Source organism: Lepisma saccharinum, chromosome 1, assembly GCF_977018435.1.
Source record: "Lepisma saccharinum chromosome 1, izLepSacc3.1, whole genome shotgun sequence".
In the NCBI taxonomy this organism is placed as follows: Eukaryota; Metazoa; Arthropoda; class Insecta; order Zygentoma; family Lepismatidae; genus Lepisma; species Lepisma saccharinum.
The window spans coordinates 160,870,998-160,994,723 of record NC_139229.1 but is presented as its reverse complement, the minus strand read 5'-3'; the positions used below and the strand labels follow the sequence as shown (position 1 = coordinate 160,994,723).

Sequence of the window (123,726 nt, the reverse complement as noted above, 5' to 3'; positions counted from 1 at the left end):
CATGCAAAAAGAAGGAAATACTACTCCAAATATCAATTGTAATTTTAATTTATTATGTAGGAGATTTAACTGCCGAGATCAGCTTTATGCCTTTCTACAGCAGTTTGTACAAAATAAGAGAACAGGCAGACTTAACATACAATTCGTTAAAAATACATTGAAGTGAACGTGAAACTATTATACAGAGTGCACACAAATTATTGGTTGATTTTGTCAGGCCATATTTTCACCAATACTGAACAGAAATACATGATACTACTACCAATTGAAGGAGTAATATTTGAAGTTTCACACAGGCCTTAAATTCATTCGATGTGCGCACACCTATTCTCGCCAAACCTTCTCAAGCACCCGGTCACGGGACCTCGCAGTGTGCGATTTCTTCCAGTGGGGTTTCATCAAAGACGATGTTTATTTTCCTCCGCTTTCACAGACACTGGGAAGGTTCATCAACTCTTCCATCAGAAATGTCACACAAGACATGCTTGTTAAGGTTGATTAATTTGCTTTATTTTACTTCGCTTTTCTGCCACTTTTGACTAATTCCGAAGATGGGGATGAGTGATGATATGATGAAATTGATGAATGGACACTCACAAACATCCATACCCAGACCAGGATTCGAACCCGAAACCCCTGGCGTCGTAGCGCGATGTGCTAACCACTCCGCCACGGGGTACGGCGTGCTTGAGAAGGTTTGGCGAGAATAGGTGTACCACAAGGACATCTGTCCTGGCTCACGTTGGACACACATCGAATGAATTTAAGGTCTGTGTGAAATTTCAAATAATCCTCTTTCAAATGGTGGTATTCAAGTGTATTTCTCTTAAGTATTGGTGAAAATATGTCCTTACAAAATCGACCAATACTGTGTGCACCCTGTACATATGTGGTCATTATTAACAGTGAAGTATTCCAGAACTGATCAAAAATCGTTATAAGAATGTATTCAAACTCAAAGTGAAGTAAAACAACTGAATTTCTACACAGTGAACAAAACTTCTGTAAAAATATAATTTAGAGAGAATGATTTTTCTGGTAACTTATTGATTTAATGTTTTGGTTTATTTTACTTCGCATTTCTGCTACTTTGGCTATTCGCGAAGATGAGGATGAGTGATGAAATTGATGAAAGGAAACACAGGGAACACCCAGGCCGGGACTCGAGCCCTGTATCCCTGGCGTCGTGTGCTAACCACTCTGCCACGGAGGCCGGCTTTCTGGTAAATTATAAGTTAAAAGTTAAAGCAACAATGTGAATGTAAGTTTACAGGTCGTACAACTTAATATAAATTGCTGAATAGGGGCGTTACCGAGACTGCATTGTAAAAATCTAGACGAGAACGAGACCACCCTTCGGACTTCTCGAGACCGAGACTTGGTGTCCGAGATTCTGTCTCTTTCGAAGCTTCGGTATGGTGTTGAAGAAATTCCCTAAACCAAATGCAATTTTACTTTGTGACTTGTTCAGACATATCAAGAGTGTATTTTCTGTGTATAAAAAGACTGAAAAAGAGAACAAAGAATTTGAATGAAAACATACAAACAGCATGGAGTGCAACTTTTCGTTGCTGAATTTCCAACTTTTTATATGACCACAACGAAGGAGTTGGTGGGTAGGGGATTATTTTTTCCAGCTGGTCAATGTTACATTTTCCATCTTTTCACCTATCCGATGTTCACTTCTTTTTCTAAAAAAGAAGGAAGAAATGGAAAGGAATCTGAAGAAATGGTGGATATAACCCAATCAACCCATTCTGTGTTCACGCCACCGCTATGCTAATAAACAGGCACCAGCAGGATGTTCTTAGTCTTATGTAAGCAGAAATTCTTCTTAAGATTGGACATGATTTGATACTACGAATCTCAACACCTACGTCACAGCCACTTTCATCTCGGTATAAAATACATAAACATGCGCACACTTACGATTACGCGTGTTGTCCCTTGTAAAATAATATGCAAACTTTTCTTGGTAAGATTTACATGCAATGCGTCATATCTTTCAACGTTATACTTAGCATCAGCATTCTTCTAGATCCTATGTTTGTTGATGAACAGCATGCATTCTTTCAACATACCTGTGAGAACATACAAAATTATGCGAAAAAGCGATACCAATCAAGTGTTTGCTGAGTTTACTAAATCTTGGCAGCATGGTTCGTCGTTAAGAAAGTTCAAAGAAGCTGAAAAACTAATGGAAAACATAGCTATCGGTAATTCTGGTCTTACAACGCCGTCCACTTTATACTCATATAGGCTAATCGGCATTGAATGTGCCTCCAACGAAGATCGAACCCTGAATCCCTTAATTAGAAAGCGACAGCGTTACGAAACTGGAAGTACTGGCAACAAAGGTAGGCATACTTTGTCCCAGCTAACTGTGGAGCAGGCAAACGAAAACAAGTCTCTGCGCAAGTGGTGACGCGAAACGGATCCACCAATGAACACGTGGGAGAAACGGAATTGCGTGAAGTGGGGGGAAGCGACTGCAGTTACCAGCCTTCCCAGCAGCGTGCACTGCTTCGCTCTGGCCACTCGATTTCCCTTCGCTTCTCTGACGCAATGCGCGGCCTTGCTCCATAGCTGGGACAGGGTATAAGTTTGTGAAAGAAGAGCCAATCCTTCCTATCTTGTCTAAGCGTGAAGTAACACGTGCCCACCACTCTTCACACCCCAGAGTCGATCGGTGGCTTATGTCCTTTGATTTTTTTCCAACTCTTTTCTGCAGTGATTTTTGGCACTGAGGCACAACCCTGAAAACATAGCTCCAAGCTATTTCCCCCGCCACTCTCTTTGAACACTTGGGGAAAGAATGGTTTCAGGGTTTATGAACTTTTCGGGGAGGGGCTCTTTATCGATGTCCCCAAGATAAATGTTCGACCGTGAAAGATGCGCCTAACTCAAGTGGACAAATTTAAACGCGAGAAGGCAAAAAACAATACTGTGGGTTTTAATCAGTGTTTCATATGTGTGCATTGGATTGTCACTATATTTAACGGTGACATTAATTTGTTTGAAAATCCAGTGTACTTAGGTTAAATTTGAGTTTTAAGTCCACTTTATGCACAAAAGGGACCGGAACTGGACCTACAGTTTAAAGTGAAATCCGAACCACTATGTGCATCCACCGAATATCGAACCCGGGACCCTTTCATTGCAAAGCGACGACGCTACCACTACGCCATCGAGGAGGCCCTAATTTAGTGTTCTGTCGCCAGCAGGCGATTTTCACGGAACCTGCTACTCTGTCAGTGTCTGGTATGGCTGTTGGACAGTAGCTGGATATGCGATTGGCTTCCAGCGATTAGGAAGACAGTTAAGATCGAATCACACGAACTGGATTTCCAGTAGGAATGCCCTAGTTGGAGTTGGACTTGGCTGGAAATTATGGCTACCCGATTGGCGACTAGTTGCAACTAGCTGCTCTGCTATATGCTGCGTTAACAGCCAATCAGAGCAAAAGTTTGGTCATATAAAGATAATATGAGTGGCGAGGAAAATGTTTTTGTCTGTGCCTGGCGTCCAGCTCAAAAGTTTTGTCAAAATGTCCGAGACGAGAGGTGTTTTATTTCAAAAGGGAAATTTTATTAGCTTCAAATAATATGCTGAATGCAAGCTTTGTGTTCATTTCGTGTGTCATGAACTGCAATGATGCGCCCCGAGCTTCACGATTCCGAGCTGCCCTCAGTGGCGGAGTTGTTGGCACAGCACGCTACGACTCCAAGGGCCCCGGGTTCGAATCCCAGCCTGGGCATGAGTGTTCCTTCATCAATTTCTTCACATCATCATCCACCCTCATAGGTTCTACTTATTAATCATAAAAATAAAAGTCCAATAAATAATATTATTAGCCCACTATTATAATTTATTTAATTAGCCAAAAGTGGAAGAAAGGTGACGCTAAATAACAAAAATCAAATCAAATTCACGATTCCGATACTCGGGACAAACACAAATTCCAAAAATGTTCATTTTCCCGATATATTCATATGAACTTTTCAGGATCTTCATTAAAAAGAATTCGACATCGAATGGCTGGGAAGTTGTAACTCAAAAAAAAATCACACGTGACTACTGGCATGCAACCACTGCAGGGGTGTTTACACGAGACAAGTCACTGGCGAGGTTGCCCGTCAAAACAAACATGATTGATTTCAATAGCCTGGACAACTGCTGACACGCCGACTGGCATGGTTTGTTTGTTTGATTTTTTTTAAAAAAATCCACTTAATGCAAAGGAAAGCTAATCGAAATTGGACCTACAGTTTAAAAGTGGAATCCGAACCACTATGTGCTTCCACCAGGTATCGAACCTACTGGGTTCGTGTATATTAGGTTTTACATTTGCACCCTGCACCTCTATTTGCCACTGGACTTGTTCAGTTAGAGCATGCGCACCAACGCCACTTGTTTCGTGACCAACATAAACGAACTGTATTTATAATACAATATGCGCGTATATTTGCATTTGAACTCGCAACGTCAGATATGCTGAAAGTTGTCTTTGCGAGCTTAAATAATACCTGATTTTTGAAATCGTGCTCTAAACAAAGTAAAATTTCCTATATTAGGAGAAAATAATGCATATGTACTAATATTCATTCATTTTCAGAACAATTCCACATGAAAATGTAAGTTTATATTAAAAAAATATAAATGTAAAAAGGTAAACACATAATGATGGTACTAGTTCGATGTTAGATAAATAAAATGTTAATTTAAAACTATACTCTTTATTATGACTACATAGGCTTACACTAGTGTACGCAGGATTTTTTCAGAGGGAGCTGCAATTGTAAACGTTAGTATTACATGGCTGCTTTCTAGGTAGAGGCGGATAAATATAATATATTGTGCAATTACCGTTTTTAACCTTCGTTTTAAAAGTTGTTAAAATACAAAAATGGTAATCGGAAGTCATTTTAAGGGGAGTTTGCATTTACCACTTTGGTTTTCCAGAATTCTTCAACTGCTTTAATTCGAAAATTTTAATTCTCTCAAAATTTCTGGAGGGGCTGTAGCCCCATCAGCTCCCCCTTCCCTCCATCAGTGACTACATAATATTTCACGCTGAGAAAGTTAGAAATCAGATCTTTAATTCACCTAAACAATTCTGATTAAAAGGAGTTACTTCCAAGTATTGGAGTTAAATAACACTATAAAAGGAACATTCAAATCTACCCAGCCCAATAGGCTATTGATGGGGAAAAGATAGAAAATGTGGATGACAAGAAGATCATTCCTGTCATATGACACCACCTAGAGCTCCAGAGAATGTTGAAGGAGGAAGTCACAGGCGACGACATTACTCCTTTAGCGTAATACGGTAGTGTCCAAAAAGTGGAAAAATGGAAAGGGTAGATTTGCACGATCACCACAAATATTAATCAATGAGTGTAACTCACCTTACGCGCATAGGTAACATTACTGCTAGTGCTAAATAGGCTCGTGATTGAAAGGTAAACAAAACACAGCATTTCAGAATTAGAGTGCCTCATTCTGTATCAAACACTCACTGTGATCGGAGGGCAATCTCTTGGTAAAGTAGTCGGCCCCCGTGGCGGAGTGGTTAGCACATCGCGCTACGGCGCCAGGGGTCTCGGGTTCGAATCCCGGATGGGCATGGATGTTTGTGAGTATCTATTCATCAATTTCATCACATCATCACTCTTCCCCATCTTCGCAAATTAGCCAAAAGTGGCACAAAAAGCGAAGTAAAATAAAGCAATTCAATCAATCTTGGTAAAGTGTGCAATGTACATTAAGAACATGGCACAAAGACGTCAGCGAAGAATCATCGGAAGCCTGGGAGCAGGTCAAACACAGACTGAAGTCACAGTCATTTCCAGGCCTTACCGACGGTTCCAAGACACAGTAGATGTTCGTGGTAGGCCGGAACAAGGTTGTCAACGAGTAACAACCTACAACAGGGCCGATATCTGGCTTTAACTGCACGACGAAACCTGACGATGCCTGCAAGACAACTGTCCTCAGAGCTTGCAGCCGCCTCAGGGGTTAGAGTTTCTCTCATCAAACTGTGTACCGGAGACTCAGGACAGCTTGTCTCTATGCCACATGTTCAGTAGTGTTCGTCCCGCTTGATCCATTGCACAGAAGGCCCCGCTTACAACATCATCGAAATTGGACCCTGAAAGAATAGAGGAACGCGCTCTTCACAGATCTGTCCAGATTCAGTTTGCAAAATTATTCCCGTTGCACATTAATCTGGAGAGATCCTCGATCACGATTTAATCCAAGGAATATCGTGGAAAGGAATCAGTTTGGTGGAGGTGGAATACTGGTATGGGAAGACATCATGCTCAATGGGCGTACGGAGCTGCACGTATCTGCTGGAGGTACTGTAACTGCCCAGAGGCACAGAAACAAGGTACTCCAACAAAATGTACGACTTTTCAGAGGCGCAGTCGGCCCGGACTTCATCTTCAAGGATGATAAGATGATAATACATGTGCGCATCGAACCAAATTGGTGAATGACTTTCTTAAAATTGAATAAATCCACCTCACGGACTGGCCACCGAGGTCCCCAGATATAAATCCTGTAATATCTTAAGGAGACGAGTTAGCCGGCGATCCTCCACCAAGGACATTTCCAGAGCTCCGCACTGCTCTTCGCGGGAAATGGAACCAGCTGCCCGCAGAGCTCTTGAACCACCTTGTAAATAGATAGCATGCTAATTGTTTGCAAGGTTGTGTAGCTGTTAGGGATAACTTCACCCCATACACACCTTTTGATTAATTTTCACTATGTTTTATGTTCTGGAACTTCATTAATAAAACATTTTCTCATATCTAAGTTACGCTTAACTTTTGGATACTACTGTATTTATAAAAATTATAATACTATTTTTCACTGTTTAATAATTAACAGAAAATGCCTCTACAAAAATCTGATAACGAACTCTAAATCAGGATATGGACAGTATGTTATGTGCAGATCCTCTATGGCGGCCATCTTGGATTTCGGACGTCATGTATGGTCTCTGACACATTTTCCAGGAAAACACCTGTAGTTATGCATGATTGCATGCCTTCAAATGAAAGCATCCTCCATACACATGTCTTCCCTTCGTGCAAAACCCAACAAACTTACAAATGGTCAAAATGACTCCTAAAGGCGTTATGGTCGTTTTTCTTTGTTAATGTCTGCTGAGGCAGCCATCTTGGATGTATGACGTCACACACAGGCCATACGCCACAATAGTAGTCATCAACAAAACATCACAGGCAGTAATGTTTCCCCTTTATATGACAAAATGTCAAGAAAACTGTGAAATACGATTAGAATCCTTGCAGAAAAGGGCACGAAATAGTTTCACTGGATGTATCTCCATAACAGTGCAAGATATAAAAAAAACTGTTAGAATCAATTTTGTTCCTTTTTCAATTCTGAATAAAAATATCTGAATAAAATTTGTCAAAAAACACTCTTAATGGAGTTATGATGGATATTCTTAGTTAGTGCATGACGCGGCAGCCATCTTGGATTTATGACGTCACACAGGCCATGTGCCACAACTGCGGGCAAAACACCTGGTAGTACATAATTGTGTACCACACTATCAACGTATCACCGGTAGTCATTATATTCCCTTCATTCAGAAACCCACGGACTATGAAATATTGACATATGCCCCTGGACTATTATGTATTTTCTCACTTTGGGCACCGCGAACAAAATCACGATGGACCAGGCACGTATCCAAGGGGGGGGCTTAAGGGGCTCGAGTCCCCCCGAAAGTTTTCGGTTTACACTAGATAAAATGAGGTTTTTGGTTTCTTGTGGTGTGAAATAAAATAATGTGACAATAATTTAAGGAGAGAAATAATTATCGAGGCAAGACGGAGAATGTTCTATAACCCTGTTATTGTTAATAGCACGTATCCAAGATGGGGATCAGGTGGCTCGAGCTCCCCTTAAGTTTACGCTAGATGAAATTAAGATTTTGGCTTCTTGAATAATGTGACGATAATTTAAGGAGATAAATACTTATCAAGGCAAGACGGAGAATGTTCTATAACCCTGTTGTTGATAATGTTGCACGTAAACTTTTCTTGCGCTTTCGGTGTTGTCGCAGCGAACTTGAGCAATAGTATGTAAAGACTTGTCAGATTTTGGAAGCTGCACAACAAAGGTAGCGCCACGAGTAGGACGATTCGTTGCAATTTTTTATCTCTGGAAAGCGCGAGAGTGAACGTTCTTGAATAAGAGAAGGAATCGAACTACTGGTAATATTAACGAATCGTTTTATCTGCGGAATGTTCTAGAATAAAATGCTATTTTTTGTGGTCAGTCCTCATTTTGCCATCTTTTCCTGTCCTTGACATTTTTTAATTATTTTTTTATAGGAATACTGGGTCAAATGGGGTTATGACCCCACCAACCCTCCATTGGGCACGTCACTGGAGATAAATGAGTAAACATTTGATCATTGGTTTGAGTTGGTGTTTTAAGTCCACTTTATGCACAGTAAGGCTAATCGGGACTGGACCTACAGTTTAAAGTGGGATCCTCCACCGGGTATCGAACCCGGGACCCCTTGATTACAAGGCGACGACGCTACCACTGCGCCATCGGGGAGGCAGCATTTGATCGTATTGGGAGACGAAACATTAGATGTGTTGGGAACGGAAGGGAATTCATTGTGCATTAATTGTTTCGCGATCCAGCTGTATTTTGTTTCGTGCCGATATATGACAAGACTGCGGAAGCTCTGACAGGCAATTTTGAACACTTGCAAGTGCCTGAATTTGAACAATTTGGGGTGTTTTCGGCTTTTATAAGAGCTGCAAACATGGGAGGACAAGCCACATTAGAGGTGTTCAGGCTCGATTCAGAGAGAAATATTCGAGCTGTCTGCGTCCAGCTCGCAAACCGCAGTTTGAATTTCGCGCTATAGGATGGATTGTCCATTCCGTGCATGTGTAACAGCTTCGTTAAAACACTCAAAGACACCATACATGTTTCGATTCCTGATGAGAAGAAATGGACGAACACACATACTGAGATGGTTCCGGCAAGCAATGTTAATGCATGGGAACAGGAGTCTGTAATGCCCTGGACATTACACTGTGATTCTTTATTGTTTTGTTGAAATGTTGTGTTTGTTCACTTTTTAATTTGGCAAATATTAATGACGTCATAGACAACTAGTGTGAGATGGACAGATAAACTACTCTTGATGTACCAGAACCTGGCAACATTTAAAAAATTGAGAGATTGATCAACAAGCTAAAATCACGATAGCAACGGGTTATTAGTGGCAGGAAAATGTCGAAATAATTATATGTGGTTTAATGTTCATTTGATTGCTGTAAGTGTGTGTTTTCAAAGATATACCTTACATTAAGGTGAAGTAGTAAGTTTTCATTTCCACGCCTTGTGATCGCTGGAGTCTTTTGACACGACATGGGGAGCGAAGGCAAAATTCCAGGTTAGACTGAGAGGTACGTAACAAGTCGAGTGATAAAAAAGTTCCGAATACAATGGCAGCCTTAAACAGTGGCGACGATTTAGGGGATAGCTGCTCCCCATTTTTTGCCTCCATACTATGGCCCCTTAATGCTATGCCTTGCCTACCAAGAGAAAGTAAACTTTACTTGCACCACCCTCCCTCCGCCCGGTTTTGGAACCCAATCGCCACCACTGGCCTTAAACATACAATTGTGAGGTTATATCTATACTCCTTAAAAATATTGTGTTCAGCCCCCCCCCCCCGAAAGGAATTCCTGGATACGTGCCTGCGATGGACCAAAAGTACTGTGAGACCTCATAAAGGCTGGGAATCGCTGGGTCATTTTATTCCAGTAACTTACGCAGACAAAGAAAACTTGGCCGATCTTTTTCGCAGTGTGATGTAAGTGATCCGAGATGAATGTTGAAAGAAGTTAAGACGAGAAGTATAAACGTTCTTCAAGGAATAAATGATATCTCACATCATCGCCCAAAGTAGAATTTAAGTGGCTACGAAGAGAAGACACATTGTTTCGCGTGTAGGCAGACTGAGTGCGGCATTCCGGCACACCGGCTGAGACTCGGACAATCCACCTGGCGGACATAGAGTGCAGGAGGCGAAAGTTTTTTGTTTTTTTGGTCAAACCCTGTTTTTATACAGGGTGGACCATAAGTCACGAAGGGATTTCAACAGTTCATAACTTTTATGTGCATTGTTTGAATGTATTGACTGTTTGCTCTATGCACATTACATACGGTAGGAGAGATTCCTTTACGCTTATGCGTGAAAAGTAATTACGTAAATGTCTAATTATTAACAGAGACATTATTAACTCTTGAAATCACTTCGTGACTTATGGCCCACTCTGTATAAAGTTGTTGACTGGAACAACTCAGCAATTTTAATTTGCATTTAAGAATATGTTCGTTTCTTGTATTTCACCCATTAAATGCAATATTCAATAAGTCGATCTGGGTGTTTACCGACCAGCAAGTCCTCCGAGAACTTTGTTCATGAACATAAAAAAAATATCTATGCATTGTCAATTCATTCCAAGTAGCTGAAACGAAATTGTTCATAATCATCACAATGTATTTTTATTATTGACACAGCGGAGGTTTTTTAGGGGTTGAAGTCCCTCTTCAATACTCCAAAATAAGAGGGTTCGTTTTCTTGTAACAGTTCCCGAGAAACAGTATTTTTACGTATCTATGTATGTATGTAGCGTTAATGTTTGTGCCAGGCACGTATCCAGAGGGGGGGCCTAGGGGGCTCGAGCCCCCCGAAAGTTTTAGGTTTACACTAGATAAAATGAGTTTTTTTTTTTGTTTCTTGTGGTATGAAATAAAATAATATGACAATAATTTGAGGAGAGAAATAATTATCGAGGCAAGACGGAGAATGTTCCGTAACCCTGTTATTGATAATACCACGTATCCAAGATGGGGCACAGGGGGCTCGACCCTCTACCCAGGAAATTTTTCAGTTTACGTTAGATAAAATTAGGTTTTTAGCTTCTTGAATAATGTGAAAATAATTTAACGAGAGAAATAATTATCGAGGCAAGACTGAGAATGTTTTATACCCTCGTTATTGTTAATAGCACGTATCCAAGGTGGGGATGAGATAGCTCGTACCCACCCCCCTCAGGAAATTTTTCAATTTACACTAGATAAAATTAGATTTTTGGCGTCTGAATAATGTGAAGATAATAAATTTATAAAGCTCAGAGAAATAATTATCGAGGCAAGACGGAGAATATTCTATAAGCCTGTTGTTGATAATATTGCATGTAAACTTTTCTTGAGCTTTCGGTGTTGTCGCAGCGCACTTGAGCACTATGTAGAGACTTGTCAGCATTTGGATGCTGCAACACAAAGGTAGCGCCACACATAGGGCGATTCGTTGTAATTTCTAATCTCTGGAAGGCGGGAGAGGGTACGTTCTTGAATGAGAGGAGTCAACTACTGGCAATATTAACGAATCGATTTATCTGTGGAACGTTCTAGAATATAATGAGGATATAAATACGCGGATTCAATTTTTCGGTTGATCTTTACAAAGAATCGGTTAATGAGATTTCAGAGGTAAGTGTGACAATTCATACAGTCGATTAGTGATCAGTCAGCGTCATCTGGTTGCTTTATAAGATATAGTGATTCGAAAATGAAGATATTGACGACAGTAGAACTTCCGGGGCCTCAATGTAGTGCTAGTTCGGGTCGAGGGCCGAATAGATCAAGCCCCCCCCCTCTCTCTCTCTCTTTAAAGTGAATATTTAAGCAGTACCGGATATTGGAGTGGTTTATTAAAACAAAAATAAGCTGCATAGATCAACTGAAAATCAAAGTTTTGAGTGATGATTTAGTTTTGCCAGAACTAAATTTCGTATATGCAGTCCGAGAATTTCATGGTATAAAAAATTATTTTGTTTAAGCCTAAATTTAAACATAAAGAGACAGCCGAAAATGTTATGAATGTCGAGAAGAGAAAGCAAGAAGATTTTGCATATGTAGACATTTTAGGCGGAAATTGCAGGCTCTTCCAGGATCCGAATCAGGGCTCTACCAACGGAGCCACCTAGCCATCCTTGACTTCAACCGATTTTTCGTTAAAATGTCTACATAGTACATGTCCTGCGTATATCAAATCGTAAGGTGTTGCCTGTATAGTGAACAAGCACAGAACACATAGGAGAGAGAAGAAAACTGAGGAGCATTCCCACCGGTTGAGGAGAATTTTTTTCTTCTGTGGTCAAAAAGAGCTACTACTTCAAGGTGACAATGACAGTGGCCTAATAAGGGAGATTTCACATCGTGTCGCCTGAGGATTTCACAAGTCGAAATTAGGTTTGTGCGGCCTTTTGTGTCAGTACGGTGTGAAACGTTGCTGTTGATTGGCCCATTCCAATCGACATGTATCGCGTGTCCCTTCGGTCTGAAACCTTCCTTAGTCTTGAAAATCCAAGTCACAAGGATGGAAAATTAGGGCCTTGTTAAGGTTAGGTGTGAAGGCAGGCAGACGACAACACCTAAAGGATCATATCCAAACCTGCAGGAAGAACGAATTTTACTTCAATCTCCAATACGGAATGATAAAAACTTCTGGTGAGTTGATTTAAAAAAATGTGTCCGAGATAAAGAGTGGTGTGCCCAGGATTTTCGGAAGGGAGAGGGGTTAAGCATACTATTTTTGGTGGTCAGTCCTGATTTTGCCATTTTTTCCCTGTCTTTGACGTTTTTCTTTTTTTTTTTACAAAAAAAAGAGGAATACTGGGTCAAATGGGGTTATGACCTCACCAACCCTCCCTTGTACACGTCACTGGAGATAAATGAATAAGCATTTCATCATACTGGGAGACGAAACATTAGATGTGTTGGGAACGGAAGGGTTTTCATTGTGCGTTAATTGTTTCGTGATCCAGCTGTATTCGAGAAGACTTCCTTTGTTTCGTGTCGATATATGACAAGACAGCGGAAGCTGTGACAGGCATTTTTGAACACTTGTGAGTGCTAAGGCCTGAATCTGAACAATTTGGTGGGTTTCGGCTTTTATAAGAGCTGCAAACATGGGAAGACAAGACACGTTAGTGGTGTTCAGGCTCAAATCAGAGATACAAATTCGAGAGCTGTCTGCGTCCAGTTCGCAGCCCACAATTTGAATCTCGCGTTGTCGAGTGGATTGTCCATACCGTGCATGTGTAACAGCTTCGTAAAACACTTCAAGACACCATAGATGTTTTTATGCTTGATGAGAAGAAATGGACAAACACGCATACTGAAATGGTTCCGGCACACAATGTTAATGAATGGAAACAGAGGAGTCAAGTAGTAAAAAATGTTCCGATTTTACGTTCTGATTGAAATGACAGCCTTACAGTGGCGACGATTTAAGGGATAGTTGCTCCCCATTATTTTGCCTCAACGTTATGGGCTCTTAATGTTAAGCCTTGTCTACCAAGAGAAAGTAAACTTTCTTTGCACCACCCTCCGCCCCGCCCCCCTTGTTTTGGAACCCAATTGCCACCACTGGTCTTAAACATACAATTGTGAGGTTCTTACTATACACCTTAAAAAAATGGTGTTGAGCCCCCCCCCCCCGAAAGGAATTCCTGGATACGTGCCTGGTTTGTGCAGCCTTAGCAGAGTTTCAAAATGTTCCTCCATATTTCTCATCAGGTTGGCAATCTACATATTGAACTTTTTATTCTTTCAAGACAGGCCCATAGCCAGGAATTCTTTGTAGGGGGGCGAAGTCAATCCTAGAGGGGCCAAATTTTTAATATATTGTGACGCATTGGCAGATATGACAGGGTACACAGAGGCACTGGCCCCCTCCGCCAAAAGAGATAAGTAACAGAAAGAAAATAAGAAAAAAACAACAACAACTTCGAGCAACATCAAATAGCAATATTTCGATAATGACCTTTCCAGATTGCCAAAAGAATATAAAGTTTAACATAAATAGGCTAATAGGGACTGTATCTATACTTGATATTTACAGGTGAATAATGTTAATAGATGATTAATATGTACCAACAGCTTTGGGCCTCTCTGCAGAACCTTAATGTATTTTTATTTGTATAAAATTTGAAATCGAGGGGGGCAATTGCCCATCTGTGCCCCTTGAAAGTGCCCTTGGCCGTCTGGAAGAAAAATGCGAGGAACACATAGAAACTAATTCCATCATGAGTACCCAATTGTCCTACTATTCTTAGATTCTCCTAGTCTTGTTTTTTTTTACTTCAATGTTTGCTTCCCCTAGAATTTACTTCCGTGCAAGGTCGGGGGGGAGGGACAATGTCCCCTGGCCCCCTGTGGTTGCGGCACTGTTTAAGAGTGTCTCCATCAATGTCACGTCATCACTCATTGTTGCGATTAGCTACAAGTGGCAGTAAAGCACCGCTAAGTAACAAAAATCAAATATCCACTCCCTCTTTCTGCCACATGAATCACTATTATCAAAGGGTAGACTTGGGAAACAAAAATTTAAGCAGTTCAGTGTTCATAGCAACACATCCAAGAAAAACATCCAAACACATTAGGCACCTTTAATACAAGACTACTCAAACTGTCACAACTGTTCTAGATACTGAATATTGCAAAATCATTTCCCGAAGTCTGAATCTGGACGGGAATTTTTCCTCCCAATCCTGATACGACATTATACGGAATCCTATACACCCTAATAAATCATAAAATCAATAAGTGTCTTTGTTATGTTGCTAGAGTAACACATGATATAATTGTAAAGATTAGTGAGAATTCCAGGTAGGAATGTGTTCTGTATTTTTCACAGGGGGGGGGGCAAAGTAGGCTCTCAGGGAGGGGCGCAGTTGTCCCCTGCCCCCCTCTAGCTACGGGCCTGTTTCAAGATGTGTTTAAATTTCAATGGTGTTTTAATTTAAGACAAGATTTATTCATATATATATATATATACAGGGTGACTGGTAATTAGATGTATTCCCTGAAAGGGGTTAAAGTAGAGACAATTTGCAATAAATTTGACCATATGATACCCCGTCCGAAAATTAGTAGTTTTCGAGATAATCGAATTTCTATTGTTTTTTTAAAAAAATTACAATTTTCCACATAAAAAGATGAATTGAGAAGAAACTGCTCATTGTATGGAACTTATTTCAGGGTTTTCTGATAGCTAACAAACAAGTGGTTCGTTGAAAAAAAAAGTTCTCCCAAATAACAATCACATGTAAGTAACGGGTGGGTCTAAACTTACAAGTGGTGATAAAAAATGCACTCTTAGTTTACTTGGCAACTTATTAATAAAAAAAATGGTATGACACGAAGCGTACAAATTACTTAAATTACTTCCTTGTGTCCAGTGGCGTACCCAGGGGGGGGGGTTGGTGGGGGTTAAAACCCCCCCATTGGTTTCGTCATTTAAAAAAATTCAAAGCAAAAATAAATTTTATTTCATAAATGTGTTTCAGTACCAAATTGCCAATATTGTAAAATGTTTACATTTGGCAATGAGAAATGTATTGCTTCTTCAATTACTTTTGATAATATTGGAGTTGAGTTACAGCAATGCACAGGCATTCATTCATTCCTTAGTCACTGAAAAGGAAGGAGAATTTCCTTCTCAGTATGGTCAAGAAAAGAGCCGTAACCCTTGGAATGCGAACTGAAGGAATCCCTCCTCCCCTTTCTTTCACCCACGATGACCCTTTTAGGAGAATGACCCTCCCTTTCCTGTTACGACAGTGCTGCTAACTTCCCTTTTTCTTTCTTTCCCCTTCTTATACCATTTATGCCAGCAGAGCAAAGTTCTGTGAGATTTGAATCACTACAATTAGTAGGCAAAGTAAGCCAAAATCTTATATCGCACCTGGATGCATATTTATTTCAAAATATCAATAATAATAATAATAATAATTGTTGCAGGCAGTAGCGAAGCATGGTTTTACGAAGGAGGCAAACGATGTTTTGTATAATAGCGTGCCGGGAGGAAGGGAGGGGGTGAGGGATGCGTTATATAGCCCAACTGGCCCAGTCAGTTTCATAAACAAAATAAAAACAATTAATATGCCAAAATATTATACGTTTTACTCTTGTGCTCTTTACAAATTAGATATTTTCTTCTCAACCAATTTCCAGCCTTCAGTTTATTGAATTTTCTTGTAACATTTGTGAAAGATCTCACTTGAATTTCTGCGTAAATAATTTAGCAGTTGCCAACACTACTGACACTGACACTACTGGTTGCTGTCAACACTGGTGACGTAATTTGAGCTGGACCAAGCTGGATGCATGGTTCAGACATTCGACCGCCCGGTATCTTTGTCCCAAGTCCTGGTGTTCACTGGGGTTGTAGCGAGTTGCAGTCTGCAAGGTAGCAAGTCGAAGTGGTCGTGTTGTGTGTTACATTTCTGCGTGTGTAATAGATTTTTGACGTGGAACTAAAGATGGATAGAGAAAAGAGGAAAAATACATTATTAGATTATTTCCAAAAGAAACAAAAAAAATGGAAGTTGGAAGCTTCACCTTCCACACATAGAGCTCAGAAAAGATCGATTTAAGTTCAGAGGAATTCCATCCGAATTGCGAGAGTGAAACGTGCGAACTTTCAGACTCTTGATATTCAACAAGAAGGCATAACAGAAGATATTGGAAACCTTGTTGCAAAATTATGTCAAGGAACTGTCGAGGTAAGTGACGTTCATTATTTGATAGCAGATATATCCATAGGCGGGTTTAGAATTGTTTTTCTGGGAGGGCACAGCATGTGCTGTAAGCATACAATCGGGTGTGTGCAGGGGAGGGGTGTGCCCGCGTGTGTACGTCTGGAAGACGTGTGTAGGATGTCGCCCTATATCACCAATACACTTTTGCAGGGCGAGAGAACATGAAGATGAACAAGTTTCCTCAATGATTTCAGGGGCCTCGCCGATGGTGGCTTAATCAAAGAGGTCCTGGGTTTGATCCCCTGTGAAGGTGCAATGCACAGTGGTACGTATCCCGATTTAAACTTTAAGTCCAGTCCCGATTAACGTATCGGAATATAAAATGGACTTTAAAATCATTTACTTTTTGTTTTGTTCACGAACCCTCGAAAAACGATATTACCTATCTTATAGATCCACCAAGGTATTTGAAACCCTGGCGTCGGAGCAGTGGCACTAGTGTCGCTAGTTAAAGCCACGGGGAAGCCTGTGGTTCACGTATTTTCCGAGGTCCCAGAAAGCTTGGTGCTACTATACAGTGTATATGTATGCAACCACATTATAAAATCACGGTTGCCATGGACAGTTTTATTATTTTGTAGGAAAGGGATAAAATTTGTATTACGACACGGGATAGACTAGGTAGGCATCCTATGAACTGTAAATATTCCTTACAAATCTTCTGAATATTTTTCTTGTACAAACGCAACAAATACAATAAGTAATATGCGTGTGCAGTAATAAATTCATTTTCTGAAAGCATCTTTTCTGGCATCAGTGGTCCAAGTAGGGGATGCTGCCTCCAGTTAAGAAAGTTTCACAAAGCATACCCCCAATTAGAATAATTTGCATATTGAGCATCCTCCACATACTGTATTGTCTCCATGTTGATCCATACAAGGATGTACCCCCTCGTATCTCCAAAATCAATCAAATATCCCCTCCCTTTTCGGCTACGAATTTCCATTTCGAGCACCGTCTGGCAAGATTTTGTCGGGCTCAGTGACAGATCCTGTGGTGCGGTACTGGGCTTCGGAAAAGAAGGGGGAGTGACCCCTTCAACAGTTGGTTTCTCAGTTCCATAACGTTAACAACATACAAAATTCCTCTCCATAGACCTAATATGAAAATGAATATGACATATTAATGACACTGTAGTAGAAAATGTTAATTACTGAAGGGGTTCGTATTTGTTTGTCGACTGTCAAACAAATGTTTTGACCAATTATATAATAATACAATGCCAAAAATGTACACAATATTTAGCAAAATCATCTCCACAACAAGTACAATGTTGATTGAATTGATGTTTTAAATCCACTTTATGCACAGTAAGGCTAATCGGGACTGGACCTAAAGTTTAAAGTGAGATCCGAACCACTATGAGCCTCCTCAGGGTATTGAACCCGGGAAACCTTGATTACAAGGCGACGACGCTCACACTGAAATGAAACTGCGGTATCGTCATCTTGCAGCAATGCAAAGACGTCCAGTAAATGCTCTTGAAGCAATTGATATGTGCAGTGAAGTAATATTTCCCTGGGTAAACACACGTTTGCGCATATTATGTACAATCCCGGTAACAACAACATCAAATGAGAAATCATTCTCAACTTTGAGGCGGTTGAAGACCTATCTTCGAAATACCATTTGCGAAGAAAGATTAAATGGGTTAGCTGCTCTGAACATTCACCGGAATATAAAAGTTACTTGTGACGACATATTGTCAGAACTCGCATAGAAACCTCGATGCCTAAATTTCAGAATTTAAATTGTTGAACTGTGGTACCTTATTTGTTACTGTCTTTAAGACATCAAGTAGTCTGTCTTAATCTCTTTAATGTTGTTACAATGTTGAGTGTACATATTTTTTGTTTACAAATTATATTTGAGCAATTAAATATAAAATATTAATAATTTGGAAATATTCAAGCAGGTGCTTTTATGTGATGCAATAAAAACATGAAGCATCCATAGCAAATACATTGATTGCGTTCATTGGGGTAAAATCCAAGTATATTAATTATCTAATTTATAACAAGAAATTTGACCTGTGAACTGGAAAATGTGTTGGATTCATAACCCCCCCCCCCCTTACGAAAATCCTGGGCACGCGCCTGCTTGTGTCATCTGCTATCCAACAAGGTTCAAATGTTGCTAACATTCACATTTGTTTACAAGAAATAATACTTCATTCATCTTCATGTGAATGGAATCAATGAACAATACAATTAAAGAACATTACACGTCTTGCTCAAAGTGGGCACCTCCGTTATGAATGCAGGCACACAGGTTTTTACGGACGTAACTCGTGATGTGATGGTGTCCTTGATGTGTTGACCAGCTGTTAAGATCCTCTCCCTGAGTTCTTCTTGCGAGTTTACCGGTGTCTTGTCATGTGGCTCCAAATGTAAAAGTCGCAAGGCGTCAAATCGATCTGGGGATCGAGCTGGGCAGTCATCATGCTGATAAATCATGTCACGTCTTGTAGCTAGAGGCACATCCTCCAACAACATTGCCATCCCGTTCCTCAAAAAATGTTCGTAAGGGATGCCATTTAAGATTTTGGGCAGGAAAAATGGCTCGATCAAATGATTATTGATGACTCCCATCCATACTTCTGCCTGGCCGTGCGACACTGTCTGGATGAAAATTACCCAAAGGAATGGATTGGCCGAGGCGGCCCGACTCCCTGGCCGGCTCGATCCCCAGATCGATTTGACGCCTTGCGACTTTTACATTTGGAGCCACATGACAAGACACCGGTAAACTCGCAAGAAGAGCTCAGGGAGAGGATCTTAACAGCTGGTCAACACATCAAGGACACCATCACATCACGAGTTACGTCCGTAAAAACCTGAGTGCCTGCATTCGTAACGGAGGTGCCCACTTTGAGCAAGACGTGTAATGTTCTTTAATTGTATTGTTCATTGATTCCATTCACATGAAGATGAATGAAGTATTATTTCTTGTACACAAATGTGAATGTTAGCAACATTTGAACCTTGTTGGATAGCAGATGACACAAGGAAGTAATTTAAGTAATTTGTACGCTTCGTGTCATACCATTTTTGTTATTAATAAGTTGCCAAGTAAACTAAGAGTGCATTTTTTATCACCACTTGTAAATTTAGACCCACCCGTTACTTACATGTGATTGTTATTTGGGAAAAACTTTTTTTTTTTCAACGAACCACTTGTTTGTTAGCTATCAGAAAACCCTGAAATAAGTTCCATACAATGAGCAGTTTTTTCTCAATTCATCTTTTTATGTGGAAAATTGTAATTTTTTTTTAAAAAAAAACAATAGAAATTCGATTATCTCGAAAACTACTAATTTTCGGACGGGGTATCATATGGTCAAATTTATTGCAAATTGTCTCTACTTTAACCCCTTTCAGGGAATACATCTAATTTCCAGTCACCCTGTATATATATACACATATATACAATGCTCGAAAAATGTTCTTCAAAACTAAGCGCCAACTCTGAAAATCAGGCGCCAGGAAACCACCTACTAAGATATTTACACCTGGTTTTCTGCACTAAACTGATCACTGGGTTAATAATTTTATTTTAGCATTTATCCAAATTAAAGCAATTACATTATTTGAAAAAACATTGTTAAGAGAACATCTGAGAATTGATTTTCAACAATAAATACCAACTCTTGACAATTTGTGGGATCATTTGTTGGTGTTTGACTTGTCGTAAAACAGTTGCTTTGTGAGGTACAGCAGAAGCTGGGTATTTTTCTTTGAAAACTTCTTGTACCTGAGTGTAAGAATTAGTAGTAAAATACTCTTCAGCAAAGCACACACGCTGCTCCAATGTATACGCCATGCTGAATCAATTAAAAAAAACAGTCACAGTAGCGGCGAAAATGAGCGAAGAGAATTCAGGATAACCAGGGTCAGTCTAGAATTCTCTCAAGAGTTCAATTTCGGCACAAAATCTTGATTTATGATTTTTCATGTAAATGTATGGCCAATACTTAGGCACATGTTGCATGCGTTTGTTGACAATATTTCGATCTGCTCTACGGAGATATGTCCCAAAAATGTCACTTTTTCACCCGAACCATAAAATCGTCAGTCAAAAATGCATCAAATATTGCACATGACCAATATTGGTCGTAAATGATAGATTGACATTGTATCAGTCATCAGACATCTTTTCTCACTCAAAAGTTCATTTCTGGAAAAAATTTTATCCCTGGCTTCCACCAGTTATTAATTTATCTAATTTTTTGTATGGCGTAAACTGATAGCTTTATGCAATGAAAAATATTTCAATGGTTGAGGCTTTATAATGCAGAAAACCCGGTGTAAATATCTCTTACGGTTTTCATGATATACATTTTCAAAGTTTGGGTTGTGCGACTTTTGAAACATTCTGTATAAAAAGCTGAGCATCGCGGTATTCAAAACATCGGTAAATTATTTGAGAAAGTAGGAAATGGGGGACAAAGAGTAAGAAATTGTTACTGAATCTATGGAATGTTCACAACGTTGATAAAAAAAAATTGCTAACTTACGGTGCACTGCAATTTGAACTTAGAATCTTCAAAGTTTCGTACATATTACAGCAAAAAAATCACAGTCGCCAGGCTGAAATTTTTAGTCGCCATGGCGACCGGGATTTTTCGAGCCCTATATATATATATAAATATATATATATATATATATATATATATATATATATATATATATATATATATATATGAGTGTGTGTGTGTGTATTAGCCTAGTTGCTATTTTGTTGCAAAAGTCTGTGCTCTAAATATTTGGCCACAAGAAACCTGCTTCTCCTCCAACGAAGAAGTGACCATAGTTGTTTCGTGATTGTCTACAAAATCAATGGAGGAAATTGTCCACAAAAACGCGTCAATCCTTCCTTCCTAGCAAATAAAACGGATCTATTCTACCTCGTCCTGTTTTGCTCTTGTCTAGGATGTTTATGATCGAAGATAATGTGTCGTGGTAGGGTGTGTAAGAACAATCTTAGGAGGGCGAAATGACAAATTCTTCTACGAAAAGAAATTACGGGGTGCCATGTTAAGTTTGGGAGGTAGTGCTAGGAGAGCTTGACGGATAAATTACTGTCTGAAAGTAACAATTACCATTTAGCATAATAGTGGGTCTGATTGTCGATTACTCCTCCTTTGACTTCTAAAAAAGGCCACCTCTCTTGACATCTAAAATAGGGCAACCAGTTTTGAGACGACGGCTATAACTAACTAACAATAAATATTCGTGTTTCGTATTTTTATTATTTAGCGCTTTTTACTTAATTGCGAGGATGAGGATGAGTGATGATTAGCTATGTGAAATTGGTGAAGGGACATTCACAAAGAACGCTCATGCGCAGCGCGGAATTCGAGCTTCGGGAATTTCTTTGGCGAGATCTTCCATGGACAGCTTTACAAGAATTAAAAATTGTTTTCGACAGATTGTCTTGGAGAAATAATAGGAAACAATCTATTATAGACAAAAAATGTAGGTGTGAAATTTCGTAAAGTTATGCTGGAAAACCTGAAATTACATACCAAAAATTTATGGTCGGTCCAATCATTATTCCCTTCCTTTCGATATGATACTCTGACATTTAGTATGAGACCAACAAAGATCATCTGTTCGCCATTGGTTAGCTTGAAACATGAAACCACATGACACCAACATGGCCGCGAAGCTCACTTTAGGGTTACTCTAGTTTCCTTCCAGCAATCAAATCTGTGGCTCTCTCAAATTAATTCAAAATATATCATTGCTCTGCGTAAGCAAGATGGTCCCATTATATTTTATTTTTCTCTTATCTACGATATCCGATTTTCAGAAATAATTAAACAAACTAAAAAATGCATGCAAAATGTACACTTTATTTGCAAAGCTAAGAAAATTAAATTTTACAAATGTTTTCTATAGTTGATTCGTTCAGTTATTAATCAATAATGTTCACCCCTGCACAGGGGTGCCCCCAGGGGGGATTATGGCGCAGGCTGCGCCATCGAGATTTTTTGGGGGGATTTTTCTCTTCAAATAATATAAAATTCAACATTTATATATTTTTCCAAAATATATGCAAACATTTTACCCTTAAATGCACCATACTTAATCCATTAGATGAAGAAAAGGAAGTATTTAAGGGCATTATCGAAGGGAGAGAGTGGGAGAAATATCCACCTCCAAAATATTAGGCCTTATTTTACACGTGGGTTCTGGGAGGGATTCTGAATTAAACGTTGGGGGGAGGGGACTATCCAACTCTAGGTCTTAGATTATGGCCGGTATTTTAGTTAGAGGGGGATTGAGCATTAAATTGAGGGGGTATCCAATTCTTGTGTATTACTATTGTCTTAGACTGTTGCGGATATTTTTGTGTGGAGACTGGTAATTAATTTTTTGGAGGAGGTAATATCCACTCTTCAATATCAACAATAAGTCTAAAATTGACTTGGAAATTATGGTGGTAGGATTGAGTATTAAATTTAAAGGGGGAGATAGGAAGCTTTTGATAAAGTGTTAAATCTTAGGTTGTCAAGGGATTTCTGTAGTGGAGAGAGAGTTCGAACATTAAATTTTGAGACTGTATTTAGCGACATTTCGATCCCGAACGTGCCAAAAGAGAAGCTGGAAAAGATTAATTATCTCGGAAACCTAAGAAAATATTGACACCCGATTAAATTAATATTCTTGAAAGACTGCAAAGAGATGGATGTAAAAATTTTCTTGCTCCCTTCGCTCGCAGTGTGTTACAAGAATTCGCGTTTGTTTGGCGCTTTACTGAGGTAAATGTGAAGTTTTATACTATAGGTGCATTACAAGACATAATCGATATTCATTAATAACAACACTTCTTAAAATATAATGCTTAGTGTTGGTATATCTACTGCTTAATTTAAAGCAGATGCATCATTTGGAACAAAAATATATCGAATCCGCATTTCTAACTTCTTGTCACAGGAAAATTTTACTTTAACAAGTTAAATTTGCACTGAAGATAAAATCCACGTAATTATTATTATGCATTACTAAAATAATTATATTTACCCCAAGAAAACTGAGGAGGGGTGTGAGTTCTTTGAAATAGGAACCGTATTATATTATCGCCATGAGCTTTACTTTCTGGGGATTACTATATTGTTTGAGTGCGCGAATAATATAATTTGGGGGAGACGCATGACATGATTTTGGCGGGGATTGCGCCATTGGCCTTGGGGAGGATGGGCACCCCTGCCCCCTGCATATTTTTCTTGAGATTGTCGCTGCCTGAGAAAACTCTTATTTTGTAATGCATCAGCGCCTCTGGTGTCTTCCTTTATAACTTCATTGGGCAGAACCTCTTCTTTTCTGCTCCATGTTGTCTAGTGCTGCCAAGCTGCGACTGTTTCTGAAAGTAAAACGACCTTGTTTTAGAAAGTATTCAAATGCATTTTAGTCTTTTCCCCTCGTCGTCGCACCTGAAGTACACCATCTTGCTCCCCACCCACCCACATGATTACTTAGTTTTAGGTAACGAGTAACGGAATTAACAGTTCCTTTTGCAAATACTTTTCTGTATGTTTCAACAGTCATAAGTAGGTACACATTTTACCGATGGCGAGGGTCACTCATGATCAACTCCATAATTCATTTTATTTTTCCGTCATCCTCTCTTCCGTTCCGCTTTCGTTCACTTAATGACGCGTACAAACAACAGTTTCAGCATATGTTTTTGCTTCTAAATAGTTACGTAGTATCTTAAACCTGTAATCCAGCTTAGAAAAGCCTTTATGTTTTGAAAAAAATAGTGAAATTTTAGTACACTTTTAAAACACTAAAAGAGACATATTCCCACAAAAGTCCACATTATTTTGTCATTGATTTCTCCTTCGGCCCCAAATATCAAATCACGATGCCCAATTACTTTCCACTCTTATGCGTCGTACGATTTTGGAATTTCCCTTTTCGATTACCGTGTTAACAGCTAAAACGTTTCTTATGATATCTTTCCACGTCTCTTATATTTCTTTTTTCTGAAATTTCGCGTGAAAATGAAAGGAAATTAAAATTTGAACTCAATTGAAAAAAACTTCCGCTAATATGTTCCAAAATGTTTGGAATAAAAGTTATTTAAAATGTATAATTTATAATTAAATATGGAACGTTTTATTTCTATGAATGCATTATTATATCAACCAAGTGTACAAGAGATTTGGATATTTGCATTTGTAGTCAAATTAGTATGAACATTTTTTAAAAATAAACAATAGAAACAATAACAGTAATGGGTAGATGACTGATTAATATTTTTGAAAGACGAATAAAATATTTGTACAATTATATGTTAACACAATATAACTAAGGACAGAAAATATGATGTACCTGAGCAGCAAATCGAGGGATCTTTGTGTGGCTTTCGTCTTCTTGTCATTGGCTCCGAAAAGAAGTGTATCTGTGTTAACGCACCTCTGAAGGCACCTCACGGCTTCGTCTGGCTGGTCCATTTTCATGTATACACGAGCTGCAACAGTGAAAAGAGTACGATTAGTCAAGAAGTAGCACAGAAGTGGCGGCTGCTTAATACAGTGCGTTCATTTCGATCTGCAGCCGAGAGATCGGGAGAAACGTGGCGGGCGGCGCTGACGGAGATGCCGACATTTGAGGCCTGTAATGCCCGCTTATTTTTGTGGACATCTTGCAAAACGAGCACTAACCTGTGTTATAACACGCAAAAGTTCTTCTGTAATTCTTCCAAGTTCCACCCTTATAAACACAAATAAATACGCTTTAGAAATTATATTAAGAGCCACAGATAATACTCTGTAAAACATTTTAATCATAGTTTTGACCAGTAACGTCCTGCTTAAGTTTATATCCTTGAAAGAGTTTTGTGTCGATGGGGATCGTTTGGAGGTTTCGAATGTGCAACACTGTATCAAGATTACGCTGCAGACGAACCGTTAAAAGCTAATGGTGTTCGTGAGCTTCCTTGCAATCCGAAATCTCCTAGCTCAAGTTTTTTGTTCCTTCGGGACTACAGAGCTGTGAATATAGTGGCAGGCAGATGTAAACCAAGAGCGTGTTAATTTCGTACTGTGCGTAACAGTGTTATTCTTGGTTACTTGCCGTTACTTGTTTGTGTTATTGCAGTGTGTATGTGTGTTGTGTCAGTGAGACGATTGGAATGCCAGCCGCAAGGTTCACGTTAGAACAAAGATTTTTTATGTATGACACGTACGTGAAAACAGACCCGTGTCGAGAAGTGTGTAGGCAATTTGTACATAAATTCCCAGGCGTTTCACCTCCACACAGAGATACGGTTAGACATCTTGTCCTTAAATTACGAGAAACTGGATCGTTAAATTTTAAAACGCCTAAGCAAAAACGACGGATTCTAACTGAAGCAAAACTCGATGATATTGGTGCAGCTTTAGAACGTTCTCCAAACAAACCTCTACGCCGTGTTTCACAAGAGCTGGGCGTGTCAAAATCATCGGCACATTCAGCCACTAAGCTACTAAAATTAATACCGTACTCTTATAACACAGGTTAGTGCTTGTTTTGCAATATTTATATAAATGTCTGCATACGTCCATAAAAATAAGCGGGCATTACAGGCCGCAAATGTCGGCACCTCCGTCAGCGCCGCCCGCCACGTTTCTCCCGATCTCTCGGCTGCAGATCGAAATGGACGCACGGTACGTGCTACCGTGCTATAGCACGTTACTCAATTTACTAAAATGAAAAGAAAGAGAGGGACACATTTCATAGATTGAAGAAGTTTAATAAAACACTGAAGTGAAATGAAACTTCTCATGTTAAGAGGCTAAAAAATTTGCAGCGCGCTCTGTATTTTACGCACGCTGTTAAGATACATCGAATACCGCGGTATTGGCTTTATAGCACGTTTTCGCCACCTCGAGGCGCGCCAAATCTGGCCGAATGCCCCTTGGTTCTGCGGGGGAGGTAGGGTCGGAGCCAATCAGCTCGGCACATCCGTCTGCTAGCGTGCTACACAGATTCACAGCACGGTAAGTGTTGTCATCTCAGTATAAGAAGAAAGTTTGCTGATAGCTTTACAGAATCAGCAGACACGATTTTTTCTTCGCGCGGTTCATGGACATACGCGTGGCATATGGAGCAATCATTGTAAAGGATTAGTTGTGCTCTGTTGTTTCAAACAGTAGTGTACGCGAGGCTGGGGCGAGGAAATTGATGGGAGCTACAACCCATCTCCAAATTTTGAGTTCCGGATGAAAGCTGCAAAGAACTCGAAAACAAAAAAAACAGTGTTAAATTCGAACACCCCTTAAAATGATCTCCTATTACCATTTTTGCCTTTGAATAACTTTTAAAATGAAGGTTTAAATCGGTGATTGCAAAATATTTTAGTATAGTTTATTCCGACCGTACATAGAAAGCATCTATGTTATACAGACATTTACTATTCCAAACCCCTCGGGGGAAAAAAAACTGCGTACGCTAGCGGCTCCAATTGAGTGTGTAAATATGTATGTGTTTGGGGGGGGGTGTAATTGTAAATGCAATAAACAACATCTACCTGTAGCACGCATCTGTGAAAAGTCACGAGCCGCCGCTGAGCACAGTACATGATATAATCTGTTGAGATTCCCATTCGATTGATTGATTGATTTTACTTCCCTTTTCTGCCACTTTTGACTAATCGCGAAGATGAGGATGAGTTATGATATGATGAAATTGATGAAGGGACAATCACAAAGAACACCGATGTCAAGGCTGCGATTCGAAACCGGTTCCTCTGGCATCGCAGAGCGCGCTGTGCTAGCCACGGCTTCCCATTGAAGAAACCCAATAAACTTCCATCCTTCTGGAAATGTTGGGGCGGTACCTTTAACGAAGGTCACGGCCATCTCCTCTTACTTTCATAATTATCATCATCATCATCTCACTTTCACATACCGGGTTAACCTAATGCTACAAATGAAGGGCGCCAATTAAACCAACAAGACAAATTTTCCTGGTATTGTCGCCTTAGTTGACGTCATAATATGAGGGATTCTCGTATGCTGGCACGTGACGTCCTTGAAAAGCAAGGACGCTGTGTTGAAATTCAGCCAGGTATATACGTACATGGTTCAAGTTAAAATTTGAAAGAGAAGGCGAAATTCACACAAATGTATGAAAGAATATATCTTGGGGAAAATGCTGTTCCTACAGTGTTCCTTACACAATGTGTCCGTTTGCGCTTGTTGCAAGATGAGAAATGCTACAAATAATCTGTGAAGTGTACCTAGTTTCTTAAGGGTATCCCTGGTTTCCTCTGCAACTTCCTTAAACACCACGTTTTCATATTTTACAAGCAGCTGAAGACGTGGAAGGATCTCTTCAAAATCTTCCAACGACAGAAGAATCTGAAAAATAGAAAAATTACTCAAACACTTCTTGGCAAGGCAAAAGTAGAAGAACGAGCTGCAAAACCAAAAACGTTTCTATGCTACTTTTTGAGACGAACTGTAATGTTGTATCTCGTGCCCCTTACGTATCGGCAACCTGCATGTACATAAGTGTTAAATGGGTTGCGTGTGCTTGGTAATGTCTATTTATCTTGAAATTCCCATGTTATTTTTGAGCAAGTCGGCCCTGTTTTATTCCTTTCACATGTTCTTCAAAAGGAGTATCGTTCACATTTAATCACAATTTGCTCTCTATAAAAATATGAAATGGAGTAAGCATCTGTTTTAATTTTTGTAATTTATAGTGTCTGGGAAGATCGTAATTCTCATACAAATGCAATATCTATAAGAGTGAACTCTAAGATATCAACAAATAATAAAATTAAAGCATTGATTATACATACAAGATTGTTTTTATTTAATGTTGGTAAGATCATGGGACGCAAGCTCCTCAAGAATAATGAATAATTGAAGTCAGCAGATTAAAGTAACGTAATCTCCACCTGAACTAAGATACAGGACATCGCGAAACTCCAGGGAGGGTGTTCCAGGTGCTGAGTCTCGTTAGTCGGCTGCGTAACAGGGTCAAAAGCGAAACAAATAAATAAATAACAATTGCCTCACTCTACAATCTCTTCCTTCTTGATTGAATTTTTATGAGGAGCCTTGAAGGTCCAGTCGGCAGGACGTCTGGAAGCCGCGGGGAGGAGGAGTGGTGCAAAGGCGGTCGAGATCGAAAATGTGCGGAGCCCTACCTCTACACCTCCCTGCGAACATGGAGAGCCAATTTATTCTGTCTGAATGAATTTATTATTATATGGAATTATATCACAAGAGAATGTAATGTGCATGAACAGAATAAGCTTGAAAAAAATATTGTACTCAGTTTCCCACAAGCAAACAGGTTCTTTGTGAAAGGATATTAATTATTTGATATTCCCTACTGTTTATTTTATGGGCAATATTAAGATTTTGGACTATGCCATCGGGGAAACCCATATTTTATGACCAATTGTGTGTGTGTATTAATTAATTGTACAGAAATAATACAAAACATACAATCTTTCGTCTCCGTAATAATAACTTTCGTTACAGTTCTGAAAAAATTGAACTTACTCAACCACTCTAAATAATTGGATAAGCTCTCAAACAGTTAAATTTGCAAGTATATCTTGAGGTGCTGTCTAAGTTCAATTTTCGCAAGATATTTTAACTCTTTGCTTGTTTGACATCGTGAATCCTTGACAATTCGCAAAAGCTCGTTGTTTTTGTTGCGCGAACAGTGAGATGCTTATCGTGTCTGACTGTTGTTGTGTAAATACAGAAGGCGCGACCCTGCAGCGGGGCCAGCAGGGAATTTTCCAGCTGACAGAGGTGAACAATTGACAGGAAATTTTCCATAAAGGTAGCACAAAGGTTCACGTGAACGCGACATCCAAATCTCTCGTGTCTTTTCTCGAAACTGAAAGCTTACTATCAGTATCCACCCGAACCCAGCATTGGTTAAAATTGTCTGTTTTGTGGGGGGAGAGGATACCGCCAAGGTCCTCGCAGGACCGAATCGTTTTGTACAGTCACGGACACTTCTGGCTTGTAACCATTCTATTGACGGTCAATTGTATCGTACAACCCAGAAGTGTCCCTGTCTGTACATACAGGGTGTAAGTAAATTAAGTATACAATTTCGGATTGTAATGAAAACAAAACTATTAGATAGAACCAAGAAGTTATGTTTCTAATACATACCATTCAACTGTGAAAGTTTTATATAACATGGTCAGTACATCCTCACGTGCGCTCCCTTGTTTGCAACGAGGATACCTAGAAGGTAATCTAATTCCACCAATGTACGCTGCAAAATGTCAGGTGTGCGTGTCAACGCGTGCTCGAAGGTCCATGATTGACGTCACACATGGTATGCTTGATGAAGCCCCAAAGAAAAATCGCATGGAATAATATCGGGGGGAACGGGATGGCCATTCAATTGTATCGCCGCGTCCAGTCTAATGCCGAGGGAAATGTTGGGGGAGGCGCACCATCCTGTTGATAAATGATGGTGGGAACATTGTGGATTCGTGGAATTACAAATTGTTGCAACATGTTGAGATATGTCATTCCCGCAAAGGTCTGCCACTGGTCTTATACTTTATCATACTTCCTGTTTCTTTAAACATGTTAAACATGTTACTCTCTTTCGTGTCGGCGGATGTTTGCTGTACAATCTTCTGAAATTTAGCTGACCTTGAGTTAGAGATTTTGTCTATGCACACCACAAGACACACACTGTTTTTCCTGTGGAGATTCCATTTCTGTTTGCAACACAACTAGCGCCGCTACTAGTTTTGAACTAGTGCAATTTTGCCAGTCTACAAAGAAACTTCCACCACTGCTTCCACAGTTACCAACTACGTATTTTCCTGTGACATACAATTTCCTATATATCTATATATTGCCGTTTTATTTTTATTACACTCCGAAATTGTATATATACTTTATTTGTATACATCCTGTATATGTATATAACACGGTGTGTTGGGAAATTCGAAATTGTTTGATTGGTAGAGGTAGTTCAATTGTCTGGTCCTCTAGTTCTCCTGAATTTACGCCCATGGACGTTTTTGTGGGATTTTGTCAAGGAAAAAGCGTACCAAACTGCTGTGACTAATCTTGATGATTTAAAGACCAAAGTAACCAATGCTGTTGCTACTATTGGCGGGGACATGCTACCTCGAGTATGGACAGAGTTAGAATACCGTTTAGATGTTGTACTCGTAACCATGTGTTGAAGTGAACCTAAAAACAAAAAAAACTTTTTGATTTGTTCTATTACATGAGCCGCAGTATACTTCGTATGTCAATTACAATTCATTTTATTGAGTGCGAAATTGTAAACCACCTTTATGTATGTATTTCTGAGGTGTCTCTAAAGATAAACTAAGATTATCGTGGCGGGATAGTGGCAACTCACATTTTTAAGTTCTATAATAACTGGTAGGAGTAATAACTATTAGATATCGACAGTTGACATTCGGTAATCCCCTTCTCCCTTTCGTTTTCACTGATGCTTATGTATTGGAACTTAATTAGCTGAAACTAGTGGCATTTATCTACCAGAAGAACACAGAATCAGGTAGAACTTACCTCGACGATGTCTTTCAGAACCCGAAGAGTGTCCGGATGTTGTAGTCCAAGCTGTTCCTTAAAGATCCTTTCCACTCTCTCCAGTGTGGCCAGAAGCAGCAGTTCTTGAGGTTCATCCAGATTCATACAAGCCCTCACAAGAATGTGCCTCGAGCGAGCAACTTCCACGCTGTCTTCGTCGTATCTGCATTGTGCAATATACACAATAAACAACATGCTTTCTGAATACAATTGGTAAGACTTTACATTTATTACAACTGAAAACGTACATTGATTAACACAGTTTAGAAACTCTGAATTGTCAATAAATATGAAGGGGGTCTCTAAATAGAGGTGGAGTTCTGTTGAAGTCTGTGTAGCATCATGTTCATGAGCAGAGAACGGATTTATATGTAAATAGATATTTATGTATGAAGCTGAAATCAGTTATATATTGTATTATCTATGCGCATCATGGCATGTAGACTCGAAAAATTCAGTTTTTATTTTCCATATTTGTACATATATTAGGTTCTGGCTCATATTTTACATATCTTGGTTATTTTTACATATTATTTCCATATTTCAGAGAGCATATCTCAACATATACTCCATATTCGCGCAATAACTACATGTCCCCGTGTGACTGAAAGAGTTGGGTGAATTTCTTGCAAATCACTGACAAATCTGAAATACACTCCCATTACCCTACTTCTTGCGATATTGAACGCAGTTTTAGTCAATATAAATCCATTTTAAGAGACAACAGAAGGAAATTCACGTTCGAACACTTGCAACAAAATTTTGTTATTCATTGTTTTAGAAACAGAAGTTAATGTATTGTATTATATGAAGCTCTTGTAGCGTCCTATTGTTTAAAAGGTGATTTTTTACAATTTTAAGTGCATATTTAACTTCATATATTGGTGAAAATAAGTAAATATGTATTTACATATTTAGCACATTTTTGCTACATATAAATCTTTCCTGTTATGAGCCATCCTGAGATCTGTATTTGAATACAAGGGTTAAAAATTTAACGTGTTTTGAACAGACTTGAATTTCTACATATAAATGATCCACGCATGTTTTCATGAGAAGTCCCTATGCAACAGCGGCAGTATCATCGAGTTGCTCCTGACCTGGGCGAGGTTGTTCATTGTGAGTGTCTTTTCATCAGTTTCATCAGATCATCGCTCATCCTCATCGTCACGATTAGCCAAAAGTGGAAAAGAGCGACACTAAATAACGAAAGCCAAAGCAAATCAAATCATCGAGTTGCGAACTCCCCGAAGGTGTAATGGTAACGTACCGTCTTTAAGTCAAAGACTCCCGGGTTTCGATAACTGGTGGAGGCACATAATACGATCCCACTTTTAATCCTAGACCCAGTCCCGATTAGCACGTCTGTGCATAAAGTGAACTTAAAACTCAGCTCAACTCTTCGAGTTGCTTGAGAAGATAGTGTCGAGTGAGTCACAAAAACGATGAAGAAGATCTGAGCAGTGCAGGAAAAGATCAATTCAAATAAAGGTAGTTACTAAGTTCCATTTTTATTAGCTTAGTTTCTTTAACATACTAAATTAAAAAAACTTGTATTGAATCATTAATATTTGAAATGAGTAGGTTGTTAATTAGCTTTCGTAACTTCTACAACTTTACTTTGATAAATTCTACAAAGAAGTGTGTGGATTCCTTACTCTAATAATGATTTTTATTTAATTATTGTTGTTATTATTATTGTATTTTAACTAGTTTTGATTTGTGATTTCCCATGGAAAACATTAACATACACCTGAACATTGATGGCAGTTTTACCATATAGCCAAGCCGGGATAAAACCGTTAAAATGACAGTTTAAAATGCCATTTTTTATCTAAACTAAATTCTAATGTCTAAGAAATCGTAGATGATTGACTTCATATGCAATTGGTGACCGTCTTTTTTGCTAAAATTCCTTTATTAAAACGTTTCCCGTACTATCCTCACCAAGCTTTTGCAATGGTGAATTGGAGAGTGAGTTTTTCTTCCACCGCAAATAACTTACGATTCTTTGGCTACATGGACCGCTTCTTCAAGGTAGATAATGCTGTCTGCGATCTGCTCTCTGGGACACGTCTCCACTATGGCCTCTCCGATTTCCTGCAGGATGAGGATGACCTTGTGACCTCGACCTTTGTAGCGCTCCCTGGTGTCCTCCAGGGCGTTGTGGTAATGCTGCATCATAAGGGCGGGCTTCTTCTTGCGCCAGAGTCGAGCCAAACTCAGGTTCATTCTTATGCGCCACTTTTGGAAGTCTTCCATGTCAGCGCAACGCCTCGGCACGTTCCTCAGCGACTCGTCCCAATCCTAGAGTGGAAATTCACTTTTAACACACAAGAAATACAAATTCTATCACTATTTTAGTGGGATTATTTGCTATTTTACATCCTGTAAACACGATGATGGTAACGAAGGATAGTAATGATGAAATAAATGAAAGATCAAATGTACGTACATGTCACACCTGTGTTTTAAACCCATGAACTTCGTTTTATATCTTGTTGATTTTAGAGTTGCATAACTGTGAGACGCCCCACAATCAGGCCCGTAGCCAGGAATTCTTTGTAGGGGGGGGGGGGCGAAGTCAATCCTAGAGGGGGCAAATTTTTAATATATTGTGTCGCATTGGCAGATATTACAGGGAACACAGAAGCACTTGCCCCTCCTCCAAAAGATATAAGTAACATAAAGGGGGTGATATCTTGAAACTGCAACGAACAAAGAACTTCGAGCAACATCAAATAGCAATATTTCGATAATGACCTTTCCAGATTGCCAAAGAATATGAAGTTTAACATAAATAGCCTAATAGGGACTGTATCTACTTGATATTTACAGGTCGATAATGTTAATAGATGATTAATATGCACCAACAACTTTGGGCCTCTCTGCAGAACTGATTAAGGGAGCCCTTTTTAAATCATGCTTCATAATGATTCCCTCTAGTTTCCAGTATGCAAGATTTTTACTCACAAAAGAATCTAACGAGAATCCAACAACACCAGTGTGTTGTGTTATGCAAGAAAAATAGAATTAATTAAATAATAATGGTTACATATTACCTACACCTTGATGAATTGTGTAAATTTTTTTTTGTACTTGCTAAAACATTAAAACATGGGTCCCTTAGACTCTATTTCTTGCATCACTACAGACAATGTTTGCCTACTGGTTACGTTAACCATTTTGCAAAATATTGTGTGAATTGTATTATATTATAGTTAAAATACATTTTTTGACACCTGACAAACAAATAGGAATCCCTTGATTGATCAATGACTTCTTGGATTACAGTGTCATCATTAATATTTCATATTAAGTTTCATAGAAATAAATTGTTTTAATAGGGTGCAATAATTTCACGGGGCACCATGGCATTCTCTTTAACATTTTTTTCATATAGATCGTTTTGCTCCCAGGGCCGACTCCTGCGGCCGCATAGCTATAGCTCTGAACTTGGACTATAAGAACAGCAGACATTGCGAGCGAAGCGAGCAAGAAAATTTTACGAAATGTTTTTTTATTTGTATAAAATTTGAAATTGAGGGGGAACAATTGCCCCTCTGTGCCCCTTGCAAGTGCCCTTGGCCGTCTGGTAGAAAAATGCAAGGAACACGTAAAAACTAATTCCATCATGAGTATCCAATTGTCCTGCTATTCTTAGATTCTCCTAGTCTTGTTTTTTTTTTTTTTACTTAAATGTTTGCTTCCCCTAGAATGGACTTCTGTCCAAGGTCAGGGGGAGGGGACAATGCCCCCTGCTTCCCTGTAGTTGCGGCACTGTATATGAGTGTCTCTTCATCAATTTCACGTCATCTTTCATTGTTGCGATTAGCTAGAAGTGGCAGAAAAGCAACGCAAAGTAACAAAAATCAAATATCCACTCCCTCTCTCTACCACACTATTACCAAAAGATAGACTTGGGATACAAAAATTTAAGCAATTCAAAGTTCATAGCAACACATCCAAGAAAAACATCCAAACACTTTAGGCACCTTTAATACAATACTACTCAAAATGTCACAACTGTTCTAGATACTGAAAATTGTGAAGTCATTTCCCGAAGTCTAATCTGGAAGGGAATCCACCCCCCCCCCAATCCTGATACGACATTATACGGAATCCCATACACCCTAATAAATCACAAAATCAATAAGTGTCTTTGTAATGTTGCTAGAGTAACACATGATATAATTGTAAAGATTAGTGAGAATTCCAGGTAGGAATGTGTTCTGTATTTTTCACAGGGGGGGCAGAGCAGTCTCTCAGGCGGGGGCAGTTGCCCCCCTGCCCCCCTCTAGCTACGGGCCTGCTCACAATGACCTAATGAACCACCTACAGTAACACTTCTCCCAATTCTTTAGCTTCTCCTTTAGGATCTAAAGTTAAGAATTCGTATAGCAAGGATAGCCTGACGGTAGCATCCTGGTGTCAGCAGGGGCGAACCATAATCGCAACGACAGGTTGCACGTGCGTCAACGCGCTAACCACTAAGCCAAGATGAGAAAAGACAAATGTATAATTACTTTGTCTTCAGACCTCTGTATGTTTCAGAACAGTCAAGCAGTGAGGTTCTTCATGCACCGGTTATATCAACCCTTCCATATTTTAACCGTCCATTATATGTAGCATACCTTTCCCATTTAAATTACTTCTTGTTCTTTCCAGTTCCATGGCAGATCATTTCTAAACCTCGTTTGTCAGAACGTGTTGTTAATTTGTGATTAGAAGTTTGTTTTAAATTTGCCTGCATCTTCACCAATCATTTTTCAGTGAACCTGCGTTCAAAATATCGAAGATGAAAGTCATAAAAACAATAAACATTCGTACTCACCAGTGGCGTATGCTGAGTCTAAGACCTGGACTAGCTATGGAGGAAGAGAGAAGACTAGGCTCATTCTTGACGTCTTCAAGGAAATCACGGTGGTAATCCCAACGGTAGTAAGGTTGCAAATTTATGAAAATTCAGGTTGCCAACTCTTAAGAATTCAGGTTGCCAACTCCAAAGAATTCAAGTTGCTAACTTCAGAATCGCCATTATCATCTTTTTGAAATCAGGTTAATTCCCAGTTTATAATAGATTCTTCCTCAGTATTTTACTTTCTAGGCTTCAGGCTTCGCAGATAGCCTAGCTAGCCTGGAATATACGCTCCTGGTACTCATAGTAGGAAAAGGCTCGGTTCCGTCGTTTGCATAACTACATTTCGTAAACGTTATTAAAATCAACAGTTCGCAATTATCTAGTTGAGAGCACAACATTAAAGTGGGCCAACTTCAGTTTGATTCAGTAGGTTTTAGATGTGCGAGTCTTCATAATGTTTCACTTGTAATGATGCACGAACAGCTATGTGATAATAAATTTTATTCTATTGAATTATAGTAAAATCTAAATTCATATTTGATATATAAATGTGATCAAATTGAGTTGATATTATATAAACGACCGAGGCACATTATAACTTAAATTGAACAGTTTTCTGTTGTCAAGCATTGCGCAGTATTTCTGTTGTTAATAGTTGAGAAGGATAAGATAAGGCAGTGGAATCACTGAAGATATGGCTACATGCTGAATTCACTCCGGAATATACGTACACTAATAACCATTACTACTTGCCTCTAGGTACTTTGCAGCCTCCTGCAGGCACTTCTCTGCCTGCGAGTAGTTCCGGAGATGTGTGTTAGCTTCTCCTCTTACCAGGTTTCCCAGGAACAACGTGAACAGGACCTGGGTCTTCTTCTGTGGTAACTCTTCCATGCAGAAGTTGTTGTAGAGATTACACAGAGCTTCCGATGCATGGTCGTCTGCTTGAATGTAGTAGCTCTGAAAATTGACGCATAAACTTACTAATAACCAGATGAAAGCTGGTAAAATATTCAATGTATCTACAACTATACATATCTCAATAACCAGTAAAATTGGTAGATAATATGCTGTGGAACCCATGGAACCTTCAGTAAGACCTAGTTGCGAAACATTGAGAGAGAGGAAATTACATAAGTTTGAGACATCTTTAAAAGCTTTGTTTAGAGCAGTGGTTTTCGACCATTTTCAGTCCGGGACCCACCTTGCAGGATATTACACTTCATGGGACCCAGAAGCATGGGCGCCGACAGAATTACATGTAGGGGGTATGCACCCAATTTATAATCATATTTTTCCTAACATCGAGTACTTTAAGAAGCCATCTTTTACGCTTGCTTAAACAAATTACACATACTTCATTCTAGAAAAGTATATGTAATTTGCAAGACTAATTTACTCCAGTCTAACATCTAACTAAACACACATGCTGAAATTGAAAACATTTTTTTTTACTCACTGTACTAATGTGACTAATGTGCAAATAGTAGAGCGCGAATAACAGAAATTTATAGTTTAGACTATGTACAACACTGGTTGAAATGATATGGTTAAAACAATATATCTTAGTAATTTAAATGCAATAGGTTTTTAAGACCCATTATGGGCAACCAGCAGTGGGTCGCGCCCCATAGGTTGAGAAACGATGGTTTAGAGGCATAACATGTTATATTGACATTTTACACACACAGTTGCTACTTTATCGCAAATTTTGCTGCTTGAAAGTTTGAAAATGTAACTTTTAGGGCCACAATAGAGCTTAATTTTAAAAATAGAGGATAAATCATAACAAAAATTGAACTTCAAATTATATATCATTTGTTGATTTTGTTTATTGTACTTCGCTTTTCTGCCACTTTTAGCTAATTTCTAAGATGGGGATGAGTGATGATGTGATGAATGGACACTCACAAACACCCATGCCAGATCGGGGTTCGTACCCGGGACTCCTGGCGTCGTAGCGCGATGTGCTAACCACTCCGCCACAGGGGCCGGCAAATTATGTATCATGTTTGAAATAACAGTTTGTTGGAGATTGTATTTAAAAAACATAATTTTCTAAATAGAAGCACCTATTGATGTTATTAGTGCATATGTTAGCACTTTAACGCTTTAAAAATCTCAAATTTTGCAATTATTATAATGTATAAATGCAATCAATACAGTAGTAACATCAACAAATTAATCAAAATTACGCCCTCAAGAAAGAGGGTAGAAGGTCAGTGCACTCTATCCCATTGCTAATATGATAGTACATCAGAAATTATAATGTGTTGAACATGGTGTAATTTATATTTTTCTACTCTGTGGCATTTCAATCATTATTTGGGTTACGAACGAAGAGAACAAGTGAAAATAAATATGCCAGAGTATAACAATATAAATTATATTGCAATACCTATGCTCAGTCTATTAATAAATATTTTTATTGGGATTCAGTCAGGAAAATATAAAACCAAAATATCTAATCGTTCACTCTTTATTCCTAGCGGTTTTCGTAAAGTTTTTGTTTGGATACGTATAAGAAAGAGCGTCTCTCCCCCCGCCGTTCGCTCTATCCTTGTCCCTCACTGAATCGTGTTGCATGTGCTACTTGCGTCATAGACCGTGCTTATCCTTGATCTTTAAGGGCAGTAAAGAACTTTTTTTCTTTTTCTTTTTTGCGATTTATTTATGAAACTGCAAGTGGAAGAAGAGATGGTTGGAAGTTCAGCTCTAACCTTTACTTGAGTAAAGAGTATCTTAGTGCTGTTCGAGCACAACTCTCCTCGAACTGGATAGGGATGGTATAAGAACAAAACAAAGTCGATAGAATTTTGATCTCCTCTCAATTTATAAATATCTGTTTCATTCTCGTCTCTGTATGGAAGGGCAAATCTCGGTCTCTTGTCAAAGTGTCGTAACATAAAGTATGAACACCGTGTTACCGTACAAACTTACACAGCATTCATTTAGGCAAACAACTTTTCTCATTTGCATTTTAATGTTTGAAGCCTCGTTTCGACTACAACCACGCAACACAATCACCATTTGCACCACTAGATTGCTTTTTTTTAATATCGTCGTGTGAGAAACTGAGGGACGTAACTCTAATTTATGAAAATCTACAAGACAGAGGAAATAATGTATTCTTAGGAATATGTAAATCGGTAAATTGGAGATACGTGACTTCAGCTTACTGCGAAGGATTAGAATTGACTCCAAATAGAGCTCTTGAAAGCAGATTATTTAAACAAAGCTGAAAACGGCATTTTTGGAGTTACGTTCTTCTGATTCTCATACGACGTTATTGTGTATAAACAAAATATATGACTTATCTGCAAGTAAGTAGGTACATATCCGCTTGGTATGTCTAGAGAAGCCGCATTGCAAAGTGAATATGGCTTAGTTAAATCTTCCAAATATCATACCAAAGTCTCTAACAGGACCGAGTGTCTCGGATGCCGTGTCGATAGCATCCCTAAAATTGGAAATAACTGTTTTTCTCGATGCTTGTGATTCTGCTTTACTATGAAAATATTAACGAAGTTTGTAAGCACAGAATGCTATGCTTTTCCCATATAGAATATTCTAAACGTCCGAAAACTTAAAAGGAAGAAAACAGTACTTCCCGACCTGGTGATTACCTTCATGTCAAGGTAGACATGCGCTAGGAATATCTGCGCCCGTGCGTACCTCCAGTGCGTGTCTCCGTGGACGATTCGTGCGAGGGCCATGGCGCGGATGAACTCTTTGACCGACTCATCCTCCTGCCTCAGCTGCATCAGCTTCCTCGCCCTATACAGCGTCCTCTTCAACAGTAGCTGAGTGTCCTCGCACATCCAGCCCTTGCGAAATCAAACTGCTAACGAAGAAGGTCCATTGGCAGCCTTGATAGATAAAGGAAATAATTACTTTATTTATTATGAATGGCTTTTAATGTTTTTATATTATTATTATTCATTTCTTTAATTTGATTGTATTCTCTCCTCTTTATTATTATGTGCATTATAATTTTTAATGTTAGTATCACGTACCATTCTTATTGAATATCAATTTGTGAATATTGAAAAGCTTTACTTATTTTCCGGAAGTAGCTCTTGTATACAATTTATAATTTTACTGATATCCGTGTAAATCTCCCTTTATAAACTGCTTTAGAATGCTGTAATTGGGCAGTTGCTGTTGTGTTCTTAATAGATAGACGCACACACAAACATGTATGTATGTATATTGGCTTTGCTCAAGATCGTTGGGACCTCTGTGAGTTTAGAAAGGGCAAGCATATATAGTGTAATTAATTAATAGTAGTCATTTCGGATTCACATCCGCTATATAACTAACGAATCGAGCAGGAGTATCGTGCCGAAAACTGCCTATTAAGTCGCACTTTTTTATTTTCTTCCACGTTACTTTCACACGCCACTGTCAATCCTCCTCACACTACATTTACATGCTTTGCCCTCACATCATTGCGACAGAGATCGTTTCGCAATACACGGGAACCATTTTCATATACGAGCCCGAGATTTATGTGCTATATATGTTTATTGAATTCATTTCTTTGCACATTATAGTCAGTTTCATTATATAGTCTAGTAATCGTTCTGCAATAGTATCTTACCTTACCATAGATCAATCAAAAACAAATTATGCTGTATACTCTCTACATAGCAGTTGCCTTACAGAGAACGTAACCTTCTCAAAGGTAGATAGCCCCGTCTAGCAAAGGAAAAAAATGAACTGTTGATTACGCATTCTATAGATTAATTTATTAATGAAAATCAGTAGTATGCTTTTATTTATTTATTTATTTATTATCCTGCGCACAACAGGCATCTGCCCTTTTACAGTGCACAGTAAATGTCTTACATAGGATTTATACACATCAAAATAATATTTGTACACATTTCAGATATAAAAAAATACATATAGAGGTTATATATATCGTCCTTAAACATTACCGTGGATAAGAAATGAATCAAACCTTACACAATTACATTCATATATGTATGGATATATATATACACATAAAGAAGGTAAAAATAATAATAATAGTAATAATAATAATAAAAAAATAATACAAAATTAAGTAAGAATGTTGTCCATTAAATAGCGTTTATACTTAGAAAATTTAGCAAATATGTCCAAGTGTATGCCCCTCTCTAACCATTCATTATACAAGCTACACATTCTTCGCAGGGGAGCCATTTCTGCGGATTTTGTACGGATGCGGGAAATTGCAAAGAGTTGCTTTCTTGATCGCAACTTTGGATGGGGGACATAGAAAGCTATTTTTGAAAGCAGAGAGGAAGAATCCAATTTGTCGTTAAGAAGTTTGAAAAGAAAAAGGAGCTGATGTATGGTTCTTCTGTTTGCAAGGGAGGTAATGTGTAATTTAATTAGTAATTCGTTATAAGGTGTCATCTTTGGATATGCACCATCTATCCTAAAAACTATATAGCGAGTGAACTTATTTTGAACTTTTTCAATAAGATCTATTTGTTTACTGGTTTGTGGACTCCAGCGGCGTATACTCTGGGTCATCTAGGTAATCGCAGATGACCCGGCTGTATTTCTTTCTTTTTTTAAAAAAAAAAATATATACATTTCTTCGCAATATTCTTCCAAACCAATTTCGATGCATACATTTCTTTGCTTCCAGCGCGCCGCGAATGCTTTCAACCGTTTGCCGCTGAATGTCCGGGAACCTTTCTCCAGCCGGTGGAATGACGTTAGGGAATCTCACCCTGACGTCATTCCACCCGCTTCCTTTACAACCCTTGGCGAGAAGGGAAGAGAAAGAAAAGAGGGATGAGGAAACTCTGCTTCTCAGGCGCGGCGATTCCGTGGCCAGGGTAAGCTCCTTCTGGTGAGAGTCCACCGGTCTCAACCCCTAGAGTTTGCCTTTCCCTCCGCTGGCGACCATTGACCTCCTACAACCCTCCTCCACAATTCTCTCCCGAAGGCTATGTCGCCGCTAAACATAGAAACTGTGTTTTGTATGGCAGGGACATTTCTCAGGAACGGGTATTTTGGGTTCACAAATTGCCTTCTGTAAGGGAAATAGGGAAAACATACCCGGTAAAGTTCGAAGAACAGGAAAATATGAATAACATAGGCAAACCAATTCTACGCTAATTTTCACTATACATTTACTTCTGTCTTGCTGATGTCTGTTACATAGAAATTTATCAAAAGGAAAAAGCTTAAATATTGAAGATTAAGCAAACTAAATTAAAATTCAAAACTTAAGCAATTAATGCACCTATAAGCTGACTCCCCCCCATTCTTGTATTTGCAAAAATAGTGATTGTTTCTTCTCTCTAATCTTCAAAAGCAGCGAGAGTACTTCCTTCACGGAACTGAATATTTTTTAAAGGAAAAGATATAAATAAATTACATATATTTTAGTTTATTTAAGTTACTATTCCACCTTTTTAGATTAATAGTGATGAAGATGAACGACTAAAACATATAAGGAACAAACACATCAGGCACGTAGCCAGGTGGAGGACTCGGGGAGCTGAAATCCCCTCCCCGAAATCATTCATATATCTAATTTAAAAAGTGTATAGTGGTAATTAATTTTACTTCATTTGCAGATTAAACAGCTTGCATAATACGTTGTAATTATCTGAGATTTATCTTCAGAACTTCTACCCCCACTTTTTCAACTTTATGTGGCGGCTGCTAATAAGGGATGAGTACCCTCCTCTCCACCCCCACCCCGAAATAAATTTATGGCTCAGGCCTGCACTGATTCGAACTTTTAAAACCTGTCATCGCAGGGAATTTGGAGCTCGGAAAGGGAATTTTTTTTTATCATTCATAGGGAATTTCATTCTGAGTCCTGGAGTAAGTTGAATTTTGCACTTAAATTAATAATGAGGGTTTCTATTTCACTAGTGCATGTCTTTCATTTTATATTTCACAGTTTTTTTTATTTTGCTTTATAATACTGTCTTGTTTTATTATTTGAAATTCTGTACGTATATTAAACTGCAATAATGAGAATTAATTGATTGTGGTCGTAGCAATAAGACAAACATTCCGACACAATATTCCTAAATCCAATATGGATCCTGGCATAAATTGCACGGAAACTTTTGGAGTTTGATGATCAAGGGTCGGAGATTACCCACTCGTTAGAACCAGCATACGCCACTGGTGGACTCCACACTATAGATGCGTATTCTAATTTGGGTCTAACATATAGGTTAAATAATGATAACAACGCTTTATTTTCATTCAATTCTTTTGCAGTTCTCATAATGAACCCCAGTTTTCTATGCGCGTCATTAACAGTCTTTGTGATATGTAACTGAAACGATAATTTATCATCGAACACTACACCAAGATCTGTTATTGAGTTTGCCCTGTCTATTTGTGTGTGTGCTATTTCGTAGTTATAGTGTATTGGGGATTTCAATCGGGTAAATGTTACGGCCCTACATTTCCTATGGTTTAGATTAACTTTATTTGCTTTACACCAAGCGTTGAGATTTCCGATATCCTCTTGTAATTTAATGGAATCATCTTCATTGTGAATGCTCTTATAGAATTTTAAATCGTCAGCGAATAAGAGTTTCTCGGAATTTCTAAGCTGTTTTGGTAGGTAATTAATTAATATTAAATACAACAAGGGACCAAGATTAGAACCTTGAGGTACGCCTGAGCCAGCTACAAATTCATCGGAGCAGCAACCTTGATAATTTACGTATTGTTTTCTGTTTTTGAGATACGAGTACATTAAATCTACGAGGGAAGAGGAGAAGTTACAAAATGCTAATTTTTTTAAGAGAATATCATGGTTTACAGTGTCGAACGCTTTGCAGAAATCTGTGTATATAACGTCTACCTGACCTCTGTTGTCAAGTTCAGTGGAAATGAAGTTTGAAATTTCTACAAGATTCGTCACGACAGATCTCCTTGGTACGAATCCGTGCTGGTGCGAGGAGAGAATTGGTTTTACGTGAGCAAAAAAGTGTTTATAAAGAATCTGTTCTAATAGTTTAGCTGGCGCAGAGAGTATCGCAATTGGTCTGTAGTTTGAAATTTGAGATTTATCTGATGTTTTTGGTATGGGACAAATTTGGGACAATTTCCATTTATCTGGAAATCTCGATGTTTGTATTACAAGGTTGAAGAGTATATGTAACGGATATTTTAGACTTTCACCACATCCCTTGATTACGTAGGGGGGGATAAGATCAGGCCCTGCCGTTTTTTTAGGTTTAAGGTTCTTTATTGCTGCTTCTACTTCAGCGATTGATATATCCTGTAAATTTAGAGAAGATAGAAGGGCGTCGGTTTCAGACAAAGGGGTTGGTGGTTCGTAAGAAGATGGTTCCTGTACGTAAACAGAGTGAAAGTGTTTCGCAAACGCTTCGGCAATTGAGTTGTTGCTGTCGAGTTCTTGATTTTCATTACAGATAAGTTGTGCGTATGATGGTCGTTTCTTATTTCTTATGAAGGACCAGAATTGCTTCATGTCCCCTGCTTTAACACTAGCTTCAATGCTTTTCAAGTAGTTTGAGTACGCATCCTGAATATTCTTTTTTAGTCTGGTTCGTATATTTTTGAATTTTGCTACATGCATTTGAGTATTCCCTACGTTATGCTTAATTTTACGACGATGTTTTGCTTTGGATGTCAGATCCCTTATAATCTGTCGCGTGAACCAACAAGGGTAGTGGCGGGAGGAGGGGGTTGAAAGAGGAATGCAATCATCGAACACCGACGTGACGTGACAACAAGGCCTGCGTGTTTGTGTTTTGTTTCGTTGCTTCCATGTGAGTGTATCACTCGCTCCTTCCCATTTGAATTTGAATTTAAAAGTTTGGGTGCGTCAGCACTTAGGCTATTTTGCACCCGTCACTTTAGACGGGGTCCAGCCCCTTACCATAACTAAACGAACATCATAACTGTCATGTCGTGTCGTAACTAAAATATTAAAATAATAAAATTTTCTGACTGGTTAAAAGCTGAGACTGTTAAGAGGCACTCAGCACACATAAGGACAAAACACAGGACGACACAGAATTATACTGGTCATGGGACCAGTCGCCAGAGCCTCGTTAGTTTGAAGTCCAGGGTGTACTACGTGGAAGTGAGGTTGACTATGGGTGCACTACGTGGAAGGAGCACCCCTTACACCCCACTCGCTCCTTCCCATCTTCGCGGTTATCGTACCGGTAGAATTACGTGACAGAAAAAATAATAAACACAGATGAAAAAGCTGTAGGGCTTATACTATTTAGTTTATACTATTTCTAGTCTGTGTTTATACTGGTTATATAACAGAATTATTATACGTATATGATTTACTAATGATGACGTAATATGTTAGTTACCAACCAAGTACGTATAATGACTCAGAGTATGTGCAAGAATGTTTAAAAATCAGAAAGAGTCAAAATTTGAATGAAATATGTGTTCGGTGTTTAAAAAGTAATATAACGAGACCTGCACATATAAGTTAAAATTTATGAAGTTTTGCTACATTTTCCACACGGGGCCGAGGAGTTTCTCTTTGCACCTGAATACTGAAAAGAAAAGAAAATAAGGAGAATATGAACATTTGCTGAAATCACGTAAGGGGGGAGAGGAGAGAATTCGGTGAAAGTCCTCCTCCACCCCCCGGCGTGGAAATCTCTAGCCACGACTCTGTTCTCTCGCCCATGTTTGGGGTACGATTATGATGTATTCAAAATGGAAAATTAGGTGTCGCAAAAGTTCCGCTCACACTTCCAAGAACCATTAATGACCCTTCCCCACCGTAATAAAAAATAATCAAATATTCATGTATTATATTTATTTAATATTTGATTCCCACTTTTTTCAGGCTGTGGACTGGCAAAATAATTGAAATATCTTTCAACTATTTAGGCGTGTTTAAAATCTGTTTATAAAAACTTCGTCATTATTTTCTTTCTAGAACATCGATTTATCGAGTTTACTGCAGCTTTTGTAAGAATGATATCGCTCTGAGACACGATCTAATGTATCGATCATAAGTATCCTTCTCTTTGTTCGGCAACAAAGCAAACACGATCGGATGTATGTTCGTCTCTTCGTTGTTGCTCCCAAAATCAGCGTGAATTGTATAAATTTGGCAGAACTGTTTGCTTGAACTTTTAAACGTTCCGTCCATGAAAAAGTTGTCATAAATCTGTAAGCTCTCTCTTCCTTTTTCTGCGCTCAGAATAGTAATTCTTTCACCTCAAGTATTGCCATTAGTTGTAAGAATCTCCATAGTGCACCACACACAAGTCACACCTGAAATGAAATAAAATTAATAGTTGTTGGCGAAGGGGTGGATTGCTTTCAGCGGTGAGTCATACGCAGGTGCGCTTCTTTCCTCCAGGAAGCTGAGCGCAAGTTTCGCAACATTCCATTTGAGCGAAATTTTCACTGAGCGCATTTTTCATACAATCTGAAAATTAGGCACTCGTGTTCGTCAGGCGACCGGCTGTTGTCACCAGGGTCCGACATTTGAAAATTGAAGGAAGGCCGCTGCCAAGAACCTGCCGAGGAAAGATCATGACCTGACTTCTAAACACCTTCAGTCACCGAGGCGGAAATATGTCTAGGGATGGAATCGAGACGAAACGAAACTTGACAGTCTTGATCTCGTCTCAGCTTGGTAAATGCCTGTCTCGTTCTCCATCTTGTTCTCGTCTCTAGTCAAGATATACATAGCAGCTGCCTATAAACAACATATACAGGTGCCACAGCACAAACTTTCACAGTATATACAGGTCATTAAAGCAAACCAACATTTATGAAATATGGAAAAATTTCCACCTTCAATCTCTGTACGTTGATGATTTATGTTTACATAAATTCAACCTCTACCTGTAATGGCGTCATATTAGTTGTCGCTTGTTTCTTTGACACGTTTCAATTTTGATCATTTGTACTTTCGCCAGTTATTTAGGTCACATTATACAACCTTAAGCAGTTCAGAAGTCACGGTGCAGTGAAGCGATGTGTTCAATTGAAACTAGCAAATATGTGCAACGTAAATTTATATGAAATCGCCAACATGTACATATACATATACTGTATATTCATGGCATGGTTGATATTCGAATCAAGAACCTTCGACGGCCATCGTGAGTCCAAGGTACCCGGCAACTGAGGTGGCGTGTGTAACTTAATACTGCATGATTCTCTATTAGATAATTTAAATCACTATTTAATAAATTAATATTAAAAATATATTTTGTTATTCATCCATCTCATAAGCACGGTTAAACTGGTAGTAAACAATATATTATATACAGCCATACAGTTAATTAAAAAGCGGTCAGTGTTCGACTAACGAATACGCCATCAAAGATCTCCTGTTCGAATCCCGGCCTGTACTGAATATTCCTTTGATATATAGGTCTCGGGTTTGATACCCTCTGGAGGCACATAGTGGTTCGGATCCCACTTTAAACTGTAGGCCCAGTCCCGATTAGACTTACTGTGCATAAAGTGGACTTAAAAACACCAAATCAATCAACCAACCTTTGATACATATATATACATATATATTATATAAAATTTAGATATCTCAAGCTAACGGGGGTATATTTCCACCACCCTCCTGACACGCTCGTGATGATTATGCAGCCCAAAGTGTGGCTCCACATGTTCTAAATATTACCTAATAGTTCGTAGGAGGCAGAAATGGCATTTTCCCGATTACTTACATAAGGTACGAGAGAGAAGTCAAGTCTGGTATTTTTATTTCTCCACCACTTTGTTCAAGCTACAGCATGCTTAGAGAAAGTTCTTCGCTTGTATGTCCTCAGACAGAACGCCTCTCTCTCTCTCTCTCTCTCTCTCTCTCTCTCTCTCTCTCTCTCTCTCTCTCTCTCTCTCTCTCTCCTGTCTTACAAAACATTCACTGGGTGTATTTATGCAACCACCCGGAAAAGGGCATAATTATATAAAATCCTTTAACTATATACTACACTTACAGCTACATGTTTTGAATGCAGCATTGTTATTTTCTACATATGTTTTTCCCATTGTTTGTCAGCTACTTTGCGACAGTGAGGATGAATAATGGTTAGATGAAATTGATGAAGAAATATACCTGGTTTCATAATTCACCGTGACATTTTTTTTTTTCAAACATAAAAGCATTAAAAATTCTGTATATTGTTCTTGTACGTTTAGTATTTGACACGGCTCTGTAAAATGGTAGCGAATCAATAATTTATATAAACAGGCAAAATATTGGATGGGTTCGAGCCTCACTGGCTCGAAAAAGTTGGCGCCATTGATCAGAACCTTAACATTTAACTCACGAATTTATTTTTATAAACTAGATATTCTTCCTCAAAAAAAAAAAAAAAGATTCCATTGTTAAAGCAGCATTTTAACGATACGCCACTGCCCAATTTCATTAAAGAAAAGCAGGCAGATCCGTGAAAGCGAATCCTCCGTTATGTGACACACAAAAACCTCTCACGCTAAGGATAGGACGTGCGTAAACATTTATCCAAGGAGAAAGCAGCAGAGGTTATTCAAAAGAAACCGTGTGCACAAGATGGAAATAATGAATGTTACATTCGAGAGAGCTACGATGAGGTAAATTATATCCATTCTCGAATAGACTCGTTGCTATTCACTTTTACATTAGCGTCATGCGCATAAAAGTGATAGGTGGGACGAGATCGCTAAACGCAATATGGAACAAGTTACCCCAAATCGTAGTCTAATTAAGTGGACGATTACTTTTGTTAGAAACATCCAAAACGAGCAATAAATCGTAATTTAACGTAATAGTAAATAATGCTGATTGACACCCTTGCCGTTGAAATTATGGGAACATCTTCCCCGGTGAACATAGTTGGCGATGATTTCTGAAGATATCTCGTTTAAAATATACCTATTTATTGATTTGCTTTATTTTACTTAGCTATCTGTGCCACTTTTGGCTAATTTGCGAAGATCTGGGTGAGTGATGATAGGTATGATGAATGGACACTCACAAACAACCATGCCCAGGCCAGGATTCGAACACGGGACCCTTGGCGTCGTAGCGCGATGTGCTAGCCACTCCATACCTATTTATCAGAAGTTTCGGAGTAAATAATTATGTTTGTAAAATTAGCATACTTTTTATTGCAATTATGTACCTATACGGCCTGGGCATGAATGTTGTTGATTTGCTTTATTTTACTTCGCTCTTGTGCCACTTTTGTCTAATTGCGAAGATGGAGATATGATAAATGGACACTCTCAAAAACATCATTGCACAGGCCGGGATTCAACCCCGGGACTCCGCCACGGGGCCGGCTGGGCATGGGTGTTCTTAGTGAGTGTCCCTTACCAGTCTCATATCATCATCGTCGCGATTTGCCAAAAGTTGCAGAAAAGCGACGCTAAATAAGAAAAATAAAACCTTATCGTTCTCTATCAGCGACAATGGGCTTCCCTGAGGGCGTGTCGCCTTGTAATAGAGGGGTCCCAGTGGAGGCGCATTTCACAGTAGTTCTAATTATGCGTATCTGCGCACAAAGCGAAACTTAAAAAGACACACTCTACGTTATGCCAGGAAAACGAAGATGAAATAAATATAGAAATTAAAATTGAGATGCTTCCAAAACTATATAAACATTGAAATATTCTGGTGTAACATGACAATTCAATGCGAAAAGAATATTGTCACTGGAAATATAGTTAAATTATAATAATATCCTTAAACGTTAGTATCCTTAGGCCAAAGCTTAAGTCCGCCTATTATGTGTAATAAGTGTGTGTTGTAAGAACGACCCTAGAGGCCGAAACACCCCCGCTGTAATAAAAGATTTTATTATTATACGGCAGCGTGTGGTAAATAACACATGCACTTGAAGGTGCATTTATTACATTTATCAAATATAAATCATCTTGCCCTCAGAATCCCATGTTTTAACATTACGAATTCCATTTACATACTAAATTCTTACCTGCTCAATGTCGGCGTTCAATGTCTACATAAGCGAAGCCCGCGTGCACTGCTGACGAAAACGACCGCTATCAGCTGGCGATCCCCCAGCTACGGGACTAATCAATACGGGAAATGTCGACCTACCCAGGTGCAAGAAACAACTTCACGATTATGGATTTTTAGCGTGAAAAATGAACTTTTGGAGCATGATGTTTACTGACAGTGAAGTTCTTAACTAGCAACAGAATCAGGAATTGAGGAGCGTTATGTCACGCGTTTCTTCCAATTAACCATGCCCATGCGAATTAGTGATGCTTATCAACGAAACAGGATGAATATATCTACGCTATCGTTTTAAAATCAAGACGAGATCGAGACTACTTCTCCAAGAATGTCGTCTCGTTTCAGAGTTTAGTAAGTTAGAAGTAATGACTAGGCTGAGGATCGAAAGGCACCAACGAAAATACTCAAAATAGGCAGGCAAAAAGGCACGAAATATGACAAAATAGTCACTTAAATTTACACACATTGGATTTTCAACTTTTCTCTGTTTTAGCCAACAAAAAGGCAATTACACATATATCTTCGAAATACAGTGGTGTGCCCAAGGAGGGGTTGGTGGGGTTCAGTATTCCTAAAAAAAAGAACGTCAAAGGCAGGAAAAGATGGCAAAGTTATTTTGAATTCCATGGTGGGCAGGGAAATTGGGGAAATAATTAACCTATTTTCTCCAACAGAACTATCCAAAAATGTTTTTTTTTTCTGATTTCAACCCCTACCCCCTCGGTTGTGACTGTCCTAGGTTTATTTATGTTTTGATATACAAAAGCCCCCATTGCTAGTCTTTGAAGTGTGAATTGGGGGAAGGGGATATCATCTCAAGCCTTGGAGATAACCAAGAGGATGCCCATGTTTAACACGGTGACAGCGAAGATGCTTTAAAGGATGGTGCTTTGCAAAGGTTTTTCTAGCTGGGGGATACCCGGAACTTCGAATACTTTTTACCTTGTTTAAATGTCATTTCTGTAGACCCATGTACTATTTCGAAACAGACACACTTCCTCATATGAGGGCTAGCATAGCATAGACTATTTTCTACTGCCTTATCTGTGACTACAACTGTATAAATGTTATATTTAGTTATAACAATCGCCTCAACACAACAAGGAATCTATACCAATTTTGTCTCAAGTGTGGAGGTTTGTTTAGACTTCTTTGTCGCTTAACCATAGCAAAGCTAAACAAAACTGTCCTGCTAAGTTGGAAATATTTCTGTTCTAAGGGGTCGATTTACAATGCATTTGTTTTCAATATAATAGAATGGCAAGGCGAAATACAATTTTATAGTTAATACCTAGGTGTATCAGAACAGTCTCTTGTAATGCAGCTATTAGTACAATCACTTCATCAAAACACTAAATACATACTCCCCTATTTTGACAGTTTTTAAATTTTATAGGACTATTAAAGAAAAGGTAACATTGCCAGCAAAGCAAGAAAATCTTTATATTTCTTTACCAACTGACAATACTAATACGATGCACTTTCATGGAAGAGCAAAGACTGCAACACCCTAACTTGGCTGTTCTTTGTTTGTTCCATGTACATGATGTACCTCTCCAGTCCGCTGTGCACACACAATCTGAAGCCAGTCTAGGTTTTAATCTATGATTGGCATGATACGAATAATACTGTGTGGAAAGCGATGGCAAACATTCAACTGCTTATCAGTCATGGCCAAATTAAGTCCCCTTTAAAAAGATTGTGGGTGAAACTACTAAAATCTAATTGTGTCCGTCATTAATGATGTGACGAAGGGTATCCACAAATATTCAAACTTTGGAATTTGAACCTAGGACTCGCTACAAAGCTGGATCCCTAGGTCTGGAAATTTGTGGAAGGGGGCCAAGGGGCGACACCAACATGGAAAACGAATGTCACCTCAAAATTATACATTTTACAAATATAATTTCATTTCATTCACATATCGTAGGGACATTGCAGGAACGTAACTTCTAACCGAAGGAATGTTTTTGAGGGAAAATACTTATGCGGTAAAAATATGCCTCATTTGCCCCTCCCTGGAAAAAATCATGCAGACATGCATGGTTCGAACCTCAATAGGCCCAGTGCATATTCTTCAAGCTAAGTGTTATTGTGGTAAGATGCAGACTATTGTTTCTGTTCTTCATAAAGTCGGTAATATCTCCCAAAATTGAGAATATACTCATCCAAGATTTCCTACTCAATGAACATCAAACAAATTGTTTCCTCAAATATTGGTTTAACCTATTCACTTAGAAATTTTTACCAATGATGCTTTGCACTAAGAGTTAAATGTCTTTAACTTGGCACTTTTACAGTAATTCATATGATATTTGATACAAATAAATGATACTGTGTATATTGACATGAACTTTGGATTTACCAAGAAAAGTATGTACTGCGAAAACAAAATTTTACAATGATATGTATGGTATACATCAAAACATCCCGGGAGGTGGAAAGGAACTTCACATTTCTCTTATTTCTGTCCTGTTGTCTCACCTCCTTTTACTGTTATGACACATGCAGGACACCTTTTTGCTGGGCCTCTCTTCTCAGCAGCTAGGATATGTATGGGAAGATTTATCCAATTCTTTGCCCACAACCTCGGGGAGTTTTGAAACAAAGTTTCAAAGATACATTCAACTTTTCAAACCAGACCAATGTGACATGCTGCATATGTCACTTGCCTTGCCTTCCCCAGCAACCTGTCAAAACCTAGGACTGTAGCAATTACAATGGATGGAAAGACACACACACACACACATATATATATGTTCTTATTTTAAATCTCATCACGAAAAATCAGTCTTTTCATAGATCAGTCTTTTCTTCTACCAAAATCTGGGTAAATGGGAAGATGTATGCCTGTTGGGCATCCCACTGACTGAAAATCAAAACAGAAATATACCAACATCCCTTTCATTTATTACATATAAAAACAATGTTTAGTGGACAATATACATTTCCAAGTCATTTCATAATGTATTTTAATACAATATAAGAAAAATCTGTAATGTATGTCTGAATGAAACACACAACTACATTAATGAGGTAAACATTACAAACTTACATGCAAAAATGTTATATTTAGACTGGACAACAACTGTTTGAATGAAATTAAGAAAATTTACAGACAAAACAAGTTATAAAGTTACAAAGTGTTCATAAATATAAGTTTTATAAACTATGCATAACAAACATCATTAAAAAATACACTGCAACAACTAGTTTACAGCCATAAAACAAAACATTTTCTCTAAGCAGCACTCACTCCTAACATCATCCATACTTCAATGCTCTCTCAAACACACACTCTAAATTAGTGAGTGCTTATAGGTATCTTTGATTAGTAATTTTACCTATACACCAATATACCTATATTGGCAGAAATTGAGATAATTGCCAATTTATTTGTTCCACCCCTAAAGTAAAACCTATAGTCATCATACTCAGGTTCTGGTTTGGAGGGGTGCAGTGACTGTTGTCAGGGCCTCAATTGGGAAAACTATTGTTTTCAAAGAGCCACAACATTAAAAATAAAAACATTTGAAATGTGGTAAAAATGAGGAAACTACAAACAAAGAACATGATGATTGGTAGGACTTACGAAAATCTCGCAGCCTAGTGTAACTTCTTTGAAAAAAACGACAGGCTTGAGCATTTTTCATGCACTTTGTGTTGCAAGAGCCGTTGCCTGTAAAATGTCAGTCAGTATGCCAGTATGGTGCAGAGGAGTGGGGAAGCTGAAGCTGTTTGCATTGAGAGTAAAAAATACTGCATGGGAAGGCATCCCCCTTTTCACAAAGCCACTTCCTGTTCTTTCTGCCATGTTTACAATGCTACAGCACATCTGCTCGCTCTCCAGCTCACATGTGCAAAAGAGGTGCCCTTTTACAAATCCAGCAGGTTGACCAGGTTGAGCTTCATGCCCCTGAATATGTTAAAGAAAGTAAAACACCACATGCTACAATAGCAGGTGAACAGATGCTCAAGAAATGAGCATATCCTCTGTTTTTGTATGAAACAAGTTCAGTTTTATCCATATGGCCTATTGTCAAAAGTGTGTGCACCCTAATTGAAATATGTGGTCAGTATACTAAAAGAAATATACAAAATGAAAGCAGAGTTCATTAGCTGGAAGTCTTCTTATAACTGAAAAATGGAACATCAGAAATCCATCCCACGCTGATCAAACATTCGGAATTTACTAATTCTCAGCTCTGATAGAATAAAATATGTTCTTATTGTATTCACATTTTCAAGGAATTTCAGTAGTGTTGCAATTTCCTGATCAGGTTAAAGAAAGTTCTGTACTCCTGCCATGGATTGTTAATTTTTTTAAAAAAAAATAACACCCAGAAGTGTACCATATAAAAATTCCAACTTTATCAGCTAACTTAATTTGTACAAACATACTGAACCTTATCACACAATATGGACAAATATTTAATATATTAGGAATATTTCATGGAAGTACTGATGCACAACTATTAGCAAATTGGTAAACCTTATATGACAGACGTAATCGTGCCACTTCACAAACGATGAATGGTTTGATGATCTTCAAACTTTTCCAAGTTATGTAAATTGTTCCACCACAGATGGAGTTTACTCTTTACAATTAGGCTGAACCATGGTGTAATAGGTATCCTCCTTCGTTCCAAACCTTTAAGAAAGTCATAGAAATTGTTCTGTGCAATGAAGCGAACATCGCTGACTTCATTTGGATTTGGATTTAAATCAACATCACCAAGAAGAAATAAAATATAGTCTATTTCGTGTTCACCCCATTTTCCAATCCCTGAAGCTGACTGGTAATGAATTCGCGTTATGTACTTAAATGCATCCACGGGTGCCTGACTGGGTGGAATTCCCAGTTCATACTCTAATCGTCTCTGAGCTGCTCGCTTCACACCCAATGCAGCTTTCTCTTCAAGTTCATCGGGAACATAGAGAGGATGACTACAACAGGTGTTGGTGTAGTGGGAGGGGAATGTAATTTTGTGTTCTGATCGTTGCTGCACAAGTAATTCTCCTTTGGAATTGAACAAGAAAACACTGAAAGCACGATGAAGAAGGCATGTTCCATTTTGAACCAAATGGCAGTTTTTCTTGCTTTCCTTTCCAATTGCATTGTCATTGTCATCAACTATGATACATTCTTCAGACAGTGCAGATTCTTGTAAAGGGTCTACTTTCTGTTGTCCTGCAACACTTGTGATAGACTTACACATGACTGGCTGAAATTTAGAGTTGTGTCTGGTACCATTCTGAATGAGACGTTGTAATATGGAGTACATCATTAAATGCTGCAAAACAACAAAAAAGAAATTAGTATATATATTTATCACCATTGCATATTAAAAAATATATGATCCAATGCAAAATACCTTAGATCAAAATTCTTACAGCAAAAAAATGTGGGCTCAACTAGGACTTGAACCGTGACATTACTCAACCATCATGCTGAGCTAACCCTGATATTGCCTGAATACAAGATCAGGATGTCTACAATTCTATAAAAACAAAATTTCATGACTTTTCCAGGTTTTCCAAACCAAACCATTAGCTCAATTAGTGTCTGATCATGTCTGAAAAAAAGGTCACTATTTTAGCTACAAACTCACTGCGGTTAACTAAGTATTATAGCATTAACTTTGCATGTAAAGGTAATAATGTGAGAAGGAAGTTGAAATAATTGACTGTTGAGCAAGGGAAGAGATGACACAAATAAGTATAACCTTTATTTTTTCTAAAAATTCATAATTATATTGCAAATAATACATTATAGTGAAATTTATTAACATATTACTTCAGATAACTATGTAAAAATAATGTTGCAGGCCACATGTGTTTTTAATGGCTCACTTGACCTCCCATGTACAATTGGAGAGGAAACCCGGTCATCAGAAAAGTGCGATGGACAAGGATCAGTTGCGTACATGAACCAGTCTTTTAAGTTCTTTAAATAATTTACTTCAATTTTAGTTTGGAAGCTTGTTTTAATAGTTCACATAATATATAATGAGCAATTACCCATATATTTAAGCTAAATGTATAAAAATATATGAAGAAAGTTGACTTAGAAGTGGTAAGCATGGTAACATGTAAAATATGCCACTGCTTTAGGCTTAAACAAAAATATTATTCCTTACACAATTTATTACTTGAAACAATAAAGGAAGTTGCCTCTCTTGTACTTTGTGGTTCAGATCAGAGCCTGTCACTTTCTTTTCAAGTGGTTCCCCAAATGTTATTTTGATCCTGCTTCAAAACCAAAATTTGGAGCCCCCAGGAATTACACTCAGGCTGCTCGCACCAGAGGAAAGACAACTAACCCTTCATCTGTGGAGCAGACCTTATTATGAAATACACTGCATTGGAAAGAATCAAAGTAAAGTCTGGATCATTCATCTCCCAAATTTAGGGTTTAATGCAGTGACGACGCCAGAGGGGGGGCAGTCAGACACTTTGCCCCCCCTCAAATGAAGTCATAAGAGAGTTCATTTATAAGAGTATGATGATTTTCACCCTTTCTACGTGGTGTATTCTGCATGATATCACTTTTCCTGCTTATAATACCAATTTGACTAAAAAAATTTAAATTCGTTTTAGTATATATACGTATGTGTGTGTGACTTTCGTTAAAGATTCCAGCGCCGATCTGGGCATAGGCGATTTCTCATACATTTATGTCCTGTAATCGTGGTGATTAACCTAAGTTTTAACCAGTTTTAAGAACTGGAAAAAAGAGTTGAATATGGATGGTTTTAAAACATCACGAACATTCTGAGGACCACAAAACATCATCTGTAATACGGGCAAATCATTCTAATCGTGGGTCGTTAGTGACAACGCCAATTAGTAAAAAAACATTAAAACGTGATTCAAGATTTGGTTGGTTGGTTGATTTGGTGTTTTAAGTACACTTTATGCACAGTAAGGCTAGTCGGGACTGGGCCTACAGTTTAAAGTGCCTCCACCGGGTACCAAACCTGCGACCTAAGGTGATCCAAGAAATCCGACACTATATGTCAGTTGTTGTGCATGCATCGCAGTTTCTTACTATTCAGGGACTTGATTTTCTAGAAAACACCGTACCTGAATATAATAATTAATAATATATATATATATAATATCTGTAGTGTTTTCGGGCATTTTATGTGACTGCCCCCTAAGAATATTTTGTCGCCCTGCCTCCCCCCCAGTCACTGGCACCCTCACTGGTTTTTTCATGCATTGCATATGGACCTCACAAAACCTGAGGAATGTTAGTACCTGATAACAATTTAGACAAAATACTAGATGCTATGAAGTTAAGTATGACAATTACCGTAATGTCACTAAAATAAAATTAGCCATTCAGATGATATAGAATTTTTAGAGAAGGGCCACTCAAAGGTTGCTGGTTTTTTTGTTTTTATTCTGGATGGAATTGGAACTTCAGAAGCATAAACTTAGCTACAACTTAAGATATTAACTCCCTCCACATGATGTCCAGTCAGTGGCGTGCCAAATGGGGTGCTGGTGTGTAGTCATAACCCCCCCCCCCACCTGCCGAGAATTTCTAAAAACAATAATAATAATAATAAAAAAGAATGTCAAGAGCAGGAAAAGTTAGCACAATGAGGGCTGACTAATAAAAAAGTATACGTAACACCTTCCCTTTCAAAAATCCCAGGTATGCCATGTTCAGTCACTGCAAAAGTTTTTTGCAAATATTTTATTAATTTACTGGTGTACTAAAATATGAATGTGATTCGTTGTCATATATTTTTTTCTGAAATCTTTATTGTTTGGTTAACATTGTTGTGAAATTTTAAAAAGATTGAATAATTTACAAAGATAGGCCTACATTAGGGTTGCCAGACATCCCGTATATACGGGATTGTCCCCTTTTTTAAAGAAATGTCCCGGTGTCCCGGAAAATGTTCTCGGGATGCCCTTTTGTTCAGTATTTAGCTAAAGAAATAACGAATTAAAATTTCAAAATCATTTTATACAACAAGAAATTAATACAAATTTACAACCTAATTCGATACCAATTACCATTTACCACTCAATCCTCATATTAACATTGACGCAGAACTGCTCATTGTCGATTTTTGATATGACATTTCTATGATGACTGTTCAATGGACCAAAGAACGAAATCGTCTGGACTCGAGGACAGTGGAAAGCATATTGCAAGTTCTAGTGAATGAGAATAAGTCATGTTCTGAATTTTTTAGTAATGCATTGGGAAAAAAGGTCCTCTTAAAGGACGCCAAGAGTTTGCTCAAATATTAATATATTTTGTCAAAATGTTAAAAATTAGGGATGAACAATGCTTTAAACAGCAATTACTAATGTTATAAAAAATACATTTCACAATATCCATGTCTATATAATCTGTATGTCCCGTTTTTTCATTTTAGAAATCTGGCAACCCTAGATTAGATAAAAATAAAAAAATTAAAGACTCGCACTGCAGGCTTTGAGAATTGGAGAAAAGAGCATCACAAAGTTTGAGGGGCTATAAAAATGATACCAGACAAGTTAGAGACAAAAAAGTACACCATTGAAGGATTAAATGGCCAAATTTCACCAAAATCTGAGATCAGTTTGAACATCCATAACTATGGAATTGCCTTGCCATCTTTACAAAGAAAGTGCACATAATTCAAATTTTAATTCCCCGAGCCAATATACCCATACTACACAACATTTTAATAATTCTAGAGTGGAAAATGGAGTTGAAATGCCAAGCAAATATTCCAAACCCTGTTAATTTCTGGAAGGTACATTTCCAAAACAGTACATTCTACACAATGATGTTTAGAAGCAGTTTTCTCAAATTTTTGGAATAAAAAAAATATATTTATTTCAACCAAATTAAGGGAGTGATATTGGCCCAATTAATAAAACTTTGCAGTTACATACACGTATTTTGCACTGCATCACATATGCTTATGTGGCTAAACAAGGGTGTCAACTATTGCAAATATCTAGACAATAGCGAAAGCAAGTCACATGAATGCTCTAGAAGGAATTGTAAGTAGATGTAATTTTACAGAATGTGAAATATCATAGCAGTTTTTCGAAATATAAAATCTAGAAAACAGCTTCGCTAGTGTCAGCCAAAGATCCAGCTGAGTTTTAAGCTATTTTGAGTATGGGCCACAGAAAATTAGTATCACATATGCTCTTTCTTCTACATTTTACCCTGATATAACATGCACTCCATATATACCCTGTACCAGCTAACTGTAGAGCAGGCAAAGGAGAACAAATGTCTGCGGAAGTAGTGAAGTGAGAGGAACGGGATTGCATAATAGGCAACTGGAGTTAACCATTTTTGCTGCTTCCCTCTGGCTTTCACCATTCAATGTCCCTCCTCCTTCTTTGTCACTATGCGCGGATCTGTTCCACGGTTAGCTGGGACAGAGTGTAGCTGTGAGAGCATCTGACACAAATCCCATTTAGTTCGCTTCACTTTTAACCCTCTTTGCACTCACAAGTCTAATTGATTAGAAAGTGCAACACTGACTTGTCTAATTACTTGATTTGGTGTCTGCACCATTTGCACTACATTCTGGAGTTGTGTAGTGTGTGGTGTACGATCATATGTGTTAACCAATCAAATGAACATTGAAAGCTGCATGAGATATGTTGAATCTTCTGAACACGAATGCAGCTATTCTTGCACACAGTTGAACACAATTTCCTTGCACCAGCCTTACACTGAGATGCACCTGTACTACACCTGGTGTCAAAAAGTGCAGTGAAGGAAACTGACCCACAATAAACATGGGATCAGTTCCCAGGTTGTGTGCGTCATCATGGGCGTCCGGAAGAGGGGAGTAGGGGGGGACCGTGCCCCCCTGGAAAATGAAAGTTGTACAAAAATTATATATGATCGTATTTTTCATATATAATTTCATTTCAGCCACAATAATATATGTTAATTATTGCATGAATATGATAAATTCAAATTTAAGCAATGTTTTTTGAGAGAACAACATTATTATTGGGGAAAATGTACATTGTTTGCCCTCCCCTGGAAAAAATACCTCCCTTGTCCCTCCCTGGAAAAAAATCCTGCGGACGTCCATGTGCGTCATTGAGGTTGATGCATAAGCAGCTATGGGACACCCACATCAATTGTCACCAATAATGAGAATCTAGCGTTAGGTTTGGTGCCGTGTGCACGTAATTTTCCTTTCTGTGTGTGCATACAACGGGTTTCCATGAGGCATTCTAAAAATACACACACTAGGTTGAAACAAATGTTACGTTGTACAAGATATCTACCGATTTAAAAAGTTTCAACGTAATGTTCAAAGTTCTTTTTAAATCTTGAACTTCGAATTGCTTAAAAATAAAACAGCGAAAGTAGTCATACATCCATCCGTCTCACAAAAAGCAGTTGTAATCATGCCACTATACTACGGGAAGACCTAAAGAATTTTGTCACCAGCAATGCAGCAAAATATTAAAACTAAAATGCAGTAAGTATACCACACACAGTACAAGGCCACTTCTGACATAAGTTCGAAAGTCATGAATTTTACAAGTGCGGCCGTTAATGTCATTTATTGAAAAATAAATTACTACACTTGATAGCTTTTCATTTCAAGCTTGATTCGCTCCTAGACAAAATAAATAAATAACAATCCCACCATATTTTTTTCATACCTGTCACTGCAGAACACAAGTGTTGCTCCAATGCTTTCTCTCTGCCAGCTGGCGAGTGAATCGAGCACCATAAGAGCAGAAGATTCGTTGTGTACCTACACGGCTGTTCGTAAACTCCAGCCAAGTCAGCCCAAGAAATATAGAAGTATTTTAGGAAGAGCATTCCGAGACACGGAGCTCTCCCATTGGCTAGAAGCCGCAACGAGCTCTGACGTGACCAAGGGGGATCTGTCAAGTGGCGAGGCTCGCGTATCAATGGAAGCTTACGGGAAATATTTTCATTTTTCATTGTCCATATCTTGGTTCTATTAACCATTTGCAGAAGAATAATAAGCAAAACGCAAGGAATAAGACCTAGGCAATAATGTGAAGAAGTTTACAGCACGCAATTACAATAAATGGCGTTATACAAATCAAACAAAAAGTAATCACGACTATCCTCTTATATCGCCCCTACATTGAAATCTGAAGTTGCATATGGGTAAATAAATACAATTTTACATATTAAATATTTCGCTACCACACCAATACTTATTATCCTTCACACCTCCAAATTTTCACAGATCTTTGTTATTAATAATTTGTTCATTATAATTTATATATCTAGTATACATAGGATGTTGCTGTCGCTGTTGTTATATGACATCGCTTTTCTACGTATTTAGGGTAACCGCAACAATAAAAATGAATGATGAAATGATAAATTTGATGGAAGCGTAGGCTAGATGAGTGTGGCAAGCACTGGTGTACTCAGGGGGGGCTTAAGGGGCTGCAGCCCGCCGAAATTCTAAGAAAATAAAAAAAAATCATGTGAAGACAGTAATGAAGTAAAAAAACAACTTTAAAATAACCCCCGATAACTATTTTTGTGTTTGAATAACTTTTAAAACGAAGGATTAAAATGGTAGTTGGAGCTCGTATCTAATGAAAATAGAACAGAGACAACGGGATATCAGCGAAATTGATTTCCGGCGATACATTCTATGAACCAATCTCATTTTGTTCAGTAAAGGTTAGATTCATGGCACTGAACCCGTGTACAATTTGAATTGAATTAACATAATCCTTGAGTGAGGTGGAAATGGGTTTTGGATATTTTCTTTTTGTAGATGTGAAAATCTTTAACTAGTGATGCACACATGCTTTCGCTTACATTAAAGTTTACACTATGGTAAAATTGCAGAAATATTCTACCTAAACTGATTTGTGTTTAAAATACCGTAACATCAAAATATGTTTTTTAGAAATTAATAAATAAATAATAAATGGATAAAATGCAGTGTCGTGGGAAAGCGTAATCCCTTAATAAATTCAAAGAATCTCGTGCCAGCTCGATGGCGAATCTGGTCAACCGCGTGTTCGACTTTGAATCCCATCACTGAAGTTCCCGACTTGGAGTCACGTCGTGGGCATTGATGTTCTTTGTGCCTGCCCTTTCATCAATTTTATGTGATCAACACTCATCGCCGCGATTAACCAAAAGTGGTAAAAAATCGACGTCAAATAACAAATACATAAACAATAGGCCTGGCCTCTGTCTTGGTTTAGCAATGTGATTTGTTAATCACTATACGGTGGAGGCCGAGGCGGAAATAAATATCAGTAAGAATAAAAATTCATTACAACTTACCCTTCCTGGAGACTTATGATTTTGAAGACGATGCTACCCACTGTCGTCTTTTTCTCGCTGCACTTGCTTCCATGGACTTGAGTTTCATTAGTTTATTCAAATGTCGAATTCTAATAAAAGTTCTTGTTCTGACATACAGGGAAATCATCTTTTCGTTAACTTCAGGAAATTTTGACTGAAGTACTGTCTTTAGAGTGTCCATAACTTTATGTTGCTTGGAAACAGTTGACCCATTGAAGGATGCAAACACAATCTCAAATTGAATAACTTTTTCCATATCCGAACCTCTACGTGCCTCCACCGGGTACCGAACCCAGAATCCCTCGACTATAAGGCGATGACGCCACCACTACGCCATCGGGGAGGCCCTCAAAATAGAAATAGATGTGGTGCCAGATTCCTTAAAGCCCCAATTGGTAAACTCTGCAACAGCACAAGAATGTTTACCTTTGGCACGCTTATTCATGGTACACGTAATACGACCTAAAATTACTCGCTTTAATATTCAAGACAGACAGCACAAGCACTTCTGCAAACGAATACCTGATCGCTACTACTGGACCTGCAGATTTTTCTGACATCTGGGAGAAATCTGTGCCTCGAAGTTGGCTTATACCGAACAATGAAAGCCATGTCGCTTTCGGAAACTGGAAGCAATTACTTTCCATTTGAATGTTCCCAACTGCAGGTATGAACCCCCTCGGTGTACGTCAAATCGCCTATCGTATATCCCTTACCTGGAGGAATCGCTAGCGTAACGCTCTATGGACTCAGAAGCGAACTTTGGTTGAGGCATGGGTGTGTATCATTGTGTGTCTTATCTATTTCATCTTTCATTTTATTTCATTGCTCTAGTTTGCTCTATATGTCAAAAAGCGACGTGAAATAATAAGACAGATTGATTGAATTGGCGTTTCAAGTCCAGTTTATACACATTGAGGCTAATTGGGACTGGACCTACAGTTTAAAGTGGGATCCGAGCCACTATGTGCCTCCACCGGGTATCGAACCCGGGATCCCTTGATTATAAGGCGATGACGCCACCACTACGCCATCGGGAGGCCCTCAAAATAGAAATAGATGAGAACGTTAATTGGTTCAGTAACGATCTCGCTACCCAGCGAAGGTTTAAGGCTCGAGTCCCGCCTGGACATTGTGTCCTTTGCGGGTGTCCATCTATTTCATCTATTCATTACTCATCCTCGCCTTTCAATTAGGTAAAAGTTACAGGAAAGCAACCCAAAAATAAGAAAAAAAAATATTTGCCTCGTAATAACGCAATTTGACAAGGACGCCCGCAAGATTTTTTCACAGGAGAGGCAGCAGTGCTCAAAGAGGGAAAGGTTTTGGAATGTTATCTCTCTAGTTAAGAAAATCCTCTTTAAAAAATTCCCCCACTAGGATAAATTGCATAGACATCCTCCCACTGCATTTTCTGTATGATTTTGCAATATACTCGTACTTATTATGTTATGCAGAAGTAACTTCAATTAATTCTTCTCAACAATAAGTCGCCCCTGCAAAGAAGTTGCTGAAATTCTACTGCTGGAAATTTTTAAAATACAACACTACCTGAATATATGTACAATATATTGACATAATTTGATGAATGTTTCTTCCGTATCAAAAAAAAAAACACTACGTGTTAAATAAAAATTAAATAAGAAGGATACTGCTATAGACATTCGTATTATTGAAACTGATGGCAATATTTGCATTCATACGGCTTAGACGTTTATTATTGCGTAACTGTAACTTCATAATAATAATAGTTTTATTCACACACACACAACACCGAAATTTTGGAGCTTCCCGTGGATGCAACTCGACAGGACTCATACCACTGCATTTTACATACTAGTGACTAGCGAGGCTCTGGCGTCTGGACTCTTGGCCATTATAATCCTCGGTGGGGCTCGTATTGTGTTGTCCTTACATGTATATGATTGTCCCTTCATCCGCCAAATCTTATCACGATTCATCCTCATCTTCGCGATTAGCCAGAAGTAGCAGAAAAACGAAATAATAATAAATCAATATGTATGTATGTGTCGTTCATTTAAATACGAATTTCTACTGGGTTGATCGCTACTATGAGGATGAATGTTGAACTAATGAGTGGAGAATGAGACAAACATTGCTATATGCCTTACTATGGTTCAAACTGGGGCCTCTGGCTTCCTAAAGCGTTATGCTGGCATGGAGACCGGTTATATACATGTAGAGGGACTTACTTAATCCTTTCCGTTCAATCTTACTCTCTCGATCCTGTTGAAGTTATGTCCATGGTATAATTTATTAAGTTAGTAAACTATTTGCATGAAAATATGCGCACGAGACTCTACTCCCACACCCTCCAGCACACACAGGCATTTAAAATTGTTTCACTTTACGATTTTTCGGGTGTTCTATCTATTGTGCTCGTCTCAAGGTAAGACTCTCATTGTAATCATTTAACTTCATTGCTGTGTCTCGTAATCAAGGGGTCCCGTGGTCGATACCCGGTGAAGGCACAAGGTGGTTCGGATTACACTTTAACATGTAGACCCAGTCCTGATTAGCCTTACTGTGCATAAAGTGGACTTAAACACCAAATCAACCAATCAACCAACCAACCAACTTTATTGCTGCGTGTAGAAGTGTAGACAAATAGTGTTAAAGAACCAAAGACCTTGATTCCTTTTTGCTGAATTCAGCATGAACTTGTTATTTTTCCATCCTCAGTTAACTTGAGAAGGTACGGGAAAGCAGTGAAGAAGAACTACATGTTATAAATATTGCTTCCCAAGAGTTATAATCGCCTCTGTGAGGCGATAAACTTGTATGATTTTACATATTATTAAGCGGCCCGCAGCTGAGGGATCCCCTTTTTGACGTCACTCTAGCAGAAGACCTTCACGTGCCGCCGTAGCGCGGGAAGCCGGAATAGCACGCCCTGAAGTCAGCCGAAGCTGGCTACATCTGTTCTTAAACTCAATCCAAGTACGGCTAGCTCCGCCCACTTCCGGCTCCCTGACGTCACAGTGACGTATCCGGCTTACTTGGCTCGTAAGATTCGTAAGCCGTCCTCGATGCGACTGAGTTGGCTGACTGCAGACGAAAACTAGCAGAAAGCACGAGGCGACAGCTTTCAATGGCCGGCAATCATTTATTTGATGCCTTCGTAAGTCAGAAAGGCAGCTGAAGGAAAAGATGTAATTAATATTATCTTATCATTCTTTCCGTAGATGTATATATATGGGAAAAATATGCAAAAACTGGTATCCGAAGAGAAAAAAGTATAAAACAATGAAAAAGTAGTTTTTGATCTGAACTGTAATGAAATAACTATTTTTGAAACCATTTCATTTACCATAATTCAACGTTATTAGTTGGTGTTAACACACGGTATACTAAACTAAATTCACCAACCAATAAAATACTACAAAATAATTATTCTTGATGTGTAGGCATACGTATGATAATTTTTTTTCGGTTATTTTTTGTGTCAATTTCTAAATCTTGTCAAAATATTCTATTAATTTATATTAATGTAGCCGAACTTTATATAGAAGTGAGATTTAGTGCCATTTACACCTAATACTACTTCCAAAGAAAGTCAACTGCTTTTAAACATGCTCAAGAGTCAAGCAGACGAGACGATCCACCACGCCATAATCCATGCTGTTCGTAAACTGCAGCGTGGAACAGCTTGGCTAGTGACGTCGACATGACGTTTTGTGTGACGTCTGCTTAATCCACTCGTAAGATCTGCGCTGAGTTGGCTGGAGTTTACGAACAGCCGTAATGGAAGACCTTGAAGTTAGGTCATGTGATCATAAACAACCAATCAAAGAATACGGAGCTACTGCTTTTCTGTTTTGTTATGAAACTAACTACAAGTCGTAATAATAAACTGAACTGAGTTCATCGACGTACATTAAATCTAGTCAAGATTAATAATATTCATATAATCTGTGATATGTACAGCAAGCGTTGTGTTTTCTCCCCAAGATGACTATGAATCACAATCACACCAAACTCTGGTAGGAACTGTTTATATAGGGATAAACAAATCCTTTTTTCTTATAGTCATATCACAGATTGTCATATCCCAAACTTTGGAAGAGAAGGAAAGAGAACTATTGACTTCCTTAGTTTTCAGGTATGTAGAGGAAACCGAAAATTATAAACAATTAACAGTTATATTTTATGTATTACGAATATAGTAGTGGGTAAATTTCTCGTATCGGACAAACGGATTTCTTCAAATTTGCAGGAGAAATTACGGCTGAAATTTACTAGTTCATTTAATTTGAATATTCGTACTTAGGTATTCTGCATTGAGATACATTGTTGAATGTGGCATTTCGCTTATTTCACGGAAATAAGCTCTATTTGCGACATATCGAGTAAGTTTTCTTCGTTTCTTTTTGCCTTCGGTAACACGCAAAATGGCGGTCACAGTTTCACTACCGTTTCCACCCCACTGCACCCAAAAATATCTACGTAGCCCCACGAACCATTCATACATAGCCCCACAAACTATTCCGGTAAGGTTAGGTTAGGTAGGGTCACTATAGGTTACAATAGTTAAAAATTGGTTTCGAAAAAAATATGCGTAGCCCCACACACCATTCTCGCATAGCCCCACGAACCATTGACGCATAGCCCCACGAACCACTGACACATAGCCCCATGAACCATTGACACATAGCCCCACAAACCATTTGCGGAAACGTACCTTCTTCAGTTACAAAAACGTGTGTTTGGAAACACTTACCGGGATTACGTCATCACACACAGGCTACATCCACCTGGAAGAAATGGATGCAAGAGCTTTCGTGCATCGGTCACACATTTATATCGAAAAATAGATGATTTACGGGCAAAATTCAATGAACGATGCGAGAAAACACTTCCCCGAACTTCCACAAGTCTAAAGAAACTGCATTCGGTAATTATGCGATATAGCCCGAACACCTCTCATTCGTTTATTTCCTTAATTTTAGCATTGATACTTACATATTCTGCATTGCGGAAGATTCTTTAAGGTGAAGTTATGCCTTTTTCCATAAAATAGTGTCAACTTTTCATATTACAAGTCATTATTTGTCTTCCTTGTTATGCTTGGGTAACAGACAATATGGCGTGCAGTCGTGCTTGTATTTTGTCGATTTGGAGTGGGTATGCAGTGTTTCAACCTTCTCAATCGAAAAATACCTACTTTCGTGTTTATTATGTCATCATAAAGCATTGACGGATAGCCCCAAAAACCATTCACAATAGCCCCAAAAACCATCCACGATAGCCCAACGAACCATTGACGGATAGCCCCACAAACCATTGATGGAGAGCCCCAAAAACCATCCACGATAGCCCCATGGACCATTTCCGGCAAGGTTAGGTTAGGTAAGCATAGTTAAAAAAAAAATCTCATAAAAAAAAAGACACGCTTGGAAACACTGCCGAGACCGCGTCACTTTCGACGCTCGCGCCATCTGCACGTACATAATGGAAACAACGGCCTAATGTTAATGAAGATGCAAGTTCCTTACGTAAAAACTGATTATTTTTTGTTCTGCAGCATTCTATGGTGAAGTTTTTAGTTACCTCGAAGAACGTCGACAATCATACAGAAAGTGATTTCAGTAAGTAGTTTCTCCTGTAAATTTGAAGAAATCTGTTCGAGCAATATCTGACAGTTATCCATTATGTTATCACAAACCATTGACGGATAGCCCCAAAAAACCATTCAGGATAGCCCCACAAACCATTGATGGATAGCCCCAAAAAAATATTCACGATAGCCCCACGAACCATTGACGGAAAGCCCAAAAAACCATTCACGATAGCTCCAAAAACCATTTACGATTGCCCCACGAACCATTGACGGATAACCCCAAAAACCATCCACGATAGCCCCATGGACCATTTCCGGCAAGGTTAGGTTAGGTAAGCATAGTTAAAAAAAAAAAAAAAATCTCGTAAAAAAAAGACACATTTGGAAACACTGGCGAGACCGTGTGACTTTCGACGCTCGCACCATGTGCAGGTACATAATGGAAACAACAGCATATTGTTGTCGCTTTACAGAAAATGCAAGTTCCTTATATAAAAAGTGATTATTTCATGTTCTGCAGCATTCTATGGTGAAGTTTTCAGTTTACGCGAAAGAAAATACCTCGAAGAACTTCGACAATACTACAGAAACCAATTTCAGTAAGTAGTTTCTCCTGTAAATTTGAAGAAATCTGTTCGGGCGATATCGCATATTTACCAAACGGGAGCCTCAAAAACCATACACGGGTAGCCCCACGAACCATCACGGGGAAGAGGTTAGGTTAGGTTCCATTAGCACTCATTAATTACTCGATATCTCGAAAATGGAAATTATTTTCGTTAAAAAAAGCTAAATCCCTTGTTAAACAATTTTTCGCAATGCAGAATAAGTAACAACGAATGTCAACAAGTACAAAATAAACAAGTTACAGACGTTTCCCGGCTTTGAAAATTTTACCACAAAATATTTACAGCAATTTGGGTACTGGTAAAAGGAAGATGTTCTTTATGCCTTGTTATTTTAAAGTGAGAATGGTAAAGGTTCTTAATGTTTAATGATTTTAGCAAATTTTTATAGGAGTATGAGATGCTAGATTTCTATACTGCACTATACTGGAATCAAAAGCGTTTTTACACACACTACAGAACACATTGTCCAATTCTTTGTCGTAATAAATCCAAGGAAATGTATTTTTCCATCCTTCGTGGTATGACCTGCCTGACGATTTCTTGACACTTGTTGCTAATGTACTACAGGAACTGGCAGAAGACACATTCTCGGGTTCCTTATTTTTTGACTGAACATGCTTTTCATTATGTTCAGTGTCAGTAATATCCATCTGTGATGATGACGACAAATGTATGATGAATTTATCCATAGCGACTAGCAAACCTACTACTGTTCGAATTCGAAAGTATGTAAAGAAGCAATACTCAAAATTGTGTTTCAGCTTTCCACACACGTCCCGTGCCACGTTTGAATATTGCAAAAATTTTTGCCCAGCAAAGAGCTTTTGCTCCATGCATCCGGTCAGTAGACCCTCTTCTTTGTACTAACTATTAACACGGTAACACCCATTTTTTCTGAAAATGAGAACTTCCCAGTCTACAATCTAAGCTCCCGCGTCCTTCCAAGCCATTATCTCTTGGAGAACAAACAAAATGATAACAATCCAGATTAAATGAAAACAACTTCACTGAAATCGTAAACCACGCCCCTCTTATCTGATTGAAACAAAGAAAAGAAGAGGTATTTGGTATTGAGGTAGTTGGTCACAATCTGCTTCCTTGTGTTTCGGTTTATTCTTTATTAGTGCTCAATATCGGCAAGTAGTTATTTTAAAACAATTGTTGATGAATGGAGTGGGTGTATTGTAGTGTGTCACTTGTAAGGAAACATCAAAGCAAGTCAAAAAGACGGGATTCTATTCACAATACAATATACTTCCATTGTTATTGTGGGGACTGCCTTTGACTTCGCCAGAGACAGGCAAGGAAGGGGGGGAATGTGTCGCTTGGTTGCCTTTGCACAAACACATTTGAAACAATTATGTTTTAGAAGTTAGAAATTTTAACTTCCATCTCAATGTTTTAATTGCTTATTATTTTTTGATAATGGCAAGTGAGAAATATTTATTTTATTTTGTTTTTATCAAACTAAAAATCTTGTGTGTTCGAGCCCCGGAGCACCCACATAGTCAGCGTGCATGACTGTGTTAATTAATTTTTCTAAAAGGTAATGGTTGTGAACATTTAATGATTTTTGCAAATTTTATAGGAGTAATTAAGAAGTATTTTAGAATACTTGAAACATTTGTGGAAAATTGGAGAAACTAGTTAGTGCAGTTAAAACCTTCACTAAGTATTTTTTTGCTGGAGAAAATATCATTTGAAACTAGTTTTCAGATTCCATTCTTAGTTTACAGATTCCACTTTAAATTGTAGGTCCAGTCCTGATTAGCATAAATGAGGATAAGGCAGGGTTCGCCAAGGTGGGCCCACTTGAAAAAAAAAAATCATTAACTTTGGTATTTCAATGATTTCTGAAATGAAGGAATGTCATAGAGGTGATTCTTAGAATGCGATCACGACTGTCATTATAACTCAAGATTAATTTTGCTATCTAAAATGCACAACACTTCTAATATTGAAATGAAGTAGAACATATCAGAGCTCAGTACACCAATACAAACGTTTAATCTTTATTAAGAAATTACATAGGCCTATATTAAGCTATAGATTGTGCAGGTACTTTAGACAAAAGATTCCAATATGTATGTTGAACAGCAACGTATTTATGTTTGCTCAATATTGAATACATTCGCTACTGCAGTTTGTATACAAAATAGCATAGAATTACATTATTACAATAACACAACTATTACGTTCTACGTAACAGCGTATTTCTTGAAAAAAAATTACTATCGGGGAATACTATCTATGCTATCGCTATTTTATTATGATGCTTGTGATTGAAGATAATAGTACACATCTGCAATTGATCTCTTGATGCTTCTGACATAAGTCATAATGTATCTTATATCGTAATGTATCCATTATTGCAACATTTGCTAATATCAATTCAAACATATAAACTTGCTATACAGAGACCCAGAGGTAACCAGGAAATCGTAAGAGAATAAAGGATAAAAATAAAAATTACTACGGTTTAGCAGTTTGTTCTGGTCTGCTAGTTGGTGTGCCAGGCGGTGAAGTACAGTGGGTAGGTATTCACATTTTATTTATAACAGCTCGACAAAACCCGATTATACCATGTTTTTTTTTTCTTTTTTTTTTTAAAAAAAAATGTTTTTCAAACCCTGGGATAAGGTGACTTACAACGAACTGTGCTATCTTGTGCATGTAATTCCACTGCAAAAAGCCACATGCACAATTGTATGAAAGAAAACTGGTTTCTGTGCAACCATCTGACAGTAATGGTTTGATAAATATGAAGCAACTAGTATGATTATTTAGCCGAAGTTCCAATAGGAATGCAGTAAATAATAACAATGTTGCTGTTGAAAGTCAATAAAAGATTCACAAAAATGTATGCATGTGTGCCATGCTTGTTGCCTGTGCATGTAATACAGTTTTGCGTGGTGTAAGATTAACGTTACCAGACATTCTCTATTTCCCGGACATGTCCTACATTTTGACTTTCATATAATTTGAATGGATATCAGATAATTTTCTATCCAGATAGTGGATATTCTAGTATTATCTGGATATTTGGATTACCATATCCTGAAATATCAAATGCATGCATTATCGAGACAATTTTTTCCTTTGTTTTACAGGCTCTCCATATTCTTTTATTCATCGTCATGTATTTCTAATGATGGATTCTCTGCAAATTTCTCATCCAATCTGCCTGTTTTACGGATCTCAGCATATATTTTTTTAATTGTTTGCCTTTCATTTGCAAAATCTCAAAGGAGACCTCTGCATTAATAAGTTCAGTTTAAATGCAGAAAGTTTTCCACTAACAAGAAAGCATAAAGGAGATACAGTTTTGAATGTATAACATTTTCAGTTTGATATCATGATGCTTTATTTAGTAAGTACATTTTTAATTTCAAACTCAATTCTTTGAACTTTAAAAAATAAATAGCGGTCTGCAGTGGTTGGAAGAAGCATGCTATAGTCTGACAAGTGAAGTCCCGATATGCGCAGATCGCTGCGGAGCACTTCCAATTACGTCATCCTCCCCACCACTCTTCTACGTACTGATCTGGCCTTGAGACTACGAGTGGTGCCAACTCAGCAAAATTAAGCTAAAACAAATATGACAAACTATTTTTACTGTGTAGAATGTCGGTGCTGGCTCATATCAGTGGTTCATTTGATTTATCCGGTCTTTGAAAATGCGTGCGGTGCACGGATCGTAAACTGTAGTATTACGCACACACGTTAACATTTATAACGAAGAGAAACTACTGGGTGAATTACTTCATTTTCTGAATGCGACATCGAACAGTGGCCTGATTTTTTTTAAAGCCAAGTGCAGTGGGGGTTCTTTTGTTTATCGAACAACAATCACTACGAGAAGGCAATCTGATAACATGCTTTCCTGTGTTCTTTTTTAAAGCACTGAAATATTCTTGCTCTTTACTCTTGGCTGCATATTTTTGAAATGCAAAAATCAAATCATGCCGGGTCCAACGAAATCCACAATCTGCTCTGGAAAGCCCCTTAGAGGACAGGCCAGAGAAATTATTTACAATGTTGCAACATATTTGCAAAATCAGAAGGAGTATCTAAATGGATGGTTTCTCAAGTTTTAAAAGAATTGGATTGGATTGATATGTTGTTTTAAGTCCACTTTTTGCACAGTAAGGCTATTCGGGACTGGACGTACAGTTTAAAGTGGGATCCGAACCACTATGTGCCTCCACCGGGAATCGAACCCGGGATACCTTGATTACAAAGGGACGACACTACCACTGCGCCATCGGGGAGTTCTAGTTTTAAAAGAAGGAAAATAGTAGTTGGCGAAAGGTGAGCTGAAGTTCTGTACATCGACAGGTAGAAAACAGCCCAGGAAAAAGCGAATACAAATTTTGTTGAAAATCCTCAGACCATTCCGATCCCTCCAGGTTGCAACACTGCGAACCAATGTCGCTGCGAAGAATGGATTGGGGAAATGTGGTTTGAGCTGCGCAACAGCTATTTGCAGCGTCTTGTTTTTAAACTTGTGAAGTTATAGTTGAAGCATCACTAGCCTACTATAGCTAGCTACAAAATTTGTAGCCATAGCTGTAGCGAAGCTACAAAATTCCTGTAGTTGTAGCAAAGATTTTGTTACAATGTTTCTTCTCAGCATTTTGAGGTAAATTCTAAATGTTGCAACAGCACCAAAACAAAATCGACAATAATGCTTACTTTTGCAGGAGGTTCATAAAAATATGCTCATACTATAAATACTACCACATTTTATTTGTGTATAGTTGTAATCATTAATTAGGGTAACACTCTAATTGCATTACTTATGTATCAAATTTCAATTGATATGCCACTTACATGGGACATTATTTTCAAACGCTATAGTAAAAGTAATTAACTGAAGTAACACTGCTATCAAAATTATTGAATGATGGGAATCATGATAATAAAGAACAGAATCTGTTTTCCAGAAAGTACAATGACCTAGTCATATCATTAATTCTGTTACAAAGTTTAGACAGGGATGGCAACACTGGTTGGCAAGGTAACCCTGCAATGTTCGATCAAACAACAACCAGTATCATTGTGTGTTTGCCTGTGGTAGCAGAAAGGTGAATTTCACTGCGAGTCGAATGAAGTGGTGTGTATACGAGAAACGTGTGGCAGTAATCGCACTGCACAAAGTTGTCAAATCACCATCGGACATTTTCAACACCCTGAAAAAGCTGAATATCAGCAGGATGTTCATGCATTGGACCATCAGCAGATACTGTCACACAGGTACAATTGAGGACTGCCCCAGGAAAGGTAGACCTCGCAGTGTAAGGAGCCAGAAGCTCGTGAATGCAGTGGCGGCGTGGTTTTAACGAAATCCTGTCAGGAAACAAGCAGTGAGAGCTGAACATTTCGAAAATGTCGATGTCGCTTGTGCCCCGAAGTGACCTAGGACTCCGCGCTTATCGGCGAAGTACCGGTCACTTCCTCACTCCACAGCTTAAGGTCTAGAGGGAGCAGAAAACAAAAAGACTCCTTCAGCATTATGCAAATGGTGGCCACAGGAGGATCCTTTTCATGGACGAAAAAATCTTCACGATTGAAGAGTCTTACAATCGTCAAAACGATCGTGTTTATGTCTTGACATCCCAGGAAGCTCGTGAAAACACCCCACGGATCCTTAGAGGCCATCATCCCGCCTCAGAGATAGTTTGGTGGGGGTTTGGCACGATGGCACAACTGACCTCCATTTCTGTGAACATGGTGTGAAAACATGTGCAAAAGTGTATCAAGCGACAGTGTTGGAACCACTTGTGAAATCGTTGACCCCCACCATGTTCAACAATGAGCCGTGGAGCTTCCAGCAGGACTCAGCACTGTCCCACAAGGCAAAGAACACACAGGAGTGGCTTAAGATAAATGTGCCCGATTTCATTGCTCTGGCTGATTGGCCCTCCAGCAGCCCAGATCTCAGCCCATTGGACTACAGGTTGTGGTCCGTTTTGGAGGGCATCGTCTGTAGGAAGAGGCATCCAAACCTTGCTAGTCTCAAGCGTTGTCTTGTGAAGGCAGTGGCGGACATTCCCCTCGAGACCGTGACTGGCCTCAGAGACTTCAGGCCTGTGTGAAGGCCAGAGGTGGCCATTTTGAACAGTGATTGGTGCTCTATGTTGGCAAGACCTGTAACTTTGTAACAGAATTTATGATATGACTAGGTATTATACTTGGGGCTGCTCTTGAATTTCCATATTGTTGTTTCAAGTTTTTTTATGCAGAAGTAGAGCAAAATTAGCGAAGTGGCGAGTAGCAAACAGGAGTAGCATAGCAAGTTACTTTTTGGTAAATGTAGCTGTAGCAGAGCTACATTTTTGAAAAAGTACCTGTAGCTGTAGCTACTTTCAAAATATAGCATCTGATCACTGGCGATCTGCATACACAGCTTATCTGAATATTCAGATATCAGGAATAACCATAGTGTAATATCTGGATTTTGTGGCTGTACTCTTAACTGCCACAACCTCATGGAAGGCTGCATGTTAAAAATTTGGTCACTACAAAATTCAAAATTCTATTGTCCCATCTATAAAAGGCTCACAAATAAGCTACGAATCAGTGGCAGCTGCTCCTTAAGTAGCAAAGTTGTGCAACCACCACATATTTCTGAACTTGTATATAATTATTAAACTTATTTTGTAAGGAATAATAATAATAATTACATAATGTAATGATGACGGAAATTTCTTCCTCAACATTTTCTGTTGTTGTGTGCCTATGTACAGGATGGAAATCTCCATCTCTCCTCCAGAGTTGCCAACCTCTGAACAGCAGCACATGAAATACACATGTCAAAGCGACCATATTCTTGTCTTCTGGACAGTACATCTGCATTTATCGTTTGATACAACATGAGAAAGCTAAGTAACAGCCTGCTCCATGATGGGTTGGGCAGCATCAAATGCTATGATGCTTGAGCTGCAAGCTTTGAATCCTGGTGAAGGCATGGATGTATCATTGTGTTTATCTGGTTCATCCATTTCATCTGTTCATCGTCATCATCATGACTGGACCATGAGGTAGAAAATTGACATAAAATATACACAATAGAAGTGGATGGAAATACGAGGGTCACTATTTATATTTTGAGCCTTGGCAACACTGATTGAAGTTAGGTGCGATTTGACGTTTGCATGGAATCGTCTGGCATTATTGACCATAACGTACTTCAAATGTTTTGTCAATAGCTTCATTTGTGTTGTTTATGTTGCCTTGGAGATTGCGCGACAACAATAAAATGGAATTAACTCGTGAACATTTTCGTGCGATGATTTTTTACGATTTTCAACGTGGATTATCAAGACAAGAGTGCATCGATCAACTTACTTCCACATTTGGCGATGAAGCCCCATCCTTTGCCACTGTGAAACGATGGTATAACGAATTTAATCGTGGCCGCCATTCGCTCACCGACGAGATTCGCGAAGGTCGTCCAAAATCAGTTGTTGTTCAAGAAACATTGATGCTGTGCAAAACCTAATACTGCAAGATCGTCATGTGACATACTGTGAGATTGAGGCAACCATAGGCATTAGTTCCACCAGCATATATAAAATATTACATGATCATTTAGCTGTGAGAAAGGTATGTTCTCGTTGGATCCCACACAATTTGACAAAAACTCAAAAAGATGCTCGCAATTGGTGCAAACAAATGCTCAATAAATACAATCGTGGTGCTTCAAAAGATGTATATAAGATTGTAACAGGTGACGAATCATGGATATATGCATATGAGCCGGAACGTAAACAGCAGTCGACTGTATGGGTGCTTCAAGATGAACCCAATCCAACAAAAGTTGTTCGCGCTCGAAGCACATCGAAACAAATGGTCGCCTGTTTTTTCGGGAAAACTGGTCATGTGGCAACTGTGCCTTTAGAGGGACGTAGAACGGTCAACTGAATGGTACACAACAATTTGTTTGCCAGATGTCTTCGGTCAAATACGGAAAACAAACAAACGCCGTCGGATCATTCTTCATCAAGACAATGCCAGCTGTCACACATCTCATCTAACAACCGACTTTATGAACAGTCAAAAAATCGAATTGATGGATCATCCACCGTACAGTCCTGATTTGGCACCCAATGACTTCTTGTTCCCGAATGTCAAGAATAAATTTGCGTGGACAACGATTTTCGTCGGCAGAAGACGCCGTTGATGCGTTCCAAAACCATATTATGGAGGTGTCTCAAGAAGATTGGAAAAACTGCTTTGACAAATGGTTCGAACGAATGCAAAAGTGTATTGACCATAAAGGAGAATACTTCGAAAAACAATAAAGCAGTTTTCAATGCCAAATTCCTGTTTTTTCATTGTTAGGCTCAAAATATAAATAGTGACCCTCGTAGCTAGATAAAGTATAGACTACTTTCAATGTAAAAAAAATAAAAGTTTCAAATTATGGAGCATGGTATGATATTTTCTGAATGCTTTGGTTTCTTTGCTGAATATTTTAGTGTAGTGCAGACCAACAGCTGTTTCGTAGTTTTAGATATATTTCTATCACTTTAAGTACTTTTTTATAGTGTGTGACGGAAGTTGATTATTGACATTTTTCATGTTGTCGGAATTTCTGCTGCTCATTTACAAATAATATAATCAAAACTTTCATATAGCAATTTTTTCACTTTGCATCCAGTTTACCTTTTTATTTGAGGATGAAACCCGCATCTTCCACATGACAGTTACATGCGTACAGTGGCTCAAAGATATAAACAAGTTTCTAATATATTGTAGGGAAACTGGAAAAACAGTAGTGGCGCTAAATAGGGGTCAAGGTGGCCCTCTCCCATAGAAAACCAACTAGCCACCAGTTTCTAGAAATAAATATTTTGCTCGTCGATATACAGTGCCTTTCACCGCCGAGAAGCTATTGCACTGGAAAGAGCGCATTTGCCAGCAAACTGGATGCAACATCTGCGTAACTGGAACCTCTAACTATGCAATGAAATAAGCTTGCACAATTACATTGACAGTTACAATTAAAATTATCACTTATCTTGTTACAAGAGGTGTTGGAAATGTTGTCCTACTTGTAAACATTTACAACATTATTTAAGGAAAGTTTCACTGACACATATCAGTTTCTCTTCCAAAATTTCTTCAATTTGTCTCCTGATATTTCCTTTCAATTCTTCTAATGAATGACTTCAGGTTTAGAAGCTTGATAGCTCACCACGCAGATATCATGGTCATGTTTCTTTCTTGTGCAAGGCACTGGGGGGATTTTTGAGGAGTATGTTCCAATCGTGCTTCAGCATCGTCTACTTTCTTCTCAATAAGCACATGCTGATTTACCCTTCACTTCTTTTTCAACTAAGTTTGTTCACAAGTTTTCGAACACTGTCTCTTTGTGAAACAGGAACATCTGTGAATTCTGCTGCAAAGTGCATTCTAACTTCCCTAGAACAGGGGTGATTCCTCCATGTAGGAAGTGAGAAACTTCCTGCAGTTCATTTACACTTATTTCCAGTTTTCTACTTTTTTAGGAATTTAATGCATGTTATAAAATTCTGAGTGCAATGTGCATACATTTTACTAGGTTCGCTACTGTTTGCTATCACTCGCTTGTTCCAGCTGCCGCCCAAAAGGGGACAGTCATCCTGCTGCTGAGGAAGCTCTAAGTTCCACCTTCAGCAGGATGGACAAGGGGTGTGGAAGGGAGGGGGTTACTCAGTTAAATGGCCAGCGAGGAAGCATCGAGTGTTTCCTCATTCAGTGATGCCAACCCTAGCATAATGGTTCTAAACCTAGCATAATTTGAACTTCGCTGGCACCTAGCACTCTGTGTTTGGCAAAGTGCTCTAAACGCGCATGCCTGGGAGAAAGATAAATCAAATTCAATGGAAGATACTTCGAGGGAATATATTTTTTAAAGTTATATCTAATTTGTACTTCTTCAACAGACTTGTTTTGAACAAAAGGAAGTATGCCGACCGAAGGAGAAGTGTTTACAATCAGATCCCAGTATATCTTCTTGTTTTCATCTTTCCTTTATCCTCCCCGATTTAGCAAGTGAACATCGTAGAAGGTTGGAGGTCACAAATGAAACACAAGCTGCCGCTACCAATCGTCGAATTTGCTCCACTTTTTCAAGCACTATACCGAATCCATTCAATTGGTTGCTTGAACCATTGTAATTGATTTGATGGGCGAAATTTAAGATAATTTAGCATAATTTAAGAGTTGAAGAAGCAATATTCTTACCACGGGATTGGCAAAACACACACCGACATGCTTGGAAGGACTCCACAAACGTCGAACCACAGATAAGCATATATACATAATACGTTTATCTGTATTCGAACCAATATAGTCTACTCAAAATGGGTACAGTGGCAGCTAAATGCAAGTGATACAAGTGCCCGTTTAATTGAATGTCTTCCCTTGGTCTGTTTAACATAACTCCCTACATCTAAAAAAAAGCCATGAGTCGCCACTGCCCTACAAGAATTCGTATTGACATAAGACGTACATAAAAATGTGTTGTTTTAAATTGTATGTATATCAGGACATTATTAGACTACAGAAAAGCACCAGTAATACGTAAACTAAAACAAAACAATTGTTAACACCTTAACACTTAACAAACACGTGCAAATTGAACACCAGCTATCTGGATACTGAAGCACTCATGCATCTAGTGACAAGGTCAGTGTACAGCTATCTGTCTAAATGCTGGCAGATACACTCTTACTTCCTGGTGCACTAGCCACTGCTTCACAATCACCTCAGCCGTAAAAGGCACTGTATAATGGCATCATAACCAGGGTGGGATTTGAATGGGGAATTTCCCATTCTGGTTTCTATGTGCTAGGCAATGGGATTTGAGACCTGGTGTCATTAGAAGGGGAGAATTTGTTTCTGCTAAATTCTTGTATGAATAATAATAATAATACTAGTCTCTGTGGTGGAGTGGTTAGCGTAGCATGCTACAATGCCAGGGTTCGAATTCCGGACTTGGCATGGACATTCTTTGCGAGTGTCCCTTCATATCATATCACCAGTCATCTTCATCTTTGCAATTAGCTAAAAGTGGCAGAAAAGCGAAGAAAAATAATACAAACCAATCAATCAATCTTGTATGCTCATACAATATACAATCACACATACACACTATGTGTATAAAATTTTAATTTTTTCACTGCACCCACCAACCTTCCGAACCATGAGCTGCCTGCCATTGCTATGAATAGTGTTTCTCATATATATATTCTCTGTATAAATGCTATAGATTTAGTTTTTGTTGGCTGGAAAAAAAAGGCTGTATATTAAAAACAAAAATTATAAAGATTACAAGTTTAAACATGATTTTGTACATATTTTGGAATTTGAACATTTTGTCTTTTACTTTGTTTTGTTTACTTGTCTTTTTTAACTTCTCTCTCTCCCTAGATATTTCTTAAACTTCAAGTTAATTCAATTATTCTTGTATTAATTATTCATTCTTTTAATCTCTTTCACATCTGTAGAATCTTTCTTGATAAGAGGAAAAGAACATAATGTTTATAACACTTTTGTGATACTGGTTTATGTGCGTCAGTGGAATAAATCCTGGTTTAATGCTATGCCTGTGTTTCTGTAAGATAGATATGGAGCTCTAACATTCATAAACTTCTAAATCACCACTTGCATTTTTTACAGCTGGCTTTAAGGAAAGATGCCATACAAAAAGAGAAGGCACTCAAGTAGGAATGCATCTGTTCCTTTGATGGAAAGCATTGAGCATGAGGAGTTCCATGACAAGACTAATAGAAAGGGACCAGAGGAATGTGTTAACAAAGATGTACAGAATGAAGGAGATGGTATGAAAGACGTGGACACATACAGTAATGATGGCTCAGATATTTCTGAAGCAAGTACTGTTATCTTCACCTCGCCTAGAAATGACAGCAATTTCTCTGCCCATAGTGAGGCATCTGCAATGAGCAATGCTATTACAGTTGAACATGAAAGTGTTTCAACTGTCAGCAAAGAATCCAACCATATGTTAGAAGTGTACGTAGATAATTTTATTGCCTCTCTCTCAGCTACCTCTGGAGGCCAGAATTGTGAGAGTGTCCCCCAAGACGTTACTGTGAATGGATGTAACAATCTACTGGAAGAGGAAATAGGTGAGGCACCAGAACAAAATCCATCACCTCTTTCGGATGACTTGATTCCTGCTATTGCCATGCTGCAGGATTTTGTTAGCAAGTTTTCAGCACCTGGTGTCCCCAAGGCTCTGCCTAGTAACATTGTTATAAATGACAAATTTGCTGTAAATCTGATCAGTCAAATGAATAATTTCTCAGATAATCTGAAATTAGCACAAAACTATATAGATGCTCATCAAGAGGAGGATGCTTTAAATACACTGGCAACAACATCTGTTGGTTTAAGACAAAGTGCTTTTTCGGTGAACTTAATAATTGATAAACTATTGTCTCACTGCTAAGCAAATTGATGTATTAGCAAGGTCATAATTTGTCTGCAAGGAATTGTAAAAATCTGCTTGTAGGGCTAGCTACTTGAAGCAATATAAGCTGTTTTTTTTAAAAGGAATCAGTATTATTTATTCTCTTGTCATACACATTTATGTATTCAACCATGATATGCAAATGTGGGATAGATTTAAGGATAATTAAAAAGAGTACAGTTTTGGTAGGTTTGCTTGAACCTTGAACAGAGTTGAATATGTGAATGAGTGGGGGGAGGAGGAAGTATGTTTCTTTCCATGGAGGTTTACTACTACTGTGCATTTGATTTCTAATACTTGGTAGCACATGTCTCCTAAGAGTGTAATTTTAGATTGTGATTCAATAGTCTTGTAAATCTTCAGTAGCCTAGTCTTTTGTATGATTGAATTGATTTTGCTACTACACTAATTGCTAACTGCTACATTTAACTATTACGTTCATGATTAAATGTTGAATAAACCATCTAAAACTCTGATGTTTATTTCAGTTCTAATTGTTAGGAAGCAATCACACTAATCATGTCTACACTACATTTATGCTTCTATATTTAAAGGTAACAGCTAATTTTGTAGTTTGGGTCCTTGTTTTCAGTATGGTAAATCATGCAGAATTATTAAGTTGTTAATGATTGGGTGGCCACCAGGTAGGGGCCACTTAATTTTAATTTTTTTGTGTCTAAACCAAGTATATAACACACACACATGCATATATAGAAGGACAGTGATTGAAATGGGAGAAGCAGGGGGATGGCATCGAACCATGTTAAACCATAGGAGCATCCTCCTAGCTAACCCCAAGCCTCCACCAAACATCCCCCCCCACCTACATTTTCGACTTCAAGTGCTGAGGTTAGATATATGCAGGCACGTCACCTGATAATGTTCGTAGGAGCACGTGAACACACATGTATATGTTTAAAATTACGTACATACGAGGGTTGCTGGAAAAGTTTCTGCAAACTACCTCCAACAGTAGCACTAGTGTTCCGCTATTATAAAAATCGGAAGAATAGACCTTTTTTATGTTTAAATTATCTTTGATTGTTTGTTTAAGCCTATTCGTTTATTTCTCACAGCAGTTTGAAGAAGTAGTTTCGTGTGAGAAATGGAAATGTCTTGTGAACACTTTTGGGCAATGATTTTTTTATTATTTCAAATGTATACTGCTGGACAAGAAAAACCGGACACTTGCATTTTTTGTGATAACGCAATGGGTCGATAAAAGCTCTGGTACAAGGGCTAACTAAATGTTGCAGAAACTGAATTAAGTACGAATGCATAAACAAAGTCCGAGCCTATGAATGGTGCATATGGTACTACATGATCTGCCGAACATTCTGGAATATACCTGCGAGCTGTTATTGCAATTCAGATGTCAAATATTAAAGTGTCCGGTTTTCATTGTCCAGCAGTATAGTTTAACACAGAAACAATGCATCGAATGACTTCATTTGGCTTTTGGGGATGAAGCACCATCCAAAAAGACTATGTACAATTGGTTTTTCGAATTCCAGCATGGTTGCACATTTCTCAGTGATGAATTTCGTGAAGGTCATCCATCCACGTCTGTTGCTGCCAGTAATGTTGATGCTGTGCGTGAAAGGATTGAGAGAGATCAGCATGTGACATACCGTGAGATTCAGGCATCCTTGAACATTGACATGAAAGCAATACATACGATTTTTCATGGTCATCTGAACGTAAGGAAACTTTGAAGCTGTTGGATCCCACACAACTTGACTGAAGCTCAAAAACCGGCTTGTGTAAATTTGTGTAAAGATATGCTCAAAAAATTCAATCAAGGCAAGTCAAATTATGTGTACTACATCATTACAGGGGACGAAACTTGGATCTATTCATACGAACCCAAAACTAAACAGCAATTTACTGTTTGGGTGTTTCAATGTGAGCCGATACCAACAAAAGTTGTTCGTTCGAGGAGTGCTGCCAAGCAAATGATTGTTTGTTTTTTCGGTTATACCGGACATGTGGCAACAATAGCTTTAGAAAATCGAAGGACTGTAAATGCTGAGTGGTATACAACAATTTGTTTGCCAAAGGTCATCAATGACTTGCATAAAACACAGTGACGTGCGGTGATGTCGACACTTGGGGTAGCAATCAGTGGCTTGCCCAAGGGAGGTTGGTGTGGGTCATAATCCCCCCCTCCCCTTTACGGCTAAGAATTCCTAAAAATAGAACGTCAAAGAAAGGAAAGGATTGCAAAATGAGGAAGAAGTAGTGAAAAGAAGCATGTGTTAATCCCATCCTCTTTCGAAAATCCAAAACATGTTGATTTGACTATTAAGCCAGAGATCCCGGGTTCGAACCCCGACCTGGGCATGGGTGTTATTTGTGTTTGTCCCTTCATCAATTTTATCGTACCATCTGCACGATTAGCCAAAAGTGTAGGAAAAGCGAAGTAAAACACACCAAAATAAACAATCAATTAATGATTTGATTTATGCTACTTAGCGTCGCTGTCACATTTGGTTAATCGCGAAGATGGTACAATACAATTAATTAAGAGACAAACACATGCCGAGGTAGGGGTTCGAACCCGGAACTCCTGGTGTCATAGCATGCAGTGATAACCACTACCCTGCGGTTGGTTGATTTATGTACATAAAAGCTAATCGAGACCGGACCCACAGTTTAAAGTGGGATCCAAACCACTATGTGCGTCCACCTGGTACCGATCCGGGGCCCTTGCACTCCCCCACGGAGGTCGGTCGACAACAAGGATGAGTGGAAAGCTCTAACTATTCGGATACTTGGGTATCGGTAAAGCAAACTGCGTATTTACTCAGTGGTACGTAAAATTCAATTGGATTTTTGAAACACCATATTTGCATATGATTAACGTTTTTCCAAAAAAAATTGCATTGCTTGATTTCCCTAATTTCTTCATCTCACGATCTCATTACTGAAGGATCCGGGCTCGAGCCCTGGCCTGTGCATGAGTGTTCTTTGTAACCACTTTTCATCCGTTTAAAGTAATCAACGTTCATCGTCATGGCAGAAGTTAGGTAAAGGGATGGAAAAGCAACGTTAAAGAAAGGAAAAAGAAAACACAAATAATTTCCTCCCGTGCATCTGCAGGGCACTGTGAAATCAGGAGTCCAGAGTTCTCTGTTTATGATTGTCCCTCGTGACTTCCATAAGCTCATTAGCTACTTATCGCGATTAAATCTATACAGCTAGAAAAAGTGATGGAAGGTGGCAAAAATTAAATATATTAGAGGGGATGAACAGGTAACAAAACACACTTTTTTGTAGTTTCTTCAACAATATTCATTTGGCTTTTTGTAGTTCTGGGATACACTTTACATTCCAAATTATTTCATTATTCACTGCAGAGTACAACACATAGGAACAAGAATGCGCGCTCGTCACGGGTTCGAATCCCGGCCTGATTTGTTCTTTGTGAGGTCCCTTCATCAATTTCATTATATCATCACTCATCCTCATTTTCGCGATAACCAAATGTGGCAGAAAGGTGAAGTAAAATAAACCAAACCAACAACAACAATTAGAATGCACGTTTTCTAGCCCAAATTAATACATCCGTATTCATGACTGTTTAACTTACCCATTTTTTTTATTGGAGGCCAAATTATTAGAATATTTAAATAAAACACTACTAGAGCGAGAGAGAGCGTGAGCAAATATTTGTTATTTAATCATTATATATTCCATATTTGAAAAAAAAGAAAAGAAACCATAACATTTTTGTCTGCACATAATACAAGTACGTTCCCATTCATATACAAATAAAACTACATCCCATATTATACATACATATTGTACAACGTTTAAAAGGTTGTGTAAATACAGAGAACATAAGTACTGCAGAAAATTTTCCCCTGAGTTCTTTAGAGGATTTACAAAGGAATCGAAGGGAAACCAATCCCCTATCTGTCCTATAGGAGATAGACTGGACGACCTGAAACCAGGGGCTTTCAACCATGGGAGCGGGGGGTGAGAGGGCAAGGGAGTTACAGGCAGAAATCTTCCCTTTCGCTTCAGGCAGTTGTCTATACCTGGAACTGGTAAGGCGGAAGAAGAGCCAGCTAGGGTATTCAGCCTTGCCAGCTGATCACATCGAGGGACGAGAAGCGCGTGGAAAGAAATGTTGCATATGAACTGAGGCTTCAAGATAATAAATATTGTGATTTGAAAATAATTAGAGATGTGACATTGATTGATCTATCTCTGCTAGACTAGCTACTCCTCAGTGCACGTCACTGATAAAACACACCCAAATTGTCACATTATTCTTCACCACGACAACTCCAATTCCCACTCAGCACACCAAACTGTTGATTTTTTGTCCAGTAAAAATGTTGAATTAATGACTCATTGTCATTAATTCGTACTCACCTGATTTATCACCTAATGACTTCTTTTTGTTCCCACACATGAAAAATTAGATGCGTGGTGAGCGATTTGTCACATGAAGCAGCTGTTGACTCATTCTGAACAGCGGTTTCTGAGGTATCAGCTTCAGAGTGGAAAAAATGCTTTCAAAATTGGTTTGAGCGTATGTAAGGGTGTATCGAACTTAAGGGTGAATACTTTGAAAAACAATAAAGCCATTCCCAGAATTTCTCATGTTTTTTTTTTTTTCATATTAATTGCAGAAACGTTTCCAGCAGCCCTCGTATTAAATGCACACTCACATATATTTATTCGAAAAAATACTTTGATGTGCGAGTATATATACACACAATTTACTCTGACACGACTTCTTTCATGTCTGATAACTTTTCTAGATAGTTGGTAACATTGACTCCCACGGTGTTCAAGGGATGGATTTGAACACAATTGCTGTGTGTGTTGCATAAAACTAACAGCTAAGGGGCTGCTGGCTACTATACTCCGAAGATGTTCACTTTGCTGTGTGAACAGTGATGCAAGCGGCAATACTACTTTCATTCGGCACCAGAGTGCAGCATATACAAGGCATGTCTAGGGGGACTCGAAAAGGTCTGCGCTACATAGTTGCAAACTTTAGCGAGAAGTAAGCTAAACCTGACAAATTTTAAGCAAATGAAAGTGCATGTCTAGTGTGTGTTCTTTAGCCACTAGTTTGGGCAAATCAGCAAGCAGTCTTCTTCGCAATAGATACATTAAAAATATATATCTAAATATATCTAAAAGAGAATTATTACAGTTAATCTTCTTTCATCCCACAGTACATGTAATTTATCAATTCATCCAAATGCATGGATGGGCAAACGACACATCCTGGGCGTTTGTTACCATTTGCACATATACAAGCTATTCGCTTCCAAAAGACTGCCTCTTGAACAATTCATTTCTTGCAATGCATAAGTTCAAGGATAGTAAATATGTTAATGATGATTATGAATAGATGTTATTGTACGCTTTAAATTAATTGTTTCTCGAAGTGTGCACCACAGGAAGAAGGAATATGAACAATGTCACATTGACTAATACTTCAATCATAAGCTGGCAACAGAGTTATCATTCTGTATAATACCCAAATATCTTACATACACATAATAAATTCTTTCTGTCCCACGTGCTTTCTGATGCACATGCTTTCAATGCTGAATGCAGGTCGTTGGTTAACATTATGGTCCTTGTAATTAAGGAAGATTGCGAAGTGTGGTAGTCTTCCGTTGTACATACCTGAGATTGCTTGTTATACTAGCATCTTTGGACTAGACATTACTAATTATAAATATCTTAATTAAAACGGCGTTAGTTGTATAAAAAAATAGTGTATTACTTCAAATATAGCGTGATTTTTGGGGGAAATTGTTGAGAAAAAGTTGAACTGTTATTCTCATTTTTTCAATTGAAGACGAAGTTAAAAGGGAGAGTAGTAAATCTGCATTCAGTATAAACATTTTATTGCACGCACCCGTATGTGAACCTCACGCAACGCCATGAGATAGATGCTGCAATGCAACTGTGCCTTGAATTAGGACAAGAGAAACACTCAAACTCATGAAACTGAGAAGTCTGATTTTTGTTCTCTTCTTGCACCTGAAGCAAAATATGTAATGAAATTTGCACAAAAAACAACTACTTACAAATAAACTAAAGCAAAATTTGTGATATTGTATGCATGGAAAACCTATATATATGTGTGCATGTGGGGAGGGGGGGGGGTGTAATTTTTTACAGAAAGAGCAGAGTTTCACATGTTAAAGATATAGCTCCTATAAATTAAAAGATACCACATTGCTTTAATCTCACCATATGTAATTATTAGGCACATTATCATACCTTTAAATTATACGTATAGGGAAAGTGAAGAACTCAACTTATTTATGCACATAAAATTTGTGAAATAATATATCAAAATATATAATATAAATAAAAGTATGGGTAAATATATAGCCAATTTTGCACATCTTAGAAATCATTTGATGAATAGGATCTATCAGTTTCTTTTGAAAAACATATTCCCCAGGGATCCTGGGTTTGAGTCCTAGCCTGGGCATGGTTCTTTGTGAGTGCTCCCTCATCAAATTCATCATATCATCACTCATCATCTTTGCAACTAGTCAAAATGGCACAAAAGCGACATAAAATAAACCAAATCAATAAACACTTTACAAAATTGATTGGAATTCATTGTAATTGGGCTCGCCTATCCATTGCTTCTTCAAAAGATGGAAATCATACACCAACTGCTTCACACATTTCCTCGTTTTCCTTGGCTGCTGTCAGTCATTCCAGGTAGACTAGCTAACATGATAGAGGGATGGAAATTAGTGAAAATTATTGCAAGGCCTAGAATTTCAGATTTCTTCTATTAAGGCGTCATTTAATGAAATTATAAGTAATAAAATAATCCGTAATAGCAAAATATATTAGGGTAGGCCCGGCCTCCAGGCCTCTTATGAGGCTTCGCTACTGCACTTTTCTTGATTAAAGTTGTACAACAAAGTTGTCGCTATCCAATATCCACATGCTGCAGAGCAAGAGAATAGTCAGGTGAAGGGCATACATTTAGTGGCTGAAGGTGGGAGAATAAGTAAAGGAAAAAACAAGAGAAACATACAAGTGAATGAAATGTACAGATTAGAGGAAATTCTAGAGAAATTGAGAGAATGCAAAACAAAAATCAATTTAGAGGAAGATTTAATGATTTTTAAACATTTTACTCACTATCAATACAGATTAAAATATATATAAATTTCTTACGGGAGAGAGTAAGAATGGTTCAACACAACGTTTCGGAAGTCTGTACTACTTAAAAACGAAACATTTGAAATAGAGGAATTCATCATAGCCTCCGAAAAGATTGTGGGAGGGCTGGATGAAAGAGAAGATAAGGTTAATGCTATTCAAAATATACGTGATATCATAGATGAACACTTGCATTCCAACCTTAAGGATCGAGAGATATATAAGAACCATAGTAAGGACCAAAGGGAGAAAGAAGACAGAAAATGTAGGGGATGCATGCGAGAAGTGAAAAAATGGGTCAATGACAATAAACTATACCTGATTAGATCGGATAAGGAAAATAAAATGGTGATAATGAAACAAGACGTGTATCATAAGAAATTAGAGAATAGTTTTAAGAATAAGGATTTCGAAGAAATTAAAAGGAATCCAATCAATAAGATTAGAAACGAGACAAAGAAAGGCATCGAAACTAGCATCACCCTAGGAACAGCCGAAAAAAAGAAACTTATGAAAGGAGTCGAAGGGAAGATTCCAACATCCTTCGGTATCCCAGAAACAGATAGACCCGAAGTACTGCTTAGACCTATTATCCCAATGTATGATCATCCGGGTTATGGTTTGGCCAAAGAAATGGTTAAGAGACTGGCGAAGATCAAGGATAATCCTCAGTTTAGTGTAAAAAAACTCTGTTCAGGTCAAAAAGTCCATTGAACGACTGGTTTTGGGGGATAATGACACCATTAGTAGTTTTGATGTTGTTAATTTACTCCCGAGCGTACCCTGAGAAAAAGCTGGTGACTGTCTCCAGAGATGGCTTTTAGATAATGGGGTGGAGATTATGTCGCATGGGAGTATGTCCGTTGGTTTTTCTTGTTACTGAATATAATTACTTTTCTGTAAACAGTAAGATTTTTCGGCAAAAAGTGGGACTGGCCATGGGTAACCCAATTTCGGGTTTCATCGTCAACGTTTTCATGCATTATGTTGGAAAAGCGGCTTTAGATCAAGTGGGGGTAGGCTTAATGTATTATGGCAGATACGTTGACGACATCCTCATTATAGGGGATAGCAATGCATTTGGACACAGTTTTTGTTGAACTAGGAAAACAAGATGAAAGAATCAGCTTCACCAGAGAAAATATAAAAGGCGGGAGTATTAATATTTTGGATTTAAGCATTACCAAAACTGAAAAAGGGCTACAACCTGTGTTTTTCATAAACCACTGACAGGTGAACTGTACCTCAACAAAAAATCAGAACACACCAATGGGGTTAAACTGAACATTTTTCTTAATTTCTTTATCCGAGCCGAAAGACTGTGTAATAATGGCAATGAAAAAGAGAGAGAAATCGCCTGGATTAAAAGAGTAGGTCAGAAGAGTGGATATAATATCCGAGAATTAGATAGGATGGCTAGGAAAGCGAGAAAGATTATTGTGAATGAAAGTAATAATCCAAAAGAAAAAGATGATAATGAAAAGATCGCAAAAACAATGAGGAAATACGGCGTAAAATGCGGGATGAAGGCGCCTAGAAATATCGAAAAGAATTTCACCGGGTATAAAGGGAAGGGGGAACAAGGATAACCCGGAAGAACAAAAAGGGGTATACCAGATAGAATGTGAATGCGGGAATGAATATGTTGGGCAGGTGGGGAGAAACATGTGCACTAGATGGGATGAACATGATAAAGATATTAAGGAAGGGGTACCCAAAACAGGCCTATCCGAACATATCATAATGAGCAGACATAGGATTATGAGAAGTGAAGTAATTAGGAAAGAGGAGAAAAAATGAAACAGGGACGTTTATGAAGCTGCACTTATATGCATCGGAAAAAGGAACAAGCTTAACAGAGATGATGGTAATCTTAAGGAAGGGTGGATCGCTTTTCTTAAAAAGTGGTATAAAGCGGTAAATACCGACACTAAAATGGGGTTTTCATGTCACTCCCGAGGTTGTGAGGGCCGTCGAAGAAGAGAGGGAGTTCACCTTGGAATGGTGACGTAAACTATCTTAGAGGGGCATGCCGGAGGGAAAATTTCCCCTTCAGCACAGCACAGGAGCTCTCCCAGTCCATGTGTTCTACCTAACACTGACGGAAGTCACTAGGGGGCTATAATAGGTCGTCAATTTTTATTTGTTTTAGTTGTGTGGTTTTTGTTTTAACTCTTTTTTTTTTCTTTGGAGTTTTTTATGCCGCCACAGTAAGTTTTTTTCCCTTTTTATCCTCAACCTGAATCCTCAACTTACGATTTGACAATGCGGTACCATGTTTGGCACCTAAAGTTTTTCATTTTATTTACCTGAAGAAGGAAGTAGTACAGACTTCCGAAGTGTCATGTTGAACCATTCTTACTCACTCACGTAAGTCATTTATATATAGATTTAATGAATGGAATGAGAGAGTGGGGGGATACCACATGAAAAGAAAGAATGCTACAAATAAATAAATAAATAATAATTAAATGGAAAGTAGAGAGAGAGAGAGAGAGAGAGAGAGAGAGAGGGGGAGATGCATGTTTTTGAGACTCATAATTTCTACTATACCTGAACCCACCATAATTTATCAATACGTGGGTCCTGTCCACCTGGTCAAAACTTCGTGACTCTTCTTCTGTCTCCAACATAAATCAAAGCCAAGAGTTCTTGAGTACATAATGATAACCATAATATTACATGGAGGAAGCCCTGATAGAATAGTGTCATGAAAGAGATTGTAAATTTGCACTGAGGGGAAATATTCTAGAAATTTAAATTATTGCAATGTTTGTAACAATTTTACTTAAGGAAGTGATTTATCAATATTATTATTATTTAATGATGTTGGTAGAAGTACTGTAAAATTTCATCTTTTCAAAAAGTTATTTTTAATCAGAGGTTCCCAGCACAGGCGACATTGCACCATGGTTTGAATTCCGCTTTATACTGAAGGTGGTCTTGAATAGCCTGTCTGAGCATAATAAATCAAATCTTGCAAAAGTGTTTTCACAAAAAAAAAAACAGATGCAATACTCGATGTTAAGAGAGCAGTTAGTTTTATCCTTGTAAATGTCTGGATGTGTATGTATGCACTTGGGTATTATCCTGTCTCTGTGTGTTGCCACACAAAACTGACTAATTTTTCACAGCAAGTATGTAAAGGACATCAACTTTTGACCTTACTGTTTGGCACACACCAGAGATGTACCAGGTGTATAAGCTTAAATCTGCTGTTTTGTAGTCAGAAAAACACATGGTTTGTTCATAGAAAGCAACAAGAAATTTATTCAAAGTACTTGCCCTCGCGAGCTACACATTTTGCCCACCTCTCGGGCAATTTGTGGATACCACGCCAAAAACAGTCCTCCTCTTTCGAGGCAAACCACTCATCAAGCCATGTTCGGACGTCTGCATACGAATCGAAGTGCTGCTCAGCGAGGGCGTGGCCCATCGACGAAAACAGATGGTAGTCGGAAGGGGCCAGGTCTGGTGAATAGGCGGGATGGGGTAGCACCTCCCAGTTGCGTGTCCCCAAACAGTTTTGGACCAGTCTTGACGTGTGCGATGGGGCGTTGTCGTGGAGGAAAATCAGCTTTTCATGTCTTTGTTGATAATCCGGCCTTTTGTCACACAGAGCAAGGTGCAATTTGATCAGTTGTTGGTGGTAGCTGTGGGCAGTGACAGTTTCACCAGGTTACAACAGCTCAAAGTAGACAATACCCTGTTGATCCCACCAAACACACAGCATCGTCTTCCAGCCGAAGCAATTTGGTCTCGAGGAAGATGTTGATGGTTGGCCGGTATCAACCCACGATTTCTTGCGTTTAGGATTCTCGAAATATATCCACTTTTCATCGCCAGTCACAATCCGATGCAGGAAAGACTTTCTTTTTTGTCTGGCAAGCAAGATTTCGCATGTGTTTTGGCGTCTCTCCAGCTGCCGATCGGTCAATTCATGCGGCACCCATTTTTCGATCTTTTGAACCTTTCCCATGGCACGTAGATGCATGGAAATAGCTGCTTGGGTAACACCCAATTGCTCGGCAAGCATCTTTTGCGTTTGGGTATCGTCCTCGTCCAAAAGAGCCTGCAATTGATTGTCCTCAACCTTCCTGGGCCGATTTTCACGCTTCTTGTCGCTCAGGTCAAAATTGCCGTCTTTGAACCGACGAAACCAATCGCTGCACGTTGTTTCCGATACAGCACTGTCACCGTAGGCCTCCACAAGCATTTGATGCGATTCGGCAGCCGATTTCTTCAAATGGAAGCAGAAAAGCAGAGCTTCCCGCATATGCTCTTTTTCTGGCACAAAACTAGACATGCTTACCACAGGAACACTGTCTGTTGTTGTCTGCACGTGCTGACGATGTGCACTGATTCGTGTTGACAGATGTCCAACTCATACAAACACCAGGTATGGTGTGCCCATGGTAGCTTCATACGCTCACTAACGCCATCTATGAGCAAACAGCAGATTTAAGCTTATACACCTGGTACTACGTAGAAATTTCAGCGAATATTCCTCTACCAACTGAGCTGCCAAGATGGACCTAGTTTCTCCTGACCTTACGCTCAAGCTGTTTTACCTGTGTGAAATTGTCTCTCTCATTGCAACTGCAATGGTACCTTTGAAACACTGTTGACGTCCATGGTGCCTGCTTCTACCAGCGTAGAGATGTAAATTACCTTATTCTTTGACACACACAGGAGATGTACTACCTGTGCTCAAGGTGATAGGGGATGTGGGGATTGCATCACCCAGCTAGCAATTTTTTCACAAATCATCCCCTCAGCTGTTCACTGTTGCCATGTTAAACCACAGGAGCCTCCCCAGAGCTAACAATTTTTACTTCAAGCATTGCATACTATGTGGAATTTCTGTGGAAAAATGCATTTAAATGACATTTAACTCATGGTATTTATGGTACCCTTCAGTGGTGCAGGAACAGGGGGGTACAGGGGTACATTGTACCCCCTAAATTTTTGAAGGGGGATACTGTACCCCCTAAATCCGTAAATCGAGTTGTACCCCCTGTACCCCCCCACCATTGGTAATTTACAGCAGATGCAAGGTGCCACTGTTAAAAGAACCTATTTGTGTATATTGTTTATATAAACATTATCTTCCTTACCACAGAAATTCAAACCATTCTAAACTTATTCTACTTTTGAGCAACAACAAGGAAAAAACCTTGGATGAAAAGTCCCCACGCAGCTTTCCCTTCTTCCGTTCAGCTCGGGCCATAAGGAAGCATGGTCTACTCTCCTCCTCCCCTCCTCGCGGGAGTAGGGTGCACAGGAGTCGCGGGTGTGCACAGGTTGTTTTGCTTGTGGTTCCACTATACATTGTGGTTGCTATTAGTTCATAGACCTAAGTTCTTGGAAACCTCCTTAAGGAGATGAAAATTGTTTAAAATGTGTGTGGAACGATGGAATCAGATTTGCTCTCAGAAAATCATGCTGCAGAAGAATGCTCCTTTGCGTAAGGGGGGAAATACACTTTTCTAAAGAGATGGTCGCATCGATTCGAAGATAAGATACAAATCTTCATCAGAAGGATATATGACTGATCCCATTTTCTTTTGAATATTTAAAATGGAATTTCCAAAACGAAATACTTACACGAACGAGACGAGACACTACAGACCAACTTGGGAGTACAATGTACTGCTGTACCTCACCCATATTTTTCATAACTTGGTAAGCCTATCTGAACATGAAGTGAATCTAGAATAAGTTTTAATGACTTCCGAGTGGAAACTGAAACAAAAATTAACACAAACAAGAACGAGAAGGACCTCGCCACACAGGACACGAGATGAGGCTGTGACAATTTTCGACTCATCGCATCGCTATATCATTCCTAGGTGAAATGAAATTTTTCCTAGGCATTTAAACAAGGTGCAATTTGCGATATTATCCGAGGGGGCAGGGAATTATTTTTACCTTTGTATTAGATATACTTATAATTATACATCAATTGCTTAAAATCTAATTTTGGTATCGAATGCAACACAAACACAACGTCATTTTAAGTTAAACCCTAAAGTCAATCTGTAAGAAAATTACATTAGTCAGATGAATGCACGAGATAAATGAAACTCACTGCAGGTTCTATTGGTAGATTTTGGATTGGATTCGCAAGGTCTTTGAGTGAGATGAGAATGTTTGATTGATTTATTTGATTTATTTTACTTCGCATTTCTGCCACTGTTGGCTAATCGCAAAGATGAGGATGGGCGATGATATCATGAAATTGATGAACTCTCACATGCCCAACCTGGGACCTCTGGCGTCATAGCATGCTAAGCTAACCCCTCCGCCACGGAGGCCGGCGAGGTGAGAATGTGTTTTGGATTTTCTTTGTAGATGCGAAAATCTTTAAATGTGACACGCACAAGCTTTTGCTTACATTAAAGTTTACCTTTTCACATAAACGAGAAATTGACATGTCACCCTAAAACACACGCATGTATCTGCATTTAATACTACCACATACGAAAGGAAATCTTGAGCAGTTGTTCATATTGTTCACCAAAGATTGAAAAAAAAAAAAAAAAAATAAATAAATAAAAAACTTGAGCATATGCCTTTCCTTGCTTCCTCTGACATCTGAAGGATTTCGGTTTTGTATATGTAATGATAGTACTTTCGCTTGAAGAGTGTCATTAGGTACAGCTAATTATATAACAAATAAATGCTTTGTCAAATATTTCAAAGTAAGACTTCTTACGAGTTGATCGGGAACCATCTCAACTCAGTTTTTATGTTTTTTTTAATACAATGCCCTACAAATGTCTGAGTAAATACCAAATACATGGCTTCTAAAATACATTGCATGTGGTACACATCTGCCATAAATTGTTTAAAGATATTTTTATGCGTAGCTATAGGAATTTAAAATTAGAATGAACTCGACTAAAGTGGAACTCTATAAGTATGATATATTCAATAATGTGGTTTCTATATCCAGTGGGTGGAAGATGATTATTCCTGGTTGGGGTCATGGACGTCCACAGGATTTTTTCCAGGGAGGGGCAAGGAAGGTATTTTTTCCAGGGGGGGCAAACAAGGCACATTTTCCCCAAAAATAGTGTTGTTCCCTAAAAAAACATTGCTTAAATTTGAATTTATGGTGTTCATGCAATAATTAACACATTATTGTGGCTAAAATGAAATTATATGTGTGAAATACATAATTTTTGGTTGACTTTCATTTTCCACACACAAGCTAGATAATGAATGTATGATTTTATATCTCTATTCTTTTACTATCTTCTACCTATTCATGTAATAACAACAATACAATATTAATTAACTTACGTATTTAATTAAATATAATTATTTATTATTATTATTATTGCAACACTTGGTTGGACCCCCGAAATGTATTTCTATGCTGTAGTATGTGTGTTTATATATATGGGAGGCTGAATGTTGTACCCCCCCCCCCAAATGAAGAACATTCCTGCGCCACTGGTACCAGGGGTGGGCACGGGTGGGCAAGCGCCCACCCAAAAATTCCTGTGCCCACCCAATCAAATTCACTAAGTACACATACTTAGAAATATGTGAATGTTGCAATAAATAAGTGTATGCTGGTGTTCATTACATGTATATTTTACTAACGAATATTATCTATACTAGAATATTATCTATACTTTGTCATTAGAAAGCAATAAGGAATTACTAGAGATCTTGAAACAAGAAAACTGTGACCAATTGAATACTTCTATGATTAGAAGCAGCTAGTGGGCTTAGGAGGCGCAAGATTATGCAGGGTATGGTCAAAATGAGAACAGAATTTAGGGTGAGCTTGAAGGCTGCAGCTCCCCTGTCGCCATCTTCACTGGGTAAAAAAACTGCTTTGAAAAGTAGGCTACCGCATATAGAAAAAATTAGGTACACTGGATGTGATGAAAAATGTAGATAAACGTATAACTAACCACCTCATGTAGCTTGGCGAAAAGATATAACTGAATCTGTGGAGGGGATTGGGGCGGGGTCTTTGTGTTGTAAGCTCCGGGTCTTCACATATATAAATCCCGGCCTACGTATGATTAAAATAATCTCTAAATAAACAAATAAAAACCTCAGCATTGCTTCCTCCAGCAACACAATTAATTATTTCGACTTTTGAACTAGGTCTACATTGAAATTCGTTCTACTAATAAGAAGCAATCACAATAACCACTATAATACCGATGTATATTATTTTTGATGTAACAGTTATGGGTTTGGAAAAAGCAACAGAATTATTGAATTGATAATGGGTGGCTAATTCGGTTTAGAAATTCTAGTTCCACACATAAATTTTGCCTATCAGTTACGTAATCATGCGATTTTTCTTGTGATTAACTTACGTAGAATTAAGAGAAAAAGGAAAGCTTTGTTTTGAGGGCGTCAGAGAACTAATCAGTCACGATGAGAATGGTTTAAACTTTAGAAGCATCAGAGGTTTAGCCGAAAAGATCTACAGAATCTTTAGTTGCAGATGAAGTAAAGAAGAAAAGGTATGTCACGAAGTATCCATAAGAAAATTTTGTCTATTTGTTTTAAGTCGACTTTTATGCTCAGATAGGCTAATCGGGACTAAACGTACAGTTTAAAGTGGAGTCTGAACCAGTGTGCATTGTGCTTCCACCAAGAGAGGGGGCAGTAGATGAACTTCTTCATTATAAGGCGACAACGTTATGCCATTGGAGAAAAAAAATATACAGATGGAATTCGCGGGGAACGTGTTATATTATGACAATAGAAGATGAGTTCATTTAAGAGGGTGTATTACTAGAGACAATATTTGAGACTTTCGGAAAACAACGTTATTTTTCACGGAGTTAGCTGCCTTGGTGCAACAATGAAACACTGTGAAATTGAAACTACCACCTCAACTTTCGAAGTGGTATGAACTAATGAAACTCCACTTTTGGAAGAGTAAGTTGTTGCTGATTCGACTGATTTGTTCTATGTGAAGTCACTTTTCTGCTAATTTTGGCTAATGGCGACAATGAGGTTCAATGGTGATTAGATGAAAGTGACGAAGGGGAGAAAACAAATACATGCAGACATTGAAAATACAACCCCCCAAAAATTATGATTTTGGCTGTGGTTACAGGCACCAGAGACTTGTTCGCCTGCAAGATTATAGTTTCCAGGTATACTGCTCAGGATAGAGGTTGACATTTGAGCGCTTTCGAAAAGTTACCAGTATAGTGACCAATTTCGATGAATTCCTTGTGTCCAAAATCACATTCTACAAAATGTAAACTATTTGTTACCTCAGTGTATGTGTTCATTTAACCCTACGTGTCTCACTTCTCCCGCATGATTAACGAAGATTACTTCAGAAACAGAATAACTACTTAGCTAACAGATTTTTCAATGTTACTTGATTATTACTTTTGGGCGATCATTTGTCAAAATAGCCTTTCATAAGCCTGGGGATACTTTATGCAGAATGAACAAAGAATTGGTTTTTCCGTGTGTGTGTGTTTACATTCCCAAAAAGAAAAATTTTAATCCAAATATCCGATGACGCCGATTAGGAGGAGCAAGGGGGGAAGTTCCCCCACCACATTTTTCTACTTGTTGCACCCGCAGTATGGCCTCTTAATGCTACCAAAGAAGTAAACTGTCCTTGCCCAGAGGTTTTGGCACCCGATAGCTGGTATTGCAAACATTCAGATACATTTGTCAGTTGTAATAACCCTGTAAGCCAAGAAGAGTGGTCATTAACCCCCACGTTTCAGTCAAAATCTCATATGATGAAAATAATATGATCAGGAATATGGATTTAAACACAATTTCTATCAGTGTCGCCTAGTATATAAAGTGGAGTAGGTATGAGCCTTGTATTTTTGCACTTGAAGGACAAAATGTGATTAGAATGTATGGCTGTGCACACACAAACACTTCCTTGAAGTAATTGTGTTCATTGGAGACAAAGAAGTAGAACAAGATGCGAGAATAGATTAGAAAAGGAAGAGGGAAGATACCAAACACACACACACATACATTTGATGTGTTGTGCATGGCAGTTAAGAGAAACATTTGAAGAATGGAACGAGAGAAAGTGAAAGGGAGAAAGATGTAACAAGCTGAGAAAGAAAGATATAAGAAGGCATTAGGGAGTAAAACAAAATATGAAAAGGAAAGGGAAAACAGAAGGGAACTCGGGAGTGTAAGAGAGAAGGGGATACATATGCATGCATGTCGTACATATATGTGTCTTACATGCATATATATATTTACATTTATACCTGCCCACCCTAATCTATCAATATACAGCTTCTGCCCACCCTGTCGAAAATTTCTGGCGCCGCCCCTGACTGGTACCCTTTGCAACACTGGAGGCGGAGAGATGTGGAATACATGACTTATCATCATGGGCGTGTGTGCTGGGCCCCACCTCCTACAGAGTTTTTGGGTCCTTTTGAGGTGTTGAACAGTTACAATAAAAATCATCTCCATTTTCACAGTATAGTAAAAATTGGAGAAAAATATGCATGGACAATATGAGAAATTTAACTCTTTTCTATGAAAAGGCTTGGAACCCATTGAAAATATTTCGTGGGAACATAAATACCACATACAAAATTAGTAATAACATAAAAGTTCATGAATTACCTAGTTTGATTGTTTATTGTATGTTAATAAGAGAAACTGTCTGAGCAACTGAATCTTCCTACTGGATTCATAACGACAATTTACACTAATTCAATGACAAATGGTGTACCGTGCCATGAAGGCATATGTAGGAGGGATGTGGAAGTATAGCTCCACACCTTCTCTATCTCTACCTTTTGAGGGGGTCTCCACCATGCACCAGTCACATTTACCCCCCCCCCCCCAGTACCAATTTATTTGAGCTTGGGCAAACTCCAGAGCCACTTTATGAAAAATTCTGACCTTAGACCACTCACACCAGGAATCGTACCTTGGTCTCCTATGTAGCAGTCAAGTGCCCTCTGAGTAGACCATCACAGACTCGTTATCAGTGACGTGCGGTGATGTCGACACTTGGGGTAGCAATCAGTGGCCTTCCCAAGGGAGGTTGGTGTGGGTCATAATCCCCCTCCCCCTTTAGGGCTCAGTATTCCTAAAAATAGAACGTCAAAGAAAGGAAAGGATTGCAAAATGAGGAAGGACTACTGAAAAGAAGCATGTGTTAATCCCACCCTCTTTCGAAAATCCAAAACATGTTGATTTGACTATTAAGCCAGAGATCCCGGGTTCGAACCCCGACCTGGGCATGGGTGTTATTTGTGTTTGTCCCTTCATCAATTTTATCGTATCATCTTGACGATTAGCCAAAAGTGTAGGAAAAGCGAAGTAAAACAAACCAAATGAAACAATCAATCAATGATTTGATTTATGCTACTTAGCGTCGCTATCACATTTGGTTAATCGCGAAGATGGTACAATACAATTAATGAAGGGAAACACAAAAAACACCCATGCCGAGGTCGGGGTTCGAACTCGGAACTCCTGGTGTCATAGCGTGCAGCGATAACCACTCCCCCGCGGTTGGTTGATTTGGTGTTTAAGTCCACTTTATGTACAGTGTCTCTCAAAAGTTTTAGGACAACGACATTTTAAACTAGGCAACCCAATTTACACAAGCCGTTGGTGAGTTGCGTGCAGAGTTAGGCTCAATTTCAGGGTTGCCACATGCACAATAGATATTTATAAAATACGCGGAAGAAATAAAAACAATTATTATTGTATAAAATTATTAAAAATATCACTATTATATCGCAGATGACAAAATTCTTTCTGAAAGAAAAAAAATAGGTTTTCTAGTATTTCATCGCTGATGAGTCTACAATAAGGAAAAGAGGTGAGAGGAAACGAAGGAGAGGAGAAAGAGAAAGCGAAAGGAGAAGAGGAAAAGTAGAGGAGAGAAGAAAGAGAGGATAGACGAGGAGAGGAGATGTAGTGAGGAGAATGGAAAAAGATTCGAGGAGAGATGAGGAAATAAGAACAAAGAAGAGAAAAGAGGAGGAAAACGAGAGGAGAGGAGGAGACGAGAAGAGGGAAGTGGGGAGTAGAGTAAAGGAGTGAAAAAAGAGAAGAACGAAAAAAGAGAGTGCAGTGGAGTCGGAAATCTAAGACAGGAAAGGAGATAAGATAAGATAAGGAGAGGAGTGGAGAAGAGTGGGATGGAGATAAGATGCGAGAAAAGTAGGGAAGGCGATATGAGATAAAAGCAGAACAGAAAGAGGGGAGAGAAGAAGGAGAAGGAACTGGAGAGAAGAGGTAGTTGCAGAAAATATCGTCTGAGCGTCAAGAATGGATGCATTGGTCAAATTATCGACATGAAACATTCAATAACATTTTGAAATGTATTGGAGAATATATTAGATCGGTGCGAAATGCCTTTCGGCTGAGTTCAGAGCAAATTAAAATCTTCCATGTAAGATCTTTGATTTTACCTGCGATTACACCACTAAAAAAATGAACGTAATTTTTAATATTTATAAGAATTATTCAATTTTTCTCTACTTCTCGGTTCGTTGAAATTGAGATTTTGTAATTCAATATTTCCCCTCCCCCCATCGTTAATTCCAAACTGATTCATTCAGTTTCACACGGCGTGGACAATGAACACAATGGGATATGTCTAAAACTTACGAAAATTTTCTGCCACCGGAAGGGTTTGAACCTACGACCATCAGATTGACAATCCTTAACTTTTTTTTTTTTTTTTTAAATATCTTTATTGAAATTAGCTACTTCTTACACAGATTTTACATTTGGACGTCAATTTCAAAGGATCACATGTAGGAAATTTGCATACAAGGCTTTACAGGTTATCTGATCATTGTGATAATATTGTTCACTGGCATAGAATTTGAATGACAGTTTTTGTACATGAGGTTGGTTGCCAAGCACATAATAGACATAATGTCCTATGAGAAATTGCACTGCACGTGTTCTTGTGAGAGGAAAATACTGAAACTCTGGAGTTAATAAATGGTCCACCGTGAAGTCATTCGGAGAGCGGCGGCATATGATTCCAAGTAACTTCTTAAGGTGTTTCCAATGTTCCACGACTGTCACACATGTCGTCAGTCGATGCACTAAGGTGTCGTCCTGTGCACATTTGGTACAATGGGAGTTGTCTGCCATAAGGTATCTCTGCAATCGTACTCTAGTGACGATAGCATCGTGTACAGTTAAGTACCATATGGAGCGCACTCGATTGGGGAGGTGGGTTGCCGATATGTTTCTCCACACGATGTTCCAGCGCACACTGGGGAATAATGGGACAATACGCGGAATATGTTTCATCCGGTTTTGCAGCATTTTTGATAGAGATTTGACTGTTATATCAGAAGGATCCACACTTGGAAGGAGCATCAACATGTAACAAATTTCCACTATGGTTGTTCGTAAATAGAGAAATTTAGTGGGTATAACACCTGGGTAAATTGGGGCACATAGTTCCACTTCATCCAGCATGGAGCGTAGCACACGAGCCGTAATGCTATCTTGATGCTGGACTATCATGGTGATATGGCGGTGCAAAATTAAGGCTTGCGCTTGTCGGTCGATCCTCAGCAGGTTTAGTCCTCCAAGGCGAGTTGGTAAGAATAGTGTGTTATGAGCTACATGGGATTCTCGCAGCCGTTTGGGTAGGCACGGGTAGTATTTGCGCCACATACCATAGTTTCGAGAGTGCATAAGTGTTGGCATATTTGATTCTAGCGCTTAGTGACAGTTGGCGGAGTCTGTTGAAATGTAATACTGCTTGTATTTTGGGCACTATGGTTTGAAATGTGTTGTTGGAAGTCTCGACCAGGTTTCTCGAGAAATAGATCCCGAGTACTTTCAATACGTCCGTCACGTTCATTGCGACAGATTCTGTCCAGTTCCTTGCCATTCTCCCCAAGGGTAGTATTTTTGATTTTCTCAGGTTGAGACACAAACCTGTATTTACTCGTAATTGTTCCAACATTTCCATTAGGTTAATATAATCCTGATGATCACGCACCGCCACTGTGACATCGTCGGCGTATGCAAAAACTCGGTAGGTCATGCCATACGCTTGTATTCCTTGTAGTCGTTGATTTATTTGGTGTAGGAAGGGGCTAAGAGCTGTACAGAAGGCGAGGAGTGAAAAGGGGCAACCTTGCCTAACAGAGCGCTGAAGAACAAACGGCGAGGATAATGTTCCATTTACACACAAATGTACCCGAGCCTGGGTGTATAGGCTCTTTATCGCTTCTACGAAGGATTCTCCGCATCCAACCTGAGTTAAATGCCGAAATAGATAATGATGGTACAATGAGTCAAATGCTCCTTTGAAGTCCAGGGCTACTAGAGCTGCTTCCGAGTCAGGGGCTTCATTCATTACAGTAACGATGTCTCGTATGCTAGTGAGAACGGTTGTTATATTCCCATTAGTTCCGTGCACAAATTGATGAGGGCCTAGTAGAGTAGCTGCATAGTGTTGTAGTCGGCGCGTTAATATTCGTGCCAATATTTTATAATCGGCACATAACAAAGTGATGGGGCGATAATGTTCAGGTGTTAAGGGATGTATCACTTTCGGGATTAAGACCATGACCCCTGTCGAGCTTGTACAGTGGGATCCATTAGTATTACACTGCAAATTGTCCATGACTATTTTCATTATTTTTTTTCGTACATCCTGTGTGTTTTTAAGCGATGGATTTCTATGTATGCTGGTGAAGAAGTTATCAACAGCTTGTTTTGAGTTTTCTTTTAATTCTTGAAGCTCTTAGTGGGTCAAATAAAGTGCACGAACATGGTGATGGACAATTTGCACGGTAATTCTCATGGATCCCACTGTACAACCTAACTTCTTCTGCGCAAAACAGGCTTTGAGCCACCGCATAAGCAGGTCTGCCATGGTAGGCCAAAATGTTTGAAATAATTCAATCGGTAGTCCGTCTATGCCCGGGGTTTTTCCTTTTTGAGCTTGTTGGATGGCCGCTTCCACTTCTTCCTTAGTGAACGGTTGGTTTAAGATGGCTTCATCTTCCCCTGATAGCGTGGGGATATCGGGGTATGTCACGTGTTCTTCTTCCGGGTGCCTTAAATTGTGCTGCATAGTGTTCATATAGGCATGCACGAATGTCTGAGGGTTGTGTGAGGCATTCGTTCCCTTGTTGCAATCTCGTTATGAGTTTCCTTTTCCCCACTTCGCTGTTCTGCGCTTACATGGGCAATACTGGCTTGTTCTTGAGGGTCAATTGTTGGGAGACGATATCTCACCACGAAACCTGCCATTCGCTCGTGGTGCATCCTCAGTATGACCGATTGTATACGTTTGAGTTCCTGCAGGACTGGCTCGCCCCGTATGAGTTGTTTCGTCAACTCGTGGAGTACGCGATAATAGAAGTTGTATTTCTTATCGAAATCCGTGTGCATCATACGTGTGTATGCTATACAAAAATGCTTGATTGATGGCTTCAGGAACGTGTCCCACCATGTGATGATATCAGTTTGGCGCCTGCTCATATTTTCCCATTCTTTCCACTTTTGTTTCAAGGCTGTTCGAAATTGTTCATCTTGAAGAATCCGACTATTAAGTTTCCAGTATCCCCGTCCCCGAACTGCAGTTTTGGTGTCGATTGCCATGTCTAGTTGCACACTGAGGTGGTCGGTGAAACAAGTGGGAAAAATCTTTATAGATGACACTTTGGGTAATAAGTTTGCACTTACATAGAAACGGTCTAATCGACTGGCCGAGTCTGGACGTATGAAGGTGAATCCTTCCAGTTGTGGGTGCTTGGTTTCCCAGACATCTTTTAGGTGAAAGGCCTCGACCAGGGTAGAGAGACTAAGGGATGAGTTAAACCCTGGATATTGATCTTGTCGTCGTAACACACAGTTAAAATCCCCAGCAAGGACAATATGTTGGTGGCTGCCCCCTAAAGCTGTCGCCACTTCTGTTGCATAGAAAGTGTTTCGTGCCTCGCGGGCCACTGATCCTGAAGGCGCATTGATATTACAAAACCAGATTTTACCTATTTCGACGCACGTAATTCGCCCAGGGGGATGCAGGAAAGTTTTGTTAACAGGTATACCTTGTCGTACCAAAATGGCAGTACCTGTGGCGTTGTATGTGAAATTATTATATATAGTGTTGTCGTGGCCACATGTAAAATCGTCTGTACCGACCTCTTGAAGGAAAAGAAGATCGAGAGCACTTTGCTTTATATAATCGGTCAAGGCATGGTGTTTGACTGTAGAGGATAGTTTGTTCAGATTTAGTGTGGCAAAATGATACACGGGAGCCGTCGTATAACACACTAATGATATAAACAACCAAAACATTGCATATACTTACAGGTTTCCTGAAGAATCGGTATTTAGAGTGGTCGTCATCGTGGGGTTGGGGGGTGTTTTCAAAGGGTTGGGCACAATTGGGGTCAGGGTATACTTCACTGGCGATGGTGAACGCTGTTCGTTCGTTTTCTTCGCCGGGTGGGTGTGATTCTGGTCTGTGCTACGTTGCTTCTTCCTCTTCTTCTTTCCCAGTATGTGTGAAACTGGGGTCGGCAATGATGGGGGTTCTAGAGTCAGGTCCATGTTTGTCGTCTGCGAAGAATCTGCATCTACTGGTGGTGAGTTCCCGATGGTTTCCTCAGGGGTCATCTGCGTAGTATGGATACTTAGCGGCATGATTGTAGTCTCGTCATTGGCAGATACTGGAACCTCCATGTAATCGACACTAGGCAGGGTGCAGTTTTTTTCGGTCGGCGTTATAGGGACATCCTGTATTATATCGGAACTGGCATCTACAGTTGATTCAGTTTGCGTCTTGGTTATTGGAGCTGGAAGTACTGTCCGATCATTGTGTATCACTTCTTCAGCGCTGTTGAGGTTGAATGGGGCGGGTCGCACTCTCCCTGGGTACGAGTTATCACTTGTGCGTGCTGTTAGCCTCTGGCGACTAGGGCATTGGTTAAAGAAATGATCGACCGCGTCACAGTAGGAACACGTACGCTCTTGACCATTGTACGTGACCCAATATCGGCCGCCACTGATCGTAACATATGAAGGTATCGCACGGGACAAGTTCATCTTTACTAATTTTCTTCCGGTTCTCACTGGGTATATGTGGTCTTTCGAATACGTTTCGTCATCAAGGAATATCACCTGTCCGTAGTTAGTTAGTACAGAATAAATTGCTTCATCTGACATTTCACTCGGCACGACGTGCAGCCGCACTATCACATAATTTTCATCTGCCCACGTCATTATCACTTCATGTTCGCCGTCATCGTCATTATACATATACACTCCTTTCGACTCGCGTAATAACTGTTCACCCGTTACTTTAGACAATAATTTCACAAAAACACATTTTCTATAATAGTCTACTTCTATACTTACAACCTGTTCTGGTTTCAGTTTCAATTTCGTACTTATCCAGCGATGTAGTTCATTTGACGTTGGCTTATATCTCACTTCTCTAAAGTTCAATTTCAACGTGTTCACTCGCTTGATGGCCATTTCCAAGACTTCAGTTTTGTTCGACTGGACGATTACGTAATACACGCGCGCAGTCTCAACTACACGCTACGGGAGAGAGCACCGATCCAACTTCCTCCTTCCGCGGTTCGCGCGAGACTGTGAACGGTAGCCACTACCCTCCAAGCTTTCGCTCCTTAAGCAAGGTAAAAGGAGCTGACCAATGTGAAATGTAGATGTAACTCTCCTGCATGTAACGTGCAAACAAGTTTTGTTTGTAACAAAGAAAACGAAAATAGTAAGACTCGGCGAAAACTTTTAATGGAGAATTGCACATGGTGAGAACTTTTCATTCTATATTTGCGGAGGTATCCTTGCATTGAACTCAAGTGGGAAAAGGGGTAAAATTAGCATGTCCTGAATTGCCACACATATAAATAGTTATTTCATTAATATTTGTCAATGTCTTTGAAGCAGTACACAATTATCGTTGGAGTATCATAATTCACGATCTTATATATAAAAATATCCCGTTGAACGTGTGTCAATTCATTTATTTGTTCATTTTTTTAAAATAAATTTCATATGCAGAACAATGAAGCGACTATATACTGCTATTACAAATAATGTTACCATGCTCTTGTTTAATGGAAGGGATTCTTTTTTAAGGAACATCTAGTATGGAGGATCGAATGTGGGACCGCAATGCTTTCAAGAACTCTAACCAATACACTACGCCCTTTGTTTTCTTGGAGCTACAGTTCCTAATTATTCTGTCGCCTCAATATTGTAACGTTATCTGCAAAAAAGAAGTTAAATACTCAGATATAGCTCTGTACTTCTAGAATTACTTTATACACATGCATTTGAAATTTAAATCTGAATTTCTTTCTTCGTATTAGTATATCTAAGCTTGTGAATATATTTTATTTGTAATTTTATAACGGTTTCATGAACATCTACGAAATAGTTCCTTATAACTTGGAATATGGTGAATAGATATGAAATGTCTTGAAATTAATTTTCGACCACTAGATTTTGGCAAGGGAATTATGTGTGATCCGTTTCCAGTCATTCATTGCTTAAACAAACGTTTTAAAACTACGTGGAATTTTCATTCTGGGATAAGTTTCTTTACTTGCTACATGTATGCGAACTACACTCTGTCCCACTTATCTCTGGAGCAGGTGAACGAAAAAAAGTATCTGAGCAGCGATGAACACGTGAGAGGAATGGAGTTGCGTGGAGGGAGGAAAACCACTGCAGTTACCAGCCTTCCCAGCAGCGTGCACTGATTCGCTCTGTCCACTCGATCCCCTCTCCCCACTTCTCTTCCGCTATGCGTGGCTTTGCTCCAGAGATGCTGGGACAGGGTACAGTTAATTGTTTCTCAAAAGGTATCATCTTTGTCTGTATGCCACACATTGAATTCTTACTCACATGGAAAAAAAATGTCAATTTGTATTCAGGGGTAGTTTCACAGTTACAAACTATTTTGGCCTTGATGAGAAGTTTAGTGTAAGTAGGCATTTTGTTTATAATTTTGAAATTGAGGTCGTCTAAGGTTGAAATCCTCATATTTAGGGCTTGAACTCGTCATCCCAAGAGGTTGAAGATCGTCCTCTACTTTGTGCGTGACCTTCTTTATTTTTCTATTCATAATTCATCCTCATCGTCGCGATTAGCCAAAGGTAAGATAAGAAAAGGCCTCCTCCGTGACCGTGCGGTCAAAGGAGCTGTGCTTTGGACTCCGACTGCAGGACGGCATGGATTCGAGTCCGCCTATGCTCACTCTCTAGGTTCTCGGCCTGTGTATGGGACCGGTAGATACCCACCATCGTGAAGAAATTGGGGAGCTACGAGTAAGTAGCGTAACCCGGTCTCGGAAATCTCCTATGGGGCATGTTCCTGGGTAAACAAAAAATAATCGATCAGACAATTCGATCATCGAAGGCGATAAAATAACCTCCGGTTGACCAAGTTGCCAATATAAATAAATAGAATACAGATTGTCTTCGAGATTGCATTGTTAAAAAGGAGCGGATACACGTATTACTATCCCAATAATTATTCAATACGGTTTTTTGTTTGTCAGGAATTATCACTTAAACTATTGCATGTTGAGCTGGTGCCTACCTAGCCGCCTCTGATAAAATCTACCATTCTTCTGATTCTCTTTAAAATTCGACTTTGGTCACTTGTAACGTGCTGGGTGCAGACACTGTGCATCGAACCACAGTGTTTTGCGATAAGAAGCGGCCTTGAATAGCGTGAGTGAGTCACTTTGATCGCGAGCAAGCTAGACTACCAAGCTTGTCTGCCTTTGAAAACCAAGTCATTTTTTTCACGGTTTCCGAACGCGATTGCTATTGTAGAAGTATATATTCTCTCAAAAGAGCAAGAAAGGAAATTCTACCAATGTTCTCCCGTAGTCTAAAACCAAATAGTATCTATTAAACGAAAAGGTCACGATTGTCAATAAACGGTTTAATCTATCTGAGCATAAGGTGAATGTAAATACTAAATTTAATAGAAAGATTCTCCAAAATTTCTCTTCCACTGTGTACGTAAGGTCAGTACCCAGGGGAGTGGCCATGTGGGCCATGCTACCCCCTCGAACCCTAAAATATTTAAATGTGAACCTATAAATAAATAAATACGAAAATAACATCGTCGATTTTTGAAATGTGTAAAAATTTCAATTTTGCTCTTGCATAAATGAATCTGTTTCTTGCGCAAAAGTCTTCAAGCTGCAATATTGGGTGGTTTTAGATTTATAATCATTGATGCAAGGCTAGCAGACGTCCGATTCACCGATTTAGTCAGGACAGTGCGTTACTTTCAATCCCGGTCCCGACTTTTTCGAACTGCAATCGTGATGCGAAAATGTCTCTTTATTATTGTTTTTTTGTTAACTCATAATTAGACATGTTCTTTATTGTATGAATAATTCTAAGTACGCAACATAGAATTATCATGACTTTTTAATGGCGCTTGCACTATTTGAACTATTTTGTAATATCTGTATGTCTGTCTCTCTCTCTGGTCTACGTCAATGACAGAAATACAAGCAATATTCTTATTAACCCAATTAAAGGAAAGTGTAAGCATTTAAAAGAAATAAGAAAGATCATCACTGTTGATCTTCCTTAGAAATTGTTGTTCTTCGAGGAAGAAAAATTAGAAGGATGTAGTCCAGCACCTTAACACAGTGTCCCACGAGTCTCTCTTGACTAATACTGTCAAATGTGACATGATTTTATGAATAAAATTTTCCGCCTGTTTACGTATAACGTTGCACAGATTTGGTAGTTCGCACACGGTGTAATTATTTCGTGTTACCTTACGCAACAGCAAATAAATTTCATAAGACTGTTCTGGACACAAGACTTGCATCAGTAAACAAGCATCTTGTATGTTACAGTATCACAGGAAAAGAACATCGTCCTGTAATGTTCAAGCCTCTAGATATTTTCCATTAGTAATGTCTAATCACAATAATAAGTTAGAAGAAATAACTGGCATTTTCACAACTACCAATATTCTCGCTTTAATCACTTCGAAAATTATTTCTCGAAGATATCGGTTATACTACAAGAAAGGAAATCAAAATTAAAGTGAAAGTTCAACTACACGTATACCAAACGACATTTACAATATTAAAGGGACAGAATACTTAAAAAAAATTGTTGTTTCATTCGAAGGTAAAGGCGTGGTGTAGCGGTTCTTCTACCTGGTTTAAGGAACGAAAGCTTGTAGGGTAGTGGCTACCGTTCAGGTTTGTCAGTTTGATGGTCGTAGGTTCGAACCCTTCCGTTGGCAGAAAATTTTCGTAAGTTTTAGACAGATCCCATTGTGTTCATTGTCCACGCCGTGTGAAACGGAATGATTCAGTTTGGAATTAACGATGGGGGGGAGGGTTCAATTTCAACGAACCGAGAAGTAGAGAAAAATTGAATAATTCTTATAAATATTAAAAATTACGTTCATTTTTTTAGTGGTGTAATCGCAGGTAAAATCAAAGATCTTACATGGAAGATTTTAATTTGCTCTGAACTCAGCCGAAAGGCATTTCGCACCGATCTAATATATTCTCCAATACATTTCAAAATGTTATTGAATGTTTCATGTCGATAATTTGACCAATGCATCCATTCTTGACGCTCAGACGATATTTTCTGCAACTACCTCTTCTCTCCAGTTCCTTCTCCTTCTTCTCTCCCCTCTTTCTGTTCTGCTTTTATCTCATATCGCCTTCCCTACTTTTCTCGCATCTTATCTCCATCCCACTCTTCTCCACTCCTCTCCTTATCTTATCTTATCTCCTTTCCTGTCTTAGATTTCCGACTCCACTGCACTCTCTTTTTTCGTTCTTCTCTTTTTTCACTCCTTTACTCTACTCCCCACTTCCCTCTTCTCGTCTCCTCCTCTCCTCTCGTTTTCCTCCTCTTTTCTCTTCTTTGTTCTTATTTCCTCATCTCTCCTCGAATCTTTTTCCATTCTCCTCACTACATCTCCTCTCCTCGTCTATCCTCTCTTTCTTCTCTCCTCTACTTTTCCTCTTCTCCTTTCGCTTTCTCTTTCTCCTCTCCTTCGTTTCCTCTCACCTCTTTTCCTTATTGTAGACTCATCAGCGATGAAATACTAGAAAACCTATTTTTTTTCTTTCAGAAAGAATTTTGTCATCTGCGATATAATAGTGATATTTTTAATAATTTTATACAATAATAATTGTTTATATTTCTTTCGCGTATTTTATAAATATCTATTGTGCATGTGGCAACCCTGAAATTGAGCCTAACTCTGCACGCAACCCACCAACGGCTTCTGTAAATTGGGTTGCCTAGTTTAAAATGTCGTTGTCCTAAAACTTTTGAGAGACACTGTACATAAAAGCTAATCGGGACTGGACAAACAGTTTAAATTGGGATCCGAACCAGTATATGTGCCTCCACCTGGTACCGATCCGGGGCCACTTGCACTCCTCCCACGAATGTCGGCTGACAACAAAGATGAGTGGAAAGCTCTAACTATTCGGATACGTGGGTATCGGTAAAGCAAACTGCGTATTTACTCAGTGGTACGAAAAATTTCCTGAGCCCTGGCCTGTGCATGAGTGTTCCTTTGTAACCACTTTTCATCCGTTTAATTTAATCAACGTTCATCGTCATGGCAGAAGTTAGGTAAAGTGATGGAAAAGCAACGCTAAAGAAAGGAAAAAGAAAATACAAATAATTTCCTCCCAGTGCATCTGCAGAGCACTTTGAAATCAGGAGTCCAGAGTTCTCTGTTTATGATTGTCCCTAGGTGAAATCCATAAGCTCATTAGCTACTTATCGCGATTAAATCTATACAGCTAGAAAAAGTGATGGAAGGTGGCAAAAATTAAATATATTAGAAGGGATGAACAGATAACAAAACACACTTTTTTGTAGTTTCTTCAACAAATATTCATTTGGCTTTTTTAGTTCTGGGATACATTTTTCATTCCAAATTATTTCATTATTCACTTCAGAGTACAACACATAGGAACAAGAATGCGCGCTCGTCACGGGTTCGAATCCCCGGCCTGAATTATTCTTTGTGAGGTCCCTTCATCAATTTCATTATATCATCACTCATCCTCATTTTCGCGCTAACCAAATGTGGCAGAAAGGTTTTGTAAAATAAACCAAACCAACAACAACAATTAGAACGCGCGTTTTCTTGCCCAAATGAATACATCCGTATTTATGACTGTTTAGCTTACCCATTTTTTATTGGAGGCCAAATTATTAGTATATTTAAATAAAACACTACTAAAACGAGAGCTAGATATTTGTTATTTAATAATTATATATTCCATATTTGAAAAAAGAGAAAAGAAAGCATAACATTTTTGTCTGCACATAATACAAGTACGTTCCCATTCTTATACAAATAAAACTACATCCCATATTATACATACATATTGTACAACGTTTAAAAGGTTGTGTAAATACAGAGAACATTAATACTACAGAAAATTTCCCCTGAATTCTTTAGAGGATTTACAAAGGAATCGAAGGGAAACCAATCCCCTATCTGTCCTATAGGAGAAAGACTGGAGGACCTGAAACCACGGGCTTTCAACCATGGGAGCGGGGGGCGAGGCGGCAAGGGAAGTAAAGGGAGAAATCTTCCCTTTCGCTTCGGGCGGTTGTCTATACCTGGATCTTGTAAGGCAGAAGAAGAGCCAGCTATATTCCTTTCCCGGATTCTCTGGAGTAAGAAAACGCGAACGCGTTCTGTGCGCATGTTGAAGGGTGTGCGCCTCGTCCAATGAACGCGCGGAGGGGAGAGGGCTCATTCGCGGTCCAGTAGTTCCGTAGTACACATGTCAGCTCGCAAGTCTAGTGGAACTCTGCATTCAGGAGAGCGCCTCATAGTGTTGAATGTGTTCGAGAACAACTTGTTTGAAAAGTTTAAAACACATGGCTTTGTTTTTGTTACAAATGTTTAAAACAAAGTGTTTGAAACATGTTTTTCAGACTTGTTTAAAACAAATTTTGATACATGATGTTTCATAGTTTGTGGTTATTTGCATGTTCTTTGATAATGTATGTTTAATTTGTTTTAATTTTTTTCTGTTCTTCGTAGCATCAAAAGACAAATAAACGTGCAATATTATTTGTTATTTGTGTAAAACAATACACTGGCCATTGTTAAGAATAAAAGAAGAAATTGGCAGCAGAAAGCGTTTTGCTTTACGGCCGTTACACCGTGCAGCACTTCGTTGCTTTCATCCCGCACCCTTCCCCACTCAGTCTGGCCCCGCCCACAAGCCTTCCCCTCTGCGCGTCGCTACTCCAGAGAATCCGGAAAAGCAGTATAGGGTATCCAGACTTGCCAGCTGATCACATCGAGGGACGAGAAGCGCGTGGAAAGAAGTGTTGCCTATGAACTGAGACTTCAAGATAATAAATATTGTGATTTGAAAATAATTAGAGATGTGAGATTGATTGATCTATCTCTGCTAGACTAGCTACTCCTCAGTGCACGTCACTGCTCGTTATCAATGGCTACCAGCGAGCAAATAAGTTGAATTTGGCATTTTGGAGGGGAGGGTTCTTCATATAATGTTGCCCAGGTCCCCTCTGGCTGAGCCAGCATGCCCTTGTATATTATTCTACACATATTCTTTTATGATATGTTACTGCTGCCCACACATAGAAAAACAATAATGAACACTGCGTAGTGTTGCTCTGTTAACTAATACAATACAGCTAACTCTGACTGTTGATACATATTGTAATTTAACAAGAGTGTTTCTGGCTTGCCCAAATCGACCCCCCTTTCCATATTAGCGACACTTGAATTTCTGGAATTGTGCAAAAATACAGGAGCACATAGAGAACATTGAGTGGTTGCAGCTTCACCACTGATTTAAAAATAAAAAATACACAAACAAGCAACGCCACTTTTCGAGAATATGTAGGAGTCTTGAGATAGGTAGCCTACTTTAAAATTTTCAAGTGGTCAAGAGGTTTGAGTTGACAACTTGTCTGACAGGTTTCATTAATCGCAAACGACTCTCTTTAGGAAAGAGCTCTTGGTTTGGTCAACGGTTTTTGAATGTGTGAAAAAACTACTTTTCTTCATTCACATTATTGTGATTTTGTGACAGGAAAAAGAAACCCTGTACATGGTATTTGAAGTCGTGAAAGCACAATTGGTTGGTTACAGGTGCAAAATACCACTTTGTTCTGATTTACCATGAATAAAATTAACTCAAGAAAGCTAATAGTATTAATTGTCGAGCTTTGTGACTTTTAGCTTTATTGCTTGCTTTTAGCTCTTTTTCCAGTAATCGGGTTTGGTCGCACTCCTTGCATGGAAATCAGACACCTTTTTGGTCAAGCCTCTCCCTTCGTATTCTGACAATGCCTGCCCAGTATTTTCGACGGGGGAGTACGTATACTATTTAGTAGTCAGTCCTTATTTTTCGATCCTTTCCCGCCTATGACGTTCCTTTTTATAGGAATACTGGGTCAAGAGGGTATGAACCCCACCAACTCCCCATTGGGCACACTACTGATGCCTTCGTTGTTAAATTAGGATTACTTCTAAATAATACAAGCCCCGAAAAATTGCAATGTATTTACTATTTATGCTAGGAGATCTAAACATAACAGCAACAAAGGCATTCCGCCCTTGTTACCACAAGGTGATGTGAAATTACGGCAATGTTTAATGGTTGGCCGAGTCTGCTGCCACGCACGTGTCAAGAGTAAGAATAAGCGTCAAATTTGCTCCTGCCACGTAATTCGTCTGCTAAGAGGATGTTACAAATCTTAAGAACAGATTAAGATGAGAGAAATGCGAGTTTATGAATAGTTTTCTTTAGAAAGCATTTAGCGATATTATTTTAATCCTAACAGAACCTAACCTAACTACCAGACCATTTAGGTTTATTATTAGCAGAATGCTGAGGGACCTAATCTTAAATCATTTTTGTGAAAGTAATCGCTACAACTTCACAGCATGTGTTACAGACATAATTGCATACATAGCATGATGAAATCACGATAAAACAAAGACCGAGTCTACTGCCACGCGCATCTTTTTTGAGGTTCCAGCAGAAAAAGAACGTGGCAGCAGACACTACCATGTTTAATCCAATCGGGGTGGACAACTCTTGAGATTAGACTTTCATTGGAAATGGCCTATGTAATTATCCCACCCGGCACAGTAAATTCCTACGTGGAAAAAAAGTAAATATTTTAGATTTGACAAGAAGATTCAACTCAGCCGTTGCATACAGACATATATATCTTCAATGATAATATAACTCAGTTTAATCAAAATTATACAGACTTGTTGTCCGTGGTTCAGCTTCGGCCTGTGACTAATTGTGACATCGTTTTTCTCTTTTTGGGAAACATGTTTTGTGTACATCTGTACAGGTATTAAGAAGAACTGTACTATTATTTTAAAAATATATATATTTCTTAAAATATTCATGAAATCACCGGAATTACTACCGTAGATTAGAAGTTCAAGAGTTGTAAGTGTCTGTGAATATATTCCGCGCGATTGTTTTTTCTAATCGACAGATTTCCATGTTTTACTTAATATTGTTTCTAGCGCATGGAAAATTCAAATAAACGAGATATTTGAACCCAAAGTATGGCCCGCGTAAGTAAAAACCTGCCATTTTGGCTTACTTTCGCAGCTTTTTATTAGTAAGAACCATTTGTACGCACACGAATAACGAAAGAACACATCGAAAATAGCTATCGGCTCAAGTTCCTTTTGTTTTATTGCGATTTAATCCTGCTACGAATGCAATTTTAACATAGTTCGATTTTTATTTACTTCTGTTAACACATACTGAGGAGTTTTAGCGATTACTTAAGATTGTGTTCAATAGCCTATATACTTTGGTAGTTAGGTTAGGCAGGCCAGGTTTGGTTCTCAGCATTAAAATAAAGTCCCTAAATGCATTCTTCTAAGGTTCCGATTTACTTCTACATTAATTCCCACTAGTCTACGATACTTACAGTCGCTTGTGAACGGAAAATACATGGAGGCCATGGAGGTACTATTATAGTATAAGGGAAACACCTATAAATCATATTTTTTACATTGCTAACGTACTGTTTTGGAATGCGGAACATTTCCTAAGGTGAAATATGCATTTCTAACTAAGATAATGTCGGTACTATTATCGTATGAGGGAAACACCTACGAATCATATATTTCGGACTTCTTTACATTGCTAACGTGTTATTTTCGAATGTGGAACATTTCCTAAAGTAAAATAATACATATCAATGTCTATTTCTTAGATTTACGAGTACTTACTGTTACTTGGTGTTTCGAATCTGTAACACATTATGGCTGTGATAGCGTACTGGTTTAGGGGGCGTTCTGAGAGTGTTTTGTCGATTTATGCAGTGTTGCAACCTCGTTAACCGGAAAATATCTACTTTCGTGCCCAGATTTGAAATTATGCTAATACGTCGCAAACCATTGACGTTAGCCTCACAAATCATTGACGTTAGCCCCACAAGTTATTGACGTTAGCCCCAAAAACCATTCACGTTAGCCCCAAAAACCATTCACATTAGCCCCAAAAACCATTTTCCGTAAGGTTAAGTTAGGTTAGGCAAGCATAGTTAAAAAAAAAAAAAATACCTGACATGTCATGTTCTAGTGAAAACACGGCGAGGCTGCACAAAAGCTCTTGCCTCCATTACCTTCAACTACGTGAACCAAATGTTCCATACGTTTGATGACGTAAGCCCCTGTCAGTGTTTCCAACCCCCCTTTTTTTACTATGCTTGCCAAACCAAACCTAACCTAACCTTATCGGAAATGGTTCGTGGGGCTATCCGTCAGCTACCCATGCATAATGTACAATTTTCACACGTGACGAACACAATAGTAGGTATTTTTCGGTGAACAAGGTTGGAAACACTGCATACCCACAACATGAGTCAAGATGTGCCCGCCATATTGTGTGTTACGGAAGCGAAGAAAGGAATAAAAAAAATCACTATGTATGTGAAAAATTGTGTTTGTTTTCGTGTATAAAGCATAATGGCACCTTGAACTATGTTCCGCAATACACAATTGGTAGGTACAAACCATGCAAAACACAAAATATTTGATTTTAATGTGTCTCCGATGTACTAAACTGTTACCTTTGATCAACATTGCTGTGTAAATATTCCTCTCCAATTATATACATCAATTTACCAGGAAATTTGCTTTAGAATATTCAAGAATGGCATCAGAATATTAAAATAGATATAATGTAATCAAAAAATGTAGTTTTTGTGCAAAATTGGTGCAAAATTTAAAGGAAAGTTTGAATTTTGCATAATTTCCAGGATAATTAGACTGAAAAAATGTTGCATGAAAATTTTGGGGACCCCTTGAAAAACCAAAATGCCGGAAAAGTATCAGTAGATGAATTTCAACCAATACCAATACCACTGGTATCGATCGATACCAATACATTGGTATGGTATCAGCCCTAAAGAACACCCATTTTTTACGGTAAAAGAAACTCTATGATCCCTATATACTTGGTAAGTCTAGTCCATACCGATTGATATTTTGGTGGTATTCTTGACCCTATGTACCCACTTGAAAAAGTAAAATATTTTGCATGGAATATGAAGATTTTGTTGTTTATAAATGTTTTCACTTATTTTTAGCTTGCAGAAATGTGTTATTGTGAAGTAAATGTTTTACCTTACTGTGAAGCAAAACAGTCTGAAGGCTTCGCACAAGTGAATATAACACCCAACATGACATTCCACAACAGCAGCTATAATTTTACGTCATTGGATTAGGTTTGGGACTGATAGTTATTTTCAATGTGTTCTTTTGCTATTTGAATGTGCATACAAATGGTTTTTACTAATAAAAAATGGTGAAAGTATCCCGGAATGGCAGGTATTTACTGATGCGGGGCATACTTTGGGATCACAAATCTTTGTTATTTATGTTTTTCGCATGCTGGAAATATTACGTAAAACATCGAAATTTGTCGATTAATGGTCAACATAATTCTCGAGGAGGTATAGTAGGTCAACGGCCGCAAAACATTGATACTTTAGTGAGGAAAGTCTGAATTTGTATGCTGGATGATTTTTGCAATGTTTGGGCAGGCACGGAATTATAAATATATTTCAGGGGAGATTCCAATCCTAGTGTGTCGGGAATAATAATAATGTTTAGATGAGAATAACTATATTTAATTAAAATATATAAATTAATTAATATATTCTTGAAATTACATGAATATGTAAAAAGACCGGGTAAGAATATGGATAAAATATCATGTATTCATTATCTAGCATACCTGAAGTTAAGATCATCAAAATTTGCATAAACACAAGTGTCCTGATAAATAAAGTAATGTCAAATAAATGAAGAATTAAATAACAAAAAGCATGTTAGGTGCAGTTGACAAAAAGTAGAGTTCCTGATCAATATTTTATACTTTTATCATTAATAGTAGTATGCAAGTATAAATCTTTGGTACTGTCCTTTAAATCGTATGATTCATATATTATCCTTGCCTTCCAATAAATTTAGAGGGTATTAAAACCATCGATTATAGCTACAATAAATGCTAAACAAGTATATTTAATTTTAATACAGTAGAGCGTCGATTATCTGAAGTAATTGGGGGACATGGGTGTTCGGAAAACTGGTTTGTTCGGATAATCGAACTGTACATGTTTATTTGCCAAAAAGAAGTACTGTACAGTAAATTTATTCATAAAAACAGGCATCTCTTTAAGTATTACAAAGTAACGTACAAAGGCAACTTTAGTAGGAATATATAGTATGTGGTACAGTTTATTAAACAAAAATATGTACATATTACATACGCATTTTGCATGAACAATACATACACCGACAGAAGTGTGCTGATTGTTGAAACACAGCGACTGGTGGCTTGGCCGGTCAGCAGCGCCTTATGAAGGCCCCATTAGAAGCAATGTTCCGCCAGCGGTGGCTCAGTGCGGCGACTACTGTGGGAAACTTGGTTTGGGAGTGAGGGGGATGATGGACGGTAGGGTGGGAGAGTAACAGGTGCGAGCGAGTACACAGTTCGGTTAAGCGGTCGTTCGGTTGACCGACGTTCGGATAATCGACGCTCTACTGTACTTGGTCTTTTTTTTTGGGGGGGGGGGTCTGGACCCCATTTATCTCCCTAAATATGTGTGATGGGGATGGATCTGTGTGTTTTAAGTATGACATTCAGTAATTGTGAAATTTCATACCAAAGAAGTAGGTTGTGAAAATTGTCATGTTTGTAAGAAGAAAGTGGTCAAAGACAATGTAACCAAACAAACCTAAGATATGTTTGTAAGCATTTTAATAGGGCCGATGATTTATTTTGAAAGGGAGGCACTCATGTGTAATGCCTGTTATAAGATTTAGGGCTCGCATTAGTGTGCATATTTTGTATCCAAACATTTCACCCAGATAAAGTTCATCATCGACATCACTTTATGTTTTATTAGGCTTTCAGATGCTTAAAAGAATCTTATGATGCCCTAAAAAAAATCTACATCAAAACACTTCAGAATTTATGTTAATCTGGTCGGAGAGCTGAACAATAGTAAATGAACAAAATAGCATAATTAAAAATAATTGTATGATATTAAACAGTTGCAACCAATATTAGCAATCTATATCAAATTCTTTTGAAGATTGTGAGTTATATTGTCCTACTAGAAAATACTGCACAACATGTGGTTCTTTCTCCTTTTCTCAGGATTCAGGAAATTTGAAATTAGCATTCTTTTGTTATATATTATTCCAAAGAGAAAAGCCACATAAATCTGCTATACTGTCAACCAGAAGGACATTATTTGTTGACAGTTTTCATGGCAATAAATAAATAAATAAATAAATATAAATATATATATAAATAAGTTAATACTTTATCCTCTTAGATTTGTGTGTAAACTCGTATACAAAATGTTTTATCTTGCTCACGTTTACTTGATGGTATCTATTTCAACTTCCAGATCATAATGTTAAACTTGGTGAGCCAGTTTGGCAAGCTTGGACTGTCACCTTTGTGCCAGCGTGTAACATGTCTACCACATAAAATAGTTGGTGAACAAGTTAGGGTAAGTAAAAAAGCCATTTTGAGTTTCTTTTTTTGTGGCTGATTGTAATTTTAATATCATTATGTACTTATATTATGATTAATTAACTAACCCTCTGCCCTCAGCATCCTCATAACAGTACAAGCATCCCAAGCATGGCACTCAGTGCCACTCTATCAAAACCAACATTGTTTAGATGAATTGTTAATGCAAATCAATGTTGAATTACACTACCACTTACTGGATATCAGGCGAAATATATATGAACCAAAACATGTCCATTTCGAAAATTTTTATTAGCTATTAAAGGAAATGAACTAAAAAAAATGAGAGAATGTATCTTATAGAATAACAAACTAAGACTCTTGAAGCAAATGCACTGAAACATTTTTCTAAAAATAATTAAAACTCTGCCTTAACCCTCCGTCATCCGCGTCTTCATTGCAGCACAAATGTCACGCACACGGCACTCAGTGCTGCCTCATCAAGACCAATGCTGTATACGTCAATTATTGATGCAAATCGAGGTTGAATTACACTAGCACTTACTGGAAATCAGGTGAAGTATACATGAACGCAAACATGTCCATTTCGAACATTTTTATCAGCTAATAAAAGAAAAGTAAAAAATATGAAAGTGTCTCATAGAATTACAAGTTTAGACTCTTGAAGCAAATGCACCAAAATATTCTAAAAGTAATTAAAACTTTGCCATATAATGCAGACACCAAAAAATTAACTCACCATTCACAAAATTATCAAAGTATTTTCCAAAAATGTTCAACGTATTTTTCAAATTGAATTGAAATTATACAACTTATATGGGCATGAAAAGGAACTATTTCTTCCAAAACTCTCTGTCAAAATCTTGCTGACTCGCAGAAATAGCAATCAAATGTAGAAAACACACCTCGAAGAAACTTACAAAATATTTTTAAAATGTTCAAATCTCAATTTGTTTCTTGTTCTCTTACAAGGTATATGCAGGAAAAGACATACTGACTCATATAAGGAACTAAATGGTGTCACTTTTCAATATCGTTATTTTGACAACTCCGACATTTCGTATGAGTACTGCAATGGTTTCTGCATACAAATAATTTCCAAACATTGTACCGTGGTTTTATTCTTCTTATTTCCCCCAAATTCATGACTGGCTTACTGTGATTTAAGATATGAAACGTTCCCGCACGCGGTCCTGAGTGCCACCAAAGGGGGACCGGTCACTTCAGAGGTGTGTAAGCAAATGAAAGAATGACAGAAAAAAAGGTGCCAACGCCTGTATGTTTTTGGCGGAATAGTGAAGGTAAGTTACCTAGTCCTTTCCCAAGCATTATTGCGCTGGTAAGGAAAATAATTCAAAATTTAAAAAAAGGCGGCACTCGCACAGTTTACAGAGGGTTAAAATAAAGGAACTAAAAAAACGAGCTCGTCATTTACAAAATTTTCAAAGTATTTTTCAAACGAATTGGAATAGTACAACTTATATGGAGTTAGAAATGAAATATTTGTTCCAAAATTCTCAGTCAAAATCTTACTGAGTCGCAGAAAAAGTTAAACAAAACTCGAAGAAACTTACAAAATATTTTTGAAATGTTCAAATCTTAATATTTGTCTCCTACTTTTACGAGATCTACGTAAAAAAGACATCCTGACTCAAGTAAAAGGAACTGAATGTTGTCATTTTTCAATAACATTACTTTGACAACTCTGATATTTCATATGAGTACTGCAATGATTTCTGCATAGAAATAATTTGTATTCCGAACAACGCACCGTCATTTTATTGTTTTTTTCCCCTCCACATCCATGTCTGGCATGTAGCGATTTAGGATAGGAAATGTTCCTGCGGATGGTACCGAGTGCTGCCTAAGGGAGATTGATCACTTCAGAGGCATGTAAGCAACTGAAAGAATGCCAGAAAAAGGTGCAAACGCCTCTATGCTTTCGTGGGAATAATGTAGATAGGTTACTTACTCCTTTCCCGGTCATTATTGCATGGGTAAGGAAAATAATTCAAAATTTTGAAAAGTGCTGCATGGCACTCACCCTTGCCTTTTAGGCATATTTCACAACATTTTTGTATTTTTAGCAGTGGCGCCTCGTCCCTTGGGGCTTCCGGGGCTTAGCCCCTAAAGAAAAACGGACGTATTCACGTAATTATCAATCACCATAACGCATAACTATCACACAGTCTTTTAAAAGACAATTTTTACCCACGTAAATTCATAGTCTGTTGCAATGGATACAACAGCGCTCCTAGCGGCATTGATGTCAATTATCGCTTTCTGGGGCCTACACCCACCTACGCTACAGTGAAGGTCACGTGCTAGCAGAGAGAGGAGGGGAGAGGGCAATGGATTTGAGTGCTGATTCGGGGCTACTTCCATTGCGTTGCGTTCGTGTTGTTCTGTAGTGTTTTGGTGGCTTTCATTCGCTATGTTTGAGTGAGTTAGGCAGGGTTCATGTTCGAACACAAATTGATGAAGGACATAGGCTGTCAATTACAAGACACAATGAATTTGTCCGGAAAAATAGGCCTATATTAAATAGAATTATCGATTGCTTAAAATTCTGTGGTCGACATGAACTTGCTCTATGAGGACATAATGAAAGAGAACAGTCTTTATACAGAGGCATCTTCCCAGATTTATTATCCCTTCATAGAAGAGGTAACTTCGTGTTCTTTATTGTAGTGAAGAGTTGAAAAACATAAACTCTATCAGTAGATTGCATTCATTTTTTATTTAAAATTATTTAGTGTAAGCCCCTTTTCAAAAACAGTAAAAATGACAAACATAGTTTTAATAACTCCAGTGGCAACAGCTGAATCTGAAGGATGTTTCAGCACATTGAAGCGTATTAAAACCTGCTTAAGAAATGCAATGGGACAAGACAGACCAAATGCCTTGGCACTTGCTTACAATAGAGAGAGAATACATTTCAAACATAGAGGGCTTCAACAAAAAAGTAATAACAAAATTTGCTGAGCAGAAGAACAGGAGTCAACGTTCGTAGAAAGGTATGTTTCAGAACAATACCTGTTTCTTTTGTAATCATGTGAATTGTCATTATATTTTAAATTCTCTAAAAAAATAAGTCCAGTTTTGTAGTTTAGAAGATAAATACCCATTTTTTGTAATTCATGTAATTTGTCATTACATTTTAAATTATTTCAAAAAAGTAAGTCCAGTTTTGTAGTCTAGAAGAAAAAATACCTATTTTTTGTAATTCATGTGAATTGTCATTATATTTTAAATTCTTTAAAAAATAAGCCCCGGCAAAATTTGAGGCCACGAGACGCCACTGATTTTTAGTGATATTTTTATTATTTCTCTTCTTGTAACCCACGGTGCAACAGCCCATGAGGGGTTTTACCTACCGACTGCCGGCCTCACTCCCACCTGCGAAAGTGTAAAATTATCCAACCTGTTACGGGGTGACGTGGGATCAGCATGACGAACCCCCAGTCATTGTTGTAGGTTTCCAAGACTGAGTTACACTACTCATTTGTAGCTCCCCAATTTCCCCATGATGATGGGTGGCCACAGGTCCCATACACAGGCTGAAATCTTAGGAGAAAAGTTGTTACGCTTCCTCCAGGAGACTCGAACGTCCCGGAGCCCAAAGCCTTAGACTGCACTGCCATGGTGTGGGACATTATTTCCCTTCTTATTTTTTACATTTCTGTTTCAAAATGATTTGCTGGTGGTGAGAATCGAACCTACGACTAGCCTGTGATTTTTATTACAAATCCATTGCTCTAACCAACTACTCCATGATGCCCCCAGAATTCTGTATGTGCTTGAATTTTACATTGGGGTGACTTGCAGGGTTTTGGACCATTTCTATGAAGACTGCTTCTTTGATTTTCCTTAGTTTCCAATTTGGTTCTTTGTGTAGTACTGTTATGTTGCTCCACTGAATTCCATGTGTGTTCGGCTCTTTTTGACCTGTCTGTTTCGCCTCTGTGTGTGTACTGCTTGTGTTCATCTACTCTTTTCTGTGGAGGGTGTCCTGATTTTTCTATGTAAGCTCACCCAAATTCACATGGTATGTTGTATATGCAGTTTTTGCTAGCTTGTATGGGGTTCTCTGGTTTGGTGTTTGATAGTATGCTTCTTAGTGTCTTCTTTCTGATGAATGATGTCTTAAGTTGGAATTTTGAAGAAAAGAAAAGAGGTGTTCTCTCGAAGTGTAGTGTTAGAATTAGCGTAGTACAGTAAAGCACCAGACAATGGATAACATCCAATTAACATTGCATGCTACTGAATTATCTCTTGATCAGGGATGTAAGTTAGAAAATTTTGTGGATAATTTTTATATCTTCTGCAAAAGGACCTTCTGTTGGATGAATATTTAAATTTTGCTTTCTCCATCAATGCAGTGGTGGGGAATCTACATCATATTTTTTTCTTTTCCAAGATAATGTAT

General features: G+C 38.5%; 3 protein-coding genes across 9 annotated transcripts; 1 reads left to right on the top strand and 2 right to left on the bottom strand.

The window, feature by feature from the left end:
- The first annotated feature begins 9,317 nt into the window (after window positions 1–9,317).
- On the top strand, window positions 9,318–81,526 carry LOC146003155 (uncharacterized). 5 transcript variants are annotated; one of them, XM_083141357.1, is made up of 3 exons: window positions 9,355–9,470; window positions 41,282–41,465; window positions 80,272–81,526. In XM_083141357.1, exon 3 carries the CDS (start codon window positions 80,288–80,290, stop codon window positions 81,062–81,064), a length of 777 nt encoding a protein of 258 aa, XP_082997483.1. In that variant the 5' UTR covers window positions 9,355–9,470; window positions 41,282–41,465; window positions 80,272–80,287; the 3' UTR covers window positions 81,065–81,526. The 5 variants fall into 5 exon arrangements, with proteins under 5 accessions (XP_082997496.1, XP_082997476.1, XP_082997483.1 ...); XM_083141370.1 differs by lacking the exons at window positions 9,355–9,470; window positions 41,282–41,465 and adding an exon at window positions 9,318–9,337; XM_083141350.1 differs by lacking the exon at window positions 41,282–41,465 and having other exon boundaries at window positions 9,345–9,470; window positions 80,272–81,525.
- LOC146003140 (tetratricopeptide repeat protein 23-like) lies at window positions 22,583–50,102 on the bottom strand. 2 transcript variants are annotated; one of them, XM_083141323.1, is made up of 8 exons: window positions 50,035–50,102; window positions 39,727–39,969; window positions 36,854–37,060; window positions 33,245–33,546; window positions 31,219–31,402; window positions 27,915–28,035; window positions 25,025–25,163; window positions 22,583–24,050 (listed from the first exon to the last, which is right to left on the bottom strand). In XM_083141323.1, the coding sequence occupies exons 2-8, from the start codon at window positions 39,919–39,921 to the stop codon at window positions 23,987–23,989; spliced, it is 1,212 nt and encodes a 403-aa protein (XP_082997449.1). In that variant the 5' UTR covers window positions 39,922–39,969; window positions 50,035–50,102; the 3' UTR covers window positions 22,583–23,986. The 2 variants fall into 2 exon arrangements, with proteins under 2 accessions (XP_082997449.1, XP_082997457.1); XM_083141331.1 differs by lacking the exon at window positions 50,035–50,102 and having other exon boundaries at window positions 39,776–39,888.
- Idi (Isopentenyl-diphosphate delta isomerase) lies at window positions 52,901–104,687 on the bottom strand. 2 transcript variants are annotated; one of them, XM_083141384.1, is made up of 2 exons: window positions 104,562–104,687; window positions 52,901–55,372 (listed from the first exon to the last, which is right to left on the bottom strand). In XM_083141384.1, the coding sequence occupies exon 2, from the start codon at window positions 55,364–55,366 to the stop codon at window positions 54,599–54,601; it is 768 nt and encodes a 255-aa protein (XP_082997510.1). In that variant the 5' UTR covers window positions 55,367–55,372; window positions 104,562–104,687; the 3' UTR covers window positions 52,901–54,598. The 2 variants fall into 2 exon arrangements, with proteins under 2 accessions (XP_082997510.1, XP_082997505.1); XM_083141379.1 differs by lacking the exon at window positions 104,562–104,687 and adding an exon at window positions 60,741–60,826 and having other exon boundaries at window positions 52,903–55,372.
- Window positions 104,688–123,726: the final 19,039 nt, after the last annotated feature.

What these genes read in the sequence shown, in the direction of transcription:
- LOC146003140 (XM_083141323.1), bottom strand. Translation starts at nt 39,921, where the DNA reads ATGTGCGAGGACACTCAGCTACTGTTGAAGAGGACGCTGTATAGGGCG. An exon ending in GTCCATGTAGCCAAAGAATC is followed by an intron (nt 31,403 to 33,244) that starts GTAAGTTATTTG and finishes TGCACAATGCAG; the next exon opens with ATACGACGAAGACAGCGTGG. An exon ending in GGATACCCTTAAGAAACTAG is followed by an intron (nt 25,164 to 27,914) that starts GTACACTTCACA and finishes TCACTGTTGCAG; the next exon opens with CTCGTGTATACATGAAAATG.
- Idi (XM_083141384.1), bottom strand. Translation starts at nt 55,366, where the DNA reads ATGATGTACTCCATATTACAACGTCTCATTCAGAATGGTACCAGACAC.
- LOC146003155 (XM_083141370.1), top strand. Translation starts at nt 80,288, where the DNA reads ATGCCATACAAAAAGAGAAGGCACTCAAGTAGGAATGCATCTGTTCCT.